Source organism: Vombatus ursinus, unplaced genomic scaffold, assembly GCF_900497805.2.
Source record: "Vombatus ursinus unplaced genomic scaffold, bare-nosed wombat genome assembly UNPS02014798.1, whole genome shotgun sequence".
NCBI classification, from domain to species: domain Eukaryota; kingdom Metazoa; phylum Chordata; class Mammalia; order Diprotodontia; family Vombatidae; genus Vombatus; species Vombatus ursinus.
In genome coordinates, this window is record NW_020954576.1 from 43,138,389 (window position 1) to 43,242,005 (window position 103,617).

The 103,617-nt window shown below is 40.7% G+C and overlaps 1 protein-coding gene across 1 annotated transcript; it reads right to left on the reverse strand.

Annotated features, from left to right (window-relative positions):
- Positions 1 to 40,468: 40,468 nt before the first annotated feature.
- UTP25 (UTP25 small subunit processor component) lies at positions 40,469 to 81,411 on the reverse strand. Its single transcript, XM_027870715.1, has 12 exons — positions 81,217 to 81,411; positions 79,521 to 79,560; positions 77,653 to 77,902; positions 76,183 to 76,380; positions 74,544 to 74,632; positions 73,417 to 73,830; positions 67,429 to 67,648; positions 63,932 to 64,134; positions 62,088 to 62,270; positions 61,456 to 61,568; positions 54,312 to 54,557; positions 40,469 to 41,204 (listed from the first exon to the last, which is right to left on the reverse strand). The coding sequence occupies exons 1-12, from the start codon at positions 81,327 to 81,329 to the stop codon at positions 40,961 to 40,963; spliced, it is 2,313 nt and encodes a 770-aa protein (XP_027726516.1). The 5' UTR covers positions 81,330 to 81,411; the 3' UTR covers positions 40,469 to 40,960.
- Between the last annotated feature and the right edge of the window lie 22,206 nt (positions 81,412 to 103,617).

Sequence of the window (103,617 nt, forward strand, 5' to 3'; positions counted from 1 at the left end):
TCTACTTCAGGAGGCTACCAGAAGCATCCTCATCTACTTCAGGAGGCTACCAGAAGCATCCTTGCCTACTTCAGGAGGCTACCAGATCATTTCTTGCTGATTTAGTTCAGCAATGAGCTAACACTTAGTTCTTCTTGAGGATATGAAGAAGGGATGATAATGATGATACTGCTTTTCCCAACCCTATCCTATACACATCCCAACTCAGGTGACTCAGAACTCAAGAGACAGCATGACATAATGGAAATAAAACTGAACTGGGAGTCAGGAGACCTAAGTTCTAGTCAGGCCTCTGTTACTAACCAGTATCACCTTAGGTAGGTCACTTAAGGGAGTACTAGGTGGCATAGTGTATAGAGCACTGGACCTGAAATCAGGAAGACTCATCTTCATGAGTTCAAATCTGGCCTCAAACATTTACTAAATGTGTGACCCTGAGCAAGTCACTTTACCCTGTTTGCTTCAGTTTCCTCATCTGTAAAATGAGCTGGAGAAGGAAATGGCAAACCATTCCAGTATCTTTGCCAGACATAACTGAACACAACAAACAACAAAATCACTTAAGGTTAAGGGTATTGGTTTCTTCCTTTGTAAAATGAGGGGGATTAGACTAGATAATTCCTAAGGCCCTTTGCATCTCTAATATACTAGGAGTCTGAGAACACGTTCTTGGTCCTTTGCAAACCACTCCCTAAAACAAAAATTGAGGGATGTTCCATTTTAAATATTCATTAGTTGGGGAAGTGTTAGTCATTAGGCAACTGGGATGGTGTGAAGTGGAAAGGGCTGGGGGGAGGAAAAGGATAGATATGAGACAGAAAGAGAGAGAGAGAGAGAGAGAGAGATTGTCAAAGAGAGGGGGAAGCCCCAAAGAGGTCAAGAAAGAAAGGATTGTAAATATCAAAATATTCATAGCAACACTTTTTATAATAGCAAAGAACTGGAAATAAAACAGATACCTATCAACTGAAGAATGTCTAAACATTACTGTTAGTGTAACAGTATTACTATTTTGTAAGAAATAATATAATGAAGAAAAAGAAGGGAGAGAAGACTTATGACCTAATGTAAAATCAAACAAGCAGAGCCAGGAAAATAATATTCACAGTGACTCCAACAATGTAAATAGAACTACAACAAAAGAAACCGAGTGCTGCAAAATTAAAACAACCATATGTAGCTGTGAAAAAGATAGGAGACAATGCACTTCCCTCCCTTCTTCACAGAGGTAGGGGACTATGAATGAGTATAGAATATTGCATGCACTATAGCACTTAGTTAATATATTGGTTAGCTTTTCTGACCTGCCTTTCCACCTCCCTGCTTTTGTTTTTGTTTTTGTTTTTTTGTTTTGCTTTTTTTTTGTTGTTGTTGTTGTTACAAGGGATAGCTTTCTGGGGACAGAGATATGAAGGGATCTGTTTGAAAATGAAAATAATAGAAAATTATCACAAAACAACAAAAACTATCAGTCGATTTTAAAGAGAGAGAAAAATGTGAAGGAGAAAAGGGGAGCATATTTATGCCATAGAGAAAGAGGTAGTTTTTTTAAAAGAGCATATGTCAGAGAAAGAGAGAAAAAGGAAGAGACACAAAAAGAATAAGAACAAGAGAAACTGAGATAAAGGCATAGCTCCCCTACTCTCAGTCTCCACCCTAGAAAACAGTGTTGGATGCTGCCAAATGAATAGTACCATTCCTGTAGTTATCAGGGCTGCCTGAGCTCTGTCAGAAAGAGATCAGAAGAAAAATCTTATTTCCAATAGAAAGAGCCAGGGTAGGGAGCAGGGGAAATTTCTGCTTTTACAAAGAGTGCTAATCAGGGAAAAAGTAGCCAGGAAATGCCAAACCCTGAGGAAGAAGAATGATGAAAACTGTTCAGGTCTCATATGTCTCCTCAGGCTACACAGATTCTCCCCTGATGAACGGACATTATCACTGAATCATCCTAAAGGAGTCTTTTGTTTCTGAGGTGTCCTACACATCTCCATCTCACTGGGCACTTCAGAGACAGCCACAGGAAAGCTGGAATGAAGTAACACAAAATGGTAAATGGTCTCTCTCCCACCCGCCAATCACCCCATACACACCCAGTCTGGGCTTGCCTCCATTAGACTCCCAAGAACAAAAAGTTGTTTATATGTTCTTTGTAAACTGAGATGGTGCACCTAATCCACCTCTGTAAGACATGCACTTTGAATTATTCCACCATCCTTCAGTTCTCAATGATTGTTGTCTACTGAAGCATTCACACTGTCATCTGACGTACCCTTTGTGACCAACAGAATGCATTTGAAAAACAGCTGATTAAGGACATTTAGGGCCAAACTATGGAACCCTTAAACAATTCCAATATATTCGTATTAGAAATTAACTCCTGATGTTGGTCTCACTGGTAGTGGACCTAACCAATTACAATAACTAGTCTTGATCTGATTAAATTATAGGTTCTTAGGATTTAGAGCCAGAAGGAAAATTAGAAGTTCATTTAATCCAAATCTATATGCCCCCCTTTCCCTAGAACTTTCAGGTCAGATTTGTGTCCAAGGAGACAAGGACTGACTGAGTCTGTCTCTGTCTTTCTCTCTCTTTCTGTCTCTCTCTCTTTCTGTCTCTCTCACCAACTCTAGCTGACAGTGGACACTCTGATGGATGTGAAATGCCAACTTCATGGAGCATGATCCCTGAAGAGAAAATGGCTGACTGTGGACTCTTGACATCAGCCCTTCTCTCATATATATTCGTGTGTATACATGTATATACATATGTGTATATATAAACATTTTGTGTGCATACACACACATACAATAGAAAAGAAAAAGAGGATTGCGTATGAAATTTCAGGTCTCTGTTATGAACAGCTTGCTTTTCTTTTTAAATGTGTAAGTTCAACTTATGAGCTAGATGATCTCATAGGTCACATCTAGTTGGAAATTCTAGGATGTTGTTTATAGGAACAATCAAAATCAGCTAAAAGTCTCAAGACCACACTTTAGACCATTCAAACTATTACATTTGCTCTCCTCTTCTTTCATGTGACGTCTCTAGTGAAAGGAGTAATGGAATGGCTAAACAGTAGGGAATAAGGAAAAGGAAGAAGGGTTGGGGAGATAACTCTTTAAACAAAAAATCTATGCACTAGATAACCAATCCTGGAACAACTGAGAGTTGATTGTGTGAAAGAACCTTATGTGCTCCCAGCCAAAGATGTTAACTACTGCCCACGAAATTCCCCCATCATGTGGCATCTGTCTGTGGAGAGAAGGCTTTCTCGATGATTTTTTTCAATTAATAAAAAAATAAATATGAAAGATTATAAGCTCTTTCCTTTCTTTCTTTTTCTTCCTTTCTTTCTCCCTTCCTCCCTCCCTTCCTTTCTTTTTCTTTCTTTTCTTAGAGGTGACAGAATTGAAACTTGATCCACTCAAGGCCAACCTTCTCAAAAATACTAATCCCAAACCCTAGGGTACCTGGCAAAAATGATTTCCCATTGTCAACCACCTCCAGGACAGCAGGTACTGGTTAGATTAACATTGCAGAGGCCCAGGCTCTGTTCCTGCAGAGTGTAGCAACCTTGGAATTTAACCTCTCCGGCTTATTAAAACAACAAATTACCTACCATGAGGACTGCCGAGTGCACTCAGATGGAAAATGGTCCCTTTTTTATGAAGTGATTTAATTAGAAGCAATTTTCCCATCAGTTTAGCTGTCAGAGCAAGGACTCAGGCAGGAACTGAGATGGAGTGTGTGGCCTGGAGCCGTTCTCTCCTTCCTGCTGCCGCCTCTTGGAGAAGGAAGAAACTGAAGCCTCTTGTGAGAAAATGGCTTCTTCCCCAAGCTGGGAAAGAAAGGAGGTTTGGCCTTGGAGGTCATTATGAAAGGTACTCAGAGGGCAAATTCTCTACTGTTCAGGGAGGAGCATGCAAGTCCTTTTCTCCTCCATATCCACTGTGGAACAATGAAAGAATGAAAGAAAACAATGAATGAAAAGGAAATTCAGAGGCCCTCATGCTATTTTGTGGGTAGAGAGCTCTGATGGAGATTGGAGTAAAGACCTAGGGAGATGTTGAAGTCATCTTCAATTGCTTTGGGAACTTGGTTAAAAAGAGCGTGTCCATTATTCTGGACCAGCCTTGCAAGTTTAGAGCTATTTCCCCCCTTCGGATTTATGCATGAACATATCATATTTATAGACAGCTTTAAAGTTTTCAAACTACTTTATGCATATTATCTCCTTGGACACTCACAACAACTCTATGAAGCAGGTACTATATCCTCATTTTATAGATGAGGAAACAGGTCGACAGGTCAAACAACTTGTCCAGGTATACAACTAAGCAAGTGTCTGAGGAAGGATTTGAACTCAAGTTTTTCTGACTCCAAGTCCAGCACTCTACACACTAAGCTACTTATATTGTTGGGCTCCATAGTCACACAGTACATACACATAGATCTTATATTATCAATAGATTAAATAATAAATATTCAGCACCTACTATGTGCCAGGCACTGTGCTAGTTGCTAGGGACAGAAGAACAAAAGGAAAGCAGCGTTTGTCCCAGAAAACTTTACAAACTGGCCATGGGAGAGATAACACATACAATGTGTGGGTATATGTGTATATGTCTATACATATACATACACATATACATATATATAGTGTGAAAGTGCTAAAATTATCCACTTTTCTGAGAAAAAAAGTGTTCTCAACATAGTTGGAAAGTAAATCTTTTCACTTGTCATGTTGTTTAGGATTACATGTAACTAATACTAGTATCTAGTTCTCTCCGGTACCTTTCAAGGCTGGCTATATGTATCAGGGAAACAAGCACCAGAAAGGCCCTCTTGCCCCTAAATCCTTCCACTGGTCTTTTCAAGATGCCTGAAATCTACAAGGTACTTCAGTCACTCAATAAATAAGCATTTATTAAGTGCCATTCCAAGTCAACATGCATTTATTAAGTGTTTACTATATGCCAAACAAGCCTTGGGCTAAGCTCTGGGAATATGAGTATAACAATTTCTGGTAAAGGGCTGGGCTGGCCATAAAAACCCCTGGGATTTGAAATTACTCCTAGTTGGTTAAGAGAGGAAACTAAGAGATCAATCCTCTGCTGGAAAGGTGGAGACTTTTCCCATACATTCTACAGAGGTAGTGTGGGGAGTCTTGAGAACAAGGAGAAGAGAGAAAAGGTAATAATTCCATGGTAGCAGTAAAATGGTAGCATCCACCGTCCACCATATCTATGATTCCTTTCTTCAAGACCATGAAAGATGACCTCACTGTGGAAAAGCAGGTGTGTGATTGTGTGTTTTTAGCATTAACACTCACTCAATAAAAAAAAAGTTATAAAAAATTACAAGTTCTTTCTTTCCTTCCTTCCTCCTTTCTTTCTTCCTTCCTTTCTTTACTTCTTTCCTCCTTTTTTTCTCCCTGCCTCCTTTCTTTCCTTCCTTTCTTTTTCTCTCCTTTTTTTCTTCCTTTCTTTCTTTACTCTTTTCTTTCCTTCTTCCTTCCTTTCTCTTTCTTTCGTTCCTTCCTTCCTTTCTTTTTTAACTTGGGGATGGCAGAATGGCAACTTAACCCACTGTCACAAGTAGCAGGAGCACTGAGAAAAACAAGCCAGCAAGGAAGCCAAGGAACAGGTAGGTGGTCTCTACCCAGCTGGCCTCTGTTTAATTATGCTTTTAAAGATTCTGTTAAAGAATTCTGTCTCCAGATTTAATATTGAGGAGACCAGGGAAGGCACACAGAAGAGAAGGGGCTTTCCTAGTGCAGGGCTGGGAGCTTAATCCCCAGCCTATTGTAAGACAGTTGTGCTCCCTAACCTGGGGCATGAGAATGAAATATTTTACAACTTTAATTCTGAGAGTGGAATAATTATGAACATAGGCTATATTATAAATCTGCTCAATAGACACAAGCCTGAGAGTAACCAGATGTTACACAAAGTCCCTGCCCTCAAGGAGGCCACATTCTAATGAGGGAGACAATGTATAAACAACTATGTACAAACAAAATATATACAGGATACATTAGTGTTAACTCAGAAGTAAGATACCAAAATTATGTGAGACTGGGAAAGACTTCTTGCAGAGGTAGGATTTTAACTAAGTCTTGTAGGAAGTCAGAGAATTAAAAAAACAGAGACAAGGAGGGAGAGCATTCCAAGCCTTATGGATAGCCAGTGAAAATGCATGCAGGTGAGAGATGGAGTGTCATGTGGGAATATTAGCAAGGAGGCCAGTGTCACTGGATTACAGGAAGGGAACAAAGTATAAAAAGAGTGGAAAGGTAGGAAAGGACAAGGTTATGAAAGGCTTTAAAAGTCAAACAGAATTTTATAGTTGATGGTAAAAGTAATAGTAAGTCACTGGAGTTTACAAAATGGGGGGCAGGGGATAGGTGGTAACATAATCAAACTTGTGCTATAGGAAGATAATTTTGATAAATGAGCGGAGGATGGACTGGAGTGGGGAGAGACTTAAACCAACTAGAAGGCATTTCAATAATTCAGGTGTGAAGTGATAAGGGCCTGTACCAGGCTGCTCAGAGGAGAGAAAGGAGTGTGTGTGTGGGTGTGTGTGTGTATGTGTGTGTGGGTGTGCATGTATGTGTGTGTGTGTATATACATATATGCGTATGTATATATACTGTGTATGTATATATGTGGTGGATACTGTGTGTATATTTATACATAAACATGTAGAATTGACAGGACTTGTCAACAGATTAGATATGGGGGCAGGGTGAGCGGGAATGAAGAGTTGAGGAAAAAATCTAGGTTGTGAATCTCAGTGACTGGGAGGATGGTGGTTCCCTCAACAATAATAGGGAAGGCTTTGTGGAAAAGATAATTAGTTCAGCTTTGGACATATTGAGTTTAACATGTCTATGAGACATCTGGTTCAAGATATTCTATTTTTAACATATATTTGGATGGACATTCTACAGAGAGCTTTCCAACTGGATTGACAGATAGTACAGATGGACCATAAGCTGGGCCAGCATTAAAAAGGAAGAAGAAATAGGGCTGAATTGCTTAAGGTAAATTGCAAAGCTCTTTTACTAATCCTAAGCTTCTCACAAAAAAAAATATATAATCTGGGCTCAACACTACGTATTTTTGTAAGACTCTCCTCATTAGTGGGGAGAATGATTACTTGATGCCCTATGTCTGCAGCAACAAGCTTGAGAGGAGTTTCTTTTTCCGGCTTCTGATTTTTAGAGTAGCCACATATGGTTCCTGGCTCATCTTCTTTGGAAGAAGCCGATATGTAAAGGAGCTGGTACTTCAACATGTGAGTTCCTTCTGGACTCCTCTAACATCTTTCTCTTCCTTGGGGCCTCTCCCCAAAGAAAGCCAGGAACCATATGTATCTACTGTAAAAGCCAAGTCAGAAAAAGAAACTCTTCTCTCAGGGTCTTGTAAGCATGGGACATCAAGTAATCATTCTCTCCACCAAAGAGGAAAGCTGTGTGCAAATGCTTGAGGCAAGGCTTACACAATGACTCATCTTTGCAATGCTAATATTTTAAGAGTCTTACCATTTGGCAGCAAAACAACACCATTACCTTTGAAGACCCAGAGATGAACCTCACACAGAGGTCAATGGAAAGACATATGGTGGGTGTGAACAGGCTACCAGAGGAGTAAAAGATGGCATCAAAGAATTGTCAGACAGGAAGAGAAAATGGGCTGGTCACAAGACCAAGGGACATCTGGTAGACAGAGTCCTCTATTGGTACCCTCATGATGCTGGGAGAAATTGAGGAAGGCCTCCAGCACGTTAGATGGGTGCCCTATGGTGAACTCCTAGGAGAACACAGACAAGTCTCAAAGCATGAGCAGGCATGAATGGGTGGTGATCCGCACCCTTAGAAGAAGATCTGAATTGATGATCCATTTAAATTACAGATCCATTTAAATATTTGAATATTTGGGGCACTGTATTAGGTTCTGGGGGGAAAAATGAATCAATCAATTAATAAATATTTATTAAGTATCTACTTTGTGGTAGGCACTGAGGCTATAAAGATAAAAATAAAAGTTCCAGCCCCAAGGAGCTTATATCTTATCAGGGGAGAAGAGTTGTACATATAAGTATTATATGTATATATACATATATGTGTGTGCCTATATGTGTACACTCGTATGTATGTATGTATGTATATACATATAGTAAATTGGGGGAGGGAGGCCTAATATTGAAGAAGAAAAAAAGAAAAATTGGAAAACTGTCCATGCCCTCAAGGGACTATATTGTGCTGGGTTCTGGAATTAAAGACCCTTATTAAAATGCAAATACAATCCAAGTTGATATAAAAAGCAATTATCCACAATGTCAATGTTGGTTCGGTTCAGTGATTCACATCTTGGCTCCGTCACTTGCTACTTATATGACTTTGAGCAAGTCAATTAACCTGTCTTGGCCTCAGTTTCCTTTTCTGTAAAATGAAGAAGTTGGACTAGCTAACTTCTAAGGTCCCTTCCAAGTCCAAATCTATAATTGCATGATCCTACAAAGATGTTTCTTGAGAGATAATAATATGCTTAGCTCCATGCAAGGCATCAGGGAAGAGAAGTGTTAGACATCGTCTTTAACCTTAAGGCAATTACAGACTCTTTGGTGGGTCAGACTTGCGCATTCTTTAATGGACATCTGACCTATGACACAGCTCAGGTGGATAGTTTTGTCATCCTCTCTAGCCAGGTCTTTGAGCCTGCAATCTAAATTTGGTTTTATTCTAAAGTCTGGAGGCAAGAAAAAGAATGTGAGAGAAAAGTGACTGTTAACTCCAGCAGGTTTCATCTTCTCTCGGCTCCCATCCAAACTAATCCCCTGGAAGATTGATTTCCCCTCCAGCCAGCATCTTGTTCAGCATTTCTTCTCATTGTGCTTCTGGCCATCTCCTCAGACAACCGTCCATCATCCTGAAACTATCTTTTGCTCTTTCAGTAAATCAGCAGACAGAAGCTGGAGATACAGAAAGCAAATTCACAGAACAGAAGCAACCCACAGATTCATTTTCTTCCTTCTCATTAGGTACCTTCATTTTAGGTGGAGGGGGTGGGTCTCACATCACTAGTGTGAGGCTATTGCTGGGGAGATTGCACAGGATAGGGGAGAGAAGAAGCAGGATAGGGAACAATAGCATGCTGATGAGATTGGGATCTGGACCCCAGAAAGGAAAAACCCTGGACTCTCCCACATGGCCAAATCTCTGGTGTTCCCCTGGGAAATGAAGGGGTTTACCTTTGCCCTTTTTCCCTTTTGCCCCTTTTCAAAAGGAATTTGGCTCCTTTGTTTACAATTCCCAGAAAAACCTTAAAACTTTTAGATTCTCTCTTTGAAATCTTATTCAAATGCACTTTCCTTCCTGGCCCTGAAAAGAACCTGGCTTCTGTTTGTCTCTCTTTATCTCCATTAGAAAGCAAACCTCCCCCCTTTCACCTCCCTTCATTATCTATTCTCATTGTTTATTACCTTCCAAAAGGACCCAACCAACCCCCCCCCCCCCTTCCTCTGGCCACCCTTAATCCTAGCTAGGCTCCATGAGGTCCAGGACTCAGGAGTTCTGTTCACTCCAGCTTACTAGCCACTCCCATCTAGATCTCCCTAGGCCCTGCCTCCCCTCACTCCAAACTACTTGGCCACTCCTAAATCCCTCCCACAGTCTTTCTGTACTTAAGACTCACCTTTCCCCCATTCTGATGCTGGGAATTTCTCATGCCTAGAGGCTGAGCTGTTCCCAAGCCCGCTCGTCCTCATGGGCGTGACCTGGCCTCTATGTGATTTATCTTTAATAAACTTTTTCTCTGGCTGGAAGAAGATCTGGGTTGAATTCTTTCAGGCAGATCCGCGCCGTGATCTGGGGCATTTTCCCAGCACCCCAAAACCTCCCACGATCTTGGGGTGCCTCTGTGTAACTAGAAGCACCCTAACCCCCCCACCTCTTCAATGCCATCTGATAATTTCCTATTTAAACTTATTATTACTCACTATAGAGACAGTATGGCATAGCAGCTAGAGTTCTAAACTTGGAGTCAACCTGGGTTCAAATTCTGCATCTGGCAATTACTATGTGACCCTGGGCAAGTTACTTAGCTTCTGCATGACTCAACTCAGTTTCTTAATCAGTAAAGTGAGGATAATGATTTTTATAATATCTACATCACAGGATAATTGTGAGGTTCAAATGTTATAATGTATGCATAAGAGATTGACCCTTTAAGGGAGATAAAATGTGCTTGCATGGGGCATGCACTTATTTCTGATCTTAATTCTACCCTGGCAGTTCACTTGTCTGGATCATAGGTCTGTTAAAAAGTCTAAGAAAAACAAGTTACCCTGACTCAATTTTGAGGCAGTTGTTTCTCATTTTGAACATGACAAGCTGTAGTATATTGGAATATTATGAACATCAGAAGTGTTCTATGATTATGGGACAAATGTAAGCTATTTGATCATACAGAGAAGATTTGAATTTGGTTTCTAGCCATAAGCTAAAATGGGGTCATTTAGCAAAGCAAAACCAGAGTTTGGTAAAGAGAAGTAAAAGGACAGACTTTGGATCTGCATCAGCTAGATTTGAATCTAGAAGTGATAGACACTAAAGTTGCTGTGGGATATTAAGTCTAGTTGAGCAGAGGAACAGCTTGAAAACAGAGAACCAGAGAAATCACCCAATGGATCCTCTAGTCTGGCTCATACCCATTAAAATGCTAGTCAATTACAGGATGGAATAACTCAGTTTAGCAACAAAAGCACACATTCAACACAAAAACTATATTTATCAAGAAACTTTTAGGGACAGTTTTTGAGATAGAAATCAGATCTTGAAGTTTACAATTCTAGAGTTGTGAGTTATCCCAAGCGCATGGGTTTTCTTCACATGCATGTGCCTCCTTGTCAGATTTCTTCAACTATGTGCCTACTCTCCCTCACATATATAGAGTGCAGTGATGGGAGAGAGTGACTGAGTTTATATGTTGATTTAATGAAATTATCATTCTTTTATTTGCTTTAATGTGAGTATTTGCAATGTTATTATTATTTCTTTTGCTTTATGTAAATGATTGTGTTTAAGATCTAAAATCTCATTATTATAAGTGGCTAGTTTTGTGTAAATGGAAACACATTAGTGGAGGCTCAAGAACTAACATGATGAGTAGGGGGAGTATGTTCCTCCATAACAGAGATACTCCTAGGACTATGAGAGAGTTGACATGTAATCATGTGGTAGTGGTCCTTCTCTGAGAACATAGATTTGCCAGTGTAAGAACAAGCTGGAATGAGATGAATCAGCCCAGAGTGTGAATAGGTGTTCACAGACAAATGTGAGAGGAATGTAGGTTGGCCACTCCATGCATCAATTATATATGTAAAGTGCTTTGAAAACTTTAAAGAGCTGTATAAATGCCAGTTATCATTATCAATGGCAGAGGAACCACCACAATTAGGCTCTAATACCTCAATATCTACTGTACTAAACAAAGGAATGGAAAGAGTATTATAAAAATTGAAACCAGAAAAAGCAGAGAGACCTGACCTAATACATACAGAAAATGATGTCACAATTTTAAAGACAAGGTATAGTTTTTAAGATACCGCAAAAGGACAAGCTTCCAAAACAATAGAAATGATCGAGGAAAATAATAATAATTTATTTATATCGCATTTTGAGGTTTGCAAAGCACATTCACATACATTATTTCATTGATAGGAATAGAGACAAGACCTGTAATTTCATTGGTATAGGGTACTCTCAGGTGTGGAGACTCCCTCTACCAAAATAGGTCAGCACCTTCTCTGCAACTTGCCTTAGAAAGTTATCCATGGCACCTACAAGTTAGGTGACTTGCTTAGGGTCACACCAGCAGCATGTATCAGAGTCAGGATTTGAATCCAGGTTTTTCTGATTTTAAGGAAACTCTATGCCATCCTGCCTCTTCTTATTCTATAGCACCTGGGGCATGGTATTATTAACAACAACAACAACAACAGAAAGACTGAAAAGACACCAGAAATTTTGAGAAGAAACCAGTAATTCTATTTTATTTTATTTATTTTATGCCTATATTCCTACTTTCTTATCTCCATAAAACCCTAAAGACAATGGTCTTTATACTTACAGAGCACATCCTTGATTAAACTATGAGAAGGTAATAAGCAGACTCTCACTGATTGTTTTCAACTATAAATCACGTTTTCCTCTTCATATAGCTAGGCAGCACAGTGGATAGAGCATTGAACCTAGAGTTAGGAAGACTTGAGTTCAAATCCAGTCTCAGAGACTTACTGGCTATGTGACCATGGGTAAGTGACTTGGTTTCCTCAACTATAAAAGGGGGACAATAATAGCACCTACCTGCCACGGTGGTTGGGGGATCAGATGAGATAATAATTGTAAAGCGCTCAGCACAACACCTGGCACATATTAGGTGCTATATAAATGTGAGCTAGGATCATGATGATGATTTTTATCTTCACAGCCACACAACTGACTGACAGATGTGCAGACTACGAGGTCTCTTTGTGATTACTGCTTGTACTCTCAAATAGAGCTGGGATTGAATTGACCTGGATGTTCCTGCTAATGATGCAAGGACCAGCACATCCATGCCTGTCCATCCTGTGAGAGCCCATGTCCTTCCATAAAACCCAACATGCTAAGGGCATGCTTCACTTTCTCCTGACATTGAGAAGATACTAGTGGAGTATTTGGGCTGCCCACCTCTTAAGTAGGTGGCACAGTAGATAGAACACTGGACTTGGAGTCAGGAAGACTTGCATTCAAGTCTAGTCTCACTAGCTATGTGACCCTGGGCAAGTCACTTAATCTCAGCATGCCTCACTTTCCTTATCTGCAAAATTGGGGCAAAAACAGCGCATACCTCCCATAGCTGTTGGGAAGATAAAATAAGATAATATTTGTGAAGGACTTTGTAATCCTTAAATCACTCTATAAATGTTATTATTGTTGATATTATTGTTATTGTTGCTATTCCTTACTTTCACTACTGGCCAGCCCATCTTCTTTATTGCTCATTCATTTCCCTAATTTTTTTTCTACCACCACCACAAGGTTACATTCAACTCTCTCAAGATCATAGGAGTAGTCCTATTGGGGGTGGACACACTATCCTCTCCCCACCCCCACTCACCACATTTGTTCTCGAGTTCCCTCTAACGTGCTCCATTTACACAAAACCAGCCTCTCACAGTGATGAAGCATAGTCTGCTTTGAAGTTCTTTATCTGTCATATGTTGTAGCCATCTTATACCTAATATGCTCCTCTCCATTACTTTTGATGTAATACTCATTTTAATTCCTTATAGAGACTTTCAGTCACCCAACAATACTGGTAGAATATTGGTGTTATAGGGGCAGGTAGGTGGTATAGTGGATAGAGCACCAGCCCTGAAGTCAGGAGGACCTGAGTTCAAATCCAGCCTCAGACCAAACACTTGACACTTACTAGCTGTGTGACCCTGGGCAAGTCACTTAACCCCAGTTGCCTAAAAAGAAAAGAAAAGAAAAGAAAAGGAATATTGTTGTTATAAAGATAGGCCTGTGTTTCTGGGGAAATTTTAGAATCAATGGAGAGAATAAGAGCTGAGAAAACCAGTTTGAAGCTGGTCTGTTACAAATAGATTCCAGGAGGGAAATTAGTTTGGCCCCCTGGCTCCTTACCACCTCTGATGGACCATATGGTCCTAGGAAAGAAAAAAACCACATAACCTCAGAGGAAGCAGCAGCCAGAGGCAGAAGGAAAATCTTGACACTTCCTGGATCAAGCTTCCTGGAGAGAAGAGAAGTTCCTGGACAAGGGAGAGTTCTTGGTTAAAGTAAAGTTCCTAATCCCAGCCTTCTGGACAAAGGAGGCAGAGTTCCTGTACAAAAATACCAAGTTCCTGGACTAAGCTAAGGAATTATTTGACCTAGAAGAAGCCAGAGCTAAAGAATAGTAAAGAACAGAGTTTTGATGAAGAGTCCCACATATCCTGAGTTATGTGGACTGTGATTCTAAAAGTTCTATCTAAATGCGTGGTTGTTTCCAGTCATGTTCGACACTACATGACCCTACTTGGGATTTTCTTGGCAAAGACACTGGAGTGGTTTGCCATTTCCTTTTCCAGCTCGTTTTACAGATGAGGAAACTGAGGCAAACAGGGTTAAGTGACTTGTCCAGAATCACACAGCTAATAAGTGTCTAAGGTCAGATTTGAACTCAGGAAGATGAATGTTCCTGATTCCAGGCCTCACACTCTATCCACTGTATCACCTAGCTCCCTATATAAATGCTAGCTATTATTATCACTGTTATTCCTAACTGATCAGGCCAGACTTTTTAAGGTGTAGCAGATTTCCTCCAAAAGAGGCTTTGACATGTTCTGGGGCATGGTGCAATCAGCACAATGTCATCTGCAAACAATTTCCACCTTTTTCATAAGCATATCCACAACTCTGATGTTGGTGGTGCTTCCATCACTGATGGCAGAAAAGTTTGTTATAAAAATCTTTGAAGACCTTTTCTATTTTTCTTTTGTCCGCTCTCCTCCTTCAATTTCATTCTTAAATGCCCTCTGGATGACTTTGCTTTGAGCTTCTTGCTGAGATTCATAACCTGGTTTTAGCCTCCACGTCTTCATTTTATTTACGAGACAATACTGCTCATAATACTCTATTATCCTTCTCTGCAATATTTTACAAATGAGTTTGTATTCAGAGCTGGTGTTTGCTTTGGTTGACATTTCTCTCCAATTGGTAAGAAAGTCAAGTGTTTGCTGCCTAAAACACTTTTTTGGCTCCTTTGGTCTCCTTGTTATGACTGTTAATCTATACTAGTCAAACTTTTTTTGAAATTATCAGTCATTAAATTGTACATACTCTTTGACCCAGTGAAACTTTTACCAGGAATATGCCCCAAAGAGGTAAAAGATAGAGGGAAAGGACCCACATGTGCAAAAAATTTATAGCAGTTGTTTTTCTGTCATGTCCAACTCTTCATGACCCCATTTGGGGTTTTCTTGGCAAAGATACTGGAGTGGCTTGCCATTTCCTTTCCTAGCTCATTTTATAGATGAGGAAACTGAGGCAAACAGTGTTAAGTGATTTGTCCAAGCTTACATAGCTAGTAAGTGTCTGAGATCGAATTTGAACTCAGGACTTCCTGACTCCCGACCCTGCTCTCTATCAACTGTGCTACCTAGCTGCCCTAACAGTACATTAGTGTCCATATTTAAAAGAAAAAAAAAATTAATTATGACACTCTGTGTCTTTGTTCTCTCTTTTCCATCTATTGCTCACATTTCATTACCAATAATTTGTTTGGATGGGTCAGGATTGAGTTGTTTCATTTTCATGCCATGTCTTTTTCTCATTTTCAATTCTTTCTTCTGGCTTTATGCCAATTTTGATTTTTGTTCTAATAGGTCAGTGATGTGGTTGTACATAAACAACTAAGTCAGGAATGACTCCACTGTTAATAACAAGATGTTTCTTATCTGTGATAATATAATAAATTTAATTTTTGTGATATTATCTGATGTTTATCTTATCTAGGACTACCAATTCTTTTGTTTATATGTTGACTCCTCCAATTAGAATGCAAGCTGACTGATAGCAAGTATGGTCTAATCCTTAATATTTGTTTCTGGGTGCTTAGCATGGTGTTTGGTACATACTAAGGTCTCAATAACTGCTTTTAAATTCACTCATTTATTCACTATCTACGGTTTTTTAAAAGTCATGGGAAATGGGAAAGGTATTATAGGACTGGAGAAGGAATGTCTTGATTTAAAAAAAAAAGGGAAGAGAACAGAGTCTACAAAAACTATAAGTCAGTAAACTTGATTTCTACTCCCAAGAAAAATCTAAAATGGATATTAAAAAGATGACTTGTGAACATCTAGTAAAGGAAGTTTGACTTCATCAAGAATAGGTCATGGCAATGAATAGGAGAAGAATTTTTTTAAAAGGATAGAGAATCACAGAAGATAAATTCAACAGTTTTGATTATTTAATATTGAAAAGGGTTTTTAAATTAAAAAGTCAATACAATTAAAATTAGAAAGTAAACAGTTGATTAGGGAAAATCTTTATAGAAAGTTTCTTGGAAAAAAGTCTGATATCCAAGCTATATAAGTAACTGATTCAAATTTAGAAGATCAAGAGCTATTACCCAAATGGTAAATGGTCAAAGGAAATGGATAGGCTGTTCTCAAAGGAAGAAATTCAAGCTATCAATAGCCATATGGGGGGGGGGGGAATGCTATAAATAACTTATAATGAGATAAATGAAAATTAAAATGATTCTGAGGTTCCACTTCATACCTATCAGATTGGTAAAGACGACAAAAAAAGGAAAATGGCACAAACATACTGATGCACTGTTGGTAAAGCTATGAATTGACTCCACCATTCTGGAAAGGAATTTAGAACAACCTGCAAAAAGTCACTAAACTGTGTATACCTTTCTTTAATGAGAGGTCAAAGAGGAAAAGGACCCAAATATTCAAAAATATATTTACAGTAGCTCTTTTCATTGTATCAAGGAATTGAATATCCCTTTAACTCATTGATGTCACTCTTTGATTTCTTTAATAAGAGGTCAAAGAGGAAAAGGACCCACACATGTAAAAAAACTTATAGTAGCTCTTTTTATTATATCAAGGAATTGAACATAAAGACAGTGCCATTAATTGGGGAACAGCTGGTCAAATTATGTTATATGAAGCTACCTTAGAATATTAATATTAATAGAATATTAATTTAATAATAACTCATATTATGCATATAGTGTATAAATATAATAATTAATATTAATAGAATATTATTACACTGTAAGAAATTAAGAAAGGAATGGTTTTAAAGAAATCTGGAGATACTTATGTCATAATAGGCCAGTGATGACTAGACTGGCCCAAATAAGATCACACTAGGTAGGTACCTTTGTTTCAGAAGCAGAACAAAATGAGGCTTTCATGGTCCTAATAGCAAACAAAGGTTTACTTAGCCATAGCAAGGGAAGGACATTTGCTGTGGATATAGTTAATTCCAATGAGTATAGTTTTCCTGTTGGTCATGCCGCTGATCTGTAATCAGAATCCTGATGGAAAAGCTCCAGCCTCCACCAACCTGGCTCTTTTTTGTGCTCATGTGACCCAGAAGGTACATTGGTGGCAACCCTTCAATCTCCTGAATCAGTTAAATCTTGAGAATGGTTTCAACAACCTTTAAGGAAAAAAAACTAGCTTAACCTACTTGGAAAGGGGCATTAGATTATCTCTCCCACTATAACTTTATGAACTTGTGCAGAATAAAGTGAGCAGGACCAGAAGAATAATTCATACAGTAGCAATAACACTGTAAAGAAAAGACTTAAGAACTCTGATCAATAATCAATCAAATTAACCAATCAAAATTCCAGAAGACCTATGATGAAACATGCTACCCACCTCCTATAGAGGTATATGCTCCAGAAGCAGAATGAGACATACTTTTAAAGAAATGATTGATGTGTGGATGTGTTTCCTTGGCCATGCCAATTTGCTATAAGAATTTTGTTTGTCCCTGGAAAGACTTACATGAGCTAATGTTAAGTGAAGTGAGAAGAACCAGGAGAACATTATACACAGTAACAGCAACATTGTGCAAAGACTAACTTTGATAGACTTAGCTCTTCTCAGCAATGCAAGGATCTAAGACAACTCCAAAAGACTCAGGATGGAAAATGCTATCCACATCCAGAAAAAGAACTACGGAGTCTGAATGCAGATTGAAATATACTATTTGCTCTCTCTTTTTATTTTTGTTTCTTCTTTCTCATGGCTTCTTCCATTGGTTCTAATTCTTCTTTACAACATGACTAATGTGAAAATATGTTTAACATGAATGTATATGTAGAGCCTATATCAGATTGCATACCATCTTGGGAGGGGAAGGGGAGTGACGGGGAGATTTAGAACTCAAAATCTTATGGAAGTGAATGTTGAAAACTAAAAATAAATAAATATTTTTTTTAAAAATCATTTTGTTTGTCTTCTTTTTCCATTGAGGGTGGGTAGGGTGAATTTGTGGGGGAGAAGTGATCCTGAGATAATGTTATACTCTCGTCAAAAAAAGGAAAAAGAAAAGAAGGTCATTGAAGCATTTAAAAGAAAGTGTATAAAAGATGACAGAAGTAGGCAGAGACAGGCCAGGCAGCTCTAAAAGTTGGTAGGTTGAATTCATTATATACTTTTTAAAAAATCAAGCTATACATAATAGAGCTTCGTGGTTTCATATGCAATCAACCTTTTCTGTTTTATATACAGAAATGCTCCCTTTTTTTGCTGTTTGAGTGCAGAAAAAATAAAAAATTTTAAAAGAACAGATGAAGCCAAACTAACTTTATTTCCTTTTTTTGGCAAGGTTTCTAAAGTGGTACATGAGGAGAATGATGTAGACATAGCTTATCTAAATTTTTGCAAAGCATTTGATAAACTATATCATGTCATTTCTTACAGAAAATATGAAAAATGTGAACAGTTATAAAATTAGATAGATACAGAAATGGCTAAATGAATTCAAAGAACAGTCATTAATGGTTCAATGTTGGCTTGGCAAGATTTCTCCAGTGGAGTGCCCACAGCATTTGTGCTTGGCCTGTGCCACTTAATATTTTTATCAGTGGTTTGGATAAAAGTGCACATAAATGAATGAATGACAAAGCATTTATTAAGTATTTATTATGTTCAATGTGCTGAGCGCAGGGAATACAAATAGAAAAGCAGAGATAGCACCCAAAAACAAAAAAAAAAAGAGAGATGTAACAAATACGAGGTTACAGCTGTAAGTCAGATGGAAAGGTCCCACAGACCTCAGGATACAAACCACCAAGTAAATGGTTATGCATCTTTAATGTCATTGCTGCTGATAAGAATCATATCTGTCTCCGATGTTGAACCATTTGACAGTGACAAGTACTTTGGTGCGAAGAACTTTCTTTTCTGGGTTTTCAGAAGCTATGGCTGCTGAGGACGGAGGGAGAAGCACATTAGCACCTGCCCAAGCAGTTCTCAGGTTGTGGGTCCACAGGGATTGCTTTCCCAGGATAATGGGTAAGGGGCTGGGGTAGAAGCAGACCCACAAAACTGGTGAGCTGGGGGAAATCTCTTTTAAGGACCCTTGGGCCTACCTTCCTGTTAATGACCGTTGGTCAGTGTTTGTTGTCGGTGGTGGCAATGAAGGTGAGCCCTTTCTCTACAAGGAATCCTCTCTTCAATGGTAACAATGGGGACTGGGCTGGAAGCCATACTGGTGATCTAGGTGGGGGATGCAGGATGCACTGCTATTTCCAAGGTTTTTGGGTTCAGTGTCCTCATTGGTGGTTGCTGTTGGTGGTGGCAAGGAAGGTAAGCCCCTTCTGCACAGAGACTGCTCCCCTTAATGACGATAAAGGGGACCAGGCTGGAAGTAAGGCTGGTAAACTGGGGGGGGCGGTAAGGGTTGGGGGCACTGCTTTTCCCAGATCTCATGGGTTCTCAGCCCTGGGCTGACTCTACTGGTGTCTGAACCGAGGTGGTGATCAAAGTGATGGTAGTGGTAGTTTGTTTGACTAGCATATGAAGCCTTTTCTCTCTCCCCCAGGGTGCACTGCAGCTTCAGCTAGGCTGACTTGGCTGGCAGATGGACAGCAGCTGGTGGGGATGGCTGACCCCCCTTCTCTGCAGGGGTTGCATGCTCTTCTAATTTGCTGATGACCCAAAGCTGGGACGGACAGCTAGCAGCTGATGACAAAGACAGGATCCAAAAGGATATTTCCAGGCTGAAGCACTGGGCTGAATCTAATAATATGAAGCTCAGTGGAGGCAAAAGTCTTACCTGAGTTTAAAAATCAACTTCATGAGGACAGGATGGATGAGGCATGGTTAGACATTAGTCTGTTTGAAAAAGATTTGAAAAAGTTTTAGTGGACTACAAGCTCAAAATGAATCCCCTCCTATAGATTGAACTATCATGTCTATGCAGGTGATTTTCAGATTCTTTTGTCTAGCCCTAACCTCCCTCCTGGTGTCCAGCCTCTCATCTCCAACTACCTACTGGACTAACTGAATGTCTTATAGGCATCTTAAATTCAATATGTCCAAAACTGAAATCATCATCTTTCCCTGAAAACTCTCCCTTCTTAGCTTCCTCATTACTGTTGAGGGTACTACCACAGTAGCTCAGGCTCGCAACTCAGTGTCACATGTGAACCCTTTCTTAATACCCCTACACACATTCCATATTCCATCAGTAGCCAAGTCCTGTCTTTTCTACCTTAGTAACATCTCTAGTGCACACTCCTTGGATACTGCCACCACTCTGGTTCAGCCCTTATCACCTTACTCCTGGACTATTACAATAGTCTGCTGATGAGTTGGTCTCCCCGCCTTGGGTCTCTCCCCACTACAGTCCATCCTCCACTCAGCTGTCAAATTGGTCTTCCTAAAACACAGGTCTCACCATGTTACCCTACATCCCTACTCCATTCACTCCATTTCTCTCCAGGTTCAAATATAGAAGCTTCCATTTGGTTTTTAAAGACCTCCATATCCTGGCCCCTTCCTATCTTTCAAGTCTTATTGCACCTTACTCCCCTCCCCTCATTCTTTCAAGTAAAAATTGTATTTCATGAAAAAAAAAGTAGCTAATTCAACTCGCAACTCAAACAATCACTCAAGTGCGACTAGGTGGCTCAGTAGACAAAGCACTGGGCCTAGAGTGAAGAAGACCCGGTTCAGTTCCAGCCTCAGACACTTACTAGCTGTGTGACCCTGGGCAAATCACCTAACCTCTGTCTGCCTCAGTTTCCTTAGCTGGAGATAATAATAGTCATTACCTCACAGATTTGATGTGAGGATCAAATGAAATAATATTTGTACAGTGCTTAATACAGTGCCTGGCATATAGTAGGTGCTAAATAAATACTCCTTCCCTTCTCCAGAGGCAGTCTTCACAGTATGCAGTAAAAGTGCTTTAATGCTTACTTCCCATGCTGTTAAACAGAATATTAATAAGATGTGTACTCAAAGGTCAGGATTTAATCAAATGAATATTTTGATTGTCTCATCAAGGACATTCTTAAATAAAACTGGTATTTTTTTTTAATTGCCTGAGCTGCATGATGAAGAATGCAATGGCTCCTGGTGTAACTTAGCTTGGAGCTGAGGTTCCCAGCAGTCTCAGCCACCACGGCTTTTATGCCATCAAGGCAAATGGCAACACGGTTGTTATGGGACAAGCCATGAGATCCAAAAAAGTTCATCGACACTTTGCGTATTTCTGCATCATTTGTACTTGTTGCCAATAAAAGAAATTCTCCTTGGATGACTGGATACTAGACAAACAGCAATTCCAGTCGCACCTGTAGACTGCATCCATTGGCAGGCAAAAGCACAATTCTGGGGGTGAAATATTAATTCATGCTTTGTGTTTGCAGCTACATTTTTAATTTACAGGTCATGTTGCCTCTGGAAAACTCCACTGCACCCTTGGGAGAAGGCAAGGCTGAAAAAGTCTTCATTTCTTACTATTATTATGAAAATAGTTTGCTGAATGTTTTTTTTTCTAACAAATATTTATTAAACACTTACTACACTCCAGGCACCATACTATACAATTTACAAATATCATCTCATTTGATCTTCACAATAACCCATTTTAGAGATGAGCAAACTGAGGCAGATAGCAGTTATGTGTCTTCCTCAGGGTTAGGTCAGGTTTGAACTTGGGTCTTTCTGACCCCAAGTCCAGGGATCTATCCATTGTACCACCCAGCTGCCTCAGTATAACAGTTTTGATCTTAGGAATCTTCTAAAAGTGTCTCAGGGCCTGGGTCCTTGGAACATACTTTGAGAACTGCTGATCTAAGTACTATCCTCCCTTTACAAAGTATGAAAAGGTTCTCTGGGTGAACTGGAAGCAGAGATGGCAATTGGCCAGGAAAAAACAACAACAACAACAAAAAACACCACTTCCTGGGTGCCTTTAAAAAGCTAAGCCTGCCAAGCTCTGGGGCAGTCAAATAGCTGGAGGCAGGGGATGGTATTTTAGAGTGTGATTCCTTCCCCTTTACCAGAGAGCAGCAAGGGGTTCGGATGAGGAGGGGGAGGGTTGTCTCTCCTATCAATCCTTCAGTCACGGGACCTGATAGTAGAACTCTCTGCTCCATAGGAGACAACTACATATAACTTGGAGCAGTCTGAAGAAATGAACAGCAATGCACAGTCTCCAGACAGACAGGGAGCATTTCAGGGAGGAATTAGCTTTCAGAAATGAGACTTCTGAGAGCAAAGTACCATCTGTGGATTCGAGAAAGAGAAAGTCCTAACGATTTAGGACAGAAGCAAACTCAGAGAGCCCAGCTGAGCAACCACCCAGCACAAACCCTGTGCTCAGGGCACAGCAGTTTACGTCCTGAAGGGCAGGGAGGGAACAAGCAATGCTTTAGTCTCTTTGCTTTTGACTTCAGGAATTACCAGGGCAGGGGTGGTAGAGGAGTGAGAGGCTGAAAACAAGTCAGGTCATTCCTGCTGCTGAACAACCAAGCGGGGAGATTTCCCTGCTTTGTTCTGCCTGAGGCAGAGACTAAATTTGGCCCCTTGTATTGAAGTCTCTTGATAATGAAGTTCAGCAAGAGCTTTGACTGGCATCGAAGGGAATCCAACCCAGCAGTCATCATGCATCGGGCTTATCTTGGGCACCTGCTGTTTCCTGAAATGCCACTAAGCTTCTTCCCATGCTCCCCTCCCCAGGCCTACTATAGAGCATGGGTGAAGGGGGAGCTTGGTAGCTTTCCCCAACACAGTAAATGTTAGCAACATACTCCCAAATGCTGCTCCTTAATTAGCTATTGGCACTCTGGCCCATTTAGTTTCAAATCCTATTCAACCCTGCTTCCATGAGCAGAGCTCACATAATGGGGGTGTCCTTTGTACCAATTCACTTGGTAACTAGGAAGTCCCAGCCCGATGTATAGGAGTGGAGAAGATGCTTCGCCGCAGGACTAGTTATTCCTTTGGAAGGGAGATTTGAGAGTTTTTAATAATAAGTCAAACATGTATTATTAAATGTATATTGGGCAGGTAGGTGGTGCAATAGATAGAGCACTAGGTTTGCAATCAGTAAGACTCATCTTCCTGAGTTCAAATCTGGCCTCAGACACTAGCTGTGTGACCTTGGGCAAGTCACTTACCCCTGGTTGCCTCAGTCTCCTCAACTGGAGAAGGAAATGGCAAACCACTCCAGTATCTTTGCCAAGAAAACCCTAAACGAGGTCAAAAAGAGTCAGACAGGACTGAAATAACAGAACAACAAATGTATATAATCCTTTGAGGTTTACAGAATTACTTTCCTCTTGTCTTGTCTTGACAATCCTTCACAAATCTGACTCTAGTGGATCTTTCCAGGCCAATTATATATCGTGTGTGTGTGTGTGTATATATACATCACTCTTCTCCCATGTCCTCTTATGTTCGAACTAAACTGGCCTATTTGCTGTTCTCCATACTCCCCCTTCCTTCTCCTGTCTCTGTATTTTTGCAAAAGTTGATCCCCATACCAGGAATGTAGATACAGGCTTTTGGCTGGTGATACGAGTTGGTACTTTGTAGATGCCTCTTTCCCTGGCTGAGTATCTGACCCTACCACCTTCCCTCTGCTCCTGCCAAATCACTCACTCACATCTCCTCCCACTGCTGCCTAGGGAGATTTTGTCCCTGACATAAGGGGGCTGGGTAGAAGCCCAGGGTTTGGGGGGGTGGGGTGAAGAGAACAAAAGCCCCAAATCAGATAAGAGTGTGGATGGGAAAAGCTATAGACTGAGGGGAAGCTGTGACTTGTGCTTCCTTGCTTGGAGAGAGGTGAATGTCTCTTCACCGGCTGCAGGAAGGCAGATAGAGGGGAAAAGGAAGAAGTGGGCTGGGGCTCAGAAAAAAAAATTAGATTTAGAATGATAAGGTTCTTATAGATCTAGTTCACTGAGTCCAGTCCCCTCGTTTTGCAAATAAGGAGACTCACGCCCAGAAGGGGGCCGTGACTTGTCCAAGATCACACACAGCCCAAGTTCTCTGACTAGAGGTTCAGCCCTTTTCCCCCAACACTTTCCTCCAGGGAAGATTTAGGCCAATGGTCTAAAGACTGGAAATTGGAAATGACTTTCTGCAGGGTATAGAAAATTCCAGAAACAGTTGGAAGGTAGAGTCCACTCCCCCAACACAGCAACACACTCCCAAGGGAAATCAGAAAAGCCTCCTTCCAGCTCTTGACCACAGCACCACCTGGTGTTCCAAATAGCGCAGGTCACCCAGAGGGTTACATTCTCTCCTGCCGCATCTCCCAGATGAAAATTTCCCAAGACTACATTTATTATAGCAAGCTTGATGATTTTTTTGAAAGTTTTTTTTTCCCTCAGAACATTTCTTACTAAAGGGGAAATGCAGCAACAGAAATATTCCCAAAGGGCAGATAAGCTCCCCCACCGCACCCCGTGCAGGAATTCCTATTTGAGCCTTAAAGTGCGATTTCGCTTGAGGAGGGTTTTTTTTTGGGGGGGGGGGTGGAATTTATCAATTACATTTTTCATTGATTGATATTAAAAGTGTATAAAAGTTTGTTTTCTTTGAGTACATACCAATAGGGTGCAGAGTAGCCATGAATTAAAATTATACCACAGATAATATTGCAAAATGTGTCCCAGGCTCCATAAGAGATCATCTAGCCATCTCTATCTTCATCCTAGACTACATTTAAATCAAACCAGATCAATTTGTGCCAACTCTGTGCTCAGTCATCTCTAGGGAAGATCCAACAACCTTTTTAATTCACTTGTCCCAGTGTTCAACCATCCACACCCCCACATTCTTCCTGTGTTCTTACTTCAAGCATTCAATGTATTGGCTTCAAACTGGATCTGGATGGATAGAAGGAGATACACACACACACACACACACACACACATATATAGATAGATAGATATAGATATATAGATACTATCTATGTGTGTGTTATGTGTGTATATATGTATACATATACACATATATATACAGAGAGAGAGAGAGAGAGAGAGAGAGAGACTGAAAAACTCTGTCCCTGGTCCAATGCTATTCGATATTTTTATAACTGGAGGGTAAAAAACCACCCCCTATCCCCCTCAGGTGAAGGGGGACTCAGACTGCAGACCTTGATGACTTGAGACTAATCAAAGAATGACAACCTGAAGACTCAGATGAAGACTTTGGAGGCATATTTCATAAAATTCTCAGATTCCATGAAGCTTGGAGAGAGAACTGATTCTTTAGATAATAGAATAAAGATAAAAGAAAATCCCAACAGGCTAGGATAATGAGAAGAGACTAGCAGGATGAAGTTTAATAGGAAAAAGTATAAAGTTTGAAACTTAGGTTTAAAAAGTCATCTGTAAATGTTCAATATGGAGAAGATTTGAATCAAGAGTAGTTTATATGAAGGAGATGAGGATTAGAGTAAACTTCAGCCTGTGTATAAACGTTGTTGCCCAAAAAGCTAATGTAATCTTGGGCTATATTAATAGAAATAGTTTTTAGATCAAAAGAGGTAATAATCCCACCATACTAGCGAAGAATTGGACATTAAGATGTCATCCATTAGTTGGGGAATGGCTGAATAAGTTGTGGTAGTGATGGAATACTATTGTGCTGTAAGAAATGACAAGCAGGATGATTTCAGAAAAACCTGGAAAGACTTATATGAACTGATACAGAGTGAAGTGAGCAGAATCAGGAGAACATTGTACACAGTAACAGAAATATTGTATGTCAACTGCAAATGACTTACGTATTCTCAGCAATACAATGATCTAAATCAGTTCTGAAGGGCTCATGATGAAAAATGCTATCCATCTCCAGAGAACAAATTGATGAAGTCTGAATGCAGATTGAAGCATACTATTTTTCACTTTATTTGTTTCATGGGTTTATTTTTGGTCTGTGTTTTCTTTCATAACATAACTAATAAGGAAATATGTTTTGCATGATTGCCCTGTATAACCTACATCAAATTGCTTACTGTCTTAGGGAGAGGAGAGGTGAGAGAGGGAAGAAGAGAATTTGGAACTCAAATACTAATACTAAATAATACTAAATAAATGCTAAAAATTGTTTTTACGTGTAATTGGAAAAATAAAATATTACTTAAATTTTTAAAAATCTCATCATACTCTGCCTCGGTCAGACCATATCTGTAATACCGTGTTCAGTTATAAGCATTCCATTTAGGAGGGATATGGAAAAATCAGCAGAACCATAGGAGTGAAATTAGGATGGTGAAAAGGATGGAAACCATGTCACATGGGGAATAGTTTGAAAATTGGGCATGTTTTGCCTGAAGATGAGAAAGTTTGAGAGAGGAGTTGTCTTCAAGTATTTGAAAGTCTCTTTTATGGAATAAGGAATAGGTGAAGAAAAATGGGGTTTATTCTTCGCAGCTAAGGGAAAAAAATAGGAACAATATGTCAAAGTTATAGGAAAGTTGATTTTGCCTCTATATAAAGAAATTGCAATTAAAATCATCTTCAAATAAAATGCATTTTCTTGTTGTAATACTGAACTCTGTGTCACTGGACATTTTTTCTTCCCATACAAGGCAGAATGACCGCTAATCAGGCATAATTCATAACAGATTTTTGCACTGGGTAGGAGGCTGGACTAGATCACCTCTAGTCATTTTCCAGTGCCAGTTCTGTGAGTTAGTTGGAGGCTCAAAGTCTCATCCTGACAATGTACCATAGTTCCTCTATTTTTTGTTCCCGGCAGAGATAAAAAACAACCATTCATTACCTATCAAGGGTTTGAAAATTTAAAGATTCACTCATCTTGCCATAAGCCTTTGTTTCCTCTTGCATATTTTTAAACTCAATTCTATTAGAAAACCTTTGCTTTTCTTTGAACCTCCTCCAAACTATCTATGTCCTACAATTGAGAATGGCTACTTAAGGAAGATAAGATGTCATCATTCTAAACACTTTATTCTGATATGGTCCAGTACATCACCTCTCAGATCAGAGTGTTCTCAGAAACTACCCTAATCTGAATGGCCTCTTATTGATGCCCCTGGTTGGGATGTTCAGTCTCAGAACTGTCCATGGTGTACTAGGAACTGAAAATTTTAATAAAACTGTCAAAGATGATTTGCAATTCTAGCAGCAGAATCATCACTACGAGGAGAAAAATCCCTGCAGAAAACAAAGGAAGTATTTTTTTCTTATGGAAAAGAACAGAGGGAATGAAGGAAAGAAGGAAGGAAGAAAGGGAAGGAAGGAGGGACAGACAGAAGGAAGGAAGGTTATTGAAGTATTTTTAAATGCATAGAAGAGAACAGAAAAGAGATCAGAAAAAATCACTGGCAAGCAGGACAGCTTTAAAAGTTATATGCTGAATTTATTACATATTTCAAAAGAAAAGTAAGCTGCACATAATAGAGATTCACAGTTCCATGTACAGTCCTCTTTTTCGGTTCCACTATGCATATGAAAATGACTTTTATTTTGTGTTTAAGTTCAGAATAAACATTTTAATATGGGAGGAAAAGCCTCTTTCTATGGTGTAACTAGTCATATTTCCTTGGCCTGAGCCCTGCTTTGTGCAGAGCCCTAGACTAGACATGGAAGGTAAGTTAAGTGAATTGAACAATTTCTTCCCTTGGGAAGTTTGCAATCTGCTGGAAAACCATATTTACCATGGTGCCACAGTAAAATCCACCCTTACACTTTTCCTATGAGCTAATAGACAAGAACTAGTTTTCCACTTTGAGACATAAGGATAATATAGCCTAGAGAAAAGTGACTTTCGCAAAGTTATATACCATGTCAGTGAAGGACTTGGTCTTAGAACCCAGATCTCTTGACTCTCAGCTCAAGGATCTCTCCCACAGATGACCATACATCCCCAATGTGAAAAATGCTTTTTAAAATCCGTACCATAAACATATACGGTTAAATTAGGCAAACATTAGCTGTGAGCCAGGGGCACCTCCTCTCTCAAAAGTCTGTTTTCTGGGGTGAAGAGGCCTCAGAGGCCAGTGGGAACAAGGGCTGGAGGACATCAGCACAGATGTCTCTGTGGTAACTCCCTTCAGCATTTTCCAGGCTGTCCAGATGTATATTAGCTCTTGGCCTTGGCTCAGCTGAGAGAATAGATGGACTGGCACTGCATTACAGCTTCCAAATAAGGCACACAGCAGGCTGGCTGCCTGCAGTCATTCCAGGTGCCAGTCTAGACCACAGTACTACCCAGATCACAGCCAGATGCGGGGGTTCAAGACTGCGTCCTCTGCTAGACCAACCAGAATGACTGAAAACACACTCTCCCTCCTCTTTGAGATTGATGCTCTTAACTCAGCAGTCAACACAGGTGTCTTGCAGAATCCAATCCCTCCTCTCCATTCATAATGCCACCACCTGCATTCAGAGCACCATCACTTCTAACCTAGACTATTGCAGTAACCTCCTGCCTCCAGTCTCTCACCATTCCACTCCATCCTCCACTCAGTTAACATCAGATAGAGAAAAATGGAGGTCAGGAGGGAAAAAGAGAACAGGTGATGGTCTCATCTGGGAATGACAGTTTTGAAATGGTACTCTCATATGGTACTTTCTTCACAACAATCTTTTCATGTTGTGGCAGGCTAGGAGGAGCAGCCAGGTTAGTGTGATACTTCAGTTTTGATTATGGAACAACATAAAACATTTGAAGAAGATTGGACAGTTATCAAAAGGAGATTTAAGTATTCATAGCAGAGGAAGGATATTCCACAAGGAAGTTCATTGAGGACAGTACATTGATTCAGCTGAGCACAGATCCCCTGCCTCTGTGTCACTCACCTAAGTTTTCAGGGGTGGGCAGGACATCTTCCTGACTTTTGTACTAAGTTAACCAGCAAGCCATATCTACAGACTGAGCCTTGGTCTCCTGAGCCAATCAAATCTGTCAGTTTGAATATTTTTTTAAATTTAATATTTTACTTTTTTACATGTTTTACATGGAAAAACAATTTTTAACATTCATTTTTTAAATTTTTTGAGTTCCAGAGAATATCTTTTAAGGAAAAATTGGCCAAACTTGGTTGAGACTGGACCTTAAGATAATACTCCCACTACAGGGACATTTTCTTTTTTCTTTTCTTTTCTTTCTTTCTTTCTTTCTTTTTCTTTTTAATACACGGACATTTTCATCTTCATTTTACAGATGAAGAAATTGAGGGTCTGAAAGGGGATATGACTTTTATCAAAACTCTACAACTAGACAGAGGAAGAGCTGGCACTTCGATCCAGGTCTCCTGATATCCAGTGCTGCACTCTTTCCATGACACCATGCTGCTTCTTCATGGTTGTGACAACAAATATTTTAGAAAGAAGTTTGAGATGGAGAGGCAGCATGGTGCTAGCCTTGGAGCCAAGAATACCTAGTTCAAAGCCTTCCTCTGACCCATAACAACTCACTGATCTTGGACAAGTCACAACTTCTCAGGGCTCTCGAAGACTCCATATTGCAGAGTAAGTGCCAACCAGCATTGGTAGAGGGAATTCCCTCATCTGGGAGCTCCTATGGTCAGGGGTCTCCCATTGCATCCTGGGCCATCTCCAATTGTCCTGATGAATATCTGGCCACTGGACCCAGATGGCTCTGGAGGAGAAGGTGAGGCTGGTGACCTTGCACAGCCCTCCCTCATTCAAATCAAAGTCAATTGCAAGTCATGTCATCAACTCCCTGATGTCATGGTCCTCTTCGAGAATGAAGGACAATCACAACAACAATGGCAATGGAATCACGGGTCCAGGGTTTATCTCTTCCTATATTTGATTAGTTACCTCCTGGAATTAAAACCACTGAGATAGGAAACAAATGGGAAACAGAAAATGAAGATGAAAAGAGAAGATAAAAATAGTTGTATTTTGTTTCTGACATAACGAAATGGTCATAATCAGATTGGAAATTTGGGTAGGAAATCATTAGAGCAGCAGCTGAAAGTCAGTGTGAAGAGCACAGGACAGTCAGAAGAAACAGGTTTGAGATTTGAATCTGATACTTAGGAGTTGAGGGACCTGTTTCCTCGTCTGTAAAGTGGGCATGATACTTGCATTATCTACCTCTCGGATAGTTGGGAGAAAATCGCTTTTTGGATTGTAAAGGGCAATGAAAATGTGAGCTAATAGGAAGAAGAAAGAACAGAACTTGGCCAACAAAACTATATAATTATATCAAGTGACTGTTTGCTTCCTTATGTAAAACCACAAAAGTGGCATCTTCATCACACCAGGGTATAATCAAAACCCACACTTTGTAGAAGCCTCCTGCCTCTCACCTAGACGTGTCTAACTTCCACTCTCTGGTTTGGCTCACCTGTTCTAATCTGCTCTTAGACTAACAACAGGAGTTTCCCATAGATGTACCACCATAATTCAGTTACACACAGTCTTTCAAGGTCCTTGGCGGTAATCCTGTTAAAGGAAAATACACTCTCCCTACTCATCACTTTAATTGTTGAGCCCCCATCCAATGTGTTCTCATGTAATCGATCACTCACAAGGCAATTCACCCAACCAGTGCTTGATATGTACAACTAGCTAATTGCACTAAGGGACTTTTGGATCATAAATTGGCAATAAGGCAAAATTAATAATAATTACAATAATATCATAGATACAAATATATTCAAGCAAATTCTTAAATAACAAAATACAATGCAATGTACATAAAAACCTGGATCACAATCTCCCACCAATGCATTCAATATCTATCGTGAAGAGTGGGCATAGGATTATGGGAAGCATTGTGGACAATCACATAAGGGAGGAAAACCTGTATGTTGGGGTAACAGGCATCTCTGGACCAGTTAGGACCCAAGCAGCTGAAGCCATCTGTCTTCAGCTTTTTTACTGCTGTAGCAGCTTTTCAGCTCTCTCTCCCTCTCCCTCCCCTTCAGTTCTTCTCCCCAGGGTCCTATACTGAGATCTTCTGCATTTTAGCGGTTTACATTAGAGCCTTCTGACTCTCAGTGACTCACTCCTTTCTTAAATACAACTCCCAAATTTTCTCTATCCAATCAATACTTCTTTTAAAAATCATGCCTCAATCTCCATATATTAATATTATTTTACATTATTTTTGTTTTACCCTCTTTAGTTATAAAACAGTTATCTGCAAAGGAGCTAAGGTGACCATAATGCTTGCAGTTCTGATGGCTTCAGGATGGTGTCCTTCAGACTATTTCTCCAATTTTCAATAAATAAAAAATCTTTCTCTGTTTCTTTATAACACCAAAGTTGTTCCACACACAAAGGTATCATTCACATAGGGATTTCAGTCTTAATATTTTATATACCACAGTTAATTTTCTATACAAAACTGTTCATGTCCCATCTGAAAGCTGTTTCTTCATATACACATGTAACAAATCTATGTTGGCCTCAGTTTCCCAGATCAGGGTCTGCTACATCTTTCCCTAAGGGTTCTAGGATAGCCTGAAGGGAATTGAGGTGATTTCTGCTCCATTGGTATCAGTTCAAGCCCTCACTGGCTGTGCTTTCCCCACTGTTAGGTTCCAGTAAGTAATCATTTAATATCACTTATATTTTACAAAAGAATATTTACTTTGAAAATATAACAATAACAGAAGTACAGATATTTCCCCCAACACGTTGGGGGAACATTCTCCCCTGTCCCACCTCAATCTCTGGGGAGAATGGGCTCAAACTTTACTCATTCCCTACATAAAACTGGTCCCACCAAGTTTATGACTGCTGAATGAGTCCTAACCTCAGCTACTGCAGGGCTGGGTCTCAAACATCACTCCTGATCACTTCTGGCTCCTTGGGACATCAATGCTGAGCTGACTGCAGAACTAGACACTAGGATGCTGCTCTCCTGACATTTCAGAACTCACAAAATCAAAGTCTCCAATCCCTTCACCCAACACTGAAACAAACAAATGCAGAGACCAAGGCCCAAGGCCCATTTTTCACTAGACCACATTCTGGCCATGGTGAGGAGGGTCAAAGGCCTTTCCTTTATAGCATCGTGTCTCACCAAATGCTGTCAGCAAAGTGGTCCAACCATGAGTCAAGAGAAGGTAGCCAAAGAGAAAATGGCCTTGTCTCTGATCTTTTTTAAGGCATCTGCAGCTCTGGCTACATCACCAACCCAAAAAAGGCCCATCCTAGACATGTGTAAGTAGACTAGAACTAGCTACTAGATGTGTGTCTCCCCAAGGTACTGCCACCACATGTCATCACGACTCACCCACAAGCAGACTCCCTAATCCCTCTAAGGGAGGAGACACCATCATAAGTGCCAGACCCTCATCACACATCTATTTGAAGTTTTTATCAAAACAAAATTCTTGTCCTACTCCTTTTGGGTATCACAATGTTGATCTCTAACAGCAATACTATCTTATGTCATATAATGATTAATATAAATATTTTCCTTTACATAAAATTACATATAAATATTTCCTTTACATAAAATTACATACATTACCTTACTGCTTCATGTGAAAAGGGCCTTAAAATTAAAAGTATATCTTACAGTTGGATCATCCCTTCACTGAACAGCTGAGCTCCAGACTAAAATATATGTAATCTGTGGTCAAAGACTTGCATTTTTGAACTCACAAAGGTTAAGTTCAAACTTGAGGGCTTTTCAGCAGTCATATTATTTTGGTCTGGGAACATCCTAACTTGGCTCACCTTGGAAATATCAAAATTTAGTCTATGTGTCTCTATATGCCCTTAGTTCCCATGCAAGCATTCTGGCTAACAAAATCTCAAAGATATGGCAGATTTTATTTAACCCAACAGAAAATACAAATGACTCAAATATAAGTCTAAGCAGTTAAGGGAACCCCAATGGGTCTCCACCTTTTTTAGGGATCTAAACACATTGCTGTAGACTTAAAATACTACTTTAGGCGGGGCTCAATGACAAAGGGAAAGAATTAGGAGCTGATAGATAATGCCTACATTTTCCACTGGATTTCTATCTTTCCAATCCTATTCTTCCTCCTCCTTCTTTTTAAAACAAACCTAGGTTTTTTTTTTTTTTTTTTGAGTCATTTAAAATAATTCAGTTTCTGCTTTGTTGTAGTAAAGCTAGTCTCTCCTAAGATTCTTCCCCCGGTCTCCTCCCCTTCCTAATCTACTCTTTTGGCCCCAGGTTCATACTCTGGGAGACTTGGCATATATTGATTTCATTTATTTTTTAAAATAAGTTTCTTTGATGCCTTTTGTATTTACATCAAAGTAACTTAACCATCCTCCTTCAGATCGACTATACTCCCCCCCCCACCCCCATAAAGGAAAGAATGAAACAAACATCTATTAAATGCCTACTCTATGCCAGTCACTGTGCTAAGCACTTTATAAATGTTATCTCACTTGATCCTTGAAACAACCCTGGGAGGAAGATGCTATTATAATTCCCATTTTGTAGATGAGGAAATTGAAATAGAAGTTTAGGTGACTTGCCCTGGGTCCCACAGCTAATAAGTATCTGAGGCCAGGGTGGAACTCAGGTCTTCTTGACTCCAAGTCCATCACTCTACCCACTCCATCACCTGGGTGCATCTTCACAGATCTGTGACACAGAAAAGCTATTAGGTGAAAAGATCCAATATGGTGACCACATTTGACAGTGTAAACAACGATCAGTCCAGGTAGCACTTCCTCTCTCTGCTCTAAGGGAAGAATCAGTTTTCATTACCTGTTCTTCACATCTTTCATTGGTTTTTCCATTTACTCAGAATTCATCTTTTGGTGATCTTTTCATTTAAATTGTTGTAAACTACAGTCCTCTTGGTTCTGCTCATTTTGCTTTTTTTGTTCCTATAAATCTTCTCATGTTGTTCTGAATTCCTCATATTCATCATCCTTTACTGCACAGTAATATTCTTCACCATGGTATTTTTAGCCATGCCCCAATAATAGCTAGCATTTAGATAACATTTTAAGGTTTTCAAAGTATTTTATAAATATCTAATTTTATCCTCACAACAATCCTGAGTGGCAGGTGCTATTATTAGCCCCATTTTACAGATGAGGAATCTGAGGCAGGTAGATGTTAAGTGACTTACCCAGGGTCACCTAGTAAGCGTTAGAAGCCAGATTTAAGCTCAGGTCTTCCTGTCTCCAGTTCTGAACTTTATCCACCAGGTCATCTAGCTGCCAATCAACAGGTATTTCACTTTGTTTCTAGTTCTATATTACCACAAAGAGTGCTGCTTTAAATATTTCGTATTTATAGTTACATTATGTTATGTCATATATTATACCTTTGTACCTATCTTTGACTTCCTTGGGGATGTAAGCCCCATAATGGGATCACTGGGTCAAAGGGGGACACATTAATCTTATTTCTTGCATAATTCAAATTGATATCCAGACCACTTGGCCCTTTTCAAACCTCCACCAACTTGTCTTTCCATTGTGCTGATCATTCTTACCCTTTTCATCTCCATGGCTACAAAGGCCTTGCTACAGGAAATCTCTTGGTCTGTGTATAATTTCTCTCTCCCCATCAGACTCCTGCATACCACTTTCTCTCTGGCTTTCTCAGAAGCCACATAAAGCCCCTTTCTGAAAGGTCAAGCCCAAAGCTCTGGACTGTGAACTCATTCTTAACTTGAGTTAGTCCCAGAAAAAAAAAAATTCTTATCAATAAAGGCAAAAAGGACTCGGGTCAAATCAAAAGCAATTCGTACTTTGTAAAGGAAGGACAAAAGGGGAAGAAACTTACCTGTCTCGGCACACCAGCTACATATAGCCGGCCTTAGCTGGGATTGTACACATAGGGGATGGAAAATCTGTTTTTAAATGTGCTGCTTTTCTGCCCTCTAAAGTGAAAAAAAAAAGTATCCAAACAGGATATACCTTTTTTATATTACAAGTAATTAAGAACTGGCTGTATTGTTTTTTCTCCCTGGTTTTGTTCAGGCTGTGCTCCAAGGGAGAAAAACACCTTAGCAACAAAAAACCTCTAATTGAAGTTGGGGTGAGAAGGGAGACAGACTGAGGTCAAAATGGGAGATTGTGGACAGGGAGTGGTAGTAGTGTTGGGAATGAGGGTTAGTTGGACTACAGAGATCAGCAAATGACTTTGTGGGTTTTTAGACTACGCTTGGTTCCCCCCTAAGGGGAGATATCAGGCCAGCCACCCCTCCATCCTAAGCCCTTCCATTCTCTCCCAGAGGAGAGGTGATCCTGGGGGCGAGTCTTTCATCTTCTCCCAAATTCTCTGCTGACACGGAGGAAAGCTCTGGACTGGGGTCAGGAGACCTTGGTTCTGTTCCCAGCTGTTTTTCTTAGCTAGCTGGGTCACCCAATGAAGTTCACTTCCCCTTCTCTGAATCTGTTTACTCTTCTTAAAATGTGGAGGCTGGCCTGGATGAAAAGATTCCTCCCTAAGTAACATTCTGTGGATCCCAAGACAACCAGAACGGAGAAGTGATGAAGCCAGTGGCCCCAGGGAGCCCTGAGCTCTAAGTGTAGGAGGGCCTGTCCCTGAAACAGGGCCAAATTACCAATTTTCTGCTTCCTTCTCTGCCGTTGCTGCAAACAGGTCTCAGCCTTCTCCCGGCTGTTCTCAATTACCGATTGGGGCTTTTCAGAGTGTCACGAGGATCTTCCGATTGCTCATCTCCCCACTCAGCGGCTCCCCTCTGTTCCAGGCGACGAGCGGCCCATAAATCCTGGACTCCAGCAAGCTGGAGATCAGTTCACTTGGCTTTAGGATGGGCCAGACGGTGGAACCCACCCCAATGCTGCTTCCCCTCTCCTCCATCAGCTCCTTAGCAGGCCTGCTCTGTCCGACCCCTTAGGTGGCAATTGGAGTGGCGGTGCCTTCCCAGCCTCAACCCCTTGAGTGTAGGAACTCAGCAGTGCCAGGCCCTTCCCCCTCCCCTGGGACATCTGCATTCAATTAGAAGTCCACTGGAAGCCATCAGAGAAGGCTGTTTAGCTTCTGGCCTCTCAAGGCTTAGCGCCTTCAATTTTTTATTTTAAATACTGCATACGGAGCAGCCAGCTGTGGGAAGCATTTACAATTCAAGACCTTTTTGTCCCCTCAAAAAAAAAAGTCCCAAACTAAGCAGTTTTTAAAACTAAGTTCTTACTGGGATGGAGAAATGTTTTGTTTTCAGGCTTCTAGCTGGTTGATTTTTTTTTCTCCTGTACAGAAGGCAGAGTCAATTTATTTAGAATCAATTCAATTCAGCTCAAATAAATTCAATACAAGAAGTGTTAAACAGCTATGTCCTAGTCACTGTGCTAGGCTCTGCCCTCAAAGTGTTTCTATTTTATTGAGAAATACCATACATACAAAAAAAATACAAAATATATACACAGGATTGGAGGAAGGGGATGGAAGGGCATCCAGAAAGCTCTCCTGTAGGAATTAGCATTTCAGGTGACCTTGGTAGAACTAGGGATTCTAAGAGTGAGGAGGGAGAACATTCCAGGCACGTGCAAAGGCAACAAAGGTGGGAGACATAACATCTCGTACAGGGGGCACAAGTGAGCCAGTTTGCATATGTGTTTCAGGACCAACCTAGAAAAGCTGTGACAAGATGCTCATAGCAGGTTCGCCACCTCAGCAGTCAGGAAGGTGAGTTCAAATCCTACCTCACATACTGGCTATGTCACTTAACCTCTCTGCCTCAGTTTCCCCATCTGTAAAACAAGAGGGTTGGACTCAGTGGCCTTAATAGTCCCTTCTAGCTCTAAATCTATGACCTGTTAAGGTACAGAGGTGTGGTCATTAGCATTGGTGGAAGGACTACACTAATGAAATCAGTTCCTGAAGTGGAAAGTTTTGAATATCTCCCTCAGGAAGTCTTCTCTTACCATAGCCTCTCCCAATCACTCCCACTGCACCAGCTTTAACATCATCATCATCATCATCATAATAATAATAACTGACAATTTACAGAGTTTTAGAGTTTGTAATATCCTTTGCTTATATTATCTCATTTGATTCTCAGAATGTAATGAAAAAAGTAGGGATAAGGACAGAGAATAGACCTGTGATTTCCTTGGCGTAGTAAACTCCCAGGTGAGGTAACTCCCTCTCCCAGTGCAGGTGAGCACCTTCTCAGCAACTCATACAGCTGCCTAGAGCTCTGAGTAGTTAAGTGATCAGCCCAGAATCACACAGAAGTGGGCTTACGTATTCCTGGCTCTCCATTCAGCTTTCTCTCCATGCTGCCTCCCTTTGTAAACACTACAGGTATTATTCCTATCTTACCAATGAGAAATTAAATGACCCACCCATGGTCACATAATTTGTAAGAGCCAAAGCAGAATTTGAACTCGGGTCTTTCCTATTTTCAGGTCGTGCTCTCTCTTCCCCACACTATGCTGCCTTTCCCAGAGCACTTAATATATGCATGAATATACTTGCATGCTTCTACCCTGGTATGTTTCCATGGGTGCACAGACTATCCTCTTGGGTAGATTTTCAGCTTTTGAAAGGGAAGAGCTTGTATCTTTTTCATTAGCATCCTTTGGAATACCTAAACAGAGAGCTGTGCAAGAAGGTTTTCTTCAATAATGTTGTATTGAATGAGTGAGCCTCATTTAGTGTTTTTTTTTCCCAAAAGAGCTTTCTGTGCAAGAGGAGGGGTTAGCAACAACCCAGCACTGAATAGCAAACTGCTCACTAAAAAGGCTCAAGGGACTAGGTGTGAAAATGAATTCTGCTCATATTTGCTTAGATTCAAGTGTCTGGAATATCCAGGAGACTCAACTGTCCATCCATTGGCCGAAGCTGTTCCAAAGTCAAAGGCCTCTGGATGTGAAATGATCAGATTTTGTTGAGGGGGTAAGGTTATCTTATACAAACCTCTGAGCTTACTCATGGGAAAAAGATTCCTAGAGGAAAAGGGACTTGCCCCTGGTCATACGACCAGTAAGTACAAGCAAGAGTCAAAAGGCAAACCTCAGACAAGTCTATGCTCTATTTCTTTGCTACCCACCTTTCAGCCCTTCACAATTTGACTTCCAATTCTCTACTAGATCTGTTTCCTCCAAGGTTAAAAAAAAAATCAGTGGCTAAATCCTATGACTTTCTCAATTGCACCCTCCATGATCATTCTATGGCTTTTGACAATACTGACCACCCCTTCCTAGGAGTTATTTGCTATCAGGCCGGTTCTCTCTCCATGGTCTTGTATTTATTTAACTGCCCATTTTGAGTCCCCTTAGCTGGTTTTTCATTCATTTGGCTGACAAGCATTTAAAATGCCTGCTGTGCCAGGTATTGTGCCAGGCCTCAGGGGTACAATAAAAATCCCTGAGGGATTTATGCTCCATGGAGAACATCCACCTCTTTGTCATCTTTTGGTTTATCATTTGCCCTCTCCACTCTAAGTGTGAGTATCCCCTCATGCACAGACATGTTTAGAAGGATGTCGGTGCCTTTGACAAAATAGCTAAGTTAAAAGGAAAGACATGTTTAGGGGAAAGGTGATAAATTCTGCTTTGGAAATGATTAAGATTTTTGTTGCTGTTATTCAGTAATTTGTTGTGTACAATTCTTCATGATCCCATTTGGGGTTTTTCTGGCAGAGACTGGAGAGGTTTGCCATTTTCTTCTCCAGCTCATTTTACAGATGAGGAAACTGAGGCAAACAGAGTCACAAAGCTAGCTGAGTGTCTGAGGCCAGATTTGAACTCGGGGAAGATGAATCTTCCTGACTTCAGGCCTGGCGCGCTATGCACTATACTGCCATCTAGCTGCCCCCTTATTTTGAGATGCCAACGGGTTATCCAGTTGGAAAGATCCACAGGTAGTTGGTGATATGGAACTGGAACTTGGGAGAAAGATGAGGGCTGGACAGCAATTAATCAGTGAACATTTATTAAACACCTGCTCTGTGCTAGTTACTGTGCTAAACACTGGAGACAGAAAAGAGGCAAAAGATAGTCCAGAAAGAGCTTACAATCTAACAGGACAGACAACATGCAAACAAATGTATATAAAGCAAGCTATACACAGGATAAATAGATATTTAATAAAAGGAAGGCACTGGAATTAAGAGGACCTGTGGAAGACTTCCTGTAGGTGAGCTTTTGGAGTAGTGCTAGGGAATAAGGTATAAGAAGACTGGAAAGGTGGGGAAGGGGCTAGGTTATGAAGGGCTTTGAATGCCAAATGAGGAGGGGTATGTATGTGTATGTTATACATATATTAAAAAAATTAAATAAAATAATTTAAAAATCTTTTGACCCAGTGAAACCAATAATGACCACATACAAGAGTTCAAAGGCAAAAGGACCAAATATTTATAACTATTTTTTTTGTAACAATCAATCAATAAACATTTATTAAGTGCCTACTATGTTAAGTAATGGAGATATAAAAAAGAGGCAAAAGACAATTCCTGCCCTCTAGAAGCTTATAATCTAATGGGGAAAACAACAAACAAATATATACAAAACAGCTATATACAGGATAAAAAGGAAATAATTAACAGGGAGAAAGCACTGGAATTAAGAGGGGCTAGAGGAGACTTCCTGTAAAAGGTGGAATTTTAGCTGAGATTTAGAAGCCAAAGAATTAGATATGGGTGATTACCAATTGGGAAATGGTCAGGAAACAGCTGAACAAATTGTGGTATAGAAATGCTGTATCACTGTGAAAAAAATATAATATTAATTCAGAGAAATTTGGCAAGACTTAAACAGAAGCAGAGAAAAATAAGTAGAACCAGAGTAATTTATACAATGACCTCAATAACGTAAAATAAGTTACCGAAAAATATCAAGACCCTGGAGCAATGTAGTGACCACTCATGATTTCAGAGTATATTTTTAGCAAATATAACTACAGACACTTGGCAGAGAGGTGGTAGACTATAAGTGCAGAATAAGATAGACATTGTTATACCTGGACAACATACTGAATTGTGTTGCTTAATCATTATTTGTTTCAGTAACAGTTCTATTGAGGGTCAGGCTAGGGATATGTCCCTGAGAAATAAAAGGGATGTAAATAACAATTTTTAAAAGTGATACAAACAAATAAAAATGAGAGGAAGGAAATAAGCATTTATTAAGCACCTACTATATGTGTGAGACAGTGCAAAGCACTTAACAAATATTACTATCTGCATCTTTGCTTGATTTCAACTCCATGGAACAAGATTCCCCTCCAGCCAACCTCACCCCCCACTTCCCTTTCTAGCTTCCTTTTCTGTGTCTTCCTCCATTAGACTGTAAACTCCTTGAGGGCAGAGACTATCTCTTTTACTTATTTATCTCCCCAGCACCTAGCACAGCACCTGGCAGATAGTAGATGCTTAATACACATTTCATGAATTGAACATTATCTCATTTGATTTTCACAACCACCTTACGAAGCAGATGCTATTTTTACAGATGAGGAAACTGAGGTAAACAGAGATTAAATAACTTGCACAGGATCTGAATTTAGGTATTCCTGACTCTAGGCCCAGGGCTCTATAAGCACCACCTATCTGCCTTACATGTAGCAACAAGTGGTTATCTACCACCAGCCGCTTTGTGCCTCATCTCTGACTGGCACAACCAATTACAGTATGCCCTATTTTGTAACAACTTGCTAGACAAAATGTATAAACTTACCAGCTTAAATTAAATTAGGAGTGATTACAAAAATGGTCTATTATTTACAGAAGGACCCCACTGTATATTTCTTTTAAATGTGAGTCTCCCAACTTGTCTTCCTCTGTCCCTACCCGCAAAGTATTTAAAATAGCCTCTGATTTACAAAAATTCAGCTCACACACACTTTTCAAGCACGCCCTTAGAAGGTGAAGTGTTTTAGATGTATCAGCATCAGCCTCCCAGAACCACATGCACTCAGCACCAGGTCATCAGGTGAGTTACAGAATCCCATTCCCTCGCCACCAAAGCCCCCCTCATTTTTCTCCAGTAATAAAAAGGTGAACGTTCTTTTTGGACTGAAGCATCTGGGCTGCCCGCTCCACACCAACCACGGCTGCCAGCCTCTGGGCATCATACTTTGAATACAAGACAGTGCAGGTCCATGTGGCTTCCTCCCCCCCACCAGTGGCTTTCAGCATATTGCAGACTTCACTGTAGAAATGGGGGTAGGTTGGCAACTCATAGAAAATCAGATTCCTGATGCCCTTTATTGTGTACCTGTTGGAAAGACAAAGAAATACCAAAAAAAAGGCATGTGTTGAGCACATCAGTAGGAAAGACTTCATGAAAAACTACTAAGCTTTTCTGACCAAAATAGTCAACTCTTGGTTGTCCATATGAACGTATAAATAAGTGTGTAAGGGGAGAGACAGAGAGAACTTGGTTTCCCCATCTGAAAAATGAGGCGGTGTGATAGTTGAGCACGCTTGTTAAGGAGCTGGCAGAGAGAGAACTGAAAAAACATGACTGACGGAATAAGGTCCCAGGTGAAGCAGAAGGGAAAGGTCAGGGAGAGGCATTAGTAAAGATACCTATTCTTCTGTGAGAAGGAAAGTTAATAAGGCATCTTTTTATTTTTTAAATGGAGGGAAAAGAATAGAAAAAAAAAGTTATTTTAAAAAGGGCAGACAAGGAGCAGCTAGGTGGTACAGTAGATAGATCACTGGCCCTGGAGTCAGGAAGACCTGAGTTCAAATCTGGCCTCAGACACTTGACACTTACCATGTGACCCTGGGCAAGTCATTTAACCCCACTGCCTAGCCAAAAAAAAAAAGCCAGATAAGTAGGACAGCTTTGAAAGCCACAGTCTGATCAAGAAGTACACAAACCCCAGACGGGAGACAGGAAAAGAAATGGCCTCAGAAGGAAGTTTGGAAAGGGACACAGGCAGTATTAGAACTATCACGCCAGTCACAAAACAACTGAAGACGAATGCTGCAAAATTACAAAGTATAAGTATGGACCCCAAGAAGAAATATAAGAAGACACCTCCCCCAATCCTTTGCAGAAGTGGGAGGCCCATAGATGTGCAGTATTAACATATATTAACAGAATTTTTTAATGGATTGATTGGTTTTGATAATTTTTTCTCTCCTTCCTGTTTTAAAAAAATATTCTTTATTATACAGGATAGCAATCTGAGAATGAGGAGGCATATTGGGAGTAATTTAGGCAGCGTGAAAATAAAAGCTGTAACATAAATTTATTATTTAAAAAACTACCATATAAATTTGAACTATACTTAAAAAAAAAAAACACAGTACATGGTAGAGATTCAAGCTTCCTACACAATCCTCTTTTCTGTTCTTCTTTGAATAGAGAACTCTTCATGTTTTAGATGTTTGGCAAATTCATAATAAAAAGGCAACAACAACAACAACGACAAAATTCTTCCAGAAACAAAAAGGAGAAAGCAGCCTTTAGTGGAGAGAGTACTCTTGGGAAGAATAAAGTTTCTGATAGTCAAGAGGCCAAGGGAATGTTGGTTGAAAAAATCGAAGATAGAAAAGGAGTGTTTTGGAAGATGAATTAAAAGAACCAAGATGCACAGTGGAATGAGCGGGAGATGAGGTTGCACTAAACCTTGAGAATTTAGGGTTGATTTGGTTAGGAAAAGATAGTATGGGAATGGCTTTTAAAAGAAAAGTAGAAGACAGATCTGACCATATCACTCCTCAACTCAAATATTTCCTGTGGCTCACTAATGCCTGCGATAAAACACAAAATTCCCAGCCAGGAACCCAATACAATATAGGTCTCACTTATCTTTCTAGGCTTACTGCATACTAATTCCCTCCTTCCACCCTCCACCTTCCACCCTGTTTCAGCACCCTCCTTCCCTGCCAGTCAAACTGGCCCGCCAATTGTTCCCTACACATGACATGCCACCTCTGACTTTCAAGCCTCTGCCCGGGTATTTCCATATGTCCAGAATGCACTCCCCCTTCATCTCCATCTTGGCCCTCTAGTTTCCTCTAATGAGGATCAGAATTTAAGAACATCATGAAGCACCAAGCTGTATCTACTGACAGTCATTTTTTTTCTTTCATCTCCATTAAGAAACCAGATAGTAAAATAAATTTTTTCATCCAAAGTAAAAAATTTTGTGTCACTTGAGGCTCTGTGTCACTGACTTCGAAAGGCCTTCTGTGATGCCAAGTTCTGTATTCTGCAAACAGTGTGTGCTTCTTTATCTGCATACACACGTAATACCCTCCTAGTATGAGACTCCCAGAGGGGAGGGGCTGTTTTATTTTTTGTCACTGTAACACGGTGATGGTCCATGCTGGACATGTAATAAATGCTTTTTGAATATTTCATCCAGGATATGAGGGGGTTGGAGCCTCTGTGTAACTCCACAATCCTATGACCTATGATTCAGTGTAATAAAGGTAAATTGGTACAGCATGTTGTTCCTTTGGCAGAATTTAAGGAAGGAAGGCTAAGGAAAAAACAGAAAGCTCTTTACAAAATAAGCTTCTGTTCACTGAACCACACACAAGGCTAGGGCCCAGAAGGGGAGATCAGAGTTTGGAATCTGCTAGAGAGAAGCAACAAAACGCATCTGAAGGAGTTATCAGTCTTACCAGAATAAGATGAGATGGAAATGAGGTAAGACGCTGGCCCACCACTCCCCTCTCTCTTTAAAAAATAAAAAACTCTTCAAAGTTTCAAAGCCCCTGTTAGTCACAACAATGCTGCTCTGCTTTCTTCATGGCAGACATCCCAAGTCCATCTAGTTACAAAACCCTGCTGGAGGACCCATTAGAAATGACAGGAAAACAATTAGTTTTAACAGCCTGAGCAATTCAAGTGCTTTCCTTGGGTCACCATGCCCCCATGTGCAAAGCCAACACACAGCAGGGAGACTGACCTGTCCTCTCCCTCCCCCCAGGGCTGCCCAGAAGGTTAGGGCTGAGGTTGGGTGCCACCTCCCACCAGGGCTCCAGGCATGTCCTGCCTTTTCCACTGAAGCTTCTGCCGTTCTCTTCACACCCCCTCCACCCTCCACCCACCACCCACCACCCCTGGGCAAGTCAGAGAGGGAAATTTCCTGCCTTCCTGCCCCATGGCAGGTGTATATTTGGTCACAAATTCCCTAGGAGGCCTTTCTTCCCTACTCCTCCCAAATTTACTCCTTTCATCTCCCCAGCCCCCAGGGATAATCATTCATCTTTGGGTACCTCCTAGGAAAGTACCATTCCAGATGGATCTATACCACCCCCACCCTTACAAATACCTCTCTTTCTTCCTCTATGGATGCTTTCCATCCCTCCCCCATCTTGGCTTTTTTCTCCTGCCTTAGGGTTTCTAGGGACACTTAAGACTTAACCCTTTCAATAAACTAATTAAAAATATTTAATAAAAAAAAAACAACTTAACCCTTAAGCAAGATCCTAAATCTAAAATGAAGGAACCCTGCACAACAGAGCTTCGCTTTCATTTGCTAATTATCCTCCTCTAAGATTTCCCTTCTTATCAGCCCTTGAGGCAGTGTGGTAAGGTAGGAAAAATGTTCAACTTGGAATCATTAGAGATCTGGGTTCAAAAGAGCCTTTGAACCCAGGTCTCTCATGATTCATTAGCCCTCACACACGGTTAATGTCTCTGAGGTGTACAAGGGAGAGTCAAGAATACTCACACTGCCTGCCTCCCACAGAGGGTGACAGTGAGCAAAGAACTTCCCAACACTTAAAAGGACTCCCTAAATGTGGCTTATTACGGTTATTTTAAGGAAACCACAATTACCCTCAAGTTCCGGCCTGAGCTAGACTATGCAATTTCCTCTCTGCTCCCCCCATATCTCCCAAGGGAAAAGCTTGAGGACAAATACTGACCCCGGGAGCTCTCACCCAGGACTTCAGGTACAGTAACAGTGACAGAAAGTGGCTGTACTTCTAAATGTTATCCTGACCTTGGCATAATGGCTTTTAGGCTTAATTTCTACAGGTCACTGCTGACATAAATGGATTCATGCCAACTCTTCAAGTTAGGACTGGGTGTGATTGTTCCATTAACAGGGAGGTCTGGTGTCTTCCCAAGTTATTAATTGGGGATGTGACTGAGAACCTCTCTGGAGACTTGTCACATCTGAAGACTACTTCTAAAGGCACAAAGGATATTGCAAGAAGGAATTTAGAGAGCGAGGCAAGGGCTTCATAAGAAAATGGGAGGCACTTAGCTTAAAGGAAAGAATACTGAATCTAGAGACAAAGGATCTGGGTTCAAATTCAGCCTCAGACACTTACTAGCTGTGAGATCCTAGACAAGTCACTTTACTGCTCTTTGCCTCAGTGTTTCCTCATCTGTAAAATGAGAATCATAACAGCACCTACCTCCCAGGGTTGTTGTGAGGATGAAATTAAATCATAATTGTAAAGCACTTGGCACCGTGCCTGGTACACTGTAGGTGATACATAAATGTTAGTTATTACTGTTGTTATTACTGGATCTGGAGACTTGGGTTCCAATCCACCTCTGAAGCTTACTATCAGTGGGAGTTTGACCTCTTGGGGCCTCAGTTTCCTCATCTGTAAAATAAAAGGGCTAGACTACGTGACCTTTGAGGTCCCCATATCTGTGATCCTCCTCAGGAAAGGCAGATCTGGGAAATAAATGGTTGTTTAAGAAGATAGTGTCTGACAACAGGTTTTTAAAATTCTGAACCATAGCTTAAAAGAGAGGAGGGATGGGTTCTCAGCCAGAGATAGAACATACTTAACAAAGGTGTCTGGAACCTCATCAAAGAGGCTTTAAATTGAGAAGGGAGAGGGATAAAGCGACCTAAATGGGTCTATCAAACAAGAGAGCACCAAGAATAGGTAGGCAAGGTACATGGCTGAGACACCCAGAAATTCACTGAAGACAAAATCCAAGAGAATATACTGGGCAGTGCAAAGAACCTGGTCAGGACTTCAGATACCACCTCTGACACATAATAGCTGTGTGACCCTGGGCAAATCACTTAACCTCTGTCTGCCTCAGATTAGGTGACCTTTCAAGGTCCCTTTCAACTGCTGTAGGTAAATGCAATAAAGGTAAACTGAGGTACACACTCTGAGCAAAATCAGTTTATTAACAGTGATGCACATAATTGTTAACAGAGTGGGTCAGACTGGCCCCCTCAGTAAGGCCAGCGACCCCAAGGAGAAGGGGGGACCCTTTTTACTGACATGCAGAAAAGGAGGGGGAAACTGAGTAGCCTGGGCACCTTTTGCTATTGTTCAGTCATTCTCAGTCATGTCCAATTCTTCATGACCCCATCTGGGGTTTTCTCAACAAAGACACTGGAGTGGTTTGCCATTTCCTTCTCCAGCTCATTTTACAGATGAGGAAACTGAGGCAAACATGCTATACTAGGAAAAGTGTGCTGGCATTCAGGAGTGGTTATTCTCACCCCTCACTGACAAGGAATGTCCACTGATTTATGTAATCTTTGTTAGGGGTCCAGTACCACCAGCTTTGCTATCCTCTTGAGAGAGATCAAACCTCCCCTAACCACACAAGGACAAGCTAGGTCAGACAACATGTCTTTTGGGGGATGGGACCAGGTTAAGCTGGTTGGGGCTTACAGATAACAAGCAGATGTCCCAGGGCCAAAAGCATGAACGATATCAACTTCTCTTTTCAACCACACCTGTAAACTAACTCAGGGGGAAAACTGGTTTCCTGAGCAAAGTGAATTCAGGCAGATGCTAACTCAATTATATAAATCTAGAAATCAGAAGTAATACTCACTTTTATCTTTTTACACAACTATAAAATCATGATCCTGTGATCTATAAAATAAATCTACACACAAATGCAATATGGGTAGGTAACATGCAGAATGAATTAGAGACTGAAATGAAAGGAGTCAAATTTAACCTCTCTAGTCTCACTGAGACCTAAGATGGGACCCATGACTAAAACATGGCTCTAGAGAGGTTATATGCATTATTCAAAATAAATAAGATAGGTAAAGGGGAGAAGGTTTGGGTAAGCAGTGTTGTATGTTAAGAAAATAAGTAATCATAGCTTATATATTGTGTTCACTATGTGCCAGGAACCATGCTAATCGCTTTACAAATATCTCATTTGACCCTCATAACACCCTTGGGAAGTAGGTGCTATTATAATCACCATTTCACAGATGGGTAAACTGAGGCAAGCAAAAGTTAAGTGACCCACCCAAGGTCACAAAGCTAGGTAGTGTCTGAGGTAGGATTTGAACTCAGGTCTTCCCTACTCCGGCCCCAGCACTCCATCCATTGAGCCAGGGACCACAGCACGGATAGTAAGGGGAAAGAAAGGTGGAGAATATTTGGAATGAAGCTCAAACGAGACCAAAGCAGACATGGTAACTTTTATCATGGAGACTATCAGGAAAGAAATAAGAAATATGAATTCGGAAAGCGATCTCAAGCCTGGCTGGAAGGCCTGACCAGAGAATATGAATTATCCAGACACATCAAGTTCTCTTTCTGCCAAAGGCAGAACACCTAATAAATTCTTAACTTGCTTTAATAATTTCATACTTCAGAAGGCAGAGGCAACAAGGGAATTGCTATTCCGGATCTAATTCTCGCCAACAAGAAGGAACTGTTTGCTGATGTAAAAATGATGGGAAGCCACAGGCATAAGGACAGGGATTGATGAGCCATGATTTAACTAGTTCAGGCAACTCTGTTGGTCACGGCAGGCTGGCACCTCTTCTGCAACTTCAAGGCCAGAGCTGCCCAGGACATTGATTGGTTAAATGACTTTTCCAAGGTCTCTAAGTCAGTGTGTATCAGTGGCAGGACTTAAACCAAGAGGCTTCAAGACCAACTCTCTAACCACTCTGACATAATGCCTCTCTCTAGAGTTGGTAGTAACTGAGACAAGTTCAAGTTTACTAAATGCTCCAGGAGGAAGAGGGTTTGCAGTGGCTAAGAAAACCAACAATGTAAAGGAAGAAAGTATTTAGTCTACTTGAGAGGGAAGGCGGCTTTTCCCAGCACAGCAAGCGCTTTTATTCAGATAATTAATGTGCTAATTTACAAACAATTCTTATCTACAGTTAAAGCCCAGGGCCTAACTACAACAGTCTTCCTCTCCCAATTAAGATAAATCAATGAAGCTGTCACCTTACACTCCCTTGGAATAAGGAGAGTGGCAGGCAAGTTTGAGAGTAACCCCTGGTCTTAAGCATCACTTATGCTTTCTCCAGACAATGACAGTGGGAAATTTTCCAATCTATCCACTTCACTCATGCGATCTGGTTTCACTCGGCAAGCCCTGAGAAAACAAGGGCTCTAAAAGACTCTGGGAAAACATCACATTTTCCAAACTTGCCTGAAAAGATATATTTAGGGGAGCAGAGGAAAAGTGGCAATGATCCTGGGATCCTTCATCAGCTCTCATGCTAAACAACCTTGTCTTACTACTTGGGAATGAAGCCCAGGGAGCAGTAAAGGAATCATCTCTCAATTATCCACGAATAGATTACTGGCTACACAGACTGAATGAGGCAGATTTGTAATCTCAGGCCCTTAGCACACTTCTGGGATTCTACTCCCCATTGACACAATTAGCCTGTACCTAGGGGATGCAACTGTAATAGCACATGCAAGATATAATTAGGAGGAGCACGCTGCTGCCAAGAACCATGGCATGGAAGAGTACAGAGCAAGAAAGAATTATGAATTACCCAGTGTTTGAGATTAATCATTCATTCAACAACTTGAACAAACTAAGCTGAAACACTGTGCTAGGAATGAAGAGGTCAGAAAGACAAATAAAAGCTCTCCGAAGCACTCCAGGAGAATAAGAAACCTATATAATTAACTGTAACACAAAGCAAAACAGAAGCGTCACAAGAGAAGTATGAACCAAGTGGCAGGGGAGGTCAAGGGAAGGAGCGTTCATTTCTGCCTAGGCAATCAGGATGGACTTCCCAGAAGGTGGCGCCTTCACAGAACACACCCTCACTGGGCATCCTTCATGTTTCCTACTCCTTGGAGGAGTTAGAAGGTACAGGGGAAAGTCAAGCAACTTGAAACCAGTACGTCTCCTCCTGCCCCTGAGAAGTACAGAACCAAGTCACTCACTATCTTGTTATTAAATACAATCAAAACTCCAAAAACCTTCCTGCTACCTAGCCCAGTGCAATGTACTTGGCCCCTGTGAAGGACAAGAAGTAAACACTGGACCCCCAGAGAGTAGATTAGAAATCATTCCTTTGTTTTCCTAAAATAGTGCATCTATGCATGTCTCTCAGAGGAAAAAGAAAGGTGATGGGAAGGAATTAGGGAAATTAGGTGCAATCTAAACATATACCATCAGGAACTTAAGATCATCTCTGATGAAAGTGGTATCAAACAGAGCAAAGTAGAGGGGCAGGTGAAAGTTTCCTGACACCCTCCCTCCTTCCCTAACATGATCAGTTCTATCACATGGATGAAAAAAGTAGACAGGGGTGATAGAGGCGAGGGAGGAGGGGATGGACTGCTTAGGCTTCCCCTCCACCAAGTCAGACCAATACTTCCAATTAGTCTGATACTCCATTTCTGGCAGTGGGACTTTTCCCATAAAATTAGCATCAGTGACACCCTGCCCCCACTGCACCCACAACCCTAGGTCCCCTGGCGCTCAGCAGTGCTGTGGCTAATATGATTATTATACCACAGAGTAGGACAGAATGAGAGCGGGTCTCCATTATATGTTTTCTTAAACAGGTTAGTGATATATCTCTAATGTCCATCTAACAAATCCATTACAGGTTTGAGAACTCTTATCTCAAAGCCTTTCATACTTGCTTTCAGCCTGGACAAGCTCCTGGGAAAACACACTATTCCTGGAGCCCAGTGACACGGATTCAAATCCCATGTGTGGCATTTACCAGGGTCACTGAAGGTGAAACAAGTGACAGAACCACTCTAGGATCTGCAGTTTTTTCTTCTCCTAGTATTTATAGAATGCCTTCAGGTTTATAAAGCATCGAGCAGATGCTATCTCATTTGAGCCTGGCAGCAACCCTGGGAGGTAGGTGCTATATTACCCCCATTTCACAGAAAGGAAACCGAGGCAGACAAAAGTAAAATGACTTGAATGTGGTCAGAGGCAAGATTTGAACTTGGGCCTATCCTCACTCTACATCCAGCACTGTAGCTATTGAGTCACCTAGCTGCCTTCATCTGTATAATGGGGTTAACTGTACAAATGTCAGTACTGCCTATTCCACAGGGTAGTGTGGGGAAGGGATTTCATAAACCTTAAGGTGCTACATAATATGAATTGCTCAGTGTATAAAGAAGCAATTATTTGGCCTACAAACAATCTCCTTCAAATTTCAAAAGCGTCCCCCTGGAGTTCTAGGTTTTCCAGATTTCATTAATGTCTGAATTTAACTTGTCCGCACTCTTTTCAATCAAACAATAAAAATTAAGTACTTACTATGTGCAAAATACCATAGCTATACATACATACATACCTGCATGCATACATACTTTCTTTTTTTTTGACAGAAATAAAGAAGTACACAAGAGGGTTGGACTTGGTCACAGATACCGTTTTCTGTTTTGGACACGCTGAGCCTACAATGCCTACTACACATTCAGTTCAAAAGGTTCATTAAGGAGTTAATAAGGCAACTCTGGTGCTCTGGATATATAGATATGGCAGTCATCTGTAATGAAGATGACAAACCTATGAGAGCTAATGAGGTGACCAAGTGAATAACTTTTGAGAAAAAAATTTAAAATGGCCCAGTTGAGTCTTACAGGACATCATATTGATAATGGACCAGCAAGGCAACTGAAGAGCAGTTAGACAGGATTATGAGGCAAAAGTAGTGTCATGAAATCCCAGAAGAGAGAGAATCCAGGAGGAAAGGGAGATTAGCAGGGCCAAATGCTACAAAGAAGTCAAGCAGGATTAATCAAAGTAGACTGGATTCTTCATCCCATCTAATCCACATTCCTAATGAGCAACTCTACCTTGGCTTGGAAGGTTTCAACCCCACTTCCCAGAACATCTCTAACACCAGCATTCTTAGGACCTGGCTAGCAACTTCCTATCTCCCAATACACCTGTCAAGGCCAGGCAGCAAGGTGATACGTTGGATAGGGCCCTAAACCTGCAGTCAGGAAGACCTGAGTTCAAATCTGACCTCAGACACTCATGAGCTGTGGGACCCGGGGCAAGTCACTTAACCATGGTCTGCCTCAGTTTCCTTATGAGTTGTTGTAAGGATCAAATGAGATAATAAATGTAAAGTGCTTAGCAGAGTGCCTGGCACATAGTAGGTGCTATATAAATGTTAGCTATTGTTATTATTATTAACTTTAAGAGTCATGGTGACCTTACCCAAGGCTTAGGCTTCAACAACCACTAATAAGTCAACAAGCATTTAAGTACCTATGATATGACAGGCCCTATGGGAGGTACAGGAACACAAATACCAAAGTGAGAGTTCCTGCCCTCAGGGAGTTTACATCATTAACTCTTAAACCTTCACCACAGAGTTTCTCATGTAAAACCTTCCTTCTCTACATTTCAGTGAGAATGCAAACATGCCCCCACTTAGGGCCCACATCTTATCAGACCAGAGAATCTGTAAAGACTCACTGATTTTCAAGAGTTAGAAGTGATCTCAGAGGTCACCTGGTCCAACTCACATTTTACTAGGAATTCCTTTTATGATACCTGAGTGGACACCGAGCTTCTCCTAGAAAAGCCCCCGTGAGGTGGAAGCCCAGACGACCCCTTCTACTTCTAGACAGCTCTAACAATCTGAACACCTGAAGACTGCTATCATGTCCCTCCTAAATCTTCTCTGCAGGGTGAATTAATCCTCCAGTCTTTTCACCTGTCCCAGCTACCCTCCTTTGGAAAATTTATAAAGTTTATAAATATCCTTTCTAAAATGTGGCACCTGGAACTAAACACAGTACTCCAAGCATGATCAACCACAGGAAAATAAAGAAGGGCTATTATCTCCCCAATTCTGGCAAATACACCTCTCTTCATACAGCTTATTTAGCGACCCTAGCATATGCTGCTTGCATTTTACTAAAACCCCCAGATCTTTTTCAGAAGAACTGCTATTTAGCCATTCCTTGTGAGGTTCATTATTTGACATCTGTCATGAAATTTATTATATGAACTATGTAGAAGTTGACATCTGTTCCTATTAAATTTCATCTCAGAGTTGGCCCATAATTTCATCCCATGTTGAGACTCCTTTGGATCCTCATTCTATTGTCCAATGTGTTCTCTAACCCTCCTAGTTTCAGATGTCATTTAGAAATGTAATAAGCATGTCCTCTGTGCATTCATCCAAGTCACAAGTTAAAATGTTAACCAGCACAGTGCCACTGGTGAAAAATCCCCCGGGTGTTCAACTAGACACCTCACTTCAGGTCAACAGAAACCCATTAGGGGCTTCTAACCTCATCATTCCAGTGAAGCTGCTCTCTCCAAAATTACTAATGATTTCTTAATTGTCAAATCCAATGGCCTTTTCTCAATCCAAAAACTCCTTTACTCCTCTACGGCCTTTGATGCTGTTAATCACCTTCTTTTCTAAGTTTCCATTATACTGGTCTCTCCTGGTTCTCCTCCTAACTGCCTGCCGGCTCCTTCTCAGTGACTTTTGCTGGCTCTTCATCCAGGTACAACCGTGGGCACCTCCAAAGGCTCTGTCCTGGGCTACCTTCTCTTCTCCCTCTAGGCTAGTATGCTTGATCTCAGCAGTTCTCAATGATTCAATGACCATCTCGATGCAGATGATTCTGAGATCCATTTGTCCAGCCCTAACCTCTCTGCTTACCTGCACTCTTACACCTGCAAATGCCTATTGGGCATTTTGAACTTTATGCCGCAAAGATAATTAGTCAATAGGTTCAAAATGGAATTCATTATCTTTGCCCCCAAACCCTCCTCCCTTTTCCAGCTTTCCCATTACTATCAAGGGTCCCATCATCCTCCCAGATCACCAGGCTAACAACCTAACTGCCAACCTCAACTGCTCACTCTCAGCCTCCACATCTAATCAGCTGCCAAATCCTACTGTTTTTTACCTTCATAACCTATCTTGTGTATACTCCCCTCTCTCCCAACACTGCCACCCCATGGAACAGGCTCTTATCTCCTCAGACTTATACCACTGTAACAGCTGGCTGATTGGTCTCTGTGCCTCAAATCTCTCCCCACTCCAATCCATCCTACACTCAGCTGACAAACTGAGGTTCCATAAGCACAGGTCTGACCATGTCATTCCCCCCCATTCAATTATACTCCAGTGAGACCCCATAACCTCCAGGATCAAATATAAAATTCTCTGTTTGGCTTTTAAAGCCCTTCATATCCACACTCTGTGATCCAGGCCACATGGGCTTCTGGGCCTTCTTCATGTTCCTCACACATTACACACTACACCTTTAACTCTGTGAATTGTCATTAGCCATTCCTCATGCCTAGACCTCTCTTCCTCCTCCTCTCCTTGTCCTGGTTTCCTTGCCCTCCTTCAAGTCTCAGCTGAAGTCCCACCTTCCACAAGATTTTCTCCAGTTCCCCTTAATCTTATGCTTTCCCTCTGAGACCACCCCCCATTTACCCTGCATGTAGCTTGTTTGCACATAGCTCTTTGCATGGTGTCTTCCCAACTAGACTGTGAGCTCCTTGAGGGCAAGGACCATGTTTTTGCCTCTCTTTGTGTCCCCAGTGCTTAGCACAGGGCCTGGTATGTAGTAGGGGCTCAATAAATGCTTGCTGACTAACTCTTCTGGTCCACTGGCATGGGCATTCAACCAGTTCTGAATCCATATAATTACACTTTACTCTAACCTCCTTCCTTCAGCCTTGTCATCCACTAGGGTGCCCACACTGATCGCCTCTACCAGATGATGCTCATGCAAACCAACCAATCTAGCTCTTTCGTTGACTCCTTTTCCACAGTCTCAAGTATGTCTTGTCATGCACTGACCAAAACTGCATGTTATTTCAGGCAATTACACTTCCAAAACACTGTTCTATGATGCCCTGACAACTTGTGTGACCTTAAGAAAATCAGGTAGCATTTCTTGGCCTAATTTTCCTCACCTAAGAAAGGAGGGGGTTGGATTACTTCTCTGAACTTTTGAATCTTTTATTTCCTGTCCATATTAGAAAAAGAAATAAGAGTGAGACGGAGAGTGATGGAGACCCCCATCTATCCTCAGAGAAGTTCTTTGGCTATTCTGGTAAGGGAGAAGGCAGGGGGAAGGAGTGGGAGCTTTCTAATAACACAAAACATTCCTCAGAAGTTTGCTGGCATGCTTCCACCTGGGGAAGGGGGGATAACCAAATTTGGCTTTGTCTTACCTTTTATAGAAGTGGAAACGTTCTGTAAAAAGCAGAAATTGACGTTCTCCTTGGAGGAAGAAGTGTCTGGCCCTAGAGACACCAGACCTCTCAGTATATTCACAGATGTGGGTGAAGTTTAACTCCTCCTTTTTGAAATAATTTCGGAGTCTCACAAAGTCAAAGTAGGATGGGACATAGATGAGAGTGTGAGACATGACTGCATCTCGATACTGAGGTAAGATCTTATCCACAAAGAAATGAAACCTGGTGAAAAAGAAGCGAATTACCATATAAATTAAGATTCCAGTATGGGCTCCACCACTAACTACCTGTGTGACCTTCAAAAAGCTACTTTATTTCTCTGTATTACATGTTCTTCAAGGTGTATAACACGCAAAATAATAACCTGTCTTGTTTACCTCAAAGGGCTACTAGAAAGACAAAAATAAGAATAAAGATTTGAAAACACTCTGAATTTGATTTATATGCTGTTTTTTTTCCCCCACAGAGATCTATCTTTATCTTCCTGGTATAAGTCCCTCTTGATTATAAGGAGTACTATTTTTTGCTCTATTGTTGCAGTTTGTTGTTATTTTATTTGATATTTTTAAATTTGTAATCATTAATGATACTGGTCTATAGTTCCTTCTGTCTATGATGTCTTTCCCAGATCTGGAGATCAGACATAAATTTTTTTTGAAAAATTTAGATATTGTTATATCTTTCATAACTATGGAGAGAGGATAAATTCTAAATAATGACAGAGTAAATTGTTAAGAGACAAAAGACATAAATTATACTTTATATTCGGTTTGATATTTAATTATATAAAAATAAAAGGCTTTGCCACAAGAAAGCAATACACTAGGATAACGAAAGAAACAAACTTTAAGAAATAGAGGTTGTACCAAATTCATATGAGAAGTACCTGCTACATCACCATGGAGACTAACTCCATGTACAGGAACTCCAACTTCCACTCAAGCCTATGACTTAATAAGTGAGTCCTATGGAGCTATCTGAGGCTACCAAGTGTCAAAGTCAGCACTGGATCCCAGATTTTACGAAATTCAAGTCCAGGACCCTACTCACAATGCCATGTGAATCAAACATTGAAGATCTAAGAGGACCTGACACAAAAGACTAGAAGCCATTCTCCAGGAGACATTGGTGTATTCTATTCAAATTCCAAGATCTTCTTGGAACTCTAGGATTAAATATAAATTCATTTATTTGGCATTTAAAGCCCTACAGATCCTCCCTCCAACTTCCCTTTCTACCGTTATTCCACAATAATCCTCTTTGTGAACACAACAGTTCATCACAACTGGCTGCCTTACTATTCTTTATAAATGGCATCCCATCAGCCTTAACTGTACCCAATGCTTGGAATGTATGCCCTCCTCCCCTTTACCTCATATGATCCCTAGTCTCCTTCAAAACTCTGCTCAAGGGCTTCTACAGGAGACTTTCCTGGCCTGTCCCCTTTCCCCTACCAGGTCCTTCTCCCTAACTGCACCTCAATGTGTACATGTTCCTTTCCCTGACTAGACTAAGCTCCTAGAGAGCAAGGACTGCTTCACTCTTATCTTTGCATTCAAAAAATCCTACATGACTGATTATTATGTGATCAAACACCAAGAACAGGCTGTTCTAAAAAGAGGAAATAAAAATATTAACCACTGCATGAAAAAATTAATAACCAGAGAAATACAAATTTAAACAACTGAGAAATCACTAAACATTCAACAAATTGGCAAAGATAATAAAAGCCAATGCAGTTGTGGTAAAACAGGTAGGCCATTACATACCTGGTGGGACTGTAAATTGGTCCAACCTTTATGGAAAGCAGCATGGAATTATAAAATAAAGGTGGAAAAAAATGAGCATACCGTCTGACCCAGCATCCCAAAGGGTCATGACAGGAAGAAAAAAAACAACCCTATCTGTACAAGAATATTCCTAACAGGATTATTTGTAACAGCAAATGATTAGAAATAAATTAGATGTTTATTGATTGAGGATGGCTGAACAAATTATGGTATATGAATGTAATGGAATATTATTGTGCCATAAGAAATAATAAATACAAAGTCAAGGTTATGTTGGAGGAAATACATGAAATGATGCAGGATAAAAAAAAATCAAACCAAAACCCCACTGGACAGAGTAGCAATTATGCAGTAAAAATAACATCTACAAATGTGCAACAGTTATACAAAAAAGGTTAAAAAGAATCACAAAAACAAGGACAATCTGGGTACTCATTAAATTTGTACACACCTTGGGGCATGAGACTAATAATAAGCAAGTAGCAGATCAACACAAGGTTGTTTATTTAATTATGAATAATCTCTTGGTTTGGGTTTTTTTTCTAGAGAAAGAGGGGACAAGGATAGAGGAGTTATCAAGTAAGCTTATATTTCTTATGCTTTTGTTTTTATTTTACCTGGACTTGTCAATGGAAATTAAAATAAAATTTATGTATTTTTTTAAAAGTGATAACACAATTCATTGGAGAAAATTATACAGGACCCAACACGTCCCAGAACTCACGTGTGTAATCCTGCTTTGCAAATGCTATCAATTCAGGATTTCAGAACTGAATAGGACCTTAGAGACCACACCATCGGGTCCAGCAGTCGGCAAACTGGCCACACGCAGCCACTGCTTCATTTTGTATGGCCTGCCAGCTAAGAATGGTTTTTGTAATTCAAAATACCTATTTTATTTAAATACAAGTATGTTACTAAATAGATTTACATTATTAAATTATATTTTGTCATATTTTAAAATTAAATATATACATGTTAAAAAAATTGTTATTTAAAAATGTAAAGACCATTTTAAGCTCTTAGGTCATACAAAAATAGGTGATGGTCAGTGACCCTCAGGCTATATTTACCAATCCAAGGTCTAGTCCAAAACCCTCATTTTATAGATGAAGAAAATAAGGCCCATAAGGCAGTTAGGTGGCACAGTAGATTAGAATGCTGGGCCTAGAATCAGGAAGACCTTAGTTCAAATCTGGCCTCTGACATGTACTGGCTGTATGACCCTGGACAAGTCATTTAACCTCAGTTTCCTCATCTGTAAAATGGGGATATTAAGAGCACCTACCTCTCAGGATTGTAGTGAATCTCACATGAGGTATCTGCAAAGCATTTAAAACAGTGCCTGACACATAGTAGATGCTTAATAAATTGTTTCCTTTCTTCCTTCCTACGGAGAAGTAATTTTCCCAAGATCACACAGGTAATAAGTGGCATGGCCAAAATTTAAACTCAAGTATTTTATGCTTATTCAATTACACTATTCAGTCAATACCACGGAGTCAATATCTAAATAAGGCACAAAACCAGACCATTACGCAGCTGGTTGGGTGACGAGGGTTTAGTCCTGGCTCTGTTATTTACTATCTTTGGACCCTGGACAAGTCATTTTATCAATTTGTGTTTCAGCTTTTTTATCATTAATGAGGTCAGCTGGACCAGATGATCCCTCTCCATGTCTAACATTTAAGGATTTCACAAGTTCAGGCAACTTATGAAGTTACACATGTAAAAACTTTATATTTCACATAACATGAGTGATCAGGACGGTGTGGTGTGCACTGGGAAGTCTTAGAGGTAGGCTGGAGCTGAGGATGAAGAAGAGACAACTGTCCATTCTCACAGAGGGTAATTCTGGGACTTCGTCAAGTCCATTTTAGGGCACACAGAGAAAAGCAAGGTCTGACAAAGGACTTTCAGGCTCATCGTGACAACATCTACAGTCAGTACCAAAGCGGGTTACCAGCCCCATGGCGATAGTCTCCTAAAATCACATGAGGCAATGTCAGAGAATAACACCTTCTGAAATTAAAACTGATAAAAACCAACATAAACAGCCTTTGATTATCCCTCTGCAGAAATAAGCCATTAGATGGTTTAAGAGAACCTGAGAATTGTACAAACTGCTGCACACTGCAGTGAGCCCAACCAGGAGAACAATTTATACAATAACATTGTAAAGACAAACAACCCTGAAAGGTTTAATATCTGAATAATCCAACAGTCGACTACAGCTCCAGAGCACTAAAGCTAGCCACCTCCTGGCAGAAAGGTGATGGACTCAAGATGCAGAATGTGACAGAACAGGTGGAGGTGGGAATTTTGTTTGTGTTTGACTCTGCATATTTGTTACAAGGGTTTTGTCTTTTAATCCCCTCAATCAGGGGGTTGATGTAGAAAAGAAAATAAATACTTGTTGATTGAATAAAATTTAAAAATCAACTTAAAAGTAGCCCATTCAAAGAGAATGTTTCTAAATCTGTTGCTTCTAAGAGCGGTGGGTTTCCTGAATTTCAGCACAAAGCTTAAAGGCCACACGTAAAGACATAAATTTAAAATATTACTCATGTAACTTGAGGTAGCTGGGGGGTGCAATAGATAGTGCTGGACCTGGATTCAGGAAGACCCGCGTTTGAATTCTGCCTCAGATATCAGCTAGCTGCATCAGTTTCCTCACCTGTAAAATGGGAGAACTGGAATTAACAGTATCTAAGGTGACTTCCAGCTCTATATCTACAATCCCATCATCTTGGAAACCTTGCCTTCTCTGGCAAGGAAGTGCTATAATGACCCAAGGCTTTGGTGACTAACAAGGAATATGAAAAATGGCGAGTTCAACAGTGCAAAATTTGTCAGTGTTCCTACTGCACAGGGGGAGAGTGCGCCTTGAGTGGCAAACTTGAACATCCAACTTTCATGATAGGTCTATCCCTGTGGCACAGATTAGGTTATTACAGCCTGCAAACAATAATCCCTGAAGACCACTTAACTCTTTTTCTTTGAGATTTATACTCACTAAGCAACCTTCTATTATTAATTTGCCTTTCCAATTAGACTTTCCAACTGGGAAGAGAATGCACTGACCAGCCAATGAGTATCTGAGCCAGTCAGCAGTTCTATTTCTCACTGCAAATTAATGAACCAGCCTGCTGGTTGCTGTCTCGTCAGTCTGTTTAGGGAGCAAACTGCTTCCTCAGACTCTCACTGGAGATTAAAATAAAGACCCCAGGCCTGGGAAATGGAGGACTTGCCTTTGAACCCAGGGGCCCTCTGCCAGCATGGCCTGAGCAGCCAGCTGCCCACTCTCTCCATTGCCATCTCTTTAGTGCAACAGCTACGATTTAGAGGGTACAGGATAGCTATCTTTTACCCTTTAACTGATATTTATTTTAAAACTATGTGCAAAGTGTCAAGAATTCAAGGATGAAACACGATAGGCTCTGCCCTCAAGGGACATACAATTTAAGGAAAGTATGAAATACAGAACACAAAAAAGGTATAAAAGGTAGAATTCAATAAGGGAAAATTAATATATTCAAAGTGCTCTAAAAAACTGATGGAGAGGTCACTCAGCTAAAGGTGGCTCAGGGAAGGCATCATGAAGATGGGGATACCTGAACTGGGCCTTGAAAGAAGAGAAAGCTCTGAGAAAGCAAAGATGAGGAGGGAGTATTTCTGTCAAAAGGCACCCCCATTTCTCTAGTTCCTCAGACTCAAAAACCTCAGCATTGTCCTTGGCTTCCCCTCACACACCTCATCGGCTGCCAGATTTTGCTGGCTCTGCCTCCATACTGTTCACACCTGACACCTTTTCTCTAGCCATACACTTATATGACCTTAGCTCAAGTCCTCACTCCCACCTGGCCTGGACTGCTGCCTCCTCATCAGTCTCCCTGCCTCAAATCTTTCGTCACTCCAACTCATCTTCCACACTACTGCCGAAGTAATTTATCTTCTTCAGAAATCAGGCCATGTCACCAGTGATTCCCTAATGCCTCTAGCTGTTACACACACAACCACCTGTCTTTCCAGGTTCATTAGATACTACTTCCCTTCTCTCAATGGACAGTCCATTCAAACAGGTCTCTCTGTTCCTCACACATGGCAGTCCTCCGGGCCTGAAATGCACTCCCTCCTCAGCCTTGACTTCTTTTCAGACTCAGGTACCATCTACAAGAAGTCTTTCCTGGTTCCTCCCCAAATACCTGGCATTTATCTTTTATTTGTTCTACATATACTTAGATATATCCATTTGTCTCTCTAAAGGGAATATAAGCTCCTTGAGAACAAGGATTGTTTTATTTCTGTCTTTGTACCATGGACACCTAGCACAGTAATAAATGCTTGTTGACTGACTGAATGAAGATCAGTGTCCTGAGATCTGGCAGGCGACAGCGACAAGACTCTGTAAGCTGAATATTCATTTAATAAAAAATATTTCTTAGTGTATTCTCTGCACTGAATTTTGGCATTATGGATGTGACTAAAATGTGGATAGCCTTTGACCTCGAGGTTCCACTGCTAAGCATAAGACCCAAGGAAGTCAATGGCAGAAAAGCACCTTATACCCTCAAATATTTGCAGCAGCCCTTGTTGTAAAAGCAAAAAACAGGAAACAAAGTAGACGGCCATCAAGCTGGAAACGGCTAATTAAGCTGTAGAACATGAATGGAATGGAACACAGCTGTGCTGTAAGAAGCAATGTGTATGAAGACTTCTATGAAGAGGACAAAGTGAAGTCAGCAGAACCAGGAAAACGATATATACGACCCCAGCACTGTAAATGGAAAGTGCCACAAAAACCAACCAAGGTGAACAGTACATGCTGCAAAATTACAATGATTTGACTCAGTCCCAAAGAAGAGACGACACCTTCCTCCACTTCTTTAAGAGGTGAGAGACTACAGGTGCAGAAAACCACATACAGCCCCAAACTTCTCCCTTCTGCTGGTTAGTTTTGTTATGCTGGGTTTTTTTCCTCTTTTTTTTAGCCTTTGTTATAAGGTATAAAGGCCTATTCTCAGGGAAAGGGAGGCAGAGGAATACATTGGGAAATGCAGGTGAAGGAAAAAGAAAAGTTATCAATAAAAATATATTTATAAAAAAATGTTACCTGCATAGCACTGTGCTAGTATAAGAAATGAGCCAACCAACATACGATTGTTCTACATAACAGTGCCAGTGGAGTAAAAATCTATCACTCATTGGGGGCTGATGAGGGAATAATTTATTTAGGTCAACAAAAACCAGTAAAATCAGTTGGGAGCCGCCCAGTAGCAGCCTCCTGAAGCCCAAATACCCAGGTACACCATAGAGGGCTAATTACCTACCTGGCATCTATTACAGAAAGGAGGTTTTCAGCTTCTAGTCTCTGGAAGACATGTGGGAGCTGCACCAGGACCTGACTGATGGAGCCAGTCATCGAGATGCTCCTCACAGCTACCTATAAAAAATTATCAAGACCTTCAGGAAAGGAAGGAGGATGCAGCACAGCAGAATAACAGATGTGGCCTTCTCTTTGTGGGTGTTTCTCTACATTTCCCCACAACCTTTTTCTGCCTAGATGGGAACTAAGCACTGCCCTCCCCTTTCCTTTGACCCTTTACCTCCCACAATAAAATAACATCAATAATAATAATAATAATAATAATATTAATGATGAAGATGAGGATGATAATAGCTAACATTTATATAGCATCTGCAATGTGCCAGGCACTGTACTAAGCACTTTACGATTATTATCTCATTTGATTCTCACTTGGGAGGTAGGTGTTGTTATTATTCTCATTTTACAGATGAGAAAACTGAGGCAAAGAGAGGTGAACTGACTTGCCTAGGGTCACACAACTAGTAAGTATCAGGAGGCCAGAATTAAACTCAGATCTTCCAGATTCCACTCCATGCTCTATCCACTGCACCCCCAATGTAGAGACTCTGCCATTACTCTGCTTGAGGAACCTACCTGCCCTTGGTAATTGACACAGTACTTGCTGAAGACTGAGTTGATCTGGGCCTCTTGCAAGGCACCAAACAGCAGCGTCTGTCGGTAATATTTGGACCAGTTATTCAAGCTCCACATGCGCACTCGGGAGAAGTCCACCCCATGAGAGTCCAAAGGAAGTAAGTTCATATGATTCATCAGATGCTATGAACAAAAGGTGAAGAAAGAGTCACATATTGTCAGATGCTGCCAGTATGTTAACTTGTTTGGCTTAACTACACACAAATGATACAAAGATTTTAGTTTGGTTCTTTTCCCCTGTCTTTCTTTTTTCAATGGGGGAGATAGTAATAAAAGGATTGTCCCTAAAAAGAAAAGTTCACCATCAATGAAGCATTTTTAAAAAGTGAACAGAAAAGAACAGAAGGCCAGAAGGAAACAGAGACAAGCAGGGCAACTTTGAAAGCTAATTAATGATAAAGCAAGCTGTACATAAGAGATTCATGGTTTCACAGACAATCATCTTTTTCTTCCTGACTTTATACAGAAATACACATTTTATTTGGTATTTAAGTTCATTTAAAAGGAAAATACAAATGCCATAAAAAGAAGTGTCTACCTTGCCAAATTCATCTCTAGTGCCTATCCAGGCCCAGATAGACACTTATTAATCTGTGACTAGCAGGTTCTCTGCCAAAAGCCTGCTACTGATGAGGCTTTGACCAAGGTCAAACGTTTGATCCTAACAGAGAAAAAACTCCCAGACACACAAGGGGCACCTTAAATCCCACAGGTACCATACCCACAACGGGACTAGGTGAGGAAATTTGGTCAGTTCACTCTAACCCCTGTGCTCAATGACTTCCAATTACTCTCTGTCAGCTCCAGGATTAAACATGGTAAAGTGGATAGTGCTGGGGTTGGAGTCAGGAAGATTCATCTCCCTAACTTCTAATCTGGCCTCAGAAACTGGCTGGTTGTATGACCCTGGGCAAGACACTTAACCTTGTTTGCCTCAGTTTCCTCATCTGTAAAACGAGCTGGAGAAGAAAAGAAAATGGCAAATCATTCCAGTATCTTTGCTAAGGAAATCCCAACTGGGGTCACAGAGAGTTGGACATGATTGAAATGACTTAACAACAACAAATCTGGAATGAAATTTGGAATTATGCAGATAAAGTGGCTAAAATGTCCACACACTTTGACACAAAGAACCACCATTGTTAGGCATCTAACCCAAGAGGGTCACTGATAAAAAGAAGGATTCTATATATACCAAAATATTAGCATGTTTTTTTTAGTAGCAAAGAACTGATAGATGCCCATCTACTGGGGGATAGTTAAACAAACTGTGGCACATGAATGTAATGAACAATTACTATACTATAAGAAACAATCAATATAATGAATTCAAAGAAGCAAGGCCTATACAAGCTAATGCAGAAAAAAGAAGAGCCAAGAAAACAATATGTATAATAGTCACAACAAGATAAATGGAAAGAACCAAAAAAAAACAATGGAAAATGAATGTGGCAAAGTGACCAAACAATAAGCGTGACCCCAAAGAATTTAAGACAACACTTTCCCCAATTCCTTTGCAGATTCGAGGACTCCAGGGGTGTGAAACATGACATATAATTCAGATTTTTTTCAATGAATTGATTAGTTTGGGGTTTTCTTTCTTCTTCTTTCTTTGAATAAATTTAATTTGGCTTCTGGGAAAAAAACTGTTTTGCCGGTAGGCTCTTTACTCCCCTAGAAATGGCCTTAAGAAGACTCACTTGAATATATAGCAAGGTTTCAAGTTGTTATCTCTTTACCAGAAAGCAAGCTAAGCAGTACACATTTGGAGAAGACATTATTACCAGGACATGCTCCCAATTCTGCATCAGGTAAATGTCGACTTGGTCAATGATGAGAATCTCAATGGAAGATAAGAAGTCAAAGTCCCTCTTCTTTTCTCCTTCTGCACCAATAATGGTCCTCAAGCCAAGAGGGGAGGCAATGAGAATATCGGAGGAGTAAAATGGAGCATAAAGTCGGATGCTTCGCTGAAGAACTGCAACTCCTGCACAAAAAAAGGAGACAAATGTTTTAATAGGCTCATTATTTAATAGTCATTTGTATGCTGAAGAGAAGATCTTAATGTGCCTTTCATAAAGCCCTGGTATATATTAAATATATACACACACACACACACACACACACACACATATACACACATACATATATATATATAAAATATGTATATTGGGTATATATTAAATACATACATACATATATATATAAATATGTATATTGGGTATATTTATATATAAAAGCCTCCTACTTTCCATTTAGCCTTGCAATCTGATAGCAGCTACCGAACTCAACTCTGTTCCTGATTGCCCATGGTAGAGTTATACACTGCCAACAGGGACAATTCTTCCATCATTAGAGAAACACTAGTTAGTTTCTTGGAAAAAGTATCATTCCTGGAAGCTCTTAGACGTGTACCCTCTCTCTCTGTGGCCCAGCACAAAGAGTATTGGTTCCTGAGTAGGAGCAACTGGTTCAAATACCACCTTTGATGCCTGCTACCCAGATGACTTCGATTTAATTTTGAACAGGCCTCAGTTTTCATCTGTAAAATGACAGTTGGAAGAACTGGTGTCTGAGGTCTCTTCTAATTCTATCTGATAGATAAATCCCCCAATGGAATATAAGTTCCATGAGACTACTAACTGTGTCATTTTTTTGTCTCTAAAACCTTGCACAAGGACTTGTATACTGCATACTACTGAATGACCCTATGATTCTTGCCAGGCAGACCTAGGCTAGATCCATTTTAATACCTTGTTTACAATCTCATTCTTAAGTGAGACCAGAAAACACTAGGTAAGAACCACACAGGAGTATTCAGTATAGGTAGGAGACAGTGCATATGGCTTTCCCAGCAGGTTATGTAATAATTAGGCCCCAGGCAGGGCCAAAAGTCTAAGATGCCAAGTGTCCTATCTATTAAGCCACATCCTAAATTTATTATCTTCTGTACTGGCCATTAATAAAAGTAATACTTAACAACTTTATTACCAATTAAGGAGGGCTGTGTTTCTTTCTTAACTTTCTTGTCAATAGTTGGTCCTTTACATTAAGTGTGGTCAGAAGTGGAAAAAAAAATATTAAGTCATAAATATTCCTAGTAGTATAGATTTAGAGTGGGAAGGAAAGCTTAGTTCAATGCCCTCTTTTTTTTTTAAAATGCTCAAAAGATATCCTTTGTTTTTAATTTCTCAATATATACCTCCCTACTCTGTCCTCCAAAGAACCACCCCTTATAATAATTTAAAAAAAAAGTGAAAAAGCAATTCAGCAAAACTAACCAAGATATCAACTAAGCCTGACATCAAAAGCAGTATTCCCTACCCAAAATTCCTCTTATCACCCCACCTCTACAAAGGAAGAGAGAAGTGCTCAAACCCCCTCATTTTAAAGATGAGGAAACTAAGGACCAGAAAAGTGAGCAAATCACAAGTAGTAAGTGGCACAGCTGGGATCTGAACCCATATGTTCTGACTTCAAATCTTATACTCTTTGGGTAGCCAAGCAAACAGAGCCCTGGTCACTTAGGGGGCAAGAACATACATAGCCACACTCGTAAAGGGGAGAGGGCTGGCTTCACAGTTCGCCAGTGAGCTGGAAGCATAAACTCAAGCACTGCTCAGTGGAAGTCCCATAATAATGACAAATGAAAACAGGATTTGTGGACAAAAAAAGGCATCTTGGTTCAAAACACAGCCCCAGGATGCCACTAAACCATTATTTCAGACTCTGCATGCATCAGATGGACACATGCAGCATCTTGTAACAACGAACAACCTTTTTCTCCCTGGGTTAAAATGACTGTACACACGTTCCCTACCCCCACCCAGGCTCTCGACAGCATCAGGATAATAACCTTCCTCCCAAGGTTGTTACCATGCAGCAGAGAGCAGGCTTGCCTCTGCCCTGATGAGCCTGTCCATCTCCCTCACCACAGCAATTCCTGTCAAGCAGCCCATGAGTGAGCTCTCGACATACTGCCTGCTGAGCCAGGGAGGAAAGAGCATTGAAGCAAATGAGTGCCACTCTATCCACCTGGCCAGCACGGTTCACTGCGGGACGTCTCAGCCTGTGGCTTTACTTGTTTGCAGGGAGGACTCCCACTACAAAAATACAATTGATGGCTGCCTCCTCCATCAAGTTTGTTTGTTCGGCACAATGGAGAGCCCCATAGGTTTTCTTCTGGCCTGAAAACCAACCTGCAGGCCTCCTGATTCTGCTCATGTGGCTGCTCTGGCTCCCTCATCCCCCGCTGACTCTAACGCCGGGTCCCTGCCTACCCAGCAAGCCCTCCTGAGCAGGTCCTACCTATCACTAGATGGACATGGACACCAGCCCATGAAAAGAGTCTGTATCTACTCCCTGTATGCAGAGCACTGTATCAGGACAGAAAAGAACAGGTAGACAGATTTGTATCAGTCAGAACATACATAGGAGAAACTACATTTACAGAGCAAGTCTACACTACAAACTGAAAATGCTGAGTCCTGAAGAAATTCCAAGTGCGGAAAAAAAGGAATAATCATCCCAGGGAGAATAATAAAAATAGCTACCAGTTCCACCCAGGAAGGCTTCCTAGAATAAGTAGTCTTTGAGGTGGCTTTTCAGGGCAGGAAGGACATGGACTGACAAAGAGAGGCACGGGGCATCAAGAAGTACTAGTACTACAGCCAACTGGGGAGAGCAAGAGGAGCCTACCATTTTGTAATGATATTAATTATTCATGAAGGGCCTCCAGGCCCTTCATGAATAACCTCTGCAGGCTAAGCCAACCAGCTCTAGTCACTCCAATTTCTCTAAGAACCTCTTCCCACAATCACAGAAAGGGCTTTACCCAGTGGTATTTCAAGCACTCCTGTTACATCTCTAAGTCTTTCCTGTGTGCTCTGTGAGCGTCCCCAGTGAGACTTCTCTAGAAAACATCTTCCCCATAACACCATGCACTTCCCAAGGGTAGTATCTCTCTTCTTAGGACCCCAGCCATGATGAAACATACTTCCTTCCTCTTGGTAGAAAGGCTGGATGCTGTGGGTGCAGACTGCTACGTTGTTGATGGATGTAGTTGCTTTTTGGGTCTCTTTTATTTAGCTTTTCTCTTGTGAGGAGGGAGGGTTCCACTTGAGGGAACTGGCTTTCAGACATCAATGACAGGTCTTTTAAAAGATGACAAAGAGATGTCTGTTTACCAGGGGCAAAGGAATGATCAGGTTATCTGATCTGACCTGGGATGTTGGGGGCACAAAATAAGGCGGTTCCATTTTGTTTCGATTTTCCCACCTACCTATCCGGAAGTGGTCATCAATGTTGCCAGCAAACACAGCGTCATAATCCTCAGGCCTCTTCAGATTGGGAGGTCTCTCGTCCGGGTCAGACCCATATTCTCCCTTAAACCGTTTTTTGTTACTCACATCTATTTTCTTCTTGCTTCCTGCCTCTAAGAGACTGATGAAGAGCTGTACCACCCTGAGAGCAGCCTCCCGGAAAGGAACAACAATTAACACCTACAGAGGGAGAAAAGGCCATGGGGCAGAGAGGAAGAAATAAGCACTGGATCTACAGACACAGGTTCTGTGCCAGCTCCTCTACTTACTGTCTGTATGACCTCAGGCAAATCACCTGGCTTGGCTGAGACCCAGTTTCCACATTGGAAATGATGAGGGGATTGGTACAATTTCAGAGTGACAGACCCCAAGTCTGATTATGGACACGGCCAACGGGGGAATTCGTTTTACTTGACCGTGCATATTTACTATAGGGATTCTGTTTTTCATTCTTTTCCCCAAGGGCTAGGGATAGTAGGGAGAGAAAATACTTATTCATTGAAAAAAAAAAAGATTGATAAAGATAGATAAGCTTGATAAGATAAGAAAATGTACCTTACTCCATTCTTTACCCAAGGGGACTTTGGGTGGGAAACACCATATGTACTGTCAGACACAGTTGATTGGTTTTGCTACATTGCCTTTTAATTCCTATCTTGGTTTTTTTTCCTTAATTTTGCTATAAGGGTTGGCTAGCCAGGAAGAGAGGAGAAAAACATATTTGGAAATTAAAGTGATATAAAATTCAATAGATTTATATAAATAAATGTTTTAAGAAACTGAAATTAAATCAAATAACTATTCCACAAGCAAGCACTTAACTCCACAATTCTTTCCCTCTGCATATGTCGTAAGAGGCCAATGTCTTCTTCGGGAGAGGTCTTCATGGAGAAATGGTTATTTTTTTCTCCCAAAACAGTCCCTTTTAATGACATCCCCAGGGAATCTGTTGAAGCACATCCTGGGGAAGTACTTTAATGGAGATGGCAATGCCCCTTACTATAGGGGTGCACACTCCAAGACACCTCAAGGGCATGATCGGCAGGACTCATACAACAGACAAACTGTGTGGTAATGGGTGATTAATTTATATCATTACAAAAGAATGAACGCATGGTTCCTTAAAATAATACAGCTTGGTAGGTGCAATTTCCCCCAGAAATCAAGATAAAACATTGAAATCAGAACACGGCCAAATGAGAAAATGGAAAGTGATGCAAACTCAATTTATGTGTAACTTATTTGGAGACATCTATTGCTTAAAGCAAATAACTTTTCTAGAATTTTACCAAGAGGAACTAGAGTGCTGCACGCACAGAACAAATTTAATAAATATCTGCTAACTAATACAGTATCTTTTTGAAGCACCCATGCAATCACCTGAATAAACTGGCTTTTCCCTTTAAGCAACTCCCCTTAGCATAAATGTGCTTCAGAGGCTCCCTACCTCCTACTTCTGAGCTAGCAATCAAACAACACACGTTTGTTAGGCCTCCACTATACGGCAGGCCTCATGTCGGGCACTGGAGAAATAAACAAAAGTGAGGTTTTCTTTGCCCTCAAGGAACTTATACTCTACTGGGAAAGAACATACATACATACATAGGAAAATATATACGAGGTAATGGGAGTGGGGAGGAGAGAGGAGAAAGGGAGAGGGTCTGACCATCACAAAGGGCCTCATCTAGTAAAACCAGCGTTTGAGCTGAACTTTGAAGAAACCCAAGGATTCCAAGAGGTGAAGGTAAGAAGGGGAACAGCCTGTGCAAAGCATGGAGATGGGTGACGGAAAGTCCTTTGTGGGGGACAATAAGTAGGCCACTCTGTAACCTATTAGGAAGGTAAAAAGAGGCTTTCTGGGGTGGCGGCAAAGGGGGAGAAGAGGGAGAACAGAAGAGCATGGGAAAGACAAACATTTTAAGGATCATTCAAGCTCACAATGAAAAACATGATCCATTGCAATGAAGATCAAAGAAAAATGTGATTGAAAATAAAGCAAAAACTTGAACTACTACTGCAAAATAGCGTAAGTAATCCTCAGAAAACAAGTGAAGACCTTCAGAGCAGCCTGGTAACTGAAAGGTTGTGATCAGGTCCAAAACAGAGGCACAGGGAAGGTTTCTTAGAACTGCAAGAAGAGGGAGAACACCAGTATTTTAAAAAACAAAATGAAAGCTTTTAACAGCTACTATGAAGAAAAAACTCTTTATTCAGGTAAGAAAACATAGAGACTAAAGTACTGAAGACTGGGGGAAAAAGTACTGATGAAACATGCTTTTTCATTCATGTCTGCACCAAAATTATTGTCAGAAGTACAGAAGCCTGTAAAATCTAGGAAAATCTGTATCAGACTTTCAAAAGTCCACCTCAAAATCCAGTTTGGGGATTTTTCTGCTTCCAGTGAACCTGGAATATACTGATATGCTGAGAAGCAGAATTGTCCTGGGAGTACTGGAAATAAATATTCCTCAATAGCCTGGTAACCAGCTTGAACTATGATGATTGCAAACATTTATATAGTACTTACTGTGTGCTAGGCACTATGCTAAATGTTTTACAGTTATTATTTGATACTCACAACAGCCCTGGGAAATAAATGCTATTATTATCCCATTTTATAGATGAGGAAACTGAGGCAAACAGAAGTAAAGTGACTTAGCCATGGTCACACAGTCATCTGGATTTGAATTCAGCTTTTTCAGACTCCAGGCCCAGAACTCAAATCACCACACCACCTCACTGACTATTTCTCATTGAAAATCTATGGGTTATAATTGAAGTTGGGCTTGGAAAAATGTATTGTTTGTCAAATGTACGCTGAGTATCCAATGTGATAGAAGTGAGCTTTCATGAAAGAATATAAAAATCCTGTGAACTCAATGCCAAACTGTGTAGAATGACTGCAGCAAAAGGAAAACATATCAGATATATTTTTTTTAAATTTTAACACAAAAAACTGCAAGTTTTATTTTTATTTTATGGCTATAAATTTAATTATTTTATTTTGTCCTAACAAATTCACACACCATGGCAAGCCTAGAAAGTCTGAGAGAAGACATGACCTAATTTTTTTTTAAAAAAATCCTTAAAACAATATGGAAAGTGAACAGACTTGTTAATCAAATTCCAATATTACCACTAGGTGGCTCAATGCTTTGAGCTTGAAGAAGGAGGTATCTTTAGCAGAAATAAAAACAAGAACTATTTTGGGAATTCAATAAATTGTATTTGGTTGACCCAGCAACAGCACTTCTGGGCTATATCCCAAAGAGATCATACAAATGGGAAAAGGACCCACATGTACGAAAATATTTATAGCAGCTCTCGCTACAGTGGCAAAGAATTGGAAATTGAGGGATACTCATCAATTGGGGGATGGCAGAACAAGTTGTAGTATATGAATGCAATGGAATACTATTGTGCTATAAGAAATGATGAGTTGGAGGACTTCAGAAAAACCTGGAAAAACTTGTATGGTGTGATGCTGAGTGAAGTGAGCAGAACCAGGAGAATGTTGTACACAGTAACAGCCACATTGGGTGATGACTAACTTGGATAGACTTAGCCCTACTCAGCAATGCAAGGATCTAAGACATCTCTAAAAGTCACATGATGGAAAATGCTATCCACATCCAAAGAAAGAACTATGGAGTTTGAATGCAGATCGAAGCATACTGTTTGCTCTTTTTTTTCCTGTTTTGTTTCCTCTTTCTTATGGTTCTTCCTATTGGTTTTAATTCTTCCTTACAACATGACTAATGTGAAAATGTCTAATAAGAATGTATATGTAGAGTTTATATCAGATTGCAAACAGTCTTGGGGAGGCAGGGGGGAAGGGAGGAGGAGAAAAATTTAAAACTCAAAAATGTATGGAAGTGACTGTTGAAAACTAAAAATATATTAATTTTAAAAATAAATAAATAAAAAATAAATTGTGTTTGGGTGAGCTTGGTATAAGGGAAAGACTGGGCTGGAGAAGGCAGGAGATCTGGGCTATGGGCCTATCTCTGCTACAAACTGTATGGGTGACAGCAGGCCAGGCTTAACTTCTCTCCAGCCTTGTGCCCTCAGAAGGTGGTACCACAAAGGCCCCAAAGTCACACTGTGCATCTGCTGATGTGCTGGTCTGCTTTAAATTACTCAGAGTGATAATCACTAGTGAAATGAGAAGGCTGGGCTAGATGACCTTTTACATTCTCAGAAAGCTCTAACAGTCTCCAATTTAGAGAAATGATTTATACAGGATTACTGAAGGTAAGGAGGAAGCAAAATTCAAAGTCCATCTTTTCCATTTCTATGTGGCATCATGGAGGCCATGAATTCACTCTCCCAGAACATGCCATGTTAGCAGTGTCAGACACAAAACACTGAGCTGGGTACTGTAAGAACTTCTGGTCTGACCCAGTAATGTCCCATATCTGGCACATGACTCAGCTAGGCCCCCAAAAAGATCTATAAGAAGATACCTCCTTCGTTCCTTTGCAGAAGTGAGCATCCACAAGTTTGGGAATGCTGCAGAAAAATGTTAGCCTTTTTTGATGTGTTAATTGGTTTTGCTAAATTTTTTTTCTCTTTTATGTTATGGGAGGCAACACCAGTGGTGGGCCTTAGAGGCAGCAGCAGGGGTGAAGGCAGCAGCAGCAGCTTTGGGAGCTCTTAGCCCAGAGGCAGTAAGGGGGTTGGAAAACTGGTCAGAAAGAGATTAAAGTGGACCCTTTGCGGGCATTGGATGTAGCTGGTGATGACTGGCAACTCTATTGCCCCTGAGCAGTTCTGGGTCAAAGTTCAAGAGTGAAGAGGGGTGCCTATAATCAGTCACAAGAGAACAGGGGTCCTGGTCACAGTTCCTGGGCCAAAAAGAGCACTAGTACTTTCGGCTGTAGGGAAGCAAGGGCCCTTCCTGGCTAAAGACTAAAGCACAGACCAAGAGAACAGTAACCATACCCCACCTTGAAAGCACCAAAAACTTTCAGATCCCCAGAACTAGTTCTGAAAATAGCAGCACAAAAAAGCCTGAAGCTTGGCACAGTGCCTCCCCAACCTCTAGATGAGCAGAAATTTAACATTTAAAGGTCAAAGTGAAGAAATAGGCTAGAAAAATTAGCAAATAGCCAAAAAAAAAGAAAAAAGAAAAAAGAAAGAAAAAGAAAAACAAAATAAAAGAAAGAAAAAAAAGAACTTGTCTTTAAAAAGCTAATATGATTGCAGGGAAGACTAAGACACAAACACAGAAGAAGAAAACAGTATGAAAAGAGCTACAAGCAAAACCTCAAAGAAAAAACTGCTAATTGGACACAAGGCCAACAAGAATTCTTGGAAGGCTTAAAAGAAAGATAAGAGTGGTAGAGGAAAAATTGGGGAAAGAAATGAGAGTGATGCAGGAGAATCAACAACTTAGAAAAAGAGGCACAAAAGCTCATTAAAGATTACTATACAGTAACAGTAATATTGCAAGGATGATGAACTGTGAAAGACTTAGCTAATCTGATTCATTCAATGATCCGACAATTCCAAAGGATTCATAATGAAAAAAATGCAATCTACCTCCAGAGAGAGAACTGATGAACTCTGAATGCAAACTGAAATATAATTTTCTCACTTTCTTTATTTTTCTTGCTTTTTTTTTTTGCAATATGGCTAATATAGAAATATGTTTTGCACGATTTCACATGTATAATCGATATCATATTGCTTGCCTTCTAAGGGAGTTGGAGAGGGGTGATAGAGAATTTGGAACCCAAAATTTTTGAAAAGAATATTAAAAAACAAATAATGAATTTTTGAAGTGATTATGTTAGATAAGAGATGACTATCTGGGATGGGGTATGGAGATGGATAGAGGGGGAAATGTAGGTAATGTAAAAACAGAAGATAGCAATAAAAATCTACTTAAAGAAGAAGTCCTAATGCATTCCTCTAGGAGGCTGGGCCAATCTGCTTCCTCTTACCTTGGGTCGAGTGAGCCCCTGGTCCCTGAAGGCATCGTCATCATCACCTGCCCTTGGTTTCTTATCTCGGCGTTTGCTATTATTGCTGAGCACCTGGGAATTGGCTTTGAGAACATGGTTCATGGCATGAAGGCAGTACACATGACGGATCTCTTCCCCATTCCCCAGTGCTGTCCTTTCTGGGTACAACAAGTCCCGATATGAGTTCATAACTGAGAAGAGCTCTTTCTGTAGAGGGGAGAAGGGTCCATTTGGTTTTGGGGGGCCAGAGAGGAATTGGCCGTTTATTTTGGACCATGTGGAATCCAAGGGCTTCTGGAGATGGAGTGTCATCAAGTCAATGTCCTTTGGAGGCTTAAAAGTCTCCAGCGTATGAAACTGGGTTGAAAACACGAGTTGACCCAGAGTTGACCACTGAGGAAAAAAGAAGACAACAGTTGTGTTAGGACCAAACTCTGCCTAGATAAGTCATCCTGGTTTCAAGGCTGGCTCTCCATTCTATACTACATCATGGTTCCTCTATTCTAAAGTTAGCTCTTCATTGTAGCATCAATGAAGGGAGTAAGAAAGAGAAGAAACTCCTATATTCAAATAGGCTGGAGCTAAACTTATTTCAAATAACTATTACAAACATTCAATGTAAAGATGGAAATGCACAGATGTAAAAGAATACACAGTTCAGAACTAGGAGCTGAGGAGGATGGTAGGAATGATCTTGTGTTCACTGACAGGGGATACATAGCAGAAGGCAAAGGAAGTCAACCAGACTGTTCTCACCCCGAGGGACAAAGTGGGGTGAGGAGAGAGGTGCTGGTTAGGAGAAGATTTTCCCAGGTCCACCTTTGACACAAATACGGGACAGTACATCCATGCAGGGAGCCTTCATTCCCAGGTTCCCTAAATCAGGGAGATGGCCAGAACTTTCTAATGACACCTTCTTTAACCGTGCCCTCTTCCAAACCCACTAGTGATGTTTCAACTATGACAACTAGCTCTTTGATACTGTGAGCTGTCAATGTGATGTTAAAATTCATAGGTCACTAGATGTAAACTCTGAAAGTAGAAGCCTGCACAGGTTCATGTCAAGTGTGTCTTAGCTAATAGTTTCAATAGGCAGCAGTACTTACGTTTAGTTGCTGGGTAATTTTGGGGTTTGTGCTGACACCCTGGATGTCTTTTTCTTTCAGTTCTTTATTCATATGTTGTAGAAATGGATCTGGTGCAGAAACATTCATCATCAGTACACTTGAGAAATTAATAAATACCAGTAGGTCATAGTGACAGTGGAGACACAGCAGGAGAACACTGGACTTGGGAGCCAGGAAGACCTGTGTTCAAATCCTGCCTCTGACACTTAGTGGCTGAGAGACCACAGATAAATCATTAAGCCTCTCTTGAGCTTTAGTTTCCTCATCTGTAAAATGGACACAATAGTAACTCTAATACCTACCTCACAGGACTGTCGAGAGGCTCAAAGGAGATCATGTATGTAAAACACCTGATAAACTTTTAAATCAGTTATTGTGACTATAACAGGTTCATAGTTTCCCAAAACAAATATGCCTTCAGCTGACAAATACAACTACCAGCGGCCCACTTGCAGGAGGGGCGCTGTTTATAGTTTTGGATGGCTAGGATGCCTTGGTCACCCACCAAACTCTTTGAACTACTAGACAAACAACCTCTCCTCTTGGCAGATGGCTGGCCAGAATGAATAGGGTTGCTATAGAATGAGGATGTGCAAAATGGCAACAGGAAATGGCCCACAAAGGACAGAATTTGTGACTTCACTCTAATTCACACCATGTTCTAAACCAGGGATTTCAAAGCTGCAAGGTTAAATCCAGCAGCCTGCATATCATGCAGCCCTCTGTTCTGACTAATCAGGTTAAAGAATCTTTGTGAAGAGAAGTAAAGATTCAGGAGGTGGCAGCCAGAGCAGCAGCAGCAATAGTAGTAGTAATATAAACACAGGGGTGATATGAATTTTAAAAGAATATGAAACATAAGCGTGAGTCTGCTGCTCTAAGTCACTGAGTCCAGAACCGCCTCAGCAAAAACAGAATGAGTTAGAAAGACACTGAGGTGACATAACACATGGAAAGAATACTAGATCTGGGGTTAGAGGCCCTGGCTTCGAATCCTAGTCCTGCCTTTTACTGTGTGGGGGACTAGGGCACAGTTTCCCAATGCGCTAAATAAGGGGGGCAGTGGTCCTAGGTTATCTCTAAGGCTGCCTCCTACTCCAAATCCTATGATTCCCCAGACTGTGGCCCTGCTATGTTTCCATGGCCCACGTGTTTCCAATGTTCTATTTAGCCATCCACAGGCCATGCCAAATACCTTAGGGCAGCTGACTCCTCTGGGTTTCAGGCTGTGCCTATAAGTGCTACAGAGCTATCATCGTGAAGCAGAGCAGTCAGAGAGCCTGCCTTGGAGAGGCAAAGTGACCTGGGTTCAAGTCCCAAGTCTTGACACATCCTGGCTCTGTGACTCTGAAGAAGCCTCATTCCCCCTCGGGGGGGCACCTGTAACTCATAGGGCCACAAATTACAGAAGAGTTGCTGATGTGCATTGGTGGAAGAAGCTTCCTCACAAAGAGCGCCCCATTTCAGTGAATACAGGTCAGGAAGAAAAGAGGTAGCCTTCGAGAAGCTCACAGCCACCTGGCCCGGCAGTAGGGAGTCTCCTGTCCGTGCCATGCTCACCTTCCCTGATGGCACCCACTCATCTCTGCTGCCAAAGGCCAGGGCATTCAGTTCTCACCTTCTGAGGCTTTCACAGCCGAGACGTCCTTCTGAAGGGCCCTGTGGTCTCCACCCTCCTCCTCTAGGAAATTGGTTTCCAGGCTGAATTCTGATTCATGTTTCCTATCTGTGAACTCGTCCTCAGCAGCTCTCGGTCGGGAAAGTGCTTCCCCATCTTTATCCTCTGCGTCAGACAGGGCCACATCAGCCTCTTTTCCTATTGTAAGATATTAAAACAAAAACTCAAAATCCCTGATGATTGAGACCGCTTGACCTCACTGACCATGTCAACCTCATCACTCTCCCCACTTAATACACTCTAGTGGCTCCCTATGATCTTCAGGACCAAAAGTATGCCCCTTTGTTTGGCTCTGAAGGCCATTCACAATCTGGCCCCTTCCTACTCTTACACTCTGGTCCCCTCCACCCATCTGTGATCCTTTACACTGACCGTCCCCCACACTGTGCAGGCTCTCCCTCCACCTCTTCAAGGCTCAGTTCAAATCCTGCCTTTTGAAGGAAGCCTTTCCCAGTTCTGTACTCTCACCGCCCCCCTCCACTGCTAGTGCCTTCTTTCTTTGATTACCACCCATGTACTCTGTATATATCTTGTACATACCAAGAAATCTGCATATTGCTTCCCCCACTACAATGTGAGTTCCTTGAGTACAGGAATGATGTTTTTGCTTTTATTTGCATTTTCAGTGCCTGGCACACAGTAAGCATTTAATAAATGCGTATTGACTGACAGTATGAATTCAGAAGATGGCTAAGAACTCATCCTCTTAATGGATTTTTTTGAGGACAGCACACAAGCTCCTCAAGAGCAAAGATTATTCATTTCTGTTTTTGTCTCCCCAGGGCCTAGGAATACTTAATAAATGTTTGCTAACTGACTGAGGAGACCCAGGTGCAGAAAGCAAGATGCACAAATCCCTAGCACACTAAGGGTAATGGATATGTATCCAAAAACTCAAGAGATAGCCCTGTGCAGATAATCACTTTCCTCAAATGAATGATATGACACCCAAGATAATGGAAAATGGGAAATGTAAAACCTTGGACAGTTAAGAAAACAAGCACTAGGACACAAAGTACGAAGTCACATAGATATTTGAGTGAAACCAAAATTCTTTCAGGCATGAATACTCACCTAACCTATGAAGCTGTCCACAACCAATTCCAGCTATCTCTAAGCACCTAGGACCCCTTTGATAAATGTCGCACACTTTTACACTAGGTGAGTTCATATTTCAAATGTTTCTTAACATGAGTTTTAACTTCTTTTTCTGACTGTGTGTTCTTCTCTAACCTGGAGGTTTCCCCCCTCCCCTACTAAAATGGTAGCTCCCCAGGACAAGACTTCCTTCCTCTACATCCTGCATGCCCTATATTCATCCTCGGGTCCAACCTATCGGCACACAGGCTAGGTCTCTGCACACCAGGGTCCCCAGGGCTGACAGACTTTGACCCACTCAGAGCTACCTACCTCCCCTCTTTCCTTCCCGTTCCTCCCCCTCCTCCTCCTCCTCTTCTTCCTCCTTCTCCAAACTGCTGTCTCTATGGTCTCCTTCACTCTCCACTTCTGCCTCTTCTTCTACAGCACTCTCTCCTTCCTCTTCATCTTCCTCCTCCTCTGAAACATTCTTCAGGGTGGCAAGTAACTTGTGGTATTCAGAGACCTTTTCTGATTCGCTGTCTGAATCACTTTCTGAACTCGAATGATCTGAATTCTCTGACTAAAAGGAAAAATGAAACAATTTTAAAAACATCAAAAACAGTAATTATAAGTCACAACAATCACACTGAGGATTATGAAATCTTCTGCAGGATGCCCCCATGAGGCAGGTAATGTAAATATTACCCTTATTTTACAACTGAGGAAACTGAAGTTTAGAGACTTGTCCCAAGTTACAGAATTGGACCTAAGAGAGCTGAGGCAAGAGGTCTACTGTTTTTTCAAAGAGTCTCTTCTGATAAGAAACAAAATGACATTGTTTTCACTGTTATCTCATACAATCCCACACTAGGCCAAAAACTGATCTGAAAGACCAGTGTAACAGGTTTAGGCCTAGCTACTGGCACTCTCCTATGGGTGAGACCATCCTGAATTCACTTAACCCAGAACCAAACCCTCTGCAAAATTACTAATCTGAAGAGCTGGGAGCCTTCCAGCATCACATTTTTCCTAAGCTAAGGAGGTAAAACTGGCTCAAAGTATATGTCAAATAAATCTCATTCAGACTAAAATTCCCATGCCCCAGATAATGGCCTGCTTATTTAAAGCAGTATTCAAGGGAAAGAAATTATATTACAACAAAAGAATTCTAGTTCAAAATCCAACACACACACACACACCCCTGTCTTCTCTATTTTCGTCTTCTTCTATTATTTATATATAAAATAATCTTCTTTTATTTTATAAATGAGGCCAGTGGTCAGGAAGCAGATCCACTGCTTTTTAGAGGACCTGCCAGGCCATATGGGGTGGTTTCAAAACCAATCTCAAAAAACTGAAGGAGTCTTTGTACTTTAGTTCTCTTTAGTATCACATATGCATTTCCACATTCACATGAACCTATGATCTCACTGCTTGAAAATTCCCTCCAACAATGTAGATCTCCACCCACCATGGTTGTCCATCCTATAAAACTCACGTCCATGTTCTTCCAAGAGTTCACCACAGAAAGTGCACCCAACATGGTAGGTGCATTCTTCACTTTCTCATGACATCTCAAGGACCCTAGTAGAACACTCTGACTGTCAACTATCATCCCTAGCTCTTGCCACAGCCCATCCACCTTCTCTATCTCTTAAGAACAGATGACCTGAAGGGTATCACCTGCTCTTCTCTAGAGTTCTGCATTAGTCAGATGTGGTTGTCTGCTCACGCCTTCCATGCACCTCTCCCTTGCCACCTGTGTGATACTAATATTTAATTCTCTGGAAGCATGTAATGTCCTTTGGAGTAATGTTCCATGTCTGGTTGCAATTCAGAGATACTGGTAAAATGTTAGGATTTTTAAAAAAGAGTCTTTGATTTCATGGAAAACATGGGGGTCAGTAAAAGAACTTTGTAATTTACTGAAAGCAATGTAGGCCAATCCTCTTCTCTTGGTTATTTGTACAGTCAGCCCAAATACATATATAATTTTGGACAAGCTCTATTGGGTAGTCAACCAACTATATGTAGAAATCTGGGCATCAGACATTACTCATCCAGTTGGTCTTTCTCATGTGGATGAACAAGGCCAAACTACATCAATCCCTGCTATGTAATCATTAAAATAACAAGCAAACAAACAAAAATGCCCATAACCAAGCTTATACTTATAAAAAAAAATTAAAGAGCATTACCAGCTTGCAGATTTGAGGCTTTGCTTCTTTTCCAGAAACCCTGTAAAAAGACAGCTGATATAAGATTCCAACAATTATCAACAAATGAGGGGGATGAAAAAGGAGGGAAGTGGCCCTGCGACTGAATAAACAGTATACTAATACAGTGCCCCAAATTCATTTAGAAGGCAATGTGTGATAAGTACCACAGAAAAGGTAAACAAAATGCCTTACGAGAAGTTTAGAACAGAAAGAGACCCTGACAGTTCCAGATCAAAGTAGTTGGGTCCCTGCCCCACAAAAACGCAAGTTCCTTGAGGGGAGGGGCATCTATATTTTTGTTGTTGTATCACCAGCACCTAGTAAAATGTTTTGCTTGGGGGCAGCTAGGTGGTAGATAGTGCACCGGCCCTGAAGTCAGGAGGACCTGAGCTCAAATCCGGATTCAGACCAAACACTTGACACTTACTAGCTGTGTGACCCTGGGCAAGTCACTTAACCTCAACTGCCTAAAACAAATAAATAAATAAAATGTTTTGCTCATATCCCCCCACCCCCACCCCCTCCGCGCGCGAGCGCACGCGCACACACACACACACACACACACACACACACACACACACACGGAGCTGGAAGGAGCCTCTGGACCAGGTCTCCCAACTGCCAGCGGGGCACTTTTCCCATACATTACTTTCTCAGAAGGAAGTACAAATTGCTTTGAGTAAAAGCTCATACCTTCCCTAGCCTATTCCCATTAAATAAATATTTACTGGTGCTTACACAGTGCCAGGCATAGTGCTAAAGGAGCCAAAGTCCTTAAGAAACTTACATTATAAAGAAGAAAAAAGTATAAGCCTATGCGAATCACTATAAGGAGGAAACTCCCACTACCAATGCAGGTTTGCACTTTCTCTGCCATCCGTATAGTCTTAGAAAGTTGCCTCCAGCAATGTTGAAAGCTTAAGTGATTTGACAGCGTTGCTCTGGCTCCCTTCAAATGTCAGCTTAAAATCCCATCTTCCACAGGAAACCTTTCCCAATCTCAGTTCCAGTGCCTTCCCTCCGTTGATTATTTCCTATTTATCTCATATATAACTTGTTTATACATAGGTGTTCGCATGTTGTCTCTCTCATTAGATTGTGAGCTCCGTGAGAGCAGCCGCTGTTTTTACCATTCCTTGTGATCCTAGCGCTTAGCACAGTGCCTGGCACACAGCAGACATTTCATAAATGTTTACCGACTGACACTGCATAAGAATGTGTCAGAAGACGGATTTGAACCCAGATCTTTCTCGATTCAAAGCAAGCTCCTAATCTACCATGCCACACCAGCCCCACCAAACAACATACATACAGAATAAATGCAAAATAATTCCAGGGATTGGAGAAAAAGCACTAACAGATGGGGAGATCTGTAATCTGCAAATAAACTGTAATCTGCAGCAAGCTCGGGATCACACTAATCTGACCTAAGGAGGAAAAACATTACAAACATGGGAACCAGCCTATGCAAAGGCTCGGAGGAGGGAACGGACGTTAAATCCTGTGCCGGTAACACCAAAGCAGGCTGGAGGCCAGACTGCGTGAAAGGAAATATCGTAAAAGTCAGTCAGCAAAGAGTCTGTCCCCTCTCCCAGAAGGTCCTTCTAGGAAAAAAAAAAAATCAAAGGTGGGGAGTGCCTGGAGGAAAAACCCGCCCCCGGGGCCCTGGCCGGACCTGTCGTAGAACGGGTGCTCTTCCCCGAAGTCCCGTAGGTGCTTCTTCTGCTTTTTACTGAGGCTATTCAGCACCTGGCTCTGGCTTCGGCTCCGGTTCCTCCGTTTCCCCATCGCTCCAAGTTTCCCTCCACCGCCTCCAAGCAAGAAACGGATCTTATCCGCATACCCACGCGGAATCTCCTCTGTCGCTTTACGGCGGCGGAAGCGAGACTGCCGTAAAGCACGCTCGGCGCCACCTTGCGACAGGGCGAAGGGCACGCGGCGTTCTTCGATTGTCGCTGCCTCCCCCTAGCAGACAACGAGAGCCTGGAACGCGAGATGGGCGGCACTACGGCAGCGGCACCTCCCTCTGTCCCTCCTCGGCCCCAGCTCGATCCTATTGGTGTGCGCCTGCGCAGGACCTGTAGCGCTGGGTGTGAGTGTGTGTGGTTAGGAGTGTGCGCAGCCAAGCCGATGGTTCCGTTTTCAGTGGGAGCGCTTGCACTTCAGGAATCCGCAAATGCTAAATAAAAATAACGGCTTGAATTTTTTGTGGATTCTCTAAAGGTAGCTGGATGGCTCAGTGGATAGAGCACCGGACTTGTAGTCAAGAGGACCTGAATTCAAATGTGGCCTCAGACACTTACTAGCAGTGTGACCCTGGGCAAGTCACTTCACCCTGTTTGCCTCAGTTTCCTCATCTGTAAAATGAACCAGAGAAGGAAATGGCAAACCCCTACAGTATCCCTGCCAAGAAAACCCCATAGATAGTATTGGCCTGCTATGGTCCAAGGGGTCACAGGGTCAGGAAGAGTCATACGTAACTGAAGAACAAAAAGACTTAAAAAACTGATGGAGAAAATGTTAACAATGCAGATTACACTTTAAAATGTGTCCTATGTGCCCCCCCCTTTTTAGAGCCGGTTGTTAAACATTTACCACCATACTTCTGGGTGTGTACGTGTGCTTGCCTGGAAGTTTCATTGGCTCCCACACATGCCCCTGTCAAGTCAGCAGCAAGCATTTATTAAGCATCTTGTTGTTTTTCGGCCTTATCCAACTCTTCATGAACCCATTTAGGGTGTTCTTGGCAGGGATACTGGAGTGGTTTGTCATTTCCTTCTCTGGCTCATTTTACACACGAGGAAACTGAGGCAAACAGGGTGAAGTGACTTGCCCAAGGTCACACAGCTAGTACTTACAAAGAACTTCTTAAGCACCTACTATGTGCTTAATCCTACTAAGCACCTACTTAGCTCTGTGCTAAACTGGATTTTCAAAGAAAGGCATTGCTGGTCTCAAGGAGCTTTCAGCCTAGTGGGGATAAAGGGGAGGACGTGCAAAGAACTTTGTGCAAACAGCTATGTGCAGGATAAAGTGGAGACAACCAACAGAGGCAGAGCACTGGAATTAAGAGGGATCATTGAATGCTTCCTGTTGGAGGTGGGATTTTAGCTGGAACCTGAAGGAAGCTCGAGGCAGAGATGGAGGGATAGCATTCCAGGCATGGGAGACTGACAGGCAGTGAAAATGCCCCAAGTCAGGAGATGGAGTGTGTGAGATAGGGATATGTGTGGTCCAGAGATAAAAAGCTGTAATATACAAATGAAATAATGTTTTTAGACTCATCTATGCCCTGTACAGGTTAATTATTAGCTGAGTATGACTTTGTTTCAATGTGGTTTAAGAGTGATATGCAGCAGAAACAGGTGCTTTATATTGAGAAGTAGATGTTTATATAGCAAGTGTATGTGTGTTATGCTGGGGTGTGCATATGAAATCCAGTAACCATATTGGATGGTATGTGTATGTGTGTGTGTGTGTGTGTGTGTGTGTGTTATATACAGTATTCCAAAAGTCTTAGTGCTTTATAGTTGTCATAATATAATCCCTTACTGTCCCACCCCACATCGTTGTTCTCTGTCAACCAGAAACTCTAGATCAACTCTTAACTTCCGAGTCTATGGCAAAAATGTTCACCTAGAAACTTATAATTACCTTGGTTAGACAAACATGGTCTCCTCTCTCCTAAGGGAAAGTTGTCTTGTATACATGTCTTAAAAGGAAGTTGTCCAAATAAACCTATCAAGTCGATGTGTGGAATGCCACCTAAAAAAACAAAACAAAACACTTAAAGGTATCTCAAGATAGGAACAGAAAGTTTATTTCAATTTTCGAGAATCGGGTGTCTCCCCACCAGGATACTCTGATGAAGAGAGAGAGAGAGTACAGAAGCAGAAAGCCAGATTAAATAGCCCTAACGGGAAAATTCCCCCTCCCACCAACTATCCAATCTTTGGTTTACAATCTAAGCTCGAAAATCTATTCCCAGAGACAGAGAACAAAGAAACAATATACATATGCATCACCTTAGTTTGCTGAAAAAATGAACAATTTAGAATGTGCGATCAAGCCAGACGCTGCTGTGGGAAGATCACCGTGACCGGAATGTAGCAACAGAATACAGGGGTACAGGGGGGGTTTCAGGCTTGGCAATCTTTAACTACTGAAGTCAGACTGTGAGAAAAAGGGAACTATAGAAATCTATACTTATCCTTTTCTGTCTTCTAAACTTACTTCCAAATTCAGGATAGTCTTATCCCAAACCTTAATTACACTGAGAAGTCTTCATGGGGGCATCCCACTCACCGAGAACAAAAAATAAACATTATCTGACACTACATGACCCCATGGACTGTTGTCCATGGGGTTTTCTTGGCAAAGATGCTGGAGTGGTGACATTTCCTGCTGCAGCTCATTTTATAGATGTGGAACCGAGACAAATAGGAGTTGAGCCACTTGTCCAGGGTCACTCAGCTAGCAAGTGTCTGAGGCCAGATTTGAACTCTGATCTTCCTGACTCCAGGCCCGGTGCTCTATCCACTGCAGCAGTTAGCCAGCAATTCTGTAGTGCTTTAAGTTTTGCAAAGTGCTTTGTGTGTGTTGATCCTCACAACAACTCTGTGAGGTAAGTGCTACTATTAGCCCAATTTTACAGATGAAGAAACTGAGGCTGAGTGACTTGCCCAGGGTCACACAGCTGCAAAGTGTCTAGGTCTTTCTGGGTATGAGGTAGGTAGATGGCATAAATATTATTTTCTCTTTTTTTCATATAAGGAAACCAGGTCCAGAAAAGTAAAGCAATTTGCTCAGGACACACAAAGTTAGTGAATATCAGAGCCAGGCCTAGAAATCAGGTATTCTGATTCCAAGGACAGCGCTCTTTTCACCTTACCTCACTGCAAATCTAATTAAAAGCAAGGAAGACTGTGAACACAGATGTCAGAGCTATCCATTAGCATTCAGTCTCTGAAATTATCCCATGAAAGGTACCTTAAATACAATCTGATAAATTATGAAGTCACTATTTTCTCTCATGCATTTTAGGCTATAACCCTCAGACTAAAAATTTTAAAAACTGAGCTCCTGGCACCCTTGGAGGTGGTCTTATTCTTAATTTCCTCATCTGTGGACTTCCTCTGTCTGAGGTTTGAGAACAGCCTCAGGGAGAGGCTTAAATACTACTTAAGCAGGTTTTAGAAGCCACCCCCCCCCCAACAAGATCAGGTTTTTTTGTTTTTTTGTTTTTCCCCAAAGGCAGTTAACAAAGTGTAAAGGGGCCCTTTTTGAAATTTTCGCTTGAGGGCCCAGAATTTAAACCTGTGTCATAGTTCTCCAGTGAAAGTCCCTCCCCCCCATAAAACCTGCACACACAGCTTAACATACCTGTGCACTTGTCTAAATACATGTGCATACATGTCCATTCACAGTGCCCAGAGTGAACAATGAAATCATTTGTGTCCTTGGAATTCTCCGCCACCCTTTTTTGCCTTCTTTACCAGCCACTGTCCTTTCAGGATTCCTTTCCCTTACCCTCACCCCTACCCTGAAGAACTCAGTACTCTCCTCCAGAAATTGAATTGATGAAATAATTTATCCACAGCCATTACTAACAATGCATTTCTACTTCCAGGAAATATTTGTACTTCAGATCATAGACCTAAAGTTGGAAGTGACTCCCCACCCCCACGCCCACCCCACACACACTCCCACACATCTTTTGGGAATATTTCTCCCTGTTTCCAAAATTTAATACCGTTCATTTTATAGCACCTTCATTTCTATAGATAATTGATCTCAATATCCCAAGTGGAGGCAAGACAGATAAAGCCTCCCAAGCCTACACTTGCGATCCCATCTAGCTGTCCTAGAAGCCCTGGAAACTAGGAAGAGGTTATCTTTCCAGCCCTATGATTCTTACAGATGAGGAAACTGAGGTCCAGGAAGTTTAAGTGACTTTCCTGAAGCCATACTGATAGGTGACTAAGTGATGGGTGCAGTATTTGAACGCAGAACTTCAAATTCCAAATAAAGTCTCTTTCCACAGTACCCCTAGGAGGGAAACAAAAGAATGATATTTTAGCTGTGGAATTTGGGGCAATTTAATGTCTGGATTGGGGAGCTGGCTGGTGATTATGTGGCTTTTCTAGAAACTTTTAAACATACCGTATAGGTGACCATCTACTTTATCAACACATAAGACTCCAAATTGACCACCCTGATCTTCATGTTTAGTAAATATCTTACAGTAAGAATCCCACCAATTACCATAGCCTTCCAAGGAAGGAGGGAGGGAGATTCAGTATATAATTGTCATGCCACTCATTGAGGGTTTGTAAATTATACAGCTTTCTCATGTTTGATTTGTGTCTCACTATTGGTCAAATGATCCCCATGCAGAGGTCTTTCTGAGAATAGAAATCACTGGAAGGGACGGGGGTGCGGCCCCCCGATATGCAGGTTGTTAGGACAAGTGGTTGCTCCACTTTTTCACATCCTCATAGGCAGAGGAGGGCAGAGAGCATAGTAGTGGCTGCGGGCATGGAGGGTTAGTTTCTAGTTAAGACATCAAAAGTATGCAATAGACAAGTATTGGCATCAATGCCACAATGCCTTCTGCCATGTCTGGCTTGTAATTCTTACATTCCTTTTTCTTAATGTATAAAAGGATGTGCTCGCTGTTTAAGATTTTGTTAGGACTATCCTTCAGTGAATTTAAACAAATCGATAGTGCTTGCTAGAGAACATATACACTTGCAGGCACATCTGTATTTCGTTTGACATTGGTATTTGATGCCTTTCCCCCCCTAAGGTTAAGATCCCTCCGTCTCCCAACCCCAGCCTAGGTCAGCATTCATTTGTAGATTCCCAAGGGAAAGTTGAAAACTCATTTAAGCAAAGACTCTATTGTCCTCAGCTAAGGAGTATGCCTCAAGGTCCTTTTCTTTGGTGCTGGAAAAAGCACTTTAGATGATAAAGAAAACTGCTTATAGGTCTGTGTTCTCTGCCCCCCACCACCACCTTGGGAATTGAAATTTATAATAATTTCACTATCTTACCTTACATCCCTCCCCCTGCCCCACACACACATATACCTTTCGGGAAGATTTCTCCCTGTTCTCAAAATTTAATAATGTTCATTTTATAGCATCTTCATTTTTATAAATAATTGATCCCAACATCCCAAATGGAGGTAAGACAGATAAAGCCTTCCAGACCTATACTTGCAATCCTATCTAGCTGTCCTAGAAGCCCTGGGAACTAGAAAATTCAAAAATTGCTGACATGCTGCAAAGGTCTTTGAGATGGGACCTTCTCCATATATAAAGGAAAAACTGGTGAGCCTTCTTGTGTGCTGACAGCAGTCTCCTCCACACCCCCACCCCTACCCCAGCACACACTCACTAGTTCCATTTTCTTCTGCCCCCAATCTTTGGTGCTGCAATGATTCTGAAACCTGCACTAGGTGATCTGGGACTTAGCCAGGGGTGTGCAGGTAAATGTTTAACAACAAGCTCTCTGAAAAATGCAGCCCATACTTTCAAGGTTAATCTGCATTGTTAACATCATTATCATTAATTATTAATTCTATATTATAATATCATTTTCCCATCACTTTCTTAAGTGTACACAATCAATAAATCAAGCCATGATTTATCAATTTATCAATCATCTCTCATGAGCCAGTAGACACTAGCTCCCATACACCTCTGAACCTACTTGTGTGCTGCTCAGATAGCTAGTGGAAGTCTAGTTCAGAGACACAAACCTGAGGACCTTCCCACATCATCTACAGCCCTGCAGACACCACTGCTGGCTACTTAACTTTCAATAAATTATAGTAGGATATGCAAACTCTGTGCCAAGTGACCTGTTTCTTCCTGGATGTGGCGGTTAGTTTATAAAAAAAAAAAAATCACTCAATTAGAGAGCAGTTGTTGCTAAATGTAGGAAGAAATAGGAATGAGAGAATCTGATAAATTATTTTCTGGAACCCCTAAATTTTCTGGAACCTAACTCATTTGGAAAAATCTCTTCACGGATAGAGCACTGATCCTGGATTCAGGAGGACCTGAGTTCAAATCCAGTCTCAGACACATAACACTTCTAGCTGTGTGACCCTGGGCAAATCACTTAACCCCATTGCCTAGCCCCCCCCAAAAAATATATATATATATATATCTTCATCTGTAAGATGGGGATAAATAATAGCACCTCCCTCATAGTGTTATTCTAGGCCACTAGGTGCACAGTGATTAGAACATAACACAGTGATTAGAACAGAACATTACAACATTAGATAAGATAAGAAGGAAGATCTAAGATCCAATCCCACCCCAAGCACTTAATAGCTGTGTGATCCTGTTTGAGTGGAGAGAAGGGGATGGATGTATCCATCACAGAAACTGGAAAGTTACAGTCATAGGGTTTGACCCTCATGAAGATGGTGTCATACTTTGGTCCATGACACAGATTGGTTGGCCCTGGCCAAATTGCACCCTTGGTCCAGCCAGGCCTGTTGATAAGCTTGCCATCTCATCTGTGGTTATAGCCTATGACCATAAAATGTGAGAGCCTTGGGGAAGCAGATGAGTCAAATAATTAGTTCACTGATGCTCCTCTGTATCTTCTGATCACCTGGGACTGACCATCTCCAGCTTGAGTCTCCACTCCAGACACATCTGCCCAATACAATGATCCAAGACATTGTGAAGGCCTTATGATGACAAATGCTATCCCTCTCCAGATAAAGAACTGATGGAGTCTGACTACAGATTGAAGTATTTTAAAAAACTTTATGTTTCTCATCTTGTTTTGTTTTGGTCTGTGTTTTCTTTCACAATGTGACTAACATGGAAATATATTTTACATGACTACATATGTATAACCTATATCAAATTGCTTGCCTTCTCAGTGAGAGGGGAAGGGAGAAGAGGGAAATAATTTGGAACTCAAAATTAAAAAAAAAAAAAAGCAAAAATTGTTTTTACATATAATTAAGGAAAAAATAAAATATTAAATTAGGCATGGCTGCCTGTTCTGCCTCAGCCCCTTGGATCTTGACATTCCAAAGAAATCCAGGTTTTGAACTCAGTTTGACATTCTGTTTATGTTCTCTTGGATCCAGATTATGACTCTGCCCCTCATTCTTTAGGAGGGAATTTTTCCCATTCATATCTCCAATATTCGATCACTAGCATGTGTTGTTTCCATGCACAGGATGAAACAATGGGTCAGTAATGTCATTTTCATATATGAACTGCATCTTATTAAACTAATGAAGCATAGCATGACCTTGACCTCCACTCTTCTGTCTTGGCTGGCTAACTCAACTTTTACCTCCATGGAAGAAGATGCTACTCCCATAATAAAGCTCATCATTTCTAATCTCGTAACCATGCAGCTAACTCAAGCCTGGAGACCACCTTCCTCAGCCTCCTCTCCCCTCTGGTTGGTGGACTGGAGGGTGGAGTATCAAAGTCCTCCCAAAGTCAGCCTTTATAGAGGGCAGAAATTGGACTTTCAGCTCACTCCATTTCGCATCTGCTGCTCTATCTGGTTCCAACTCCACCAAACCAGATGTTCCCCTGGTCCCTTTCCCCTCACCCCTACCCCTTTCCTGCCTCCTTTAATGTTTGTCTTCCTCCATTAAATTGCAAGCTCCTGTTGTTGTGTCTAACTCTTTGTTACCCTATTTGAGGTTTGCCTGGCACAGATACTGGAGTGATTTGCAATTCCTTCTCCAGATCATTTGATAGATGAGGAAACTGAGGCAAACAGGGTGAAGTGACTTTCTCAGGGTCACACAGCTAGTAAGTGTCTGAGGCTAGATTTGAACTCAGGAAGCTGAGCCTTCCTGACACCAAGCCCAGTGCTCTATGCACTGTGGTGCAGCCTAGCTATCTTTGCCTCATAGCTGAGGATTGTCGTTCTTTTTCTTATTCGTAAATCCAGCATTAATTCACCTGACACATAATAGGAACTTAATAAATGTTTATTGAATTGAATTGAATTACTCAGCCAACCTGTACTCGTGTTGGGCAGGTCTGTGGTTCCCTGAGAGGCTACAACCATGCTGCTGATAACTCAAAGTCTCTCTCAGAAGCCTAAAAATAACCTTGGTATGCGGCAGATATACTCCTACTACTCAACAATGTGACTCCTGAACACCCACTAATATGCTTCCAATTTATACAAAATTAGTCATCACAATAAGACCATTAACTCAAGTTAAAACATTTACATAATGATAAGGCAAAAGCAAAAATAATCACAGTATCATAGTGACTCAATATAAGGCAAATGCAGCAATAATGAAAAATATCACAGCCCACACATTAACCTAAGACACAAATAAATGCACGTAGTATTTGTGGGGGGAGGGTAGGCACACACTCAGAAACCTAGCAAGGAGAGAATATGGAAACTGAGATGTCTTTGGCATCTAGTCTCTACTATTGGCTCATCTTCTGGTTCCTACCACTCTCCTCTTGGGTGGGGGGTGGGGGGAATAAAGCTGATCCTCTTCTATTCCTGAGACGATGAAGCAGTGACAAGCTCTTTAAATCCATAAATATCCTTAACAGGGCATTGAAAAAGTTATTATGCTAATTCAATGACAAGTGGTTCCCACAATCCAGAGAATGGCAAACCTTCTCAGTTTGAATATTTGGACAATTCAGACAAACCTAGTCAGTTCTTCCCTCAGCAGGACTTGTCTTGATCCAAGGAGCTATCAGTCAGTTAAGCTTCTTCTCACAGCAAAACAGATGCAAAACCTGTCTTTCTCCTATTTCTCCTTCCCAAACCAGAGAGGGTAGTAGAGAGCAAACAGTCATCTCTCCCAGATTTCTTCTATCAGTTTGCTAGAGGGTAAAAAGCAGCTACCAACTTTCTTCCAATTAACCTTTTAGCTTCCAATTAATCAATTAGCTTCCCAGCAACTGCTCCATCCTTTATGAACATTTTTTATTCCAAACCTAAACATCAAAAACCATTTCCAGCACACAGCAAAACACAAAAAGAGAATTCTACATGAAATCATGAATCTATTTCATAGAATCTGCTTTTTTTTCCCAAACTATATAATAAGTTCTACATGATACTTCAGAAACTGTCCTGCTTGTTGGTGCTTCCTTCTACATATCCTTCTGTTCTTTCTTGTATATTTGAAAAAAATGCTACAATGGCCCTCTTTTTTGGCTTCCTTAATGCTAATCTCCCTCCCACTGACCAGTCTCTTCCACAATTAACTAAGAAACGGAAAGAAGAATCCTTGTAACAGGTATGGTCAAGCAAAATGAATCTGCACAGTTGTTATTGTTGTTTAGTCATTTTTCAGTCATGTTCAACTTTTCATGACTCCTTTTTGGGGTTTTCTTGGCAATACTGGTATGGTTTGCCATTTCCTTCTCCAGTTCATTTTACAGACAGTGTTGGGGCAAATGGGGTTAAGTGATTTGCCAAGGGTCACACAGCTAGTACGTATCTCAGGCTGGATTTGAACTTAGAAAGAGTTCCACTGCCCCACCTCATTGCCCTGAATCTATGCAGTGGTCATATTAAAAAAAAATGTGTATTTCTGCACTTTGTGTCTGTATTGTCTCTGGTAGGAGATGGGTTACATGCTTCATTATAGGTCTTCTGGAGAAATGGTTAACTTTGCTTTGGTCAGAGTTATTAAGCCTTTCAAAGTTGTTTTTCTTTACAAAGTTGATATCCTTGTATGAGTGATGCAATTGATTTGCTAGGGAAAAATCTGAGTATAAGAAAAATTTCAAGTTTTCATTTGCATGGCTTTGTCTGTGAGAATGCAGAAAACTGTACCCAGAGAAGCGTAGTAAGAATACATAAAATGTATATGCATGTACATCTCAAACATCAACTAGCTACCTTATTTCACCAAGTGGGTTATCTTACAAGGTTGTGTTTTTCTGTTCTTTTGCATTTGTAAAAATTTTCTCTATACAAAAACAAAACACTTACTCAACATCCCAAACATGTCTAAGTGCTATTTTTATTATATTCTATGTCTTTGGGGGCAGTAGGAGCTGTGGGAAGAAGAGGATTGTTCTGCATCCACAAACTCCACCCTCCCACCTTCTGCCATAGTAGCCCCCATACCTCAAAGATTCAGTCCATGGAGGCTGCTCTCATTCCAGGAGCTGCCATTAACTTGGCAGCCTAGGCACCTCAGAATTAGTATGTATCTCTCCACATTTTATCTGACAGACTATCTTTCTTCATAAGTTGATTTCATCATTTTTCCTTATACAAAAGCTCTTTATCTGCCCCCTTTCACTAATCAAACTTTTCTTTAACATGAAAGGGGAAGAACTTTATACTAACTTATATTTGTTTGGTGATTTATAACCTAAAAGGAGCATTCACATACATTAATTATCTCATTTGAGGTAGTATATGAATTATTATTCCCATTTTGCAAATGGAGAGACTTAGGATGAGAGAGGCCAAGTGACAGGTGTGGCAAGGACCTGAACATAGGTCTTTCAGATTCCAAATCCATTGTCTTTCTTCACCCTGCTTTTTCTTTATTAAAAGTCCAAATTCCAGTTAATGCCAATGTTATCAGGTTGTTCTCAGCATTAGCCAGAGGAATCTTTATAACATTGGATATTCAAAACAAACAGAAAGTTTGCTTATTAACTGGGTTTAGCAATGTGTCATTCCAAGCACTACAACGTTTGCCTTTGGTGGTGCTAATTTGAAGACAATGTTTTAGCTGTGAGCAACATAGCTCCCTTTCTTTCTCACCTCCCTTTCTTTCAGAACTGCCCTTTCCCAGCTGTACTGGAGTACACCATTATCCTATGCCTTAGAGGTAATATCTGTCATAGAACTTATCAAATATTGGAGCCAGAAGAGACCTTAAAAAATCATCGAGTTCAACTTATCAGACCAAGGTCTTTTTAACTTAGATTACTTAAAAGCTCATTCTGGAAATTGAAAACATTAGTCATTTTCAGTGGGGGCTTTTTGTCACCACTGATGAGTGTGTGAGATGATGTGTGGTCCTAAATTTATAGCTTCCACATCTGATTTGCGGCAACAGCTTTGCCCTTCAATTACTCTGACTGATCACAACTGACATTCGCAGTGGATGATGGCTTCAACATACTGATGATGTCTTCTGGCAAACTTAGGAGGAGCAGCTGGGCCAGTTTATCAGAATGGAGCCAGGGCTTTATTTTATAATGTGTGAAAAAAGGTGGAGGGGAGATTAGGGGAAGTAAGCAAAGAAGGAAAGACAGAGACAACAGTAAGCATGAGAACTTAAAGGTAGAATTACTACTTGGTGATTTGGTGAACAATACTCAGAACAAGGCTTCAGAAACAAGAAATTTGTATTTTCAATCAGGCTTTTGCCCCATATCACTCAATTCCAAAGACTGATCTTCTCAAAATAGGCATCTATGTGTTGTCTGTCAATCAATCACTTGAGCATCCACTGGGGATATAACTTAATGGATACAATGGGGATATATGGAAGATATGGAAGTCATCGTCACTGCTCCGGAGATATATGTGGTGGCAGAGGGGGCTATCGTACAGACACCTGAAATATGTAAGAACACTTGTAATGGTGCATTAAAACAATTGCAAATTAAGCTAGTGCAACAGGAATAGTGCTCAACAAAATTATGCAGTAGAGAAACTGTTTGTTGGTGGCCTGTATATCTCCTTTTCAGAAACTCTTCACACTCTGTCAATGCCCCTCCCAGGGGTCCAGAGTGTTTATTCTCCCTCTTGGCTGCCCAGGTAACTTGTGAACTAATTAATTCTTGCTGTGTCTATATGGTGTAATGGAAAGAATATTGGACTTGGAGTTAAGTTAACATGCATTTATCAAGTGCCTACTATGCACCAGGCGCTGTGCTAAGCACTAGGCCAAAGATAGTCCCTGCTCTTAAGGAGCCAATAGTTTAATAAGGGAGACCGGGAGGCAGAAAACTTAGAATTAATACTGGCTTTGTCATTAACTCGCTGTGTGACTTCAAGCAAGTCACTTGGTCTCTGTGAGCCTTGTTTTCCCCATGTATAAAATGTTTATTTTGGTCATTCATTTGGCTACAGTGTCAGGCCTGGCTGGAGTCAGGAAGGCCTGACTTCAAATCTGACATCAGATATTTTACTAGCTTTGTGACCCTGGGCAAGGCACTTCACCCTGTTTGCCTCATTTTCTTCACCTGCAAAATGAGCTGGAGAAGGAGATGGCAAACCAGTCCAGGATCTTTGCCAAGAAAATCCCATATGGGGTCATGATGAGTCAGACTGAAATGACTGAACAACAACTGTCACTAACTCACTGTGTGACCTCAAGCAAGTCACTTAACCTCTGTAGGTCTTGGTTTCCCCATGTGTAAATTGTCCATTTTGGACGGGGTGTAGTATGGTTCCTTCTAGCACTAACATTCTATGATTTCATTGGCGTTCATGCCTGATAATTCAATTCAATTCAACAAGCATTTTTAAAGCACTTACCAAGTGGCTTATTGTGTCCCTCCTCTTTGGAGTAACATCTCTGACTGAAGGGCCCAGTTAATAGGAGAATTTGGGGACAAGTGCATGACTTTTAGTATCCCTCAAACTCCAGGCTAAAGAGTTTAATTCCTCCCCATAGTCCACATGGAAGCAATGAAGCGTACTGGGCAGTGGGGTGACATGGTCAGCCCTGAGGCCAGGGGAAATCATCTTGCCAGTTGTGTGGATTATAGACTGAAGAGGGAAAACGAGGAGACTATCTCAATATATTGGCCAAGAGAGAAGTAAAGAGGTTTTGAATTAGGGTGATTTCTGTGTGAGTGGATAGAAGAGGATGGATTTGAGAGACATGGTAGAGGTAGAATCAGCTCTCTCAGAGGATTATTTTATCTTTTGTCTTTATGTCTTAAGTACCTAGCTCAGTGCCTGATGGAGTGGGAGCTTAAAGATGCGTTTGTTGACTGAGATGAAGAGAATGATGAACCAGGGTTTATGAAGCATGGTGACTGCAAGGATGGTGGCCTTAGAAATAGGGAAGTTTGGAGGAGGAAGAGGAGGTTCAGGACAGAAATGAGTTCCGTTTTGGAACTGTTGAATTTGAGGCATTGGCAGGATATCTAGGTAGGGTTGTGCACCAGGTAGTTAGAGATGCAGGACTGGAGATCAGGAGAAACTTTGGGGTTAGATAAATGGTCTTGGGAATCATTTGAGTAGAGATGATACTTGAATTTGAATACCAATTCCAGGAGGTCCATGAACTTGGATGGAGGAAAAAGTTATATCTTTGTTTTCACCAACCTCTACCTAAAATCCACTATTTCTCTCAATAATTTAAAAACATTATTCCTAGAAAGGGTCCACAGACTTCACCAGACGGCCAGAGGGGATCACATATGGTACAAAAGAGGCTGAGAACCCATTTTTTGTACAACTTTTCTTGATTGCCCTCAAGGGCTAGTGGCCTCCCTCCCAAATTACCTTGTATTTAATGCATTTGGGCATTATAATTACATATATGCCTTGAACTTTTGTGATTCCTTAGCTCAGGGCTGTACAAAAATAATCATAGTAACAATTGACATTTATATTATACTTTAAGGTTCAGACAATGTTTTTCTCACAATAACCTTGGTAGTTAAGGTGGTATAAGTATTATCATCCTCATTTTACAGATGAGAAAACTGAGGCTCAGAGAGGGTAAATGATTTGCCTATGATAGTTCAACAACTCACATTTATATAATAATAATGATGATGATAGCTAGCATTTATATAGCACTTACCATGTACCAGGCACTGTATTAAGCACTTTACAAATTTTATTGAATTTAATGTTTCTAGGGACCCTGGGGTGTAGGTGCTATTATCATCCCCATTTTACAGATGAGGAACCTGAGGCCGATAGAGGTTAAGTGACTTGCCCAGGGTCACACAGCTAGTAAGTGTCTGAGGCTGGATTTGAACTCAGGTCTTCCTTACTCCAACCCCCCCCCCCAGGGCTCTATCCATTGAGCCACCTTGCTGCCTCTTACAGTACTTTAAAGTTACCATAGTACCTTATATAGCACTTCAAGGTTAATGAAGCAGTGTCCTTACAACTTTGTGAGGCAGGGAGCACAAATACTATAATCCTCATTTTAAAGATGAGGAAACAAAAACTCAGAGAAATTGCGACGTGCTCAAGGTCACATTGTCAGTGTCAGAGTTCAGACCACAAACCAGGTCTTTGGACTCTAAGACCAAGACCAGACAACATGCCAAAATTTCTGGGATTTGCTAAGGTTGTGCACAAGAAGAAAAATCATTTCTCTATAACCTTATATTAATACAATATAAAAAGAGGATTAATGAATGGAATGTTAAATTTTTTAAAAATATTGAAAACCAACAAAAAATACAATGTACAAAATATTGAAAGTTAGAGAAATTGATAAATTGGAAATCAGAAGATAGAAGTAATAAGACTAAAATCATTTATTGGGAAAAGACTACTCCATCATTCCTTTTCCATCTTGCCATTTCTCCTAACTTTAGGTACATCATCTCCTTTAGAGGGAACTAGTTTGGAGAGAAAGGCTTAGATTCATTGAGTTTTTAATGAGAACAGGATAACCGGATAGAGCTCATGGAAACACATGCTGTTAGCGCTGGGAGAATTATGATCATAGAAAGGGCTAGAAGGAACTTTAGTCCAAACCCCTCATTTTACAAATAGGAAAACTGAGTCCCAGAGTGATATAGGGATATAGTGAGTTACTGGCAGGGTAGGGACTAGTCTCCCAACTTTCATGCTAGCACTCTTTCAAATATACCAGGCTACCAATATATCCAGTGGAAGGATAAATGTAAGTTTATTATAAACGAATTATAATTTTTGGTGTTAGCAATGATGACATCATTAGAGGAAGTTGCATAGTTTCATATATATTTAGAGGGCAGATAGAGATGTAGGACAGAGGCTTAGGAGAGGTTGAACTGGAAATGCAGATTTCATATCAACCCAATCAGAGGTGTGTTGATAAATATTTTAACAACCAACTCTCTGGAAAAAAATATTCATGGCACACTTTTAAGTTTAACTTGTGTTGTCAGCATTTCTTCTATCACTTTCTTTTTTAAAAAATTATTCATTTTTTGTTACATTTTGAGTTCCAAGTTATTTTCCCCCCAACACCGCATTAGAGAAGGCCAACATTTGCTATAGATATATACATGGACCCATACAATACATACTTCCATATAGCAATTCTTTCTCTGGAGGTGGATAGCATTTTCCTTCATATGTCCTTCATAGCTGTTGGAATGATAATATTACTCATAATAGCTTAGTCATTTGTTTACTCTTTGAACAATATTATTGTTGCTGTATATAACATCTTCTTGGTTCTCGTTTCATTCTATTATTTCATGCAAGTCTTTCCATCCATGTATTTGTAAAACCAACCGGCTCATCATTTCTTATAGCACAGTAGTATTCCATAGTAATCATATACTACAAATTGTTTAACCATTCCCCAGCTTATGGGCATCCCCTCAATTTCCAATTCTTTGCCACTACAAAGAGAGCTGCTATAAATATTTTAGAACATGTAAGTTCTTTTCCTTTTTCTCTGATCACCTTGAACAGATCTGATAGCGGTATTGCTGGGTCAAAGGGCATACACAAGTTTTGTAACTCTTTTGTAACTTCTCGTTACTTTTGTAACGTAATTGCAAATTGCTCTCCAAAATGGTTGGATCAGTTCACAATTTCATCAACAGTGTATTAGTGTCCCAATTTTTCCACATCCCTTCTAACATTTGTCATTTTCCCCTTCTATTATTTTAGCCAATCTGCCTCCATCACTTTCTTAAGCGTAGGCAGTCAATGGAACAATAAATCAAGTCCTGATTTGTAGCATTTGTCAATTTCTGAGGTGTAAAATGTTCATTCCAAAAGTTTGACCATTACAAATCAGAGCAATAGAGGAAAGAATGGGAAAAAAGGGCAATAGCTAGGGAAGAAAGATGTGGAAAGAGAATTAAGAATTTAAAAAAAAATGTGCCAAGCCTTCATGAATATTGAACAGTAGGCTGTCTAGACAGTACAAGATGGTTCAGCACACCCCTGAGCCCAATCAACATTTATTATATGTCTACTATGTGCAAGCATTATGCTAGGTGTTGAGGAGTACAAATGAAGTAGGCCCTACCACCCCTCACAAGAAGTGTACATTGCTCTTGGGGGAGAGGGAGGTGGAAGACAAAGACAGAGACACAAAGAGACAGAGACAAAGGGAGAGAGAGAGAGAGAGAAATCTACAATCAAATAGGCTAGTTTCACTGCCACACAAAATACGTATAGGGGAGTAGTTATGGATGGACAGCATGACCATAAGGAGAGAGTCCCACCCAGAGTCACTGGCCTGTTTTAGATCCAACCCAAGACCCAGAAGAATATGGAAGAGGAAGTCGGGTATAAAAAAAAGAGCAGTGGGGTAGAACATAAGAGATGTGGGGTTTAGCCTTTATTCTACTACTAATTTAGAGACAGAAGAACCCACAGGAGTCTTAAAGTCAGCAGGTACCTGAGTTTGAATCCTGCCTCTGAAACTTGCTAGCTTTGTTACCCCAGACAGGTTATTTTCCAAGACTGTTTCCTCAACTCTAAAATGGGAATAATAGTGCCTGCATTACCTATCTCACTGAGCTCTTGTGATGATGACATGAGATAAATCTGTATAAAGTCCCTTGCAAACCTTGAAGCATTATGCAAATATCAGTGATCATTATTATTTAACTGGATTAATTTGGGGGAAGTCAGTTTCTCTGACTTCAGTTTCCCCATCTTTGCAAAAAGAAGAGATTGGACTAGATGAGTTCTAAGGCCCCCTCCAACTCTAATATTCTATGACTTTATTTGAATCAAATGTATCTTGTAGAAACACAGCTTAGTTACTGTGCAGACAATGAGGAAGGTTCCCCGAGTTCCCTCTTGTGGAACCTTTCTGTAATTGCACCTCCTTATCCTACAATGGCAGTGTTTAGTTCAATTCTACTTTTTAAAGCATAAGGAAACTGAGGCCCAGAGTGAGTAAGTTAAATGAATAATATTTATTAAGCACTTTGTGTAATGGGATAAAAAGATAGGTAAAACTGGTTTCTGTCCTCAAAGAATTTTTACATTCAGATGAGAATGCCAACAGATAAACAGCTAAGTACAAGAAGGGGGATCAATCAAAGAGGGGAGGGCATTAGCAGCAGGGGATGGGGGGGACAGATGAAGTTCCCCTATAGAAGGTGGCATTTGAGCTAAATCTTGAAGGAAACCACAGAAACTAAGATGCAGAGGTCAGAGGGCAGAGCATTCCAAGGGTGTTGAATAGCCAGTTAGGAGGGTCGTAGACTGGGTGGAGGGGAGTAAAATGGAGGAGGATTGTAAAGGTAGTAAAGGCAGTAATACTGGGTATAACAGTTTAGGTATTTGTGTCTTAGCCTCTTACCAGTCTGTGATTTCCATGAAGACTTTCTTATCTAAATTTATCTAAACTTAAGACAGACCCTAACAGTAATTACGTCAAAATCAAGATGCCTATGGAGGCCCTCTTGTCCATGACTCTCTAATCTTTCCCCAAACATCAGAAGATCTATAGTGCAAATGTAAAGAATTATATACTTCGGGAATTTAGGATTGGTGTAGGAATTTCCTGTGTGGTAATTCCCTTTACCAAGGAAGATAGCAACTTATTATAATTTATAGTCTTAAGAGAGGTTCTTGAGGCTCAGAGATCACACAATCTGCCCATAGTCACAAAGATAGTAAGTGTCAGAGGTAGGATTTGGATCCTTGGTCTTCCTGATTCTAAGCCCAGCACCCAAGTCACCACACCATGTACCCTGAGGATTATGATGGTGGTCTTACTGGTCATTTAACAAACCTTCAGAGTTTAACTTTTTAAATAAGTGCTCTGAAAGACCTTGTCTGATTAAAGATGATGAGAATTAATTAATGCTTATAAATGACCATTTCCATGACAAATGTTCTCAGCTTTCACACGCCCTCAGGCATTTTCTCTGGCTGTCCCCCATGCACGGAATGCTCTCCCTCCTCATCTCTGCCTCCTGGTTTCCTTTCAAGTCCTAATGTAAATCCCACCTTCTACAGAAAGCCTTTCTCCCTATAATTATTTAAGTAAAAAGAGTGTCTTTCCTCTGTTAATTATTTCTCATTTAACCTATATATTGCTTGTTTATACATATATATATATTTTTTTCTTGTCTCCTTCTTTAGACTGGGAGCTCCTTGAAGGCAGTCTTTTGCCTTTCATTGTATCCCCAGCACTTAATGCAGTGCCTGGCACAGAGTAGGTACTTAATAAATTACTATTGACTATGTCACTAATTTCATATTTAGTAACCTGAAAGCATCCTTCAGACTGAAAACTGATGTCTACTTTTTAAAATTCACTATTTCTTCTTTGGGCACGCCATTCTTGCCCAAAGATGTCCATCACTATAATAAAGACAAACACATTTCCTTTTCTTTTGGAAAGACAATGAGGCTTTCTTGCCATCAACTGTGGAGAAGATGAGGCTGACATCCCATTTTGAATAAAACTGTCTTAATTTGCTAATTACTTAGAATCAGCTGCAAGCCCTAAAATAGCCCACTGGGATTTTTTTGTCTCATACCAAATCACTGCCCAGTGTGGACCATTGCATTCCAGGCTTATGCCTGAAGTCAGTAACATCTTGTATTTTAGAAGCTGGAAACAGGCTTCAAAGCACTTGTCTTTTTGCTCCAGGCAGTAATTTACATTCCACAGTCTGGAGATGTTTTCTTCTCCTGAATATGATGCTGATGCTGATGAAGCCTCAACCATTTTAGTCTCTCTCTCAAATTTATTTCAACAACTATAAATTTCTTCCCACCCTGTGAAGTGGCTTTTTATCACCCTCTTCTTCAACATGTTTAAAACTGAGACTGCACCTGCTCTCTTTTTTTTTTTTCTTTACTTGCAACCATTCTGGTTAAAACTGAGAATTTTAGAGCAGGCTTTTATAGCTCATAAAAGATACATATGTATCTTTATGTAACTTTTATTTTATCTTTTTTCAAATTAACATTTATCTTCTCTCTCTCCCCCTCTACCTCCTCCTAAAAAAAAGAAAAGAAAAGAAAAACGAGACCCTTGTAACAAGTATTCATAGTCAAATGAAACAAATTTCCACATTGACCATGTCCAAAAAATATAGGTCTCATGCTGTATCATGAGTTAGGAGGTGGGAGTAGCATTGTTTATCATTAATTTATTGGAGTCATGATTTGTCATTGTATTAATCAGAGATCTAAAACCTTTCAAAGCTGTTAGTCTTTATAACGTTATTTTATCAATTACTCTTCTGGTTCTTTTTGCTTCATTACACATCAGTTCATAGAAGTCTTCCTAGGTTTCTCTGAAACCATCTCATCATTTCTTACAGCGCAATAGTATTCCATTACATTAACATGCAATAATTTCTTTAGCCATTCCCCAGCTGATAGACACTTCCTTAGTTTCTAGCTCTCTGCCACCATAAAAAGAACTATTGTAAATATCTTTATCCTCATGAGTTCTTTTACTCTGTCTTTGATCTCTTTGGGGTCCATGCATGTCTTTTCATGACTTGTAAAGTGGGGATAACAATAGTGCTTACTTTAGAGGGTTGTTTTGAGGATCAAATAAGATCATGTATATAAATCATTTTGAAAACTTTAGAGCTTTATATAAATGTCAGCTAGAGTCATCATTATTATTATTACTTCATCATATTGTCTTCTGCAAATTTCAGAAGGGTTTATTGTAAGATGGTTCATAACAGGGTAGTTAGTTTGTACTGGGCAATGCTCCACATAAGTTCATAGATTCACAGTTGCTATAGCACCTAGACAGAGAACTAACTAAGGATTTTGGTGCCTAAGGAGGATTTCTATGGTTGTACCCTCCCAATCCTACAGTAACATCTTTACCTATAGTTTACTGAGGAAATGAAGGCAATGGTATTGGGACTGGTTGATAAAAGAGGGTAGTGGTGTGGGCTTGGATAGTGGGAACAGGTCAAAGGGATTGGAGTTAGAGGACAGACCCAAAAGTCATTTCCTCCTATCATACAAGACACCTTGGATAGCTAGGTGACTCAGTGGATAGAATATTGGTCCTGGAGTCAAGAAGACCCAAGTTCAAATCCAGCCTCAGGCACTTACTTACTAGCTATGTGACCCTTGGCAAGTCACTTGACCTTGCTTGCTTTAATTCCTCATCTGTAAAATGAGCTGGAGAAGGAAATGGCAAACCACTCTGGGATCTTGGTCAAGAACACCCCAAATGGGGTTACAGAGAGTCAGACACTACTGAAATGATTCAACAACAACAACAAATCATATGAGAGACAAATGATATGGTAGAAAGAGCAACATAATCGATGACAAAAGACCAGGGTTTGAAGTCCAGCTCTAGCCCTTACCATTATATGACTTTCAAAGAATCCCTTCACTTTTTGTGCCTCAGTTTCTTTATCTGTAAAATGGGAGTGAAAGCACCTGCTTAAACAACATGGTTGTGAAGATCAAATGAGATATATGTAAAATATTTTGTGACTAATATATTATTTCAGTGGGGTTTTTATTCTCCCCATTAGCATTCATATTTGCCCTTATAGTCTAAACAAAATCAAACCTGAAATAATACTACATAAAACAAAACTAAATTAAAAAAAAAACTAAGCACACTTCACGATTATGGTCCTTGGTTTCCCAATCTATAAAATGGTGCAATAGCACTTGTACAATCTATCCGGAAAGGCTTTTGTGAGGAAAGCACCAGAGAAATGGGGGCTCGAAGAGGTTGAGGATGATGTTCCCCTAGCCAGAAATCATTTTCTTTAATGGTTTTCCCAAGCTTGGCCCCAGACAAGAGTTATGAGAAGATACCTCCTCCTGCTTCTTGGCAGAGGTGGGGAACTATGGCTCTGGAACATAGCATACAAACTCAGATTTTTTTCAATATGTTGGTTAGTTTGGTTGAACCACTCTCTTCCCTTCTTTTTTATTCTTTCTTTTAAGATCAAATGAGATAATGAATATAAAATGCTTTAAAAAAAAAAGTAAGGTTAATAAAGCACTATTTTGCTATCCAACCCAGGGTTTATAGTGGGAACAATGCTAGTTTTTCATACTCCCTTCCTTTGCAATCCATCAAGATAATGTCTTCTAATTGCTCTGAATTGTTAAGATCTATCCTCTATATTTTTTTGTATTGACTTGCTGTATATTTTACATTTGTTTATCTGAATGTTGTTTCCCCCTCCCTACCCGAGTAGAATGCAAGCTTCCTGAAGGAAAAGACTATTTTGTTTTTTGTATCCTTAGTGCCTAGCACAAAATAGACAATCAACCAATCAATCAACAGGCGTTAATTGAGTGCCAGGCACTAGACAAAATGCTGGTTGAATTGAAATGAATTAAATTAAAGCTTATCTAAATTCTGGCTTGAAGGGCCACATTTCAGGATTAACTAAAGTCAATAACGGATAAGAGCAATTAGCAAGTAAAACATTAGAGTTCTATTTATACTTTTGTTTCTACTATACTCTTTTCTTCCCTCTCCAACAAGATAATATGCCTTGAATATAGGTTTCAAAATATGAAAATATTGGTTTGTCTGGCTCCTACTTTGAAATGCAAGATGTTTACATTTCAAAGATATTGTAGGGAATTCAAACACATTTTCATTCCTTCGTGGCTATTATTAAATGCTATTCAAGGCAGTTTCTTTCTTCCATATCCTTATGGTCAAACTTGATAACAAGTGTGAAGAGAATCTTAATTTCTACATTGACTTATTCTTCATCCCTTCTGCTTCCATTACTCATTTGGTCCTTAGCTATTATAGACACATAATGAACACATAGAGTGCTGTCCTAAGGTCCTTCTTTTTTCAACCCATGTTCACTGGACATTTCATCTCCTTTGGTCATTTGCACTGGGCTGATGAGAACATGAAAAACTATAGCTGCTACGGAGAATACTTGGAATCAGCTGATGGCAAAAACCTCTTGTA

What these genes read in the sequence shown, in the direction of transcription:
- UTP25 (XM_027870715.1), bottom strand. Translation starts at nt 81,329, where the DNA reads ATGGGGAAACGGAGGAACCGGAGCCGAAGCCAGAGCCAGGTGCTGAAT. An exon ending in GAGCACCCGTTCTACGACAG is followed by an intron (nt 79,561 to 81,216) that starts GTCCGGCCAGGG and finishes GTCTTTTTACAG; the next exon opens with GGTTTCTGGAAAAGAAGCAA. An exon ending in CGTTTCCACTTCTATAAAAG is followed by an intron (nt 41,205 to 54,311) that starts GTAAGACAAAGC and finishes TCTTTCCAACAG; the next exon opens with GTACACAATAAAGGGCATCA.